Genomic DNA, 144,179 nt, shown 5'->3' on the forward strand with positions numbered 1-144,179 from the left:
GGGGGCAGGAGGAGAAGGTGACGACAGAGGATGAGATGGCTGGATGGCATTACCGACTCAATGGACATGAGTTTGAGTGAACTCTGGGAGTTGGTGATGGACAGGGAGGCCTGGCATGCTGTGATTTATGGGGTCGCAAAGAGTCGGACACGACTGAGCGACTGAACTGAACTGAACTGAACTGATGTCTCAGTGTGTGTCTTTGTTTTTTTGAATAATATTGCTGAGATTAGTTTGTAAATGAGCTCTAATTGAACTGACCTTAAAAAAAAAGTAAGCACTTACAAATCAAATAATTCTAAATATAAGAGAAATTAACCTAAATGAATTTCAGGTTCATGTGAACTGGGAAATATGCAGTATTAAATACCTGATATTAATGTTTGTTGATCTAACTAATGTGGACATGTCTAAGAGTAATTAATATTAAGCAGAATATTTTCATTGTACCTAGGCTTAATATAAGTTAAATATTATATCTGTTACAAGCTTGTCAGCAAGGAAATTACCTTAAGTGAAGAAACTTCTAAAAAATGTAAATGAGATTATGAGCCTTTAGATAAACTCTATTAAGAATAATTATGCTTTAGGAATATCTGTCTAAAATAGTCTCTCCAGATTGGGGTAACTTGAACTTCTAAGGGTTGTGCTGAACTAAGTGTTGGAAGTATATTGAATAGCTATTTCCAAATAAAATAAGATTTTGAAACATTTACTGTCCTAATTTCCTCTTACAGAGAAACTAAAGAGGTTTGGGATTTAAAAAAATGAATGATGTTTGGTGCCATCCTAAAATGTTCTAAGAAAGCAAAGGTTTTAGAAATTATCACTGATGTTTATGCTCACCAATCTAATAAAATGCTAATATATAAGTCAGTTCTTGGTTGCTTAAGGGTAGTAGGAAGTGTGTTTTCAGGAAAGAAGGTATGAGGAATGGAATTGCATTTTGAGAAGGGAAAAGGAAGTAAGCCTGACTTACAGGCGGGTTTTTAGGATGGAAGAACACAGCCATGGGTGCAGAAAGTGATAAGGTTGTGAAAAGTGAACCATGAGGAAAGAGTTTGTACATGGTTAGGACCAAGTTTAAAATAAAGTTAAATTTACCTTTTAAATAAAGTAAGCTGGTGCAAGACCTTGAATTTAGCTTTTCTCTCTGTTAAGAGGACATCTTTTCTTCAGATATTGAACAGTCTTTGATAATAGATTTAAGTTTCTTTATCTCTTAAACGACCTGTTCTGAAATCCTTTATTGTTACTTTGGCTAAGTGAATAGCTACTGGTTCACAATGACCTATAGTCCTATCTGACTGAGTGTTCTAAACCTTTTTGATATTTGTTGACAAAACTTCTTAAATCACTCTAATGAAGATTTTAGCTAACTTTGGGATGCTTTAGAGGGCCCCTGAAACATCCAAGAGATTTAATACACGAATTAGGTTCACTTTGCATACAGAATTACACGGGGAGTATTGTCAAGTGAGTAATAAGTCTCAGGTTATAGTGTATGGTAAATGTTACTAATATAGATATCCTAGAAACTGTATGGAGTTCCTAAAATTCTGATGCGTTTGGGTAAAATGTTATCAGGCATAATTCTAGTTGCTATCTCAAAATATTGTCATAGCACTAACCAAGTTTCGCAAAAATACTTCCTCTTCAAGATTTATAGACAGGAGTTTTGGATAAATACGTTTCTGAATTGGGTAAGGATTCTAATGGAAAACCTGATGACTTCACAAAGGTTAACAAAAGGCTGAATGAACTGGTGAATATGCTTATAACCTTTAAGGTTTCTATGTGAAAGATTACTGATTTGAATCTGTGTTTTCCAGGTGTGAAGACACACCTTCCCCTCAAGCTAATTATGACAGTAATTTGGTAAAATTGTATTTTATAAACAAATTGAAACATTTATCTTTTCTATCTGAACTCTCCAGAGATTGGAAGCTCTTACGTTTCCAGTAACTTTATCAGATAAGTTAGGAAGATTATCTCACTAACAGGTACAGAAATCTCAAGGAATTTTGGAGACCTTGAGAAGGGAGGAATTTACTTTAGATCTGTTAGGCAAAATCTGTGATAAGCCTTTGGCATGACTTTCCTAGCCCTGAAAGAAAGAAAGAAAGAGAGAAAGAAAGAAAAGAAAGTGAAGTCGCTCAGTCGTGTCTGACTCTTTGCGACCCCATGGACTGTAGCCTACCAGGTTCCTCTGTCCATGGGATTTTCCAGGCAAGAATACTGGAGTGGGTTGCCACTTCCTTCTCTAGGAGATCTTCCTGACCCAGGGATTGAACCCCGGTCTCCTGCATTGTAGGCAGATGCTTTACCATCTGGGCCTTCAGGGAAGCCTATACCTGTGGTGGATTCATTTTGATATTTGGCAAAACTAATACAATATTGTAAAGTTTAAAAAAAAAAATTTAAATAAAAAAAAAAAAGAAAAAAAAAAGTTCAGTCTGAGACTCTATAAAGTCTCAGCAAAGCAAAAAAGTCTATGATCATTTATGGTTATATAAATCACCAGGCCAAGTTTATTGGGACCAGATCTATATTACAAACAAGTCTTAATTTGGTTATATTTGGTAAAAATGATGGTGATTTTAGGGAGAAAAAGATGTTTCAATGAATGTTAAATCGTAGTTTGTTAATGGAGGTCTGTATCCACTAAGAATCATTTCCTGGATAGTTCTTTGCTGTTGGGGTATATTAATATAAAATTTAACTGAATTATTAAAGGACACTCTAGGGTTGTTTCTGAAGCTTATCTCAGTAATCTGTCTTTGGATGAAGATCAGATGCTTCATTCATGACCTGCAACCAAGACTGGAAAAGACAAATTAAAGAACTGTCTCCAACCTGGATGGAAGGACCTTTCTATCAGGTACTCAAAACTAGCTCATGCCCAGTGAAATTGATGAGAAATTGACTCTTGAATTCACTCCCATTCCCAAAGGCCCCTAAACTGGACTGGTCTATGGAGAGGTCTGTTGACCTCAAACTCACCTTCCTCAAACAGAGGAAACTACACCACACTAGGAGAAGAAGACAACATCAGAAGTAGATAGCTTGCCTAAGATGCTGATCTGACTTGTGTGATCATTTATAATGTTTTCTTGATTACTTGGACCAATGCCTATCAATCAAATGTTTTTTATCATGGACATGCTTCTATGCTAGTTTAAAACTCAATCCAATTGTTGGGTTGTGGCCAATTACCTGTGTCTAGAACATCTGGGTTACCTTGGTGGATTTCTGTTCTCTAGGGCTCTGATTGGATACCCCCTAGAAAATTTATTTTAGATGAGGGATCAGTCCTGTTCTATCTATTCATGATATTACTAGATGAGATCCTCTCACCTGGCCAATTAATAATACGTGCTCTCATGCTGGCCATAGATTTAAGTTTTTGCTTATGGTCATTCAAACTCAATCGGAGTGATGAGCTAAGTCTCAATAAAAAAAATTAACTTCTCATCTATTGAAAGGAAAATGCCCACAACTGTGGAGTGGATCTACATGGTTAACACCAGGCTATGGTCATTTAAGTTTAAAATCTCCTCTATGTTGGGAAGGGTTAAATCATACTAAAAATGATCGACCTGGTAATTATGAGACAAGGCTGGGTGCTTTATGAACTATGTCTATTATTACCCTTAGAGAGAGTGATTATTATGGAACTCAATGGATTTGTGGTACTAATTTATGGCCTTCACCTCTACATGGATGGATATGAAGGTGTAGCCTGGGATTCTCATGGATTTAAGGCCATACGTTTTAACAAATTAGAGGTAACCTCAACCAATCTACCACTGGTATGATCCCAGTGGGTCAAGGATCTGTATTCTACTGGTATGACCATTTAGCAGCTTTTGTGTGTGTGTGCCTTCAATGGGGTTAGAGGATGTAATCGGCCATATTGAAGCCTTAACAACTTTCATCAGGTTTAAATGATAGTAACTGGGCTATCAGTTTACTGAATTCTGAGATCTCTAAGATGAGAAAGGCAGTGCTACACAACTATAAGGCCCTTAACACCTTACAGCATCTCAGGGATATATCTGTGCTACAATTCAAAGTTAATGCTATATTTTCATTCCTGGTAAATCTTTTCATGTAACACATTTGATGAACCATATGAAAAATCAGATTTCTGCTTTAAATGACCCATTCCCTAGTCTTGACAACCTTTTAGGAAACTGGTTTGGTGTGGGAGGCTCATGGCTTAAATATTTACTTTTAATTACACTAATGTTATTAACTATATTATTTGTATTTTGCCTCTTTCACAAGATTATTGTTTCTTGTATTACCAAGTGTATGACTGAGCTGCCAACGAAAATAATGATGACTACACTTGAAGCAGTTGATCAAATGTATAGCTCAATATTTGATCAACGATTGTAATAGTATAAGTCTAGATATGGGAAGATGTAACAAAAGGGAATACTTTTCTGGACCATAACTAGAAGACAGGTGTCCAGAGGTTTTTGTCTCTTAAGACCTAGTCCAGTAACAGCACAGTGAGTGGCCTATCAACAAAAACCTTCTTCAGAACTGGGAATGAGCCTTCCCCGCAACACGGGACAAAATGGCCATGAAACGCCCCCCAAAGCATGGTCGGATTTATGACCACAAGGGGGCCATGTCAGCTATAAATTGGCACTTACCAAGAGCACTGCCAACGACTGACAACAAAGGTGTTTGCCATCTGCCTCTACGGAGACTGAGCCCCACGCTGCTATAGCTGTTGACCTTCAGCGACCCTGAGGGAGTGCAGGGTGGAGGGAGGCACTCTGTGCTCCAGGGAGTCTGGTGGGACAGCTCTTTAGATAGTTGGATGTTTTTAGGGACAGATTTTATGATCTCAATCCTGGCATCTCCTCGCATCTAGAGAAGCACTAAATCCCTTCATGGTGACATCAGACCCTCATGACTAACAAAAAACCTTTTGTAAAATGAGTGCTTCATGGTATTGAACTCCCCCTTCACCAAAACCTTATATATTGACTCTACCCCACTGCCGCTTTGGAGCAGTCTCTCAGAGCTATCCGAGAGGCCGCCTCCCAGGCTGCAGTCCTCATTTTGTCCCAAATAAAACTTAACTCACAACTCTCAAGTTGTACATCTTTTTTTAGTTGACACTGCCAATACTTGATGTTTGCAAAAACTTATGGGCCACATTGTGCAGAAAGTTTTTTCCTCCTTTCTAACGCTGGCTTCAGGGACAAAGTCCCCATTCCAGTTATCTGTATGTGTATAACAAATCACTCCCAAATCTAATGACTTAAAAACATCTTTATCTTGTTCATAAATCTTACATTTGGGCAGAGCTCAGCCTGATGACTGCCGCTCTGTGATGTCTGGGTTGTTTGCTGCTGCAGTAATGTGTGGCCTCACACTGGGTTTCTTCGGGATCATGGCCTCAGAGTAGATCAACACACAGTGGCTCAGGGTTCCCAGGGGTAGAGATCCAAGAGATCAAGGCAGAAGCTTCAGAGACTTTTCTGACCTAGCCATGGTTGTCATGCAGGATCACTTCTGCTGCATTCTGTTGGTCACAGAAGACCAGCCCTGATTCAGTGTGGGAGGGGAACTACACAAAGGCAAGACTATCAGGAAGCAGACATCAACCATGAATATTTATTGGAAGAATAGATGCTGAAGCTGATGCTGTAATACTTTGGCCACCTGATACGAAGAACTGACTCATGAGAAAAGACCCTGGTGCTCCTTGGAAGAAAAGCTATGACCAGACAGAATGTTAAAAAGCAGAGACATTACTTTGCCAACAAAGGTCCATCTAGTCAAAGCTATGGTTTTTCCAGGAGTCATGTATGGATGTGAGAATTGGACTATAAAGAAAGCTGAGCACCAAAGAATTGATGTTTTTGAACTGTGGTGTTGGAGACTGAACACCACAGAGAGTGGTGAGTCCCTTGGACTGCAAGGAGATCCAACCAGTCCATCCTAAAGGAAATCAGTCCTGAATATTCATTGGAAGGACTGATGCTGAAGCTAAAAACCCCAATACTTTGGCCACCTGATAACGAAGAACTCACTCATTGGAAAAGACCCTGATGCTGGGAAAGATTGAAGGTGAGAGGAGAAGGGGATGATAGAGGATGAGATGGTTGGCTGGTACCACCAATTTGATGGACATGAGTTTGAGTAAGCCCCGGGAGTTGGTGATGGACAGGGAAGCCTGGCGTGCTGCAGTCCACGGGGTCACAGAGAGTCGGACACGACTGAGTGACTGAACTGAACTGAGGATGTGACAAAACTGTACCCCAAAGCTTCAGCGGATGTTCCACTAGAAAGAAGAGATCAGGACACATGTTTTCTGTGCTCCTTCCAGCCACTGTGTTGTCTTTATTAGATGGGATTAAGAGGCAGAGAGCATTTGTATTTATTCCCTTCAATGGACTGGCAGTCACGTTATCCGCCCTGGCTCTTGAAGAATCCGTCTTGACTCTGCACACTCAGTTTTCACATTGTATCAGAGACGGAGGACACTCTGGATGCTGGCTTTGAAATGAGAGTAAGGCATCCAAACTACTGCGGAAGCAGCAGCCATCCTGTCTCAGCTCCTAACTTCACACTGAGCGGTGAAAAAAGAAATGAATGGAGACAGACGGTGCTTTGGTTTGGGAAATAACGTTTACATGCACAGGATGCATCCACTTAAGTCTTTTAAAAACCAATTGTTCTAATGACTTTATTGCTCTGTAACAAAATAAACCAAACTGACATTGATTCCAAGGTTGCTGAACCGAAGTTTAACTGTATTAATAAGATGCGAGTCTGAATGCTAGGAGGAGGCTGGAGGAGGAAGGCATCACAGTATATTGTGTTCTTGTAAACAGTAGTACATACAGAGTAAGAGGGACTCCTCTAGTTGATGCTATAGGACCAAGGGCCTCTGCTTGCAGAGGGATGAAGCATTACGGATTACATTCCATTTTACATCTGCTGGGGCAAAATATCCTGCCCTAAAGAAGAATGGATTCCAATCTGGCTACTTTTCTCCTAAGATGCTGTTTCTGTTTCTTCTCCATGATTCCGGTTCCCTGGAAGGTGGGCTCAGCCTCCAAAAGGGAGTCCTACGGGATGGCAGGAGGGGGAACTTGCCCCAATACAGAAGATGTCAAATGAAGATGAAGCTCTCACAGACTTTCTGCACATTCACGTCCCCAGCTCCATCTCCTCGGGGAAAGGATTTCATCATCGAAAGGAAGGGGCTGCATAGCATCAATAAATAAGAGCTCTCTGCCCTACCTTCCCCTACTTGACCCAGCATCTCCATGCTTCATAGCCTGCATCTGGTAATGAGTGGCAGGAGGGACCGCCTGACGGCAGTTCCGGGGCAGATCCGGTCTTCAAGTTGCTGCCACATCAGCTTAGCCTGCATACCTTAACACACACCACCAGGATGTATGCTGAGGACAGAAATTTGGCTGGATTGTAAAGTGGTAGTGGGGGTCTGTGGGGAGCACTGGCATGTTAGGGGTTAGGGAGTAGGGCTTCCTGCTGCTCTGCAGAAAGACTGCAGGGCTCTCACATGTGACGATGCTGACTGGTGGGAACTGGGGACAAAGGTCTGGAACCAGAATCACACTTGGCTATGTGGATCCGAGCCTCACCCTGAGGCCACCCCACAGACTGGAGCGCCCTCCAGAGGGTTAACTTACACCACATGGACGGGGAGGGAGCCGAGTTCTGGGGACAATGGTTACCACCTGCTGGGTACTGCACTTGGCTCCACAAGCCGAAGCTCTCAGCCTCACCCCCACCTTGGGCAGCCTGGACGTGCTGTGCCATGGGCTCCCTGCCTTGAGGCTGTTCCCCCACAGTCTCAGACCCTTGAGTCTCGTCTCACTGTTTCCTGGGTAGCTGGTCAGCACGGCAGCTCCTCTGGGTTAACACAGTGTGAGATGAGGCATCACCCCAGGGCTTGCCGACTTCAAAAGGAGGGGCCAGCAATCAGATGTTTTCTAGAACATCGAGGGGGACCAGGCCTCTCTTCTTTCCACTGAGCACTCTGATAAAGCCGTCTTGTTCTTCTTCAGAAGCCACACAGATCTGAATAAAAGGAAGGAGAAAAAAAGACACGTGTGAAAAGGAAAGAAGCCAGAACCCGTGGCTTGTATCACTGCTGGCTGAGGTCAGCAGACACCAAATTGGAAAAGAGGGACTGGTTTAGGGAAATTGTGGCTTGGACAGAAAAATATTTGATAAGAAATTAGGTACCACCCTGGGTTTGGAACTAGATCCAGGCATGCAATGTTTTCTGAGATTCAGCTTTATGAGTGAGGATCAGTAAAGCAGGACTGGAGGTGATGATTCTGTGTTCCCTTCTCAAGTGTCCCTGTTGAGAGACCCCAGAAGGACAGAATAACGTTTAGCACAGAGCCTAGCATACGCCACTCAGTGAGTCTTGATGCATTATTTTACAATCCAAAATAACAGCCACCACTTAGAGGGCTCCTGTCATATACCTGGAAGTTTATAAGTAAAATATCAGGAAGTCAAAGGAAGTTATTTCATTCCTGGTCCCAAACAAACAGACGCTAATATCTTGCATACTGTGGGGCTTCCCAGGTGGCACAGTGGCAATGAATCTGCTTGCTAATGCATGAGACACAAGAGACGTGGGTTTCATCCCTGGGATGGGAAGATACCCTGGAGAAGGAAATGGCAACCCACTCCAGTATTCTTGCCTGGAGAATCCCATGGACAGAGGAGCCTGGCAGGCTACACTCCATGGAGTTGCAAAGAGTTGGACGTGACTGAGCACACACACACTCATTTCTTGTATATTTCAGAGCAGGATTGCCTACACTAGACTTTAAAAGGAGGTGGTTAATATCCACTTGGGTACTTTGTCATTCACCCTTTACATGACATTGAAGGGCATGGAAGGGCTTCCCTTGTGGCTCAACTGGTAAAGAGTCTGCCTGCAATGTGGGAGACCTGGGTTCAATTCCTGGGTTGGGAAGATCCCCTGGAGAAGGGGACAGCTACCCACTCTAGTATTCTGGCCTGGAGAATTCCCTGGACTGTATAGTCCATGGGGTCACAGAGTTGGACACAACTGAGCGACTTTCAAATGGAATGGAAGGGTGGGTATGTTCCAGCTGTAAGTGAGAAGTGGTTTCAAAGAGCTGTTACTGTGTTGTGAGTTTCTCCTGTTGAACTTGCTCCCAAGGGTGGTGGGTTGTGTCTTAGGCTGAATTCCCTAGGAACAGAGCTTGAGATAAGAATCCTCGCACAAGTGACCTGCTGTGGGAGTGCTCTGGGGAGGTGGGAAGTGAGGGACACAGGATGGGGCAGGAGAAGGAGCTGGAAAGCTTATGGGCTCAGCTGGACGTGAACCTCAGCCTGATCCCACAGCAACCTCCAGAGTTTTAACTGTGTCATTGACTCCCTTAGAAGCAAGGGGTCTGGCAATTTGGACCACATGTTGATACAGATATCACTGTCGAGTGAGAAGCATAACCTCTCTGGGGGATTCACTGGAGAAAGGGCAGCTATGAGTTGTTAGTCATTGACACGGCAACTAGAAGATGGTGCCCCCATCTAGTGAAGGAGATGCAGACAGGGCTCCAACAGAAACCAACAGAGTGGGCTCTTCTTTGACACAGAATAAAGAGCTTTACAGTTACATATCAGGATACTTCGAGAGCTTGATGTGTGACTCCTGACGCTTGGGGCGCACCATGGACTGGTGCCTGATTCATGTTTCAAAAATCTCCTACCTGTGGGTTAAGTGGCCCCCTTGGCTCCATCCCATGTTGGGCCTATCTGGCTAAAGTCCTACAGTCTAACTCACTTCTGAGAGCACATTTGCTAATAAGGTTTCCCCCTGCATTGTCTTCAAGCTAGTGTGTGCGTACATGCTCAGTCACTTCAGTCCTGTGTTAGACCCTTTGCAACCCTATGGACCGTAGCCTGCCAGGCTCTTCTATGCATGGTATTTTCCTGGCAAGAATACTGGAGTGGGTTGCCATGCCTTCCTCCAGGGGATGTTCCCAACCCAGGGATCGAACCCATGTCTCCCGTGTCTTGGGCACTGCAGGTGGATTCTTTACCTCTGAGCCACTTGGGCAGTCCTGCCTCCACGCTCGTCAACATTTAAATATGCTGCCACTTACAGCAGATGGACAGTCATTTTATTTCAAAACATTTCTTGCCTAGAACTCTTGAATTCAGTCTTCCTCTCAAAATACCTGGGAAAAGATAGGGAATTGGAGTTGGAGAAGAAGTGTCGAAATACTGAACACTCAGACTGACAACCATTCCAGAAGCTGAAATTTCTCTAAGACCTTTGGAGGGGAGCTCAACTGATGACAGGAGCAAGTTGTGCTGCTGGACTACCGATAAATCTACCAGACTAAAAGATGCCACAGACATGCTTGGCTGACATCAACAGTCATCACTGCCCTCTTCCCACGCAGCAGAGTGGGGACTTCTGTTCTGCTGTTCATCTGTAGCCTGCAGGACTCAGATAAATCCTAATTGGTCCAAATGTGTTTCTGTCCTCTGTGCCAGCCATTCTCCTCGTGGTTCCCATGGGACTCGCTCTAGCCAATGAAACAGGAAGGACTATCTGCTTGGAAACTTCTGGGAAGATTTGTTTTCTTCTTGTAAGAAATGCACTGGGAAGAAAAATCTCTTTCTTCAGGCAAGGATTCTTGGAGGGCCTGCAACCCTCTGTGACCACTAGGGGAGGTGGCTAGCATTTCAACATTAGCATAACAGAGGGATGGAGGAATCCAGATTCTTGATTCTGGGATCAAACTGCTGAATTACAAATCCAAGAACTGCCCTGTATCCAGATCTCTCATTTTCTTAGTAAAACATACCTTTGGAAGTAGCCTCAATTGGAGTTTTGCAACTTGAGATATGTATTGGTTTACTACTGCTGTCCTAACAAATGACCATGAACTCAGTGGCTTTCAACAACACAATCTAATATGTAGCTGTAGCTGACTCACTTTGTGGTACATACAGTAGAAATTAAGACAACAATGTAAAGCAACTATACTCCAATAAAAATTAATTTAAAAAATAAAAAATATCAGGGCTACCGAAACAAAACGAACACCCCAACAGTCTGGTGTCACAGCTTTCTAAGTCCTATATCTGGTGGGCTTGGCTAATTTTCTCTGCTCTGGGCTTCACAAGGCCAATGTCAAAGAGTCAGTAGGTCCTATTCCCTCTTCTTCCCTCCTGTTTCTCTACGAGAGAATCCTGTCCCAGGCTCATTTAGGTTGTTGCTGCATTTAGTTACTTGCAGTTGTGGGCCTGAGGTCCCAGTTTCCTTGCTGGCTGCCAGCCCGGGTCACTCTCAGTTTCTAGAGGCCACTTGAACTCCCTGACTTGAGGCCCCTTCCTACATCTTCATCCAGCAAGGGCGGGCTGAGTCTTTCCCACACTTAATCTCTCTCTGACCTACCCTTCTGCCTCATCTCTCTTCTACCCTCTTTTGCTGCATCTCTCTGTCTCCCGGAAGCTACGTTTCACTGCCTTTAAGGGCCCAAGTGATTAGATTTGGCCAATTTAGACAGTCCAGGCTACCCCCTGCCACAGGGTCCATAACCTGCGACATAATCACGTCTGCCAAGTTGCTTTTGCACATGAAACAAATCTAGATTGGTTTCCTGTGGTTGCTGTAACAAATTACAAATTTAAATTATAAATTTGTTGCTGTAACAAATTTAAGTCCCCTAAATGCAAACCAGTTCCATTCCAACATGTCTGTAAGTCCAAGTTGTTCATAAGTCCAACAAAGTTAGCCAAGTTACCCAACTAACACAGTCAGTTATATAGTACTATACTGTAAAAGATTTATAATATTGGGTTAGATAAAATGTACCTTCAGTTTTTAAGTAAAAATAAAAGACAGTTTTCATTTTCACCAAGAACTTTATTGAACAACATATTCACCATTTTGTTCCACTACCGTCTACCTCCATCTTTCCAAAACTTTTTATCTTTTTGAGCAAAGAACTATTCCAGGTGCCTTTTACAGTCTTTCCATGAACTGAACTTTTTATTCATTACGAGAATCTTATAAAGACTGAAATAAATAGACATCTGAAGGTGCGGTGTCTTGTGAACACAGCAGATGAATCATAACTTTCCAGCCAAGCTGCAACAGTTTTTACCTGGTTATCAAAGAAATATGCAGTCTTGCATTATCCTGTTGGGAGACTGAGTTTTCTGTTGACTAATCTCAGATGCTTTTCATCGAGTGCTGCTTTCATTTTGTCTAACTGGGAGCAGTACTTGGACTTAATTGTTTCTTTTTCTTGGAGGAGCTCATAGCCGAGGAGTCTCTTCCAACCCACCATATACAAACCATCACCTTCTTTGAATGAAGAGCAGCCTTAGGTGTGGTTGGTGGTGGTTCACTATCTCTTCCATTCTACATTATTGCACAGTATCCACTTCACTGCCCATCACAATTTGTTAATGGGACGTTTTTGTTACGTTTAAGAAGAGAATTGTATGTGGAAATATGGTCAAGGAGGTTTCTTTCACTTAACTTACGTGGAACCCAAATATCAAAGTGATGAACATCACCAAGCTGGTGCAAATAATTTTCAATGCTTGATTTGGATATTTTGTGTAGGTTGGCTATCTCCCAAGTGGTGTAACATTGACTGTTCTCAATTAATGTCTCGAACTGATCACTATCAACTGCAACTGGTCTACCATCGTCTAGCGAGGTATCTCTGGGACAAAACTTTGCAAAGCACTTTTGGTACTTTTGATCAGTCACAGCATCTTCTCCATACAGTGCACACATCTTTTTTTGCATTTCAGTTGTGTTTTTATCTTCCTTGAAATAATAAAGCATAATATGCTGATAATGTTGCTTTTTACTTCCATCTTCAATATAAAAATGCTACACAAAAATTCACCAATTTTGATTTTTTTTTAAAAATGCATGCTGACATGACAAATGTCACACTATACAATCTAACAAAATTGTTTTGAATGAGGTTAAAGACAACTAAGCACTACTAGAGCCAACTTATGAAAAAAACAAAAGGAACTTTTGGGCCAACCCAATACTTCCCATGCAAATAACACATAAAAAAAGAAACACAAAAAATAAAGAGGACATTTTTACAGGACAGTACCTTGAAAAGTACAGCAGTACAGTACAACAGCTGGCACTGAGTAAACAGGCAAGAGGAGTTATTGACTAGAGGAGGGAGAGAAGGTGGGAGATGGTAGAGCTGCAGGATCCTCAGCAATAGAGAATGGAGGGCAAGCTGTAATTTCACTCACACCTGACCTTGATGGCAAAGATTCTGGTTCCTTGCTGGATTCAATTCTATCTACCCTCTTGAAAAAAATGATCCAGCGATGTCTGGGAAGTAGTTCTTTTTTCCTCATCATAGATGACACAGTAGCACTGGACTGCACTCTGCACAGCTGCTTCACTTCATGGACCATTCTATGTTCGGGTCCTGCATGTCAAAAGCTAACAGTGCCTCCTCAGATAAAGCAAGCCCCCTTGTCACATCCTGTGGCGGGAGTTCCTCTGGGTCCTCAGCAGTGTCAGCTACATCACCACTGCTTTTACACGTGTTTCTGGACATCCTGGGTTTGAAATAAAGATACTGTCTTACTGTACTCTATACAGTACTGCACGTACAGTACACAAATGCACAGCCGCTTGTCGAGGATGCACGCACAGACGATGCACACCAGACACGTGAACTAGTAACTATGTGACTGGACATGTGAACGCACGTTCACATCTTTGAAAGTTTGCAACTTCAAGGTTCCTATGGAGGGGACTTACTGTGCCACGAATTTGGTAAACTAAAACAACACAAATTTATTATCTTGCAGTTCTGGAGAGCACAGTCCCCAGATCAGGGTGCTTGCAGGGCTGTGGTCTCTCCAGAGGCTCTAAGTGAGAATCTATTTCCTTGCCTTCAGCTTCTTGAGACCACCTGCATTCCTTGGCTTATGGTCCCTTCCTTTATCTTTGAGGCCAGCAGCACAGCATCTTCAAATTCCTCTTTCTTCCTCTCTCTCTACTTCCATTGTCATCTCCTCTGACTCTGACCCTCCTGTCTCTTATAAGACCCCCTGTGATTACATTAGGTTTACCTGAATAACCTACACCTCAAGATCCTTAACTTAAAGAAAACCTGCTGCAGAGGAAAGAGGGCTGATTGAGGAGAAAACAGTATGGGGAAAAAAAACACTAAATTAAAATTAATGTCAGGAGTGATCAAAGTCTGAATAAAAACTTCAGAAAACTGAAATGAAGTGGGGGACTATCTTGAAACATTCTCCTAAGAAGAAGTGAAGTGATAAGTGGGAAGCAATAAAGAGATTAAAACCATAAGGACAAAACCGTAAAACAGATGATTCAACTGAAGAGTTATTAAGCTCCTGAAGGAAGAAGCATTACAATTAAAAGGCAAATGACAAATTGAGGGAAATGTGGGCCACGTATGGCAGATCAGGTGTCAATAGTTTTAAGGGAGAAAACTTTTTCAGTAGCATAAGAAAGTACATAAACAGATTATTCATAAAGAAATACAGGGGCTTCTCTGGTGATCCAGTGGTTAGAAATCTGCCTTGCAATGCAGGGGACATTGGTTGAATCTCTAGTCTGAGCTGATTCCACATGCCGCTGGACAACTAAGCCTGTGTACCCCAAGTACTGAACGCATGCTCCAGAGCCTGCAAACCGCAGCTACTGAGTCCATGTGCCACAGCTACTGAAGCCTGAGCGCCCCGGAACCTGTGCTCCGCAACAAGAGAAGCCACTGCAATGAGAAGCCCAACTAGAAGCCTGCAACTAGAGAGCAGCCACCACATAGCAACAAAGACCCATCACAGCCAAAAATAAAAATAAATACATTCTTTTTAAAAAAGAAATACAAATGCCCAATACATACATGATAAAATTTCAACTTCCCTAACCATCCAGGAATTAAGGATTAACATGAACTATTACTCACTTCTAAAAACGACAGATATCGTTTGTATGCTACACAAATATATAATAAACAGTAATACTCAGTTCTGGCAAGGATGTGGTAACCTGAATGTTCTCATAAATAGCTGATGTGGGTGTAAACTGGCATAAACTTTTGGGAGGCAGTATGTATCAAGAACTGGAAAAATGGTTTACTGGTTTTCCTGTAAATTCTAAAGTATTTTCTAAAGAAGGAGTCAGAGTTATGGAAAAAAAAAACTTAGAGGTGTTCATTGCAGTTATCCATAATAGTTTTTTGGGAGAATGGCATTGAAACATGTAAAATATCATGTAGGAAACGAGTTGCCAATCCAGGTTCGATGCACGATGCTGGATGCTTGGGGCTGGTGCACTGGACGGCCCAGAGGGATGGTATGGGGAGGGAGGAGGGAGGAGGGTTCGGGATGGGGAACACATGTATACCTGTGGCGGAGTCATTATGATATTTGACAAAACTAATACAATTATGTAAAGTTTAAAAATAAAATAAAATTAGAAAAAAAAAATAAATAAAATAAAATGACAGTGGTGATAAAAAAAAAAAATAAAATAAAGGAAATTCAAAAAAAAAAAAAAAAAAATTCTGAATATCCAGTCACAGAGGAATACTAAATACTTTATGTACATCTTGTACAGCTGGCAAACTTTTTCTGTAAAGGACTAAATAGTAAATATTTGGAGGCCTTGTGGTCTCCACTGCAATGACTCAACTTAGCCACTGCAGTATGAAAGCAGCCATAAGCAATGTGTAATGAATGAATGCAGCAATGTTCTCATAAACTTGTTTTAAAAACAGGGCCAGTCTGATGCAACCTTTGATCTATATGATGATATGTTATATAATTGCTAAAACCTGTGTTTTGATAAACATTTAATAACTAAGTTAATAAAAGTTAGGAAACTAAATAGAATATGATATCAAAATAAGAAAAGTTTGGTGGGAAATAACACAAAGATATTTATGTTGATCATTGCTTGATGGTTGAACTACCTTGATCTTGGTTTTCTTCTTTATAATTTTGGGGGGTATTTTCCAAATTTTCTCCACAATAAATGCATTTCAGTTTTATAATCTAAAAATGATTTATCCATTAAAATGATTTCATAGAACATAAGAATCAATTAAAATAGTTCTCCAGGGATGATGGAATCATGGATGAATTAAAAAATAGTTTTATGGTATTTAAGTTGATCTCATAAAGATAGTTTTTAAATTTCAAAAATGAGGAAAACATATTTTGTGTCAGTGCAAACTCTAGATATGTTCTCGACAAAAAGATAACTTAATTCTATTTGTAGCAAAAGTTCTGTGGAAACAATAATGTAATAATTGTAAGACAAATGAACCCCAGAGGCAGAAATGTGATTTAATCACAGAGATGTGTTACATTTGTTTTCAGAATCAAATTTCTTCTATTTCCCTGCTAATGACCATTTGTCTCTTTATATTTTTAGACTTATAAATAGCATGCTATTTTCTGATGTTTGCTGCTGTTGTTTTAGTTGCTAAAGTTGCATCTGACTCTTTTGGGACGCCATAGCCCGTCAGACTCCTCTGTCCATGAAATTTCCTAGGCAAGAAGAATACTGGAGTGGGTTGCCATTTCCTCTTCCAAGGGATCTTCTTGCTCCAGGGATTGAACCTGCATCTCTTGCACTGCAGGCAGGTTCTTCACCCCTGAGCAACCAGGGAAGCTTTCTGATGTTTATTAGGTGATTTCTCGGGAGGCCTTGGCCGCTGCAGATGGATGTCCCATTTAGGCAGCAAGGGTAATGACTCTGCTCAGCACTGATCCGTGGTGGCCGGGCACTGTGCTGGCACTTCACCCAGGTGATAGACGTGACTCTCATCTCCATGCCAAGAGGCAGACACTGCTGTGCCGATCTTACAGATGAGAACACTGACATTCAGAGGTGATTTTTGCCAAAATCACACAGGGTATAGACCATTTCTGTATGACACTGGAATCTGTGCTTTTGCTACTACAGTGAACTCCCCTCAATCAATAAGCAAGTTTCAAACTTTTACACCTAAAATAGTTTAAGACACTAAAGTGGAGATAAATTTAAATTTTTTCTCAATAATTGATTTTTTTAAAATGTAATTTTCTTTCAGGGGGCTGATATTTCCAAAAATTGCTTGCCACATGGATGACAGAGACTGAAAACAGAGAGTCTGTGTAGAAGCAAAGAGACCTCAGTGCATTTTGCTAATGCAAAATGCTGGAAATAAAAATGCCTTCAGTTGTCACAGAACTACTAGAGGACACGAAAGTGAGAAATGGAAATGAAGGTCATTCTCGAATTTTAGCTTTGATAGAACACTCAGGAAGTCTGTAAAAAGACTAATTCCCTGCCTTTGCCCTGAAGGTTTCTGCTTCGGCAGATCTGGGGTGGAGTCAGAAATCAGCATTTCCAACAAGCTCCCAGGTTATTCTGATTCAGATGGTGCAAAGGCCACCCCTTAGAAATATCAGGCTAGACAACTATCAGAGGTTATAGAACTTTCCTACAATTATGGGCAGATCCATGTGGTTTCAGATTCAAGCTGAAATGCTGTGCTGGGTCTTGAAGATGTCTCATTAAAGATGCTAGGTGGTTTGTCTCTCCCCTGCCCCAGCAGGTTGTCAGCTCAACCATGAGAGTGGAAGACACATATATGAGCTCATCTCCGGAAAAAAATTGGGGGTTGGGGGGATATGGTCCAGAGATTGGCGGAAGTCATTGACTGAGCAGCTGTTCCACTTCTGGAAATTGATCAACTTAAGCACATTGTAGCACATTGTAACTTGCCTTCTGGTTGTTTTCTTGCCATTCCCTTCTCCAGGGGATTTTCCCAACCCGGGTCTCCTGCATTTCAGGCAGATTCTTTACTCTCTGAGCTACCAGGGAAGCTCTATTTATATTTTAGTAACATAAAATAATGTTTAATGTCAAATGGGGAAGCACAAGATTATTCTGAGAAGAAAAATCAAACAAGCTAGCAAAATTACATAATAATGCTTTGCCAATAAAGACGAACATCCTTCCTGGATGTATTTCATTCAGAAGACTTTCCAGATTTTGTAACAGGAAGGATACAGTTGAGTAATCTTGGAGAAGTTTGAGACATTGACATGGAATCCAGACAGGAAATGTGACCATTTGCTTTATGGGGTGTGTATGGCGTTAGAGATGGGGTCTCAGTCTGATGTGGGTGATTCCATTGTCTGGAATCAAGAATGACTCACTAAGGCTTCTGTGGCTTCTGTATGAGCAAGAATTTGTTCTCAAGGGTCCTTCTGGTCCTAGGATGCTTGTCTTCCCTGGGAATTGACTATGCAAAAGGCACTTTGCATTCTGAGTTTGTTCATCATCCAGGGCACATGGCTCAGTGGAAGGCATTGACTTGAAGCTTGCAGGTCTATCTTTAAGTTCCAGCCTGGCCACATGCCAGGTTTTTGCCCCTGAGCAAGGCACATCACCTCTATGAGCCATTGTTTCCTCATTTATAGGGCATGTGTAAAACTTCAACAAATAAAATATATTGGGTTGGCCAAAAGGTTTGTTGGATTTTTTTCTATATGATGGCTCTAGTAGCATTTAGTTGTCTTTAACTTCATTTGAAACAATTTTTTTAGATTGTATTGTGACATCTATCATATCAGCATGCATTTAAAAAAACTTATCAAAATTAGTGAGTTTTTGTGTAGTTATTTTAATATTGAAGACAGAAGGAAGAAGCGACATTTTTATTATGCTTTATTATTTCAAGAAAGGTAAAAATGCAACTGAAGCAAAAAAAGATTTGTGCAGTATATGGAGAAGGTGCTGTGACTGGTCAAATGTGTCAAAAGTGATTTGAGAAGTTTCATGCGAGAGATTTCACGCTGGAGGATGCTCCACAGTTAAGGTAGTGGAACAAAATGGTGAATACATTGTTCAATAAAGTTTTTGGGGAAAATGAAAAATATGTCTTTTATTTTTACTTAAAAACCAAAGGAAATCTGTAGCCAACCCAACAGGTATATAAGCTTTGTAAGTATTATATAAGCTATATGTTTGGTTCGGAGAAGGCAATGGCACCCCACTCCAGTACTCTTGCCTGGAAAATCCCATGGATGGAGGAGCCTGGTAGGCTGCAGTCCATGGGGTCGCTAGGAGTCGGACACGACTGAGCAACTTCACTTTCACTTTTCACTTTCATGCATTGGAGAAGGAAATGGCAACCCACTCGTGTTCTTGCCTGGAGAATCCCAGGGACGGGGGAGCCTGGTGGGCTGCTGTCTCTAGGGTTGCACCGAGTCGGACACGACTGAAGTGATTTAGCATAGCATAGCATATGTTTGGTTCCCAGGGAAGGCAACTGAGCTTCCTAACATTTTGGTTTTGCGTGTTTAGATCCTGCTACACTAATATCAGGCTTCCCTGGTGGCTCAGATGGTAAAGAATCCGCCTACAATGTGGGAGACCTGGGTTCTATCCCTGGGTTGGGACGATCCCCTGGAGAAGGGAAAGGCAACCCACTCCAGTATTCTTGCCTGCAGAAGTCCATGAGGTCGCAAAGAGTCAGGCATGATTGAGCGATTAAAACACACACACACACACACACACACACAATATCACTGGACTAAGAATATGTTTTCTCAAAGTGAATACACTCACGTGACTCTACTCATTCAGATTTATTGCTATTTGTCAAATGACTATTACTCTATTTTGGTCACACTTGGTGTGCGCTGGTGGGCTTTACTCACCTGATTCTCTTTCAGTGTTATCTGCCCCTGTTCCTTACACCCACTGAAGGTTCTAACACATCTAAAAATCTTCTCATTTTGGTGTACTCTCTGCACAAAGTTGGCTGGGAAGAAGCCAATTCTGTCTTGAATTTTCCCCTGAAAGGAAAAAAGAGGCATGCAGCCATAATTGTAGCATTCATGGTAATTATAGTTAGCAAGTGATTTTTCTTAAAGAAAAAGAAATACTTACTTTCCACCAGTCTTCATTAGAGTCCTCTAGAAGAGTAATCATGTCTCCTGGCCTAAAATGAAGAATGAATGAGTTGGGTGGGGGGTAGAGGGGGTGAAAAAGAAAAAGATGGTATTTTAAAGTCAGAAGTGGTAGCTTTTCACTCGCCCAAATAATACTATAATAAAAATGATTTTTATCTGCTCTTCCCACCCATGAAAATAGCTTTGTTAGAGGCTGAATGCAAGTCCAATTTCTGTGCTGTATTAAAAAAAAATCTTTAACTTTATTTTTATACACAGATGATCATCTCTGCATTGTAAAAAAAACTCTAAAATGTGGAAGTCTAAAATATGAAAACTGGAGTTTTTTCATATTCTGCCCCGCAATCCTCCTCCCACTGTCCAGAGCTGACCACTGTTCGTACTTCCCTGTGTCTCCTTCTGGACTCTTTTCCATGCACTGACATTTATGCAGAGGCGTGTAGGTGTATTTGCTCTTTCTTTTGTCTCCTATCGACATCTAGCATGAGGCATTGTCTTTATTATTAGCTGCATCTTCTCAGTACCTTCTTGAAACCACTTTTACTTAATTTCCATTGCCCTTGTCTGCCACTTTTTATGTTGGTATAATCAGGAAGTTTGTTTCAGACTTGTGTGTGTGTGCATGTTATATCCTTCATTAGGAATTACTTGGGTTTAACTGAAGACTTATACGATGTTTTTGCTATGGGTATTGTGGATATGGTGATTATTTGCCATCTCTAATTTGATTTTCACATCAACCTCTGCGTGTGTGTGTGTGTGTCTTTTATTCCTTCTACTCAACACCTAATGGCACTTTTACTATCTGAAGACTCATGTTATTTTTCAACTTGGGAAAATCTTGTCCACTATTTTTTCACTGTTTTCTCCCAGTCATTTTCTCTCTTCCTTTTTCCTGGAATTTCTAGTCAATATGTATTGGGCTTTCTAGATCAATCATCTATATCTTTTGTCTTTCTTACACATTTTCTGTCTTTAACAAGGAATCTAGACTAAAATTTTTCTCAATTTAATCTTCCTAATTGCTTAGTTTGTATATGGGCTTATCTCTTGTAATATTTATTACAGTACTGAGGGTTTTAGGGAAAATTTAATTTCCAAGAGTTCTTTATCATTTTCTGAATGTCTCCTTTTCACATTTGTCAACTTTATCTTATGGACAGAAAAGCATGATGGATGTTGCTGAGGATATTATTAGATATTAAAAACAATATTTCTTCCCTTTATTAAATTTGTTTCCATTAGGATTAGTTATATTGTTCTTTGTCTTATTGCTTCTTTTTTTGGTTATGCTGAGCAGCACTTGGGATCTTAGTTCCCCGAGCAGGGATTGAACCCATGACCCCTGCAACGGAAGCACAGTTTATCTTCTTACTTTACTTTTCCTTCATGTCAAGGGATTTTGTCTTGCACCTGTGTTTTTATTTCTTTATATTCATAACTGAAAACACAGGGTATGAATCTCTGGGTGATTCTCCACTATCAAATACATCTGCGTCTGCAACGGGTGAGGACTAATTTCAAGCTCTGCTTAAGACAGCAGGGTGTGTCAGCTGATGCATCTCATCTTTGGATGCTTGAGAGTATAGCAGACAAGCAGTCTGGGGACTCCCACCACCACCCCAATGGCAAAAACAAGGGTGGCTTTCTTAACCCTGGGAAGGAGAAGGTTCATTTATTTCCCTCCAAGTAAAGCTGCCTTTTCCTTCCCTACCACTCTCTACAAGCTCTGGAGGTCCAGAACTCCCTCCAGTTGTTTTTCTTTCTCAGTCTTTTGGGCCACACAGGGGCACACTTGCCTGGGCATGGGTTCCCTTTCTTAGAGCACAGGTGACGGTTTAATTCTAGAGTCAAACACCACTGCTGCCTATTGTTCATTCTACGTAGTAATAATGGGTTATGAATGAACACTGCTGGGACTCTGTATCAGTCATATATTGCTGTGATAATGCTGTGTAACAAACAATCCCCAAATCTCAAAGGTTCACTGACATTCTTGGGTGCTGGCTGGGATGACTGGGGTGATTTTGCCTTATTCTATGTTTCTCATACCCAAGAAGGCCAGTTTGGACATTCATGGCATTGCCAGGGCAGCAAATGGAGATGTGAAAAACACATAAGGCTTCTAATGTGTAGGCTCAGAACTGACACATTGTCATTCTGCCTTAAAGCAACTCCGGTGAAAGGAACTGTAAAGTCTCATGGCAAAGACCATGGATACAGGAACAGTGAAGAATTGGGGCCATTAATGCAATTCAGCCACTGGGACACCGCATACTCTTTTGTGAGATCAGTGTCTGTTTGAATATGCTTTTACATAGATGTTTCTCTCTGAGCATTCTTTGGACTCTGGTCATCTTCCTTGTTCTCTATTTGCTGTAGTCTCCCATGAAATTCCCAATATTTGGGGGTTTCTGATAGTGTTTTTCTTATTTTCTAGTACTATTACGGAGATAATCTTAGAAAAATATATTTCTCGCACTTTAAGGGATTGGTGCAAGAAGGGAAGCAGACTTGTGTGCTCCCTTTGCTATTCTGGTTCAATCTCCTCTGCTGTCATTTTCAATTCTCAGTTAATATCTATCTTCGTAGGGGATTCCAAATATAACAGGCTTGTTACACCTGAAGCATTAAACACAACTGGCATTTTGGTATTTCAACAGTCACAGTTTCATGCTGATGCCACAGAAAGCGAGGAGGATGAAAATCACTCTTTTCCCAGGTGAGGGATTTAATTAAGCAGCAAGGATGAAAGTCAATGTAGAAAAATCCTTCTAGCTCCAGCAGATTTTATTTAACCTAGTAACCTAAGAAACTGTGTGTTAGCATCAACCAGAGTGACTTTGCTGATGGTTTGGCAGAAATTATAAGTAGGGAATCAAGACTGGAAGAGGCATCTTTCCCTGGGTGTAAAACAGTGCTGCCTGAATCCAACCTCTATTTTTAAAAAAATATGTACTTATTTACTTGACTGCATCAGGTCTTAGTTGCAGCATGCAAACTCTTAGCTGAAGCACACGGGGTCTAGTTCTCTGACAGGGATTGAACTTGGGTCCTCCTGCATTGCAGAACGTGGAGTCAGCCACTGCACCACCAGGGAAGTCCCTCCAACATCTATTTTTATGGTCTGGATGGTCAATCTTGACCATGCCCAGAGGTGGACAGTCCCTGAGCCCATGACCCATGTGAAATAAACCACACATTGGAATAAAGCACTCACTGGAATACAAGCTATAATTTTATGAGAAAGATCAGATATCCCGACAGCGTGATGGGGATTCTGTCTTAGGAAAAGGCGCTGCCAGCATCTGAAAATTGCTTGGTGAGTGAGGAGAATTACATTCATCCCTTTATCCTTTGCTGTTCTGTTTACCTGCTCGTTCCACAAATATTCTAGACCACTGACTCTGAAAGGATGATTTTACTAGGCACTGGGTATACTTTGGTGAGTAAAGGCCTCATGGGAGCTAATATTCTAGTGAGAAAGATGGATAATAAATAAGCAAATGCATAATTAAACATTTCATAAATAATAAATATAGAATGTGTATGCATAACTAATAAATATATAATTGCAAATTGTCTTCAGGGCTATCAGGGAAATAAACAGGATGCATAAAGAATGAGTGATTCCTACTGATACGACTTAAATACTCTAATCATGAGGCAGAGACAGCTAATGTGTTTTTCATTTTGGGAAAGATCTTGCTTTAGGGCGGGACTTGAACCCAAAACAACAACTCTCTAATATCTGGGTCAGTACATGTGTGGCTTATGGGGCTTCTGCTGCCCTCTTGACTCTGCCTGGCACCCCCCAGCAATCTCAGCATTCTTTCCCACTGAGCCCTGCTTAGATCCTTTCCCACTCTGGGCTCTGGGAAGTTGATCTGAGCAGGCACGTGAGGTAAAATCATTCAGTGTAATGTAATATTTTTAATTAAAAAAAAAAATGCCTGACCCACTTTGAAACTCTGTCTAGGGACTGATCAGTTCCTCTTAGACAACCGATTAAATTAACAACCCACACCATCTCCCTTTTGGGGCTTGAATGCTCTGGGGCACTGTGTACCAGCCTCATCCTTAACTGCCCTGGCGTGGATTCTGGACAGCTCAGGACAGCCTCTGTGACTGGAGCCTGGGACATTATTCAAATTAGCTAATCCGTGGGGAGCCTGGGAAACCTCACTAACCCAGCTGCTGACCACATGTAAGCTGCCCCCACAGCTCCAGCTGCTGTTACCCCGACTCCCCAGTCACTGGTGTGGTCCTGTGTGGCCACGTCGAACACTTCACTCTCAACTGTGGGTTCTCTTCTAACCTGTTCTCAACTTAGTCCTCTTCCCCTTCCTGTGGTGTCAGAGTGCTAGGTGCTACCATCAAAGAGCTAGGTCAACATTCTGCCCACCTGTTCTCCTGAGGCAGAGCCTTGCCATGGGTCTTGGCAGAATGGAGGCCTAAGGCTTAAAATTCTCCCTCCTTGGGTTGTTCCTAGGACGGACACTGCCAGGGTGTGACTCTCTGCCTCCAGCTGTGTTATGTCTCTGTGTTGACTGGAGCCCTTTTTATGAAATATTTCTTTCTTATTTTGTGTTATCATACTGTTAGTAGAAAGTCCTGCTGTGGTCTATCAGTTATTTTCTTTCTTTTAGGTGACTTTATATTCTGATCCATTATATATAGATTTTATAATTTAACTCTTTATTTCCAAATCTTGGAGATGAACTCAAAAGAAAGTGAAAGTAAGAAAGTGAAAGTTGCTTAGTTGTGTCGGACTCTTTGTGACCCCATGGACTATACAGTCCATGGAAGATGAACTCGTCTGGCTCCCAAATACTTAAAAAAGTTTGTGCACGCTAAGTCACTCAGTCGTGTCCGACTCTTTGTGACCCTATGGACCAGGGATCAAACCCACGTCTCCTGCGCTGCAGGTGATTTCACCAACATCTGAGCCCCCAGAGAAGCCTCAAGGGGAACAGAAAAGGAAGCCAGCCAAACTGCTCCATTAGCTTCAGATCTATTGCTGAATTTTCCCTTAGACCTTTTCCTTGATTTCCATTATCCTGGTCCGGAGCCTTTAAAATCTTAGTATATGGTTAGGGAACAAGGAACTCCTGAACTCTGCAGTGTGATTTTGTCTTAAGCTTGGTGTCCAGAAGACTTGCCTGTGCCTTCTCAAGTCCAGAGACCAGCTCAGAGAGAAAACATTCAGCTAAAGGGCCATTTGGATGAGATTTGGTAAATGTTCCTGAACTGTCACAGATCATGCTCTCCAGAACCTAATTGAAAAAGGCATTTGAGTGAGAGAGAGGCTGCTAAACACATTAGTGATATTCAGGAAGATCTGGGTTTCTTGACATAGCACAGTGTCAGAGCATAATATGCATCAGAGACTTTCCTCAAATAGCCCTTAATTGCATTTGGATGTCCTGGTGACTGTGAAGATTATTTTTAAATCAAATTGGTACATTAGAATTACATTTAGTTTTAATTAAGTTGATGCATTTGCCAAGCAGTAATGTACTTAAGAGAATGGAAACGAGACACCAAGTCTTATTTTGTCTAACACTGTCTCGAGGGCTCTCCTTTTCTTATTTTATGGAGGATTTATAAAACCTTACAGAGTGAAGGACGTTACCAAATAAACCACAGGCCAAAGCCCCAGTGCTGACCAGTGTATTGAGCACAGGCTGAGGATCAGAAACCTGCATCCCATTTGGGTCGGCCGCTGGCCCACTGTTCATCTCAGGAGAAATCAGTTAAGTCACAGTTGTTCTCAAACCTGGCAGATTACCAGAGTCTAAAGGAATATTTAACCATACAGATTTCCAAGTGGGAATTGAGTCTCCAGTGTGGGTGTAACCCAGGAGTCTCTATTTTAATAACGTTCTCCTGGAGATTTATACGGATTGTAACATGTGGTTTAACCATCCTAACCATTGTTATCTCCTTTGCAAAATACTGCTCGCTTGACTGACCTCATAGATCAGTTGAAAGAATGCAAGGGGCTACCAGGGACAATTTGGAAGACTTTGAAATGGGCAAAACTGATGATTGATCTGGGTGCTGTCTGGTGCCCCCTTCTGGGTCACCTCCCCCTTTCAGTGTCTTTGAGCCACTGCACATCTCTGCAATAATGCAAATGAGCCTTACCCCGAGAAACGTTAGTGAACTGTGTCTGGCAGAAAGTAGTCAATTACTGCTGCTGCTGCTACTAAGTCGCTTCAGTCGTGTCCGACTCTGTGTGACCCCATAGACGCCAGCCTACCAGGCACCCCCGTCCCTGGGATTCTCCAGGCAAGAACACTGGAGTGGTTTGCCATTTCCTTCTCCAATGCGTGAAAGTGAAAAGTGAAAGTGAAGTCACTCAGTCGTGTCCGACTCTTAGCGACCCGATGGACTGCAGCCTACCAGGCTCCTCCGTCCATGGGATTTTCCAGGCAAGAGTACTGGAGTGGGGTGCCGTCGCCTTCTCCAAGTCAATGACTACCCTGTGAATATTATCTACTTTTGCACCTATTTGTAAGTTCACATCAGCGCTCTTAATTGCCTACCTATGGGTGCTGCGTGAATTTTCCTTTAGTCAGATGTGAAAGTGTACTGGGTCTCTAATTCATTATTGATTCAAATTAAAATTCTGACATGTACTCATTTTAAATTTGTGTAACAGTAATCATTTTAATTTTAAAAAATTATCCTTGACCAGGAGTGACTTTTCATGAATGTCACTCTATAATCACACACTTCCTGTTCTTTTGAACCAATTGAACAATCTAAATAGGTTTATAAGGAGTAATGTGAGTGGCCAAAAAGGGCAAAATTAATGCATTATCTGAATCTGCTAATATAAATTGTCTTCCTCATCAGAGAGGAAACCTACCACGTCAGTGCAGGATGGAAAGCCTGGGGTAGAAGAAAGATGAGTGGATGAAGAGTCTGCCTCCCCAGGTAACAGCTCCAAGCCTCCACTTCCACCTGTGGGCTCCTGGACTTGCTTCTCTCTCCCTCTCCTCAAAAGGGTAAAAGACCATAAATTGTCTCTTTGGACTATGAACCAAACAGCCAAGTGTCCATTTGCTAAGCTTTACTGAATTTTAAGACAGTCTTTCCAGAATGAAGACTGGGATGAATGTAAGAATTTAAATATGCTCCTGCAGTGAATTTCCACAACTTCTTTTGTAATGGGATTTGCAATTGGCTTGCATCTGGCACCGCTTGTTCTCATAGTTGAACTATTCTTCTGTTACCCTTTCCTCAGTGGAAGAGAGGATGACTGCTCACTATTCAAGCTGTACATGTACTCATGTCCACTCTTTCTGGAAGTCTTGGCTGGGCTGCGATGCCATCTCCTTGCAAAATCTTCCCTGGCTTCCAAAGGCTGCTTCAATGGTTCTTTTTTTTTTTTTTTTTTAAAGATTAAATGAAATGATGTAGTGTAAATAACTTGATACACAGTGCAAGTGTTAGGCGCTCAGTTGTGTCTGACTCTTTGCACCCCATGGACTGTAGCCCACCAGGCTCCTCTGTCCATGGAATTCTCCAGGCAAGAATACTGGAGTGAGTTGCCATTCCCTTCTCCAGGAGATCTTCCCCACCCAGGGATTGAACCCAGGTCTCCTGCATTGCAGGCGGATTCTTTACCGTCTGAGCCACCAGAAAAGCCCTTGATACACAGTATATGCTCCCTAAACATTAGCTTCCTTCCTCTCCTCCTTCTAAGTTTTAGATCACGGTTCTATTCTGCAGTGGGATGATGTGGTTGGAAGACCTGATTCGTCCCAGCTGATGTTTCAGCATCTCCCTGAGGTGCAGCAGCAGCATCCAGAACTACCTCCCCACCCACAAGACGTCGTATTGAACGGACTTTCTTGTCGAGGGCCTGCAGCCTTATGGCCATGGGAGCTCTTTGATAACGGGGCCTGTGAACTGTGCACACTGCAGACAGCACATACTCATTCACCACGAGATGAGCGGTGGTAGATGAAACAAATCCTGGAGATAGCCGCACAAGGGTTAAGTCCCCTTTTGACCTTATTTCAAGTGGTGCTTTCAATAAATCAGGAAGAGGTGAACTCAGGCCATCCCATCTCCAGAGGTTTTTGTGAATATTAGCTAACGGGACAACTGGTTGTCTGGTTTTGTTCAGACTCACACACAGAAAAATCTGGGACTCATGGCTTCCAAGAAAGAGTCTGGCAATTCAAGACTTTAAATTAGGAATCTAATTTGGAGTTACAAAAGAAGATATGTTTTTCTTTTATGGCCTCCAAATTTCGGTATTCTGACACAAACAGATTGAGTGGCAATTAATTTACATCTCTCTTAAAATTTAATAATATTCAAACAGCAGTTTCCTCATTCCCTCTTTTGGCTCATAGGAATTTTTCCTCTCCTCTTCACCCCTTATGAAACATGGCCATTATCATATAAATCTGTTAGGGGAGAACTAATAAAAATGAAAATGATTTAGATGTGGAAAACCAAAATGGATTCTTGGGAATAGACGTACATGGTCAGTTAAATATGTATTTGAACACTTGAGTTTCTTGTTTATGCTTGATCTTTTATTTCAGAGTCCCTACCAATGTTTTAGGGGTTCATGCTTACTCAGAGTTATTTATGTATGCCGACTATTTAAATAATATGTCAACTTGGCCAAGCCACTGAAGTTATTCTTACAGATTTTAAAAATATGCATCAATGTGAATTAATAAGTGATATCTCCAAGAATATTTTGCAGACTTTCAATGAGACAGGTTACATTGTAAATATGGGTGGCAGGATTTACTTTCATCAAAAGGCTAAGCACGGGTTATCAAGCTTTTGCTAATATGTGTGTGTATAAATGCACGTGTATCTGAGTGTGCATGTCTGAATGTGTGTGTGTCTGTGTGTGAGTTTGTGTGTATCTGACTATAGTGTGTAGGGATGTATGTGCGTATGTGAGTGTGTCACACACAGTCATGTACATGGCCAGGAGAATGACAGACACACGGCTTTTGTGAATTTATAAGACAGTCTCTGATCATGATGCCAGTCCTGATTATAATGGGGTTATCCAGTTTGTATTTCAAGTAGCATTTTAAAAAGCTTTGCTCGTTAATTAAGCTGGCATTCCATAAAGTGTAATTTTCAGGACTTTTAAAAAACTAGACAGTAAAGGTGTTTGGTGGAGACTGTCTAAGACCTTTAATGACAGAGGTTATCTACTACGCAAGCTCATTACACTCAGACAGAGGAACCCGGGTGGCTCTTTGATGTTATCAGACCTCAAATTATCCGCAAGGCAGCTTGGAGAGCCCTCACATGATGGCATCACATCTCGTGTATCAGTGGTGAGATTCCATACTTGGCATGTCATGTCAGCAACCACAAAACCTACTCAGAAGGTAAGAGACAGGGTGTCACAGCCTCCTTATAGCCAGACTAATTAGATAAAGTCTCCTTGGATGTGTTCAAAGATTAGACAGAGTGTTGAACTATATATCTATAAAGATATATATATATATATATATATATATATCTTTAGAGTAATCGATCAGAAGACCAGGAAAATAAAATGTATTACGAAATGATATAAATGATGACGAGATGGTATCTAAATATACTGTACACCTCACTTTGTACTGGGCACGAAATCTCATCTCATTTTTTTTAACATTATCTCATTGCTCAGTCTCCCTAGGAAGGAGAAAATGGAGGCTGCAAAAGATTAAACAGTTTGCTCAAATTGATGCAGCTAGGATGTGTCAGAGCTGGACGGGGGACCCAGGTCTGTGTGACCCCCAGACACTGCTCCTTTCTGCCCTGGACCCTTGCTCTCCCCTACTCTTGCCCATGATGGGTGGGAAGATTACCATGGCTTCCACGAGCGCCAGAGTTTTGGGGAGGTGACAGCAGATGAATTTATGAAGGAAGTTTGCGCTGAAAGTGTAGCAAAGCTGACTGTGCAAAGCCTCTGCCTTCAGGCAGCGTGTGGAGACCAATGATTGGGACCACAGCAATTCTGAGAAGGGCAGGCACTGCTCTGGGAATAAGGAGGCAGAGCCCTATACTCCTTCTCCCTGAGGCTCACCCTACCATGCCCAAACTGTGTTTGGCTTAGCAGGGCTTCTTCCACATTGTCTTAAGCTCTTCATTGTCTGTGAATATGACTATGGGCTACTGTTGGTCTCTTTTTCTACAATTTCTTCTCAACAAATCATATTCATCCTGAGTTCAAGGCTCATCTCCTTCAGGAAACAGGTCCTGGTAAACCACTCTCAGCTGGGTTAACTTCCTCCTTTATAGTTTCCATTCTATTATCATGGCCTCTATTTGCCCACTAACTGTATATGCCAGAGACAACACTAGTTCATTCATTTAATCTCCACAATACTCATTCATTCATTCATGAAATATGTATTAAGCATCTACTAAGTCTCAAGAGGAGAAGGCAATGGCACCCCACTCCAGTACTCTTGACTGGAAAATCCCATGGATGGAGGAACCTGGTAGGCTGCAGTCCATGGGATCATGAAGATTCGGACATGACTGAGTGACCTCACTTTCCCTTTTCACTTTCATGCACTGGTGAAGGAAATGGCAACCCACTCCAGTGTTCTTGCCTGGAGAATCCCAGGGACAGAGGAGCCTAGTGGGCTGCCGTCTATGGGGTTGCACAGAGTCGGACATGACTGAAGTGACTTAGCAGCAGCAGCAGCAAGTCTCAAGAACTGGTCTATACTCCAGGGACACAGGGTTATTTAACAAATACAGATTTGTTCTCATGGGCTTTACAAGGGAGAGATAAGTTAACCAAACAATCCCAGAAATATATAAAATACAAAATGAGATAAGTGCTTTGAAGAAAAGAAATATGGTGTCATGAAAGTATATCATAGAGGATCTCACCCAGGTTGCACCAAGGAAGAGCTGAGATCTAGTGGGTGCATAACAGTCAATGGAAGAGGGTGTGTGTGTGATGGTGGTGGTGGTGTTTGTGGTGGCGGGTAAGTAGAAGGGTGGGAGGAACAGAGGGCAGGAAGAAAATTTCTTTGGCAAGAGTTGAAAGTGAAAGTAAAAGTTGCTCAGTTGTGTCCGACTCTTTGAGACGCCATGGACTATATACAGTCCATGGAATTCTCCAGGCCAGAATACTGGAGTGGGTAGCCTTTCCATTCTCCAGGGGATCTTCCCAACCCAGGGATTGAACCCAGGTCTCCCGCATTGCAGGCAGATTCTTTACCAGCTGAGCCACAAGGGAAGCATGGTCCTTTTGAGGAACAGATGATGGAGCAGAGAGGTAAGGGGAACAGTGGTGCCAGAAAAGCAAAGAAGTCACCAGGGTGAAAGAAGCCACCAGGTGTCTGTAAATATTCTGGTCTAGACCCAAGGGGAGTGGGAGGCCATTAGGGAGTTTTAAACACACTTGTGTGTCATGAGCAGACCTGAGGCAGGCACAGTGATTCTCTTCTTCATGAGTGTATTATAAGAGCAAAAGCTTGATGCCTTGTGGAACCGTCTCAGGCTTCATGGGGGTCACACAGCTAGTGAACAGCTTGGCTAGAGCTTAAATCTAGGTCAAGTGATGCCCACACTTTTCATTGTTAAATAGTCAGTGAATCCATGTTGTATGTCATTCTCTTTCTCCCTCATTTTTTATGTCTGCAAAGGAAGCATCTACCTCTGGAGTATGAACAGAACTGACTGGAATTAACTCTGTTAAACTCTTACTATGTTATTTTATTTAATGACAACCATCCTACAAGGGCTTCCTTCATAGCTCAGTCAGTAAAGAATCTGTCTGCAATGCAGGAGACCTGGGTTCGATTCCTGGGTCAGGAAGATCCCTTGGAGAAGAAAATGGCAACCCACTCCAGTATTCTTGCCTGGAGAATCCCATGGACAGAGGAGCTCGGTGGGCTACAGTCCATGGGGTCGTAAAGAGTTGGACATGATTTAGCAACTCAACCACCACCATCCTACAAGGGCAGGCCTTATTATCTCTACTTTCAAGATGAGAAGACAGAGGTTCAGAAAGTTAGGTAAGATGCCCTGTTGTCAGAGAATAGAGGAGCAGGGACATGAATCCATTCTGTTTGACTCCAAAGTTTAGACGATCCCAGGACACTGGGCTGTCTTTGCAGCATCCTTTCCACCCAAAGTAAATGGGAAGGGAGGAATGGGGTGAGGGGGTGTAAGACTAGACACAGAGACCAGGTGGATCCCACAGCAATCCGGGGAGAGGTGAAGGTGGGGCTGGATAAAGCAGATCTGAGGCAAAGAGAACCAGTAGGAATTGAACACTGAATGCATTTTGGGTATGGGGTAAAAGAAAACCTCAGGTGGCCGGCTTGAGGCCTGGGCAGATGGTGACATCATTCCCCCTGGGGACAGGTTTGTGCAGGGGAGGGCAGAGGTCCTGGGTGCCAGGCACTCCTGGGGTAGGCATGGAGGAGAATCTGGAGGTTTGGAGAGAGGTCTAGACTGCTGGCTGTTGGCAGAAAAAGCTTTCTTATTATTAAGCAGATATATAGCAAACTCTGGCTGAAGTGATAGTCCATCTGCTCTGATCGTGACTGTTGGCTTTGCCAGTTGGACCTCCTTTGTCCTCAAGCTCATGCCCTCAACATTCCCTCCACTCTCATATCCTTTGTTTTCTTTCCTGAGGATAATCTCCAGCATGCCCCCTGGGTCAGAAGGAAGGTGGATGAAAATAGAGTTTTGTTAAAAGGATTTTTACTACTTCATGGTTTAAGGAGAGAAAGATAACTCACAAAGCCCTAGTTCATTCAAGGAATGATACTAAATCCCCAAAGCATTGCCTTACACATTCTAAATCAGAGCTTGGCTTCTAAAATGGGAACCTACAATCTCTTTGCAAAGGAAAAAAAAAGTTAAGTATGATTTATCACTTCAATCTTGCAGTCTATGCAATGCAGACATTTCATTCCTGGGAATGAATAGTCCTGTTTGCCTTGGAGCAGAGTGTAAACGTTTGATTCGTGACCAGACAACTTGACTTTTAATGGCCTGCGACCGACTAACATAAGCACAAAACCGTACGACCACCACCAGACAGTTAAGACTTCACCCTTGAGTCATATTTCTCTGGAGCTATTATTTCCATCTAATAAGTTCAGAACAATTTTCTAAGATAAAGCTGTGGGACCTGCACAATGGGGTGTTGTTAAATTTTAAATTCTAGACACTCAAATGATAATCTCAAGAAGAACCCAATATACTGTTCTTTGCAAAGTAAATATAGGTCCTCCTTGTCTTCATCAGCAGAAAGTTAATGTGGACTGTCAGTTGAGGGCAAGGAACCACACCAGTAACGAATCCTAGGTAGGTTCTGACTGGCAGGGTTTGTTTGCTCTATCTGGATAGAATGGGGCTTCACCCGACAAACACCGTCTCATTCTGCTGTACCTAACCAGGCTGTTTAGATAACATTTACAACTCCAGCCAGTGAGTTCAGCATGGTGAGTCTTCCTCAAGGATGGAGAAAGTTCAGATTTATAAGAACCTAATTGTCTGAACGAATCTAAGGAGCCAGGAACCAAGCCTCAACTCTGCCTGGGAAAAGCCCGAGAATCAGCTGGAAGCAGCCCACAGATGAACAATGAAAGCTGACCTTGGGTGTGAGCTGGGGGAGCTGCCAGACTTTGGCCGGACACTCACATCTGCTACGGGGCCCACTGGGCATTGTACCAGGAAGTGCAGCTGAGCGATCCAGGTCGACCCCAGTGGCAAATGGGACCAGGAAACAGGGTCTCCATGGAGGCTTTTGATAGCTGTTTTCTCTTCAGGGACTTTGGGGAAAGTGGAAGAGGAGAAGGCTGATTTTACTGAGGAGGAACCATTTTTCAGGCAAAAGCCAGAGGGGTCACACCAGGGAAATGGACAGACCTGAGATGCGAAAAGGACTTCCCAGGTGGCGCTAGTGATAAAGAACCCGCCTGCCAATGCAGGAGATGTCAGAGATGAGTTCTATGCCTGGGTTGGGGAAGATTCCCTGGAGAAGAGAATGGCAACTCACTCAAGCATTCTTGCCTGGAGAATCCCATGGACAGAGGAGCCTGGTGGGCTACAGTCCCTAGGGTTTCAAAGAGTCAGACACAACTGAAGCGACTTAGCACATATGAGATGTGGGAAAGCTCAGAGAGCTCCAGGGTGGAGACAAAGGGTTCCAGAGCCTTCTGCAGGGAGGACCAGTGAGGCTATTTCCCTAATGCTCTAACATATAAATGGTTTTCTGTGCTAGTTTTTCTCTCCATGCTCTTCAGAAGAGGAAAGAACCCATCTCTAACGGCCCATGTGGCTGCAAAAGTAGCCCCTCGTATCCTGCTCCAGGGCTGGAAAACACCAAGTCCTTGTCCTGAGAGTGCTTGTGGCTTGGGTCACGAATAGAGGGAAGGAGTGAAGTCTTTTCTTTGAGACAACCTGGGGAACACGACATTACAAAGACTGCACTGACGGCCAGTTCCTGAGTGTCTACTGTTCCTGTGCTATATGCTTTACGAACCTTATTCACTTCATCCTCACAAATGCCTTAAGAGGAAAAGGTCATTATTATCCTTTTATCAGTAAGGAAACCTGGGAAACACGATGTTTGTACATTGCTTAAAATTACACAGCAAGGAGGATGTGGACACAGTACGGACTCCAGCCACACCACCCCTGAAACATGAGACTGTGGTCCAGAGAAAGGTTTAGATCTCATGAGCGCCCTGAGGCTCACCTGTCTCTCTGTTTCAGTGACCATGAGGTGGGATGGGTCCTGAAACAGAAGAACCTTTAGGTGCGAGCCAGGGGGAGCTGCCAGTCTCCGGCAGGGATAAATAGAGTTTTAGACTGATTTGTCAGTCAACGTTAATTTGGGCAGCAAGTACACTTTTGGTTCCCTATTAGACCCCGCAGGATGCCAAGTGCATCTGATGCTCAGCCTTCATGAAAACTCCCGGTAGCAGCGCTACTGACGATGTACTGACCACGCTTCTCAAAGTGTGGTCCCTGGGCCAGCAGCGTCTGCACCACCTGCAGACCAGTTAGAAACTCGGATTTTCAAGCCCTACCCAAGACGCGCTGAATCATGCTGAGTCAGAAACTTCCAGAATAAGGCCCAGCAATCCGCATCAACCAGCCCCGCACACTAACATTTGAGAATCACTGCTCTAAGGCGCTTGGAGGCAGCGCGAATTGAATTATTTTCTTTCACATACATCACCACTGACTTTAAATCTTTCGTTCTTCTTCTTCCTTTAAAAATGTTTTTACCTCATTTCCAAATCTTCATTCTCTTGTGGTACAAATTTGTACAAGGCAACATAGGTGTTCATCTGTAATGGGTCTTTGGAAAGAGGTCCCTGAAAGAGAAACATAAAAGGGAAATGAGAGGAGGAAGGAGGAAGAAATGGAGCAAAGGAAGAAGACAGGAAATGGGGAAGTTAAATGTAATTCCAGTGTAATCTTTTGTGTTAAAATATCTAACCATTATTATTTTGTTCCAAACAGGTTTATTTTTAATTTCCTATCTGAGTTCGATTTCATTACAAACTATTTGAAAACATTTATGTGGAACTTTTTGTCAGAAATACTACAGTTTTGTTCAAGTCACTTTTTTCCTTTGATCTAGTCGTTCATGAAAGGGGATACAGACTTGAGCCCAAGCAAGAGAATATTCTGTCTATAGACAGCAGACAGGTGGAGAGTAGTAAACAACTTCTATTCCCTACAATGGACAATTTTGTATCTAGTGTATCAAAGAAATAAGTTCATTCATGCTGTGGAAAAATGAAAGATGTTGGCCTGAGACTGATTTGATTTGTTATGGTATCACCATCCACTGACTATGAAACTGCAATAATGATAATAAAAGCTACCATTTTTTGATAGCTTGCTGTGTGAGAGGCATGAGGGTACATGGATTAGCATATGCAAAGCTAACAACAGCCCATGAGGTCGATTTTATTGTGTCCCTAATTTGTGAACTATATGAGTTTTACAGGTATTATATAAACATAAGCTGTTATTAACTACACAAATATTGTAGCTATATAAATGTTTCTGCTTTATAATATACATGATAAAGTAAAATTATACAACATGTAATATTATCTTGTATCATTTTATATGCATGCAAATATATAATGTATTACTATACATTTAAAGACATAATAATAGAATGAATAGGTGCCATATCTAGAAAACCTAAACAAAAGCTGCACTTAACTATATTCTTTTGATCTGTGATTCTGTTTGCTGCCCAAAGCTCAAGTACTTTATGCAGTATTATTCCATCCTAATTATATATCTAAATTAACATAAAATATAAAACTTGAAAGTTGAAAGTGAAGTCGCTTAGTCATGTCTGACTCTTTGCGACCCCATGGACTGTAGCCCACCAGGCTCCTCTGTCCATGGGATTTTCCAGGCAGGAATACTGGAGTGGGTTGCCATTTCCTTCTCCAGGGAATCTTCCCGACCCAGGGATTGAACCCAGGTCTCCCGCATTGCAGGCAGACGCTGTGACCTCTGAGCCATCAGGGAAGCCCACTATGAAATACAGTCATAATATATAATTTACATACTGTAGAGCACATGCCAACTTGTAGGTAGCATACATAACAGAAGCAAAAGCACACAGTACAGTCTTTATCCTCTCTACCCTGGATGCCTTGGAATTTGTTTTGCTCAGTGCTGCCTATGCTATGTACTCTACGGTACATTATTCTCTAAAAATGCTAGTCTGGGCCCCACTAAGTTGATTTCATGACCCACTTGGGGGGTGACCTACAGAATAATCTAAGGACCCTGTCTGGCCAGTCTTCTGAGATGTCCATGAATACCTGGTGGTTTATGTTCTTTGCTTGGTCTCTGAAATCGTCAGTGCCATTTTCTGGATATGTGAACACTGAAAGAGACCACAAAAAGGAGGAGATTTATGAGTCCAGTCACCACATTTGGGAAACACGCTTGAAAGACGTAGCTTTATTTACTCCCTGCACCACAGTTTCAATTCAGTTTCTCCCCGCCTTTCCTCATCCTCAGCGACCCAGCTCGCGTGTCACGCTCCATCTGTTGCCCTCTGCGCCCCTGGCAGGGTCCACACCACACTCTCTGCACAGCCACACCCTCGTCCACACCTCCGGGCCAGCACACATCCTCCTGCATTGCTTGGTCTCATTTGGCAGAGCCCTTCTCAGGAGCAGAAACCATGTCATTCATCTTTGTTAAATGTATCCAATCGTTTGTTAAGGGGATGGTAGCGTAGGTGAAGTATGGTGCAATTTAACTGTATTTCAATACACTTTTCTAAATACCAGACTCTTTGATCTCTATTCAATATCTTCATGCTAGTTTCCTGATGATCTCTGTATTCTACTTGCAGATTAAGGTTTTAAACTTAAAAATACTTCCTCGATCTCTTATTTGGCAGTGCATTGGGGGGTATTATTGGGAAAAAAATTAAACAGTGGTTTCTCATCTAGTGTGTTCTTAAAATACATAATTCTCTACCTTTTGCATTTTAGCAGCCACTCTGTGACCTTTGATGAGGAAAAAGGCTTTTTAAGATGGGTAGGAGTTGTCACTGTCCACACACACAGCTGTGGAAGGTCCCTGATGGGTTGATGGGTATGGCGGGGCTCTGCTTAGTGAGTTCAACCATCTAACCCTGGAGACCAACATCATGTATCTTTCTTAAATAAAAATAAAAGGTGGCACATGTTTCCAAGTCTATACAATAGGGCCCATAGTGTTGAAATTAATCTACTTTGTAGAAGCTTTGATAATCAAAAATACATTGCTGTTTTAGTCTTCCCTTTGGGTCTCCTTCAGAGGGTCAAGGAAACCAGCAGAGGAAGAGAAACACATCACAGAAAGCTCTGTACCCTCTTTCAGTCAGCCCTGACAATCTCCACTGTCCTGCAAATGGATTCAGTAGCCGTGATGAAGGGAACACACTTCTGAACAAGAGCCCCTGTAAATGAACCAATGCTCAGTAAACATCTATTGTCCATGGTTTATGGTTCCAGGGATCTTCCGTGGTGGCTCAGACGGTAAAGCTTCTGCCTACAATGACCTGGGTTCAATCCCTGGGTCAGCAAGATCTCCTGGAGAAGGAAATGGCAACCCACTCCAGTATTCTTGCCTTGAAAATCCCTTGGACGGAGGAACCTGGTTAGGCTACAGTCCACGGGGTTGCAGAGAGTCGGACATGACTGAGAGACTTCACCCACTCACTATGGTTCCAGAGCCTGTGGATGCAGTTCCATTATCCCTAGAAAGTCAATATGCAGTCATGGAAGGAGCTCCGCTTTGTAGGAAAATGGAAAATGAAGGGCCGATGCTTACAGACCTTGTCTGCCTGAATATTTGGCTATGCAACTTCCTGGTTCAAAAAGAGTAGAGACCAGCAATACTTTTCTCTGTTTTAAGTGATTACTTGAAATCTTGGCATAATACTTGATTGCATAAATATAAAACTGGACACATTTAAAGAATGTTGAGTAGTTGAATGGAAACATAACAAGACCATCTTCTTAGAAAATTATTGATTGAAACTAAAATTGAGACTACATAAGATGCATGTGCAATATTCAGTTTGATTTTACAGTTTTGTAATTTCAAATTATTTGAGCTTTTCATTGACTATCCATTAGCCGTCACAACAATGTGTATCATTTTTTGAACTATGCTGAACATTATTTGAAGTGACTCCAAATGTGTTTTCAGTCAAATGGTTACAGGCAGAACTGGAACACTGCAAAAATGATTTTTTAAAAAACCCATTCCTTCTGGCTATTTCTAAGACGTTGATTTGAGAGGAAAGGTATAAAGAATATTTTTTTTGGTACTATTTTACCAAAAAAATATATCAGACACTTTTTAATGTTTGGTACTTTAAGTTCATTTTATGAAAAATAATTTGGCTATTGACTTCATCCATGGATACATACAAAATCTGTGTTAATTCTGCAGTATGTTTTCTAATGTTACAGATGCAAAATCAACCTTCAGTTTTTGCTAGTCCCCCTAAAGCTTTCTTCTTTTCCTTTTCTGTATTCTGTCGTTCTCTCTTACTTCGCAGTCCTGGGAGGCCCATGTCTCCAACAAGCTGATGATGTGGATTTTCAGCTTTAACCTGGTCATGTACAAGTAACATTATCAGCTTATTGATACTGACTCAACTTGCATCCCTGGAATAAATTCAACATGGTAATTATGCACTGCCTTTCTAAAATACATTACTGGATTCAGTGTACTGAGGTGACTTTGTTTCAGATTTCTGCACCCATATTCAAGAGGGGGATGAGCCAACAATTTTCTTTCTCATGCTGTCTTCCTTTGGTTTTGAGGTCAGTATTATACCAGCCCCATAAACTAAGTTAGAGAATGCTGCTGGCTAGCACGTTCTGTTATCCTGAAAGAGCTTAGCTAATCTGGAAATTTTATCTTCCTTAAATGTTTGGTCACGTTTACTTATAAAGTTGCCTGGGCCTGGCATTTTTGTTGTGAAAAAACTTAAAATACTGATTCTGTTTCTATCATAATTGGAAGCCAAGTCAAGTTCTCTAATTACTAATTCCTCTTGAGTCATACTTTGGTCATTGATAGCTTTCTTGGCAGCTGTCCATTTGAAGTTTTAAATCTACTGGTAAAGTTGGTCATAAAATGCTTTCCTGTCAACCTCTGTTGACATTCCTCCTTTTAAAATTATTCCTTTTGTTTCATCTTTCTCTCTTACTCTTAAAGTTATCAATTGTAAATTCTACTTTTTTAAAGAACTGTTTTTAGAATTTACAGATCTACCTGTGTCACATAATAATTCCTTATCTTTATTACTGCTTCCTTATCTATTCTTTTTTCTTTTACTGACTTCTTTTTTTAAAATTTCTTTTTTTTACTGACTTCTTGAATATGATGCTTAGATTATTACTTTTCAGCTTTTATTTTTTCATGGAATAACTTTAGAGCTAAATACTCTAGGCACAATTTTAGCTGCATCCCACAAGTTGTGATAGGTATGTGTTCTTAAAAATTATTTACTTATGGTTGTGTTGGGTCTTCTTTGCTGCATGAAGGCTTTCTCTAGGTGCAGCAAGTGGGGGCTAATCTCTAGCTGTGGTTCACAGGTTTCTCGTAGCAATGGCTTGTCTTTTTGCGGAGCAATGCCTCTAAGGCACGCAGGCGCCAGTATTTTGCGGTGCGTGGGCTCAGCAGTTGCAGCTCAGGGATCTAGAGCTTGGGCTCAGTAGTTTTGGCTCACGGGCTTAGTTGCTCCGCAGCATACAGACTCTTCCCAGACCAGGGATCAAACCTTTGTCTCCTGCATTGGCAGGCAGATTCTTAACCACTGGGCCACTAGGGAAGTCCGGTAGTGTTTTTGTTATTATTTAGTTTTAAATATATTTCAATTTTCATTATGAATTCTTTGACATATTAGCTTTCAAAAAGTACGTCTTTAATTTCCTAAAGTGTGGGTTTTCCTAGTTATAATTTGGATATTCGTTTCTATCTTGTTTGCATTGTAGTTAGAAAGATGTGCTCTATATCATATTAATTCTGTGAAATTTATGAAGCGTGCATTATAGTCCAATAGGTAAGCAATAGTTCCATGTGTTCGTAAAAAGAATGTGAATTCTTCATTTGTTAGATGAAGCATCCTTTTTAATTTTAATTTTTTATTATTTTCAATTGAAGTACAGTTGGTTTATAATGTTGTGCTAGTCCCAGGTGTACAGCCAAGTGATTTAGGATACATATGTATGTATGTGTGTTGTGCCAATTTGCTTTAGCCATGTCTGACATTTTGCAACCCTATGGACAGTAGCCTGCCAGGCTCCTCTGTCCATGGGATTCTCTAGGCAAGAATATTGGAGTGGGTTGCCATGTCCTCCTCCAGGGGATCTTCCTGACCCAGGGATCAAACCCATGTCTCTTATGTTTTCTACATTGATAGGCAGGTTCTTTACGACTAGCGCCACCTGGGAAGCCAATATATTGTAAATATATTAATATATTCATTCTTCCGGAGTGTCCTTTTAAAGTTAAATACAGAGTGAAGTAAGCCAGAAAGAAAAACACCAATACAATATACTAACGCATACATATGGAATTTAGAAAGATGCTAACGATAACCCTGTATGCGAGACAGCAAAAGAGACAGATGTATAGAACAGTCTTTTGGATTCTGTGGGAGAGGGAGGGGTTGGGATGATTTGGGAGAATGGCATTGAAACATGTAAGTTATCACATGTGAAACGAATCGCCAGTCCAGGATCGATGCATGAGACAGGGTGCTCAGGGCTGGTGCACTGGGATGACCCTGAGGGATGCGATGGGGAGGGAGGTGGGAGGGGGGTTCAGGATGGGGAACACATGTACATCCATGGCGGATTCAAGTCAATGTATGCCAAAACCAATACAGTATTGTAAAGTAATTAGCCTCCAATTAAAATAAATTAATTTATATTAAAAAAATAAATCAAGAGAGAAAAAAAGAGTTAATTAGGTTAGGATTGTCAAGTACGTCCTCAGATCCTCCACGTCTATACTGAATCTCTTTGTCTATCTGATTTTCCAGTGACCAAAAGGTGTGCTAAAATCTCTGATTATGAAGTGCAATGCCAATTTCCTAATAGTTCTGTCAACTTCTCCTTGACTTTTTGTCATCTTGAGGCTATGTATTAGATGCTTCACCCTTTGCTTATGACCTTGCTTCCAGGGGAGATTCGGCAGTTAAGGCAAAAGCGAAGACCAATAATTCTGGCCCCTGTCAATTTCTGAGGCACCAAGGAATTGTTGAAATTGTTGTTGAAAAAAATTGTTGTTGAAAACAACAACCAGAAATCCTCAGGCCTGCCCAAGAGAGATTCATAACATAAGAGAGAAAGCAGAGTCTATATTTTTATCAGTAAAGACATGAATATGAGTTGTACTTCTTCCGAGGTGGCCTCGGAAATATTCCTCAAGAATCTGGACACAACACCTGGGTGGCAGAAATAATACCTGTGTGCTCCGTGTACTTTTTAGAACCCACGTGAAACAAGTAATACAGAACGGGGAGTTCTCCTTGCCAAAACTGTGAGAAGATGAGTGGGAACTTGGACTCTATGTAAGCAAAGTGTTTTCTCTACCTTGTTTCTCAAACTGCACAGACAGAGCATTAAATCCAAATCAAAGGAACTTGTTTTGAAGCAAACTGCTGCATAATTACTCACCCTGGCTTCTAAGAGGGCATGTGAAGAAAGCTGCCGCTGATCAAAGGAATATTTAATAGGTCTCTAAAGCATTTTAGAGATTTACCATTTGCTAAGTTCTTTCAACAGATTTCTTTGAATAAGACTGTGAAAATGCCCCTTAACGTGAAAAAGAGACAGCAGATAATCAACTTGTGCTCTTGAGTATATGACTCAGTGTCTCAATTCCCTTAATCTACTTGGTATTTGTTGTGTGTGTATGTCTATGTATCCTTGTGTGTGTATGTTGGAGGAGAGGGTGTTGGACTAAATGGTCTCTAATCCTGCTTCTCAAATGTTAACAAAAATGTGAACCACAGATTCATCTGCAAATTCTGATTCTGCAGGGCTGGGTCTGCATTTCTCATGGGCTCTCAAGTTCTGCCCAGGTTGCTGGTCCATGGGCCACACGTGAAGTAGTGAGGCTCCAGATCGTACCTTCGACACTCTGTGACCTTATGATGACTTCAATAATAGTAATGGTACTTCAGGGTGATGATCCTTAAATATGGCTGTTCATAATTTAAAACTCTAAGAAGACCCCCTTTAACAAAAAATAATTTATGGTTGTGCTGTCTTTGCTGCTGCATGCAGGCTTTCTCTAATTGTAGCAAGCAGGGGCTACTCTTCATTGCTATGCATGGGCTCCTCATTGCCGTGGCTTCTCTTGTTGCAGCACATGGGCCCTAGAGAGCCCGGGCTACAGTAGCTGCAGCACATTGGCTCTAGAACACAAGCTCAGGGCTGTGGTGTATGGGCTTAGTTGCTCCATGGCATGTGGGATCTTCCTGGACCAGGGATTGAACCCATGTCCCCTGCCTTGACTGGACTACCAGGGAAGTCCCTAAAAGACCACTTTTTGAGTAAAGAAATCCCCAGGGCAAATAGAGACCTCATCTACTGAGGAATGGCTGACAGCATCCATCAAGCTGGATCAAGCTGGTGGAGGCAGAGAGGGAAGCTGTGGGCACACGCTGGGTGTGATTCCGAAGACCAGCAGATAAAATCTGCCAACAGACTGGACAGGAGGTGCGAGAAGAAGGGTGTCAAGGATGATGCCAAAAGCCTTGGCCTGATAATCTAGCAGAATGACATTCCTACAAGTGAGTAGGAACAACGAAGAAGAGCCATTTCAGTGGGTGGGTGGGAGGGGAGGCAAGTGGGGGACTCAAGAGTCCACTCGGGTGCGTTAGCTTGAAGATGCTTGTCTTCCATTCACATGGCCATGTCCAGTAGGCTACAGGCATCAGAGGCAGCCAAGAGGCCTAATGCTAGGAATGAAGCTTCAGAGTCTTCAGCGAATGGGTAGTATTTACATTCATTATCTCATTTAAAGATCACGAGGCTCTATGGATTTGGTGTTATTAGCATTGTCATTTTAGAGGTGAAGCGACTAAAGCAGAGTGAAGTGAGGTCTCTTGAAGGCCATATGATCACTAGTGAAGCCCAGCCTTCACTTTCAGAGCAGGCAGGGGCCCAGGACCAAACACATCCAGTGAAGTTAGTGATGAGAGGCCGCCTGTGGTTTGGCGAAAAGCGTCTGGGGCAGGTGTCAGTTGCTTAGTCCTGTCCAACTCTTTGCGACCTGTCAGGCTCCTCTATCCATGGGATTCTCCAGGCAAGAATACCGGAGTGGGTTCCTTCTCCAGAGGATCGTCCCAACCCAGGGATTGAACCCGGGTCTCTTGCATTATAGGCAGATTCTTCACCGTTTGAGCCACCAGGGGAGTCCACTCTCAGGGGCGGGAGATGGGCAGAATCAGACTCAGGGGAAGAACGGCTGACCAGACCTGAAGCACTGAGACACAGCTTTGGCTTATACTCCAGCCTCTGGTGAGTTTGGTCCTAAGATACGGATGAACCCCAGGGCTGCTGGCCCAAATTCAGTTGCTGGATCTGCAGTGCTGGACAAACCTAGGCTGGGTGCATGCAGGGTTATGGCTCTGCCTCGAGGGCCCCGGCAGCTGGCGCTCTCTGATCTGTCTCTCTCATGGCACTGCTAAGTGCTCCCTGGGTATCTGCATGGATCCCAAAGTACAGTTTTCCCCATGTGATGCCAAAGGCTTCTTATTCTAGTGGTGTGCTTTAGCAGCCTATGTACAGGCTTGGCAAAAGGGGGACCCTGTGGATGCTGACAGTTATTTAGGAAGGAGGGTCATCACAGAGGCACAATCCTAACTGGAGAAGAGACATGAGTGAGTTCCTAGAGCTAAAGAAGTGGAAATGGTACCTCATTGTATGACAGCTGCTGACAACGCAGCTACAGGGTATTTGATGTAGAAGTTCTGTTTCCAGTCTGGAAAAGGCAGGGACAACCAGGCAAGTGGAAAATCTGTCCAAGGCAGCATTCTCCAGTGCTTCCCACATGGGGATTAAGTGTGAGGGGTAACTTCTGCCAGGAGAAGGCATTCAGCCCAAAGGAACAACACAGGTCAGGGCCTGCAACATTGCTGGGTTATGAGTGACCTGAGCACAGCTCTGTGACATATGTAATTTTGCTGGTGGTAGAAAACACTTCATAATTTTTTTTTTTTTTTTGATAAATGAGAGGAAGTAGTTGTTGACATCAAAGAGGCTCATCAAGATTCAAGTATTAGGTGCTGGTTATGTTTCTTTAAGCTAAGAGGAGATTCTTTCTCAATGTTAGCAAGCAGTAGCATGTAGTTAGTATTTAACAAGTATTCTAGGAATTATTTTAAAAAGGGCTTATGCTATTAGAAAACTAAATGGTATTAATATGGAATATCTGTCTGGATTGTGCAGATCCATTTTTGAATCTTAGTCATCTCTGCTGGGGAGGAGCCCAGGGAGGCCCACACTCCTCAGCACCACTCCTCACTTGAGCAGGCACATCACTGTGAGTACTTCCGATGTTTTCTCTCTGGGATGTCCTGTTCATCCAGTGTAGGTCAGTGGGGGAAGTGACATGTTAACAAAAAGCTCTGGAAGGACCTCCATGTCCTTATAGCATGAGAACTCAGGAGCCAGAGCTCAGGGAATGTTATAACTGAATTCCTGAAATCCACCAAAATTTATCTGTTCCCCTCCATATTATCAAACACTGTCCAGTCTGAATTCCAGAGGTGGCCGAGAAAGAGAGGGGCCTGGAGGTCATGTGAGCCTGCCTGCTGACCTGGATGATGGATGAGATTCCCGTTTGCGCTGGGCGGTGGTGCCTGATCCCCACGCCCCGACTTACCACTGTTGCTCCGCTTCCGCAGGTCATACCCGTCTCCTGGCCCGTCAGCCTCTTCGGGAACCTCCACGAGATCTGAAGTCTTGAAAAGAGAGTATAGTAGCGAATGAGCAATGTCATTTCAGTGACTCAGTGAGTAGAGACTGTGATACCAGTAGAAGAACTAAGGTGGAATTTGCAAGATACTGTCTTAAGCATCTCATCATTGCTCTCTTGTCTGTGTGGCTAACTTCAGAGAGGCTGTGTACTCCCTCTCGGGCACTGTCCCTCCCTCCTGGTGTCCGGGGCAGGCTCAGGGGCTGGCACAAGAAAGGTGCTCAGTGAGAGGTGAATGAGTGCCTACATGCACTGGCCACAGTTAGGCTGCTTCCCAGGAAGAGACGACAGAGAGAAATCAGAATTCCTGCCCACATCCTGTTACTTAAAATGTTCAGTAGAACTATATAGCTCTTTCTAGGTGAGTGCTGAACATTAATTCTGGAGAACAAGATGTACTTTTGAGGGTTGCATTACTTAGGTACGAGTTAAAGCCTATTTCCATTGCTGCAAAAAGTAATTGTTTCACTAACATCAATACTTTTTCTGCCCTTTCTTATGTATAGGAAGAGTTATAGTCATTATGGGGCTTCCTTGGTGGCTCAGACGGTAAAGAATCTGCCTGCTTTGTGGGAGGCCTGGGTTTGATCCCTGGGTCAGGAAGATCTCCTGCAGGAGGAAATGGTTACTCACTCCAGTATTCTCACGTGGAGAATCCCTTGGACAGAGAAGCCTGGCAGGCTAGAGTCCATGGGGTCACAAAGAGTTGGACATGACTGGGCGACTAACACTTTAACTTTTTTTTTCATAGTCATTATTTAGGTTACAGAAATAACAACAACAATAATAAAGCAGCACTCTAAATAGCTAATTATAACCAATCATCTATTGCATGCTGTTTTTAAGTACTTTATATGAATCGTCTCATTTATGCTTCACAATAATTCTATGATAGACCTATTTTTCAGGTAGGGACCTGAAGCCCAGAGAGAACTCAACTTGAGGGCTCAGAGTACCTAAGTGGTAGAGCAGGGCTTAGGCCTCTGGCATCGTCTCCAGAGTCCATGCTCTTTTTTTAAAATAGAGTTGATCTACAGTATTATGTTAGTTTCAGGTGTATAACATAAAACTTCAGCATTTTTTGCAGATTATACTCCATTAAAGGTTATTTCAAGACAATGGTTATAATTCCCTGTGCTATACAGTATATCCTAACTGCTTATCTACTTTATAATTGCTTGTATCTGGCGACCCCATTGGCCTAATTTGTCCCTCTCCCCTTTGGGAACTATAAATTTGCTTTTACATCTGTGAGTCTGATTCTGTTTTGCGTGTACATTCACTTGTATTATTTTTTAGATTGCACATCTAAGTGATATCATACAGTACTGGTCACTCTCTGACTTATTTCACTAAGCATACCATCCTCTAGATTCATCTAAGCACTGGGAGATGCTTATTTTTGCTTATTTTCTTATTATTTTTTGGCCATAATACACGGCATGTGTGATCTTAGTTCCCCAACCAAGGATCAAACCTGCGCCCTCTGCAGTAGAAGCACAGAGTCCTAACCACCAAAAAAGCCCCTCACCTCTCTAAAAGAGGAATTCAGGGGGCCTTAGAGGAGAGTCACATACTTTTAAAACCATTTACATCTTATTAGAGAGGAACGAGTGGGCCATCCTAGCTCTTCTCCTCAGCTCTAAAGTCCTATAATACTGTCTTTCTGAGACCGATTTCTTGTTACAGTTTAGCTTTAAGATTTGTTTCAGCCATTCTTCCTTTCATGACACATCAGAAAAAAGAAAAAAAAAAATGTCACAGGGTCTCTAAGTCACTTGGACCCTTTTCCTCTGAAGCTCACTGTTTCTGAACAAAAGTTGCTATTATGATGTTAATTTAATCTCACAAAACTGAAGGTCATTCCTAAATGAGCTAACCAACTCCTAGAAAGTTTTTGAATTTGGTTTCTGCTGGCTTTCCCAAAGCCATCAAGCTTTTTATATTCTACAGCGTTTGAAAGCACAAGAGAGGAAACCTAATAATTTAGAAACAGCCAGGCAGCCACTTCCCAACAATGTAAAGCAAATGCCTCTATAGCCCTGGAAGAAAAGAAACCTTTGCTACGTGAGAATATGTTCGCTTCAGGACACTGCCAGAATGGCAAGAGGCTGAAGTTCATTACTACTGACCCTGCAGGAAGGAAGCAAAGTCATTTTAAAGTAGTGATCAATTGTTTCTGTTTGCTTCCACCAAGGCAAGTTGGGCTCCAGGGAAAGAGTGAAGTGACAGATATTTAAGCACAATTTGATTTGTCTTTGTCTCCCTGCAGCTCTCAGAACGATGCCTTCACAGAACAAAATTCCAGGAAATACTTACTGGTGAAACCAGTGCCAGGAAATATAAGTGGACTATGATGAACCAACAAGTTATTGACATACAGCAAACTATGCTTTTTTGCCCCTAAAACCAGTCTGTAGGGTCGAGACACAGACACGAAAGCAGACTGGACATTCCTCAAGTGTGCCTGTGATGTTCCTTCTGCTCCAAACCAGTCACAAATGCAGAGATGATGTTCACTGCCTCCTGCCGAGTGTTCCCTGCCATGTCTCTGTGCTAAAACTAGCTAACCAACTAGTCAGTGGAGCCAGTTCTAGCAGAGCTCAGAACTGCAGGAGTGGACATTGCTGCTGATGTGGGCAGGTCAGACCGATCTCTGAGGCGCCTCCTCTCTGCTACGGAGCTGGGTGGCATCTTGGGGGATTCACAGAAATTCTGGTTAGGACAGCCAGAGAGGATGATGATACTAGGTCACAGAGATGCACAGAACATTCATTTTTAGGTCAGCTCAAACGAAGGAGCTTCCCTGGTGGCTCAGATGGTAGTAAAGAATCTGCCTGCAATTCAGTCCCTGGGTGGGGAAGATCCCCTGGAGAAGGGCATGGCAACTCACTCCAGTATTCTTGCCTGGAGAATTCCATGGACAGAGCAGACTGGCAGACTACAGTCTATGGGATCACAAAGAGTTGGACGCGACAGAGTGACTTCACTACTATACTACTCAGCGTGGGAGAGGTGCTGGGGGAATGCTGATGTGTCCCGTGGAGGGAAACACCTCATGCCTCTGGGGAGGGCAGTGTTTGTGCGAAAGAAATCAAAGGGTGGATCTTGCCTTAAAGAGAAAGGACAGAACATGTGAGAAAGGGCTTATTCTTGAACTGGGATGTCACTGGAAGGAGAACTGGACACAGCTGGGACATTCCAGCTTCTGCCCCTTGTGTGGGTTGAACCTTTCTACGTGTTGGCAGATATGCTGTCTAATGGAGGGAGAGGTACACGGGGGAGAGTCAGGATTGTGAGGCCAAGAGTGTGGTCTCCGAGGATCTCTGGGGACCTGCCACAGAAGTTACCCTTCAGTGCCCCAAGGCACTTGGAGCCCCCTTCGGAGGCTGCGTGACTCCTGCGGACTCCCCTCCTGATGCGCCCTGAGGTGCTCCAGGTCTGCCCTGCCTGGGACCACGGCGGGTTCCCTCAGTGGGGAGGAGGCAATCACCGAGGTTCTGTGAGGCGAGTCGGAGCCGCTGCCCGAGCTGCTCTTCTTTGTCCTCTGGGCCAGCGAGGTGCCGAAGCGGAGGGTCTCATACACAGGGTCCACCTTATTGCCGCAGGCTGCGACAGAAGAGAGAGCTCATCTGAGACAGGGTCTCCTTAAGTCACAGTTGGGGACACAGCCAACCACCGACCACACCTCCTGGGTTAACGACGCCAGAAATAGGTAGGTTCTGCACAACGGACCCGCTCACCCCTGGGAGACCCCTGGGGAAGTGAGGCTTCCGTGGTCAAGTATCCTTGGGGGTGTGCACCTCCCTCCCATGACATGATGTGCTCCACCGCACTCAGCTGTCTCTGCTCCCAAACGTTCCCTGACTAGCTGGCTCTCCTCTTTGTTGTCCATCCCCAGGGCTCCAATGCCAAGGTTCTTCCCAGAGACCGGCTTTATTTCCTCTAGTGAAAGGCTCTGCTTGCCAAGGTACAAAATCTCGTGACACAAAGCCGGCAGGAGGAGGCAAGCGTTTGGAAAGAATGTCACATTACTAGGCTTCCTGAATGTCTAATTAAAAGCTTTCTAGTTTGTAAATTTTTAGGTTAAAACTTGTTCCCCTTGCCTCTACCAAAAGGCAAACATAAATGTAGAGGTTTTCAGAAAGAAAGAAAACATAGAAGTAAACTGAAAGATACTGCTGAAGAATACATTCAAGCTAGAAATATCCATAAGACATTATTTGTCCTCATTAAAGAATAACCATTATTCACTGAGTTCCTTCCATGCATTGGTCTTATAGTGTGTCTCTGTTTATTTTCGTATACAAAGAGCTATGAAAAGCAGCCACGGCTGTTCTCAGTGTGTAGGGTCCAGCAGGTTGAGTTACTTGCTCAGATACACAGCTGGCCAGTGTGGGAGCTGGGCTCTGACCCAGGTCTAGGGGAAGCCATGCTTCACACTGCTTCTACTCTGCCATGGTGCTGAGAGCTGGCACAGCAAGTTAGCAGCCTTTGGGACCTGGGTGTCTCTCAAGTTTCATCATGGGAAGGAAAAAAACTTCAGGGGAATTTGGTCCACCTTCAGCTTCCCCTCCAGCAAAACAAACGACCATAACCCAGTTAGCCACCAAATAAATGCACTCCGCCCTGCCCCTGCCACCCCTAAACTGCTGCTGTGGCCCTGGGACCCGGGAGGAGAGCAGCCGCCAGCTTGGATGTTGCTGCTCACCCCCACTCAACCCAACCAGGTCTCAACTCACCAATCGGCATAACTTCTTTAATGCATCCAAACTGTTCATGAATGAGCAAGGGGGAGCTGTAGTAACGCCGAAACCCCTTTGGCTGGAGAGAGAGAATGGGCAAGAAAAGGGTTCAGTGACACTGCTGAGATGGAGACAACCACTCGAGAACTCTAAAAATGAAACCAGTTGGTTTCTCTAGGGACACCTCCCTGTCGCCCTTTAAGATGCTGACATGGCCTGTAATTTCTCCTTGGTGGGGGCAGGGAGGTACAGTTGTCAATAAGCAAGCTCCACTCCCTCCAGAAAGCAGGCCCCCAGCCCCGCCCTCCTGTCCTGCCTCTCCTCTGCCCCCTGCCTGCTGCCGCCTCCTTTCCACTGGGCTCATTAGCCCCTAGGATACAAATGGACCCTCATGCATTATCTCACCACATGGTTTATTACACTCATTCAAAGGCCTGGACGTGGGCAAGTGGACCTCACAGGGAGACCTCAAGTCCCTTGTATGTCTGATGAGCTCTGTGTTCCAGATCCCGTTCTGTTTTCCTGAGACCATGGTCTCTGCCCTGGCTTGCGGGAATCACCGTGGGAGGAGGAGGAGGAGGTTGGGGGAGCAAGTGAGGCAGGGGTTTTGGAGAAGAGGATACTGCCAGTCAAGAGTACAGAGAGGAACTCTAAAAATCCTGCCTTTCTGTACCCCAGGGTCAAAAGGGAACTTCAGGGCCCTGCCCCTACAAGAATCCCAGAATCCTCTCCAACATTCCTGGCAAGCGTTCCTCCGGTGAACACTGCTGGGGACGTGGGTGGCAGGAACTCTCACTACTCCGGGACGGACGACCTTAGTGACATTATCTCTGATTGTTAAGATGTGGAAGCTACTGATCCGAGGTGCTTTCCCTGGAGCCATAGAGGACAAAAAATTCTTCCGTGTGACAGATCTTAAGTTTTTCTGAATCAGCTATCATGACCTAAGTATCTCTAGGGCAGACATTCTTGGTCCCTTCTAGTAACAGAGTTCTTTGGCCATCCTAGTTTCAAATATTTTCAAAAGTGTTCCGGGTGGCTGTCTATCATTGTAGCACCAGTACGGAAGCCCACTCCTGAGATGGGACATGCAGCCAGCATGGGCCAGGCCGAGGCTCCCTCTCTGGGTTTGGCCGTCACGATCCACGATAGTGGTGTAGATTTTTACCACTCCACTTCTGTGGGGTGGTTAATCTCCATCTCGTTCTTGATATCCTCTGAGCTGTCAGCCCATTAAACTGGGACTGAGGAGGTTCCTGGGATGCCTGACTTTTACTTTCAAAACCTGGACAGTCTCGGGATATGGGACTTGAGTGCTAACACTGACAAAGTCCTGACCCAAGACAAGTTGTCCACTTTACTAAAGACCCTGAGTTTTTTTCTACACACAGAACTTGCACCTCTTCAGTTGATAAAGCTCCTCCTTACTCAATCCTACTAGGAAGCCAGGCTGACCAGCCAGAGATCTGGGGTGGGGTTGAGGGGTGCTTTCTGGGGTCCAGTTCCCAGGGTGCTGCCAGGAAGAAGTTTGAATGGAGTGATTCTGTGATTTCATCAGGCAGGCAAGTGCCCTGAGCAGGGGTTCCAGGGTACACTCTGGGCACGAGCCCTTACCAGCTTGCCCATGCACCGCTGGGGGGCCAGGCCATCCATGCACTTGTGGTGGATGCTCATCTTACAGGCCTTGCAGCGCAGTCCGTGCTTAGCATTTGTTCCTGTTGGATATATGGCGAGCTTTGGTTAGGACACAGTGTACTTTCCCAGCTACTTGTATGAATTCTTTCCTGTGACTTGTGCAAAGCTTTCAAAATGGACAAAATATTATGGTAAATTCTTTTACCTTCTTCCCTATTTTCTATGCAAAGTATCAGCTCTGGTTTCCCTCCACTCCTTTCCTGTTCATTTCTCCAGGAAACCTCAATCTTCTCTGCTTTCATCACTCATTCAATTCAAACTCGCAAATCCCACTTTCTCGGCTCTTCCTATGGGTCACATTTCTGCTCTTTTACGTACCTCACTAAGTAGCCCAAGTCCAGACATTCTGTCCATTTACCTGAATTCCTATCACAGAGTCTGAACTCTTGGCCAAACTCTCTGGAAAATGCCCAATGCAGGGGGAACAGTGTGGTCTGTGTGAAATCAGGGCTGATGAGGCTCTGAGGTGGGGGAGAGAGGGCTCGATCACACACCAGCCTTGGCCTGGGGGAGGAGGAAGGGCGGTGGGTGGCAATTAAACCACCTCTGCAGCGAGTCACTTAGTGTCCTGGGACAGGGTGCCATAGCACGCTGAGAAGAAGGCAGAGGAGGGGACGACAGGAGAGAGGCACCCAGGGGACGGTGTCGCTGTACCCACGTACCATGTACCCATGGCAGCAGTGCTGGAACGGCACGGGGAGGACAGACCAGGGCGCTGGATGTGGCAGCTTCAGGAAGAGGGGGGTGGAGCTTTATTGTTTTAGAAAGTGGCTAGAAGGAGACAAGGAGAGGATGTTAAAATGGGCTGTGTTGTGTCTTCACTGAGTCCAGGAGAAAGGGTACAGATGGCACAACAGGTGCTATTGGCTCTGATTTATTAAAGGGAAATAGGTGCTTGGCTTCCAGGTGGGCCTTAAAACTGGTGCCGAAATGCATTTCACAGTTAGATGACCGAGCAATTCAATCCTATTAGGAAAGAGGAAGGGAGGTGGGAGACTGGAGGGAACACTCCTTTGCAGAGCTGTTTGGGCATTAAGAGTTTCATCCCTAAAACGATCCTTCTCTACATAATGAGAAGAATGTGGTGTTTTCTTCTCAGTCTCCTCCTACTGAGAGGGGTTTGGAGGAGATTTGGATGTAGGGCTGTGGCCACACCCTTGGGAGAGTGTAAAGGTGAGAGAGATGGGTGACCAGTGGTCCTGGCAGCCTGTCTGGGAGACACAGGCATAGAGGCGAGACCTGCATCCTAAAAACTCGTCAGCAAAGGGTGTGTGAATACCTGCTGTGGGTCACACTGAATGCTGCCTGAGAAGACCAGCTAGAAAGGCAAAGGGCCTCCCTCAACAGGAATTAGTATGTCCATATACCCTGACACCTGAGGCCATAGGTCTCCCTCTGCATATCGTAGTTGGCAGGCAGGTCTGGTGGCTCAGATGGTGAAGAATCTGCCTGCAATCAGGAGACCTGGGTTTGATCTCTGAGTCAGGAAGATCCCCTGGAGGAGGGCATGGCAACCCATTCCAGTATTCTTGCCTGGAGAATCCCATGGACAGAGAAGCCTGGCAGGCTACAGTCCAAAGTGAGGAGAGCTCGAGATACGTAAGACCCACCTCCATCTCCTTCTCCTCATCCAAACCACCACCATTCCTTGTCTGGACTAATTCCTGACCGAATTGTATTTACCTGTATTTATGTTCCTCCCTGGTGTGTAGAAAGGCCAGACAAACGTACTCAAATCCGCTCCTCCTGCTTAACTGTCTCTCAGGAGGTTGTCCCTGCCTTTCTGATGTTATACAAAATGCTGACCGTGGTGGCAAGACTTTGTATGATTTGGTGGGAACCTTCACCAGCGTGCAGCTACACGGCCTTTTTCAGGTTCCTTAAATGCACAAGCTCTTGATTCTCCAGGAGTCTTTACACATGCTGCCCTGTGTGTGTGGAATGCTGTGCCTGTCCCTCCTCATTCGTGTTACTGCTCCTCATTCTTAGGGTGGCTTGTCATTTCTTCAATGAAGGCCTTAGCACACTCCCCTTTCCCTGTCTAAATTATATTTTTTCCTATTAGTCTTTTCATGGCACTCTGTTGTTATCTTTCACAGTATTTATCACAATTATTACTTATTTGAGATTTTTTTTTTCCCATCTGAACTACGAACTCAGTGAGGCTAAGGACCGAGTCTGTCCATTTGCCTCTGTATACCAACTGTGGGTGTGGTGCCCCATAAACATACATTAAAGAAATTAACGAACAAACTATTTTATCGTCAGTCACACACGTGCTGAAATCAGTAGTGACTGATTCACATAATTAATTGAAGTGGTTTCACTGATGGTGTAGAAAAGCATTTAAGAGCTGAAAGAGGATTTGGAGAGCATCTGTTTCACAGGTGAGGAGCCTGAGGGTCCAAGGGGTAGACTGACTTGCGTTAGGTCCGAGGAAGTCCTGCCTAGTTTCACTCTTTCTGGACTGGATCCAAACATTTCCTCCTTTTATTTGATTGTTTCACTGACAAGAGGTTGCACTTGGGGATGTGGTAAGTCGCTTCAGTCGTGTCTGACTCTCTGTAACCCCACGGACTATAACCCACCAGGCTGCTCTGTCCATGGATTTCCCAGGCAAGAATACTGGCATGGATTGCCATGCTCTTCTCCAAGGGATCTTCCTGACCCAGGGACGGAACCCACATCTCTTATGTCTCCTGCATTGGCAGGCAGGCTCTTCACCACTAGTGCACTTGGGGATAATGAAATGACAAAATAAGGAAATATGAGAACCTGACATTCAGCTAAGAAAAGCAACAAGAAAACCCTTGACAGGACAAAGTCCTAGAAACTCTTCAGGAGGTATTACCTGAAAATCCCATCCTGAAGGCACATTGAACAAAAGAGCGTCTGCTATTACAAACACAGAAAGTTGAAGTGACATATAAACACACCACAAATTGCTGGATATGTGTGTTTGTTCATAAATACTAGTTGGACAGTCTCTTTTTCACTTTGACAATAAGCACTTAGTTGAAAGACTGCAATGCCTTCAAAAGACTGGACTTTGAAAGCAGTAACTTAATTTTTGTTTTCAAATTGAAGAATGCTATTTGTGCCTTATCTGAGAATGTAACTAAGAGCTTCAAAGAGGAAAGTTATTTCATTGTGTGCTGGACTCTGAAATAGAGCCATTATATATTAAGGTATATTTTCCTTCAGACTGGAACACTGTAATTTCAGTTTTCCTTGTTTTTTCTGACACACTCCACTGTATTGAGTCAAACCACTAGCAATTATTCGGTTTTAGGTGTTCCAATTTCTACCGTGTAATAACAAGAGTAATTGAGGAGGGAAGCTTGTATTCTGTGACTTAGAGAATAGTTCAAAGGAATAATTTACCTCTCAGCAGTGGCTTTAGTTTACTGTAGCAAGATATGGAGAAGCTATGATCTAACTTGTTTTATTACCACCAACCTCCATCACAAAGGCATCACTGAACATGACCCTTATGCCTCAGTAGGGTGGGAAAAGTATGGTTTTAAATTTTAATCTCTCACGCAGGCTCTTTAAACTAACATTCTTGGAGCCCCAGCTGTCTTATCCTCAAATGGAAACAGTACTAGCTACTATCAGGGTTGCTAATAGTAACAGCATCATAACATATGCAAAGGAGATAACATGGGTTTACATACTTGAAAACATAAAAGTATAAGTGGATTTTGAGTAAGCATGGTGGAAAAGTCACAGGAGTTTTCTACTTACTCATACCAAAACTCCATTAAAATTAGCAAGGAAAAAAAGATGGTATAGACCCCAAATAATAGGATTATCAGAACGAGTTGCAAGGGTATAAGAAAGTTCAACATACATTTGGAAGACAGCAACTAGAGGTATTGTAAGAAGTTTAGCAGAAGAGATGAAGATTGGATTTCTCAACAGCAACTTGGAAACTAGAAGATCGTGGAGCTTTAAATACTGTGGAATTTCAAATATCTGAGAGAAAATAATTTCCAACCTAGAATTTTATACCCAGTCAAATTACCAACAAGTATGAAGGTAGCATAAACACATATTCAGATTTTCAAGGAATTAAAACTGTTTACCTTTCACACACTCTTTCTTAGAATACTAGTGAAGAATATGCCTTAAAAAGATGAAGAAATAAATCAAGGAAGAGGAAAATATCAGATTCAGTGTGCAACACAAGAACCACATAGAGGAGAGATAAATGATGTGCACACAGGCCCACACTTTAATAGCCCTAAACAGGGGCCACAGATGAAATGAGGCTAGGGGGAAAATGAAACTTCAATGTTTATGGAGCTTTTAAAGATTTGGGTATCTTAATAGATATGGCATTTGATAGGTATATGGGGGCATATAAAAAAACAATTACAGGTGTATGAAAAGTCAAGGAAATGATAAAGGCAATTTTTAATTTGGGGCAACATAAAACCTGTGCAAGGAAAGAAATGTAATAGTACAATACTTGAATCAGATGTCAGCAACAGGGACTTCCCTGTGGTTAAGAATCCTCCTGCCAATGCAGGAACATGGGTTCGATCCCCAGTCCGGGAAGATCCCACGTTCCCTGGGCAACTAAATCCATGAGCCACAACTACTGAGCCTGTGCACTCTGAAGCCTGTACTCCACAACCAGACAAGTCACCACAGTGAGAAGCCTGAGCACTGAAACTAGAGAGTAGCCTCTGCTCACCCCAAATAGAGAAAAGCCCTTGCAGCAATGAAGACAGTACAGCCAAAATAAATAAATAGTTTTTAAAAAACTTAAAAAAAGAAGTTAGTAGCCGTCATAAAAATGCATAAAATGACCAGTTAACACCAAATTGTGATATAACTACTTGGAAAGGTGAGAGAACAAGGGAGCAGCAAAGATTGTGATATTACCCTTATGAGGAGGAGAGAGCGAGAAAGACAGGAATAGGCAAGGATGTTGGAGGGTGAGAGCTGCATCCTCTGTACAGCAGGAAGCCAAGACACATTTGATTTGTCAATAAGTATCAATAGTACTGGAAGCACAGGATTTAGAGATATTGACATAAAGGCCAGAAGCAACTATTAAAGAAGATGAAAGTGGTTGCCTTTCAGAAGCAAGATGATACAGTCTCCACTGTAGTATTTTCAGTACTATCTTTAAACTAGTCTCCTACACTACTGTAACAAAAAACAAAAGTTGAAGATGCTGGAAACTGGGTCAGGTCAGCCCCTTGGAATGAAGTGGTCCTTGGAACATGGAGACATAGGGAGGATATGGGGCCAGCACATCAGTTCTTTCCTGGGATATGAACTTCTAGGATAAATCTAAGATAGCTCTATGAGTTACAGTTGAAAATTGTTAAGAATGTGAGCTATGATATTTAGATGGATTTTGGAATGGATCGATGCAAACAAGTACAACACTGATTAATTGTTGGGCACCGAGCTATTTTATGAGCCTAGTATCATTTGCCATTATGGATAAGTGAGCTGTCCATAGAAAACCAAGTGCTGAAGCTCCAGTGAATGAAGATGTTTATACAGAGATGTTGGGAGAAAATACTGAAGGGGTTTTCTGAATGCAAATGACTGAAATAACTACAGTGGATGACAGGCTTTTTAAAAGAAATATCGATTACAGATATCTAAGAAACAATTGGCCAGGCTCATTTTGATAAGATTTTGCCACTGAGGTACTGCTTAACCCTTGGTTGAATTTCATATATTAATAGTATCAGAGTTAAAGATAAAACTGTGGTTGCACTTGAGGTCATTTACCTAGAGAAATAATATGGAGAATGAGTAAGAAAAGAAAGGTATAAGAAAATAAATGTAATCATAATCAGTACTTAATTTAGCAGTGAACAATAGTTATAATTGTTACTGATAGTTTGCTTCCAGACTGTAGAACCATAGAATCACTCCTACAATTTATTTGAAAAAATTAATAAATTAGACATTAGGAAAGATACTTTATGGGACTTCCCTAGTGGTCCAGTGGTTAAGACTTTATCTTGCAATGCAGGGGATGTGGGTCTGATCCCTGGTCAGGAAACTAAGATTGCTGCAGAGCAACTCAGCCTGTTTGCTGCAGCTACTGAGCCCGAGTGCCATAATTAGAGAGTGTGCACTGTAACAAAAGACCTGATGCAGCCAAAATAAATAAAAATAAATAAATATTAAAAACAGAAAGATACTGTGATTTGCGGGAAAAGAAACCTTAGAATTATATATCTAAAAGTATCTATAAATACATAAATATTTCTTGGATTACATACAATATATATAAAAGATTCAAAGGTAAATATAGATGAGATAGTTCAGAGATGTTCCAGGTCCCTGTTCATATTGGTTTAGCTGCTGGACTCCCCTCAGCCTCGGGCAGGACAGGCCAGGCATAGGAGAGGAGAACGCAAGCAAGCAGGAGACTGCCGGCATCAAATCTGCAGTCTCTGAGGACCAGAAGCCTGGATCACAGAATGGCCTCTGAGCCAGAGACGTGAGAGCAAGAGATGTGAGAGCAAAATCCATGGGCGAGTTTTCAGTGCCTGGGCAGACCAGAGGCATTTAAGGGCTAGGGACTACGCAAACAGTAGTAAAGATGACAGTATTTTTAAAGTAAAGGTGGTAACCAAACCTCTGCTGGGTAATAAAAGCCGGTAATATAATGCAGCTAGCATTATTCACGGGCCATTTGCCTTTGAATAAACACTAACACAAGAAATGAAACAGAATTCCTTAGGATCCCCTCCGTGACGGGACCCCTGCCGACTCTCTTTGCTTCATTTTCAACAGGCCCCACCTTGATCTCCTCCTCAGTTTTACCAAATCATTTGTGGCTCCTGGCAAATGTGGCCGGATCACGGCACTCGAGGGTTGCTCACATGCCTTCTCTGCCTTTCTTGTTCAGTTGCTAAACAGCGTCTCATTTTCTTGAAGCCCTTCTAAGGATTTTTCAAAGCCTCCTGCACACACATCCTCCCTGCTTCCGCTGTCTCAGGACCCACACTGTCTTCTGTGCTCTCATCGCTGCCAGGTACCTTTCACAAGGGGCCCTTGATAAGGAGTATCTGCCTCTAGAACCCTTGTGGCCAGGAGAAGGCTTGGCACAAAGAAGATTACTGCCCATGAGGAATGATCAGCCTTCTCAGACTGGGGCCAGAGAAGCACCCAGGCTGAGAAAATGCTGAGGCTCCACCGACCATGTTATGGAAGGAGTGAGGCTCCTTCTGTGGCTCCTGGCCCCTGGGGGTTTGTGTAACTGTCTGCTTCTAGTTGCCTGCAGATCTTTACTGCTTGGGCTTCACCTGGCTGGCTTGCTTTTCATGCCAATATTCCAGTGTGACTGCATCCTGGTTTGCTGGGACCTAGAACTCTCCAAGCTTCTGGACCCTACAATCCAGGCCAGATACTGTTTTACCTGATGCTTGCCTGACCTAGGAAGAGGGCTGAAAGTCAATCCTGGGAAATCACCCCTTCCATCTCTACCCCTGGCTCTTCAAGCCCTCCTCAAAGCAGCTGCTGACAACTACTTGGACCTGTCCTCCTAGAGTGGTGTACTTGAAAGAGCTGGAGCTTTGGCAGTAGGGCAATATAGCTTACACTGCCCCCAAACTTTGGGTATCACTCAATAGTTAGAAAGTTTTCTGATAAGGGGGGAAAAGCAGGAAATTTTTCCCATCACAGTTGAACTCTAGTCATGAGACCTTGATTAAAAATAACCCATGCTCTCTCTCCCCTACCATGAGTTCAACTGAACAAGATGGTTTCCAAGTTTTCCAGGAAATTCACTAATATAGTCATTCACCAGTGACTTGAAATACCGTTAAGCAAGCAGGAAGGATCATTAAAAATATGAAGACCCCTGGGCCACCTTTCCCTGAAGACTATATTCCCCACTCCCTGACACATTACATCTTTTCCAACTCCTTCCTAGCTTAAAAAAATTAATGGCATTCATTGTTTATAAATGCCTCTGTTGATCTTTCCTATTTCGGTTCCTGACTGCTAGTGGAAAAACTCTCCCCACTTCTCCCGGCCCTCACCCGCACTGAGCTTCAAAAATAGCAACAGGAGTTGGGTTGGTTCAGGGCTTTTTGTTTCGAGTCCGTAGCCTTTGCCCTCCGGGTCATCAGTTCATGGCCTAACACCATGGCCAGCAAACTTTCCTTCTGTTACATGTGTGTGGCTTGAAGTTTTGAGGCCCGTCTTCCTGAATGATCACTTTCTCATGACCGTCTGGAACACCCCTGAGCTCGATATAAATGATCTCTGCTGCTGTCTTCTCCTTCTTCTCTTCTCTGAGGTCTGCAATTTTCACAGTCTCGTTGGCTTTCTTCAGAATTGTTCTTTTAGCTTAGGGCTCAAGAATTTGTATTTATCCTCAGTTTTCCCAAGAATGGATTGGCTAATCTCTGCTATACCCCTTCTCTCCATCCCCAAGGTGCCTTCTATTAAGCTCAACTGTTCATACAAACAGATATATTTAACCATAGTGAATAATTTTTGAGTTTTATACTCCACAAAGAACATTCACTTGTATCAATTTATTTATCAGTAAATTCCATGAAGTAGGTATTGTTATTTTTAATTTCATTTGTAAGACGCTGGGATTAAAAGATCCTCAACACTGCTGAGAAATGCAAATCAAAACTACAATGAGTGGACTTCCTTCACGGTCCAATGGTTAAGACTCGGCACTCTCAATGCAGCAGGCCCAGGTTCGATCCTTCATCAGGGAACTGGATTCCCAGTGCTACATTAAGAGTTCTCATGCTGTAACTAAAAGATCCCAGTATGCCACAACTAAGACTAAATAAATAAATAAATATTAAAGAAACCACAATGAGGCATCATCTCATACTGGCCAGAGTGGCTATCATAAAAAAGTCTACAAATAATAAATGCTGGAGATGACATGCAGAAAAAGGAACCCTCCTACACTGGTGATGGAAATGTAAATTGGTACAGTCACTGTGGAGAACAGAATGGAGGTTCCTTTGAAAACTAAAAATAGAGCTACCATATGATTGAGTGATCCTACTCCTGGCCATATGTCCAGAGAAAAACAATTCAAAAAGACACACACACTCCAGTATTCACTGCAGCACTATTTACAACAGCCAGGACATGAAAGCAACCTAAGTGTCCATCAGCAGATAAATGGATAAAGAAGATGCGGTACATACAGACAACGGACTATTACTCAGCCATAATAAAGAATGAAATAGTGCCATTTGCAGCAACAGGGATAGACCTAGAGATGGTCATACTAAGTGAAGAAAGCTAGATGGAGAAAGACAAACACCACACTATATGGGTTATACGTGAAATCCCAAAACCGATACAAATGAACTTATTTACAAAACAGAAATAGACTCAAAAACATAGAAAACAAATTTATAGTTACCAAAGAGGAGCCACAGCAGGGATAAACTAGGAGTTTGGGATTAAAATATACACCCACCACTATATATAAAATAGATAAGCAACAAGGATCTACTGTATAACACAAGGAACTATACTCAATATAATAATCTATAATAGAATAGAATGTAAAAAGAGAATATATACTTATGTACATGACTAAATCACTTTGCTGTATACCTGAAATTAACATAAGACTGTAAATCAACTGCATTTCAATAAAGATTTTTAAAAAGACATTGGGATTGAGGGAAGGTAAATTAATTGTCCAAGGTCACTTGATGTACCAAATGCAGAGCAGAATGCAAATACCCATCCTGACCTCTCTGCACCATTGTGCCTCTCTGCTGGATCTGTCTTGAAGCTCTGTGTTTTGAATCTGCTTGCAATGATCCTCTTGCAGGTGTTCACCAGTGCCAATGATGATGACCGTCAGGGCAGTGGACAAAGTTCCACTTCTACAAATCTGATGGTACAGAGCCCTTTGCCTTGTCAGCTGCTGGAGATTTTAGCTTCAAGCTAAGGAGTGTGAGTACAATTCTTTGGGTAGGGCAAGCGTTTCTAAGAAAAGCAGGAATTCGAAGGCAGTTTGCTTTCAGAAGAGGGTTGCTGCTAAGTCGCTTCAGTCGTGTCCGACTCTGTGCGACCCCATAGATGGCAGCCCACCAGGCTCCCCGTCCCTGGGATTCTCCAGGCAAGAACACTGGAGTGGGTTGCCATTTCCTTCTCCAATGCATGAAAGTGAAAAGTGAAAGTGAAGTCTCTCAGTCGTGTCCGAGTCTTAGCAACCCCATGGACTGCAGCCTACCAGGCTCCTCCGTCCATGGGATTTTCCAGGCAAGAGAACTGGAGTGGGGTGCCATTGCCTTCTCCATCAGAAGAGGGTTGGCAGCAGTGTAAAGGGGATGAAGTGGTAGAAATGGATAAGAGAACATAGTTTAGGAAGTTCTTGAGACAGTTCAGGTGAGGTGTGCTGAAGCCTGGACTGGGGCAGGAGCAGCGGGAACAGAGGAAGGACCTGGCTGTGGAAAAGTCACAGAAGGAGAACTGACAGAGCGTTCTGCTCATGGGTAGGGTTTTTAGAGAGAGGGGTTGGGAGGAATAAAAGATGGCCTTGAGGTCCTGGGTGCTATGAGCCCCAGCAGAAGAGGCCAGCAATAAAGCAGCAGGTTTTATGGGGGCAGGCGATGCTGTGGGAAGATGTAGGTGTTTCCGCATCCACATGGCATCTGGGCACCAGAGTTCTGGTAGCTGACGTGAGAGACCAGAGTCTTGGAGAGAGGCTGGCCAGCAGCAACACATACCTCCAGGATGGCAGGACAGGACAGCAGGGATCCCCGGATCTCACTGTTAACTGGGCATCACTGTTTTGGGCACTGTCTCATTGAATCTCTATGCCACATCTGTCAGAGAGGTATTTCTATTTTTAAAATGAGAAAATGGATGCTCAGAAAACATTCCGTGAAATCTCCTTCCCAAAGAGGGCTGTCAGGGTGATCTCACCCAAAGGGATAGAGTCCTTCTGGGTCAAAGTCCGGCTGATTTACTGTCTCTGGTTACAGCCAGTCATTCTTGTCACTTATCTTTATGGCCTTTTGGTGCTTGGATATTAGATTGTAAGGGATCAGAATGAAGCAGATGTCAACTCTTGAAACCATGTTCTTGCCATGTTAATGGAAATGCGCATTTCCCTGACTGGAGGTGAAGTGTGTGTGTGGTGTGCACACAAGCACACAGGTATATACATGCACACTCCTGTGCTTGCCTGTTGTCACACTGTTGGGGCAAGGAGTACAGGGCAGCTATAAGCGTCTGGGTTTTCTTTCCAGGTAAGCTTAGCACATGATAGAATAATCTATGCTTTGTTTTTTCCGGTTCAGCAACCAGTGTCTGCATCACAGTGCATAAGAAAAGTGTAAGAAAGTGTTAGTCATTCAGTTGTGTCTGACTCTTTTTGACCCATGGACTGTAGCCCGCCAGGCTCCTCTGTCCATGGAATTCTCCAGGTAAGATTGCTGGAGTGGGTTGCCATTCCCTTCTCTAGAGAATCTTTCCACCCAGGGATCGAACCTGGGTCTCCAGCATGGCAGGCAGATTCTTTACCTCCTGAACCACCAGGGAAGCTAGTGTATAGGTGTCTCCCACAGACACAGACACACACACACACATACACACCTGCCGGATGCTTTGAGCCCCAGACACACACAAAGGGCTGTCCTATTTTCTTTCATTGCTGGCCCAGTTCTGTCATTTATGTGATATCCCTGTAGCTTTGCAAGCAAAGGGACCTTTCTAAAGTAGGTCAGTGGAGCATTCCCTGCCCTACACACATCTTCCAACAGGTCTCTGCCCCACGTCTGTAACAGGAGATGGCCTGTCCCCGGAGATCCCTAGCTTCCAAACACAGAATTAATCATGGGTCCTTTCTACATTTGTCTGTCATAGCTTGGTCTTAACTTCAAGCAGGAAAGCATAAATCAGCAACATCACAGTCAGGAAAACGTTTTGTAGCTGCAAGTTTAGAAAATGCTTAAAGTGTATCCAGAATGCACTGTCTACTTTCTGTCTCAACTCCACCTTGACTAATTTCTCTCCTCTCCTTCTGCCCTAGGCAGCTTTTTAATTTCTTGGCAGGTGGGACAAGGAGAAAATAAATGAAGCCCAGAAGGTCTCAGGAGAACATGGAAGTATATATATTCAGAATCTCTAGCTGGCGACCTGGACCCGAAGGGCATAACTAAAAACATAACAAAATACCACCTTGAATTAGCATCCTCCCCCATCAGGCCAGGTATTTATGTACTGAAAACACTCTCCTGTATTGTCATTTCTCTCCACTAAGGTATGATCTTGAAGGGCTCCTGAAGTGCGGATCTCTTCTTTGGGGCACAACAAAATTATCATTTCTCTGAAAATCACCTCAATGTCGTGATTCTAGAAATCACCAAAACACTTGCAAACATCATGATGGATGACTTAGGAGGAGCAGTCTCTTTTCTCTGGCTACCTTTCCTTTTTTCACATTTTCCTCCCAAATGTGATCATTTAAGACTTTGGTCAATTACTAGTAAAATGAACAGTTCACAGGAATGAAGTCCTGCATTTTCTTTCTTACACTGAGTGGATAGCAGCAGTGTCTGGCAACTTGGGGAATTTTTATGCATATAAAGATTCATCACCACATGGTCCCTTTTTTAACAGTCATGAGATGTTTGAGGACAGCATGGGAGGCAGTGTCCATGTCATTCTAATGTCACAGCACGTGTACCTTTAGAAAAACAATTTTGGACACAGATGTGGAAGTATGGCCAACAGCACTGAGATGAACCAAACTCTAACAGCTTCTTTAGGTCCTGACTTCCCCAAACTAGTCCCCCCAGCAGGATTCAGATGTTCTCCCATCAGTGATGTGGCTTTAGGACATCCCAGTCTGATGCCCTTGGATGGGAGTGAGAGGGTGGGATGGCCCTGGAAGGCAGGCATCATGGGGCCTATTAAACCCACCCTGCCCAGTGGACACTGCAGGATCTGCATGGAAAGAGACCAGTAGGTCTTCAGCTGGAAGAGTCAAGGGCGCCTCCTCACTTCTTCCAGTTTCTACGTAATTCCAGTCCCTTCTCCTTTGGTACCTCCCGGTCTCCTCACTTGAACTTATGAAGGTGTCAGACATCAGCACTGGGCTGGTACACAGTCGGTGCTCAATGTTTGATGGATCTATAGCTATTGAGATTACCCATAGTTCTATCTTTATAATGGTGAACATTTTTGTGTGCAATAAAAATAATCATAATTCTGATGATAATAGTTATTAATGGCTAATCATCCATTTATCTATTCATTCATTCAACAAATTCACATTGAACACCTGTTGCAGGCTGGGTGCCAGGCTTAGCGCCAAGGCTGCCACAGCAAACATGGCACATCACAGAGAAGCGCCCTGCCCTCAGGAGTAAGTGCAGTGACATCTGCCATTCACCTTGTCTATGTGACAGCATTCATTAAGGATTATATTATACTAAACAGAAGACAATTGTAGACAGCTTCAACTTTTAGCTGACAGTAAAATACAAGAGATACTATGATAAAGGAGTCAAAATAAGGAATTAAAAACCCTGAAAGAATGCATAGGAAATATAGGAGAGCAAACAATTTTCATAATCAAAATCCTTATTAGAAGTGAAGGTCAAAGCTGATGGTACAGATGGTTTAGTTACCATCACAAAGCAGCAGTTCTAAGATCTTTGGGTTTCATGCACTAAAGTAAAAGAGGAGACTGTGCAGATAGCATCAGCGAGAGCAGAGTGGACAGCGGACAGAGCTGCAGAACAGCCTGAGGGACAGTAAGTGGAGACCATGAGAATTCCTGGGTTGGACTCTGCTCACCATTCTGCCCCAACCTGCGAGAGGTTCATCAGCTAAGCAAGGGGGCCCATGGCAATGACCTCCCTTATGCCTTTGGTATTCACAGCCTCTGGGAAAATATTACTGAACAACTGAGAAACAAAAATAAGAGCTGAAGAATGGAGACATTATGTAAGAATAGAGCTGGTGGTAAATACTAGAATCAGTTAAACATGGAAATGTCTAAATTGACGTACAAATCTTCTTACAAAAAGGTATATGTATCTTAAGGTTTATTCTCAATCAAATGTCTGAATTGCAAAATATTGGAATAACAATAAAACTTTGGATTGGTAAGAGTGTTGTACCTATTTACAAAAACAAGAAGTTGAAACACTATTGCTGGAGGATGGGAGTTGTGATTAAAACCTCAGTAGGCTTATTTGGAACAATAGAGCAATAAAAATACCATATTCTCACTTTTTAATAAATCTAAAATCCAATTATGTTTATTTTCAAAAGAAGCACACAGAACGCATGACAAAAAAGATTTGAAATTAGAGGTTGATAAAGGTGTATCAGGCAAATACAAAAAACTTAGGTGGAGGCATTAATAGTGGAATTCATGACAAAAGTATTCAGAACACTTGCTGACATAAATCACAACAAGATTTTTTTTTTTACCCACCTTCTAGAGCAATGAGAATAAAAACAAAAATAAATAAATGGGATCTAATTAAACTTGAAAGCTTTTGCACAGCAAAGGAAACCATAAACAAGATGAAAAGACAACCCTTGGAATGGGAGAAAATATTTGCAAATGAAGCAACTGACAAGGGATTAATCTCCAAAATATAGAAACAACTCATGCAGCTCAGTATAAAAAAACAAACAACCCCATCAAAAACTGGGTGGGAGATCTAAACAGACATTGCTACAAAGAAGACAAGCAGATGTCAAGAGGCACATGAAAAGACGCTCAAGACCACTAATTATTAGAGAATGCAAGACAAAACTGCAGTGAGGCACCACCTTACACTGGTCAGAATGGCCATCAACAAAGAACCTACAAACGATAAATGCTGGAGAGGGTGTGGAGAAAAGGGAGCCCTCCCACACTGTCGGTGGGACTGTACATTGATACAGTCACCATAGAGAACAATATGGAGGTTCCTTAAAAAACTAAAAATAGAACCCCACATGACCCAGCAATTCCACTCCTGGGCACACCTGGAGAAAACCATAATTCCAAGACACATGCAGCCTAATGTTCACTGCATCACTACTTACAATAGCCAGGACATGGAAGCAACCTAAATGTCCATCAGCAGAGGAATGCATAAAGAAGATGTAGTATAGGTACACAATGGACTATTATTCAGCCATGAAAAGGAACAAAACTGTGCCATTTGCAGAGATATGGATGGACCTAGAGACTGTCATACAGTGACGTCAGAAAGAGAAAAACAAGTATCATGTATTAAGGCATATATGTGGAATCTAGAAAAGTGGTACAGACAAACCTATCTGCAGAGCAGAAACAGAGACAGAGACATAGAGAATAAACGTATGGACACCAAGGGGGAGAGGTGGGATGAACTGGGAGATTGGGGTTGACATATATACCCTACTATGTATAACATAGAAAACTAACGGGAACCTACTGTATAGCATAGGGAACTCTACTGAGTGCTCTGTGGTGACTTAAATGGGAAGAAAATCCAAAAAAGAGGATATATATACACATATCACTGATTCACTTGGCTGTACAGCAGAAACTAACACAGCATTGGAAAGCAACTAAACATCAATAAATTTTTTTAAGTGTTCAATGAAATTGGATATCATTTTATTTGGCTATGGATATAATTCACAAGGAAGGAGTCCCTGCTATGACCCTTTGTGCACAGGGTAACTTCACATTAAAATACACAACACAAAGGAGAAATGAAGAGAAAATTGTCAGATGAGAAAATAGGGCTTCTGGGCCCAGCTTCCTTTTGGGCAGAGTGGAGACCTGACATACCAGGGGAGCAGCTTTCAAACGATTAGGGAGTCTTCCATGTTCTTCTGTTTCTGTTGCTGGGTCTTTAAGGCTGATGACTTTTCTTCCCACTCATTCACTAGTCTTTTTAAACTACTCACCATGAGCCAGGTGTGTGCTGTGCTGACTGCTGTGGGAATAGGCACCTACATTAGACCAGATCATGCCTTAAAAAGAAATAAAAAATAGTTCTGGAAAGAAGGTATCTGGCAGTAAATAGAATGAACTCTCTTGGAAAAACCTCCTTAATTGATGGAATGGACTTATGCAATGAGTTAGTTATTCTCATAGTACATATTGACTTGCTCAAGTCTTTAATTCCAATGAGATGCAGAGTACCACAAGGAAATTCAGTGCTCTCCTGAAATGAGTTATTACAGACAGTTCAGTGTAAAGACAGATGGAATATATGTAGTGGGTGTCCAGTGAAGATGAGTCCCCGACACTAACTCCTACTGCTAAGATCTAAGGATGGCAAGAGTGGATCGTTTTCACAGAGAAAGCATTTTCCTTCTAACCAAGTATGAGAGGATTCTCCTAGTCTAAGACTGGGTCCTGAGTCCCGTTGACTCAAAGGATGTGGCGTTCAGCCTTGGGGCTGGTAAACACACCCGACTGCCTACTTCTCTCATGTCTCCATGAAAAGTTGGCTTGATCATCTTTGGTTTGCATAGGTAACACCATTTCTGGGACGGAGGTGATCAAAAAGGCTAGTCATGTCCTGGAGGCAAGATTAGATTAGTAGGGGACAGGTCAGCAGGGGAGGAGCAGTCTCAGGTGTCAAGTCCAAGGTCAAGGGCAACACTGGCACCAGGATGGAGTAACTGCATCAAGGCCACAGGCAGAGAGAGGTGGGCAGGGAATGAGACTGCGGTACCCATCTATTTGTATTGCTGCCTTCCTGTGGCAAATGTTTAGCCTCTCCAGCTCTCAGGCCAGGCAGTCAGGGGAGGCACACATGTGAAGCCTTGTAAACCCAGCTCTGCATGTCTGCTCCAAGTTAGAAATTCTCGACAGTGAGGATGCTGGATCCTGTTAAATAAATGTCCATCAGCTAGAAACTACACAAGTGAGATTTGATTTTTCTTGGTTATCATTAATGTCATCCTTGGTTCTCAGTTGAAAGGAAAAAAAAAAACAACTTGCTTTAATATATTCTCTGGAATGCCATTCTAGGGGGTTAACAGCAGGTGGTTTTTCCTTAGAATTTAGAATCTGAAGATGACCTGTGGCTTGAAGAAAACAAAGCTTCAGTTGAGTATGTAGAGACAAGACATTAGGTTTGCAGAGTAAAGAAACAGGCGGGACTTCCCTGGTGGTCCTTTGGGTAAGAATCCACCTGCCATTGCAGGGGACAGCGGTTCAACCCCTGGACTGGGAGAATTCCACATGCTGTGGAGCAATTAAGCCCGAGGGCTGCAACTACTGAGCCCATGCTCCAGAGCTCATGAGCCACGACTACTGAGCCCACGAGCCCCAGAGATCATGCTCTGCAACAAGAGAAGCCACTGCAGTGAGAAACCCATGTACTGCAACGAAGATCCAGTGCAGCCAAAAATAAAAATAAATAAACGGATAAAAACTAAAAGAAATGAAAAGGGGAAGATCAGTCAGCTGTGCTCTCTCACAGATCACAAGTCCTGTGCAGTGTTTCGGGAAGGATGACGCCCATCAGCCTCTGCTTCACCTAACTCCTCACCTCTCCTTGCCTCCTTCCCGTGCTGTCTCTCCTTACCTGTCTCCTTTGGCCTCACATCACCTCTCTAATCCCTTTTCTCCATTCATAGAAGGAGTCTCTATTTGCTTTACTTGGTTTTCATCTTTGAAAAGAGCAGTGTGCCTTGTTGATTGTTTTTATCTCTTTCTTAAGATAAAAAGGCAGTTACACTATACATTTAATTCCAGAAGAGAAAAGTAGAGATTCTCTTTAACACAGAGCATTTTGGGGGGTGTGATTTTCAAAACAGAACCTTTCCAAACTGTCGCTGTACTTGAGGTGTACCTGGAATCCTCCTTAGGGTTAAGGAATGTTACATTCCTCAGAGATGAATTCATTTCCGTTACTTGTTTTAAGAACACACGGGCTGTTTGTCTTTTCACACTCGTCACAACGAAATGGAAAATAGAGACTCATGATCACCTATTTAAAGGTTATGAATAGCAGTGCCTTGAAAAGGCCTGGTGGAAATCTGTGTGGAAACTGAAAGTGAAGCATCAGATTCCAAAGCAAGGAAGGCAGACACGAAAACCAAGTTGGAGACCAAACTGCCTCAGAGTTCTGAGCATGAGATGATGAACAACCTGCCCCACCTCCCCCGCCCTCCATCCAAACCCCTGCCACGGGAACAGTCAGGAACCAGGCATCACTTCCAGATGCAGAAGGGACATGGAAGGTGGTTCAGCTCCAAGAGTCAGCAGTGTCTCCCAGACAAACAAGGCTCCATGAGGCAGAGCCATCCTAAGCCTGGTGACGGGCTGCATTATTAACATTTTTCACCCTGTCCTCTGCCAGTTGTCTCTGCTGTTCCTGCTGCTAAGGGCAGAGTGTATTCTCCATTTGTAGACAAGGGTTTGACCCACATCCTTGGTGGAGTGCCCGAGGAAGTGATAGGGCACCATCTCCAACCCAAGGTCCTGGGGAGCTTTGTACAGTTCCACTTGTCCTTGCCATTAGAAGGACGTGGCTTGACAGACCATGCATCCAAGGAAAAGGTGAGAGATAAGGAAGAGACAGAAGACGCACTAATTGAGCTGAGTCTGTATCAGCCGAACCCCAGCAGATCTGAAGATGCTAAGTAATAGTATAAGGAAGCTGGAATCTTAAAGTGGTTGTGACAGTTTTTCCGGAAACCCTTGACTGAGGCAAAGCACTGTTGTTAAGTGTGGCTTGTTGGAAGGAAGAACGTGAATAATAAAAGTGACTCGAAAATGAGAGTGTGGTTATGTAAGGGTTTTCTGAGGATGAGGACAGGCCTGTGTGCATGGTTGCAAGAGGGGCTGACGTTGCTCCCCATTTTGAATCACCCCTCCCCCTTAACTAGGTCTTGGAGAAGGGCACCACTCAACCCTGGTCCCGGCCATATGGGAAACCACTGATATGTCCATGGCCAGTGATGACACACTGAACTCTCTGGGAAGCAGCACACGTTCCAAATCTCATTTCAAAGACTATCAGACAGTTAAGTCGGGGGCCTACTTCCAGATGACCTACACCCGGGAGAAGTTAAAACCACTGGCTACTCAGAAGGTAGACCAGTTACCAGTTACATCAGTTACATGGCTATCTTCTCCCGGAAATTTACTTGCCTTTTACCTTTACCCCTTGTCCCCAACTCTTCCCTCTAAAGCCATAGAGAGTGAATCTCTTGACTTTTCCAATACAGGATTTTAAAACACCGTTGCACACGCAAAGTCTTTTCCACATCAAACTCCCAGAGTTTCCTCACAATCTTATCCTGGCATGCACTCAACATTCTGATCCCTCTCTTCTAGATGCCTGCTCACTTGTTCACACCCCTCACAAAATAGGAAATGCAGAACCATAGACAATCCTTAGGGTGCACAAAAAACATGGCTGTGCTAAATTGCTTCAGTGGTGACCGACTCTTTGTAACCCCATGGACTATAGCCCGCCAGGCTCCTCTGTCCATGGGATTCTCCAGACAGGAATACTGGAGTGTGTTGCCATGCCCTTCTCCAGGGGATATTCCTGACTGAGGGATTGAAACAGTGTCTCCTGGGGCTCCGGCATTGCAGGCAGATTCTTTACCACTGAGCCACCAGGGAATCTATGGTTGTGTAGATGAGGGACTAATTATTTTGTGTTACCTAGACATTATTTTAAAAATTTTTATGCCTATAAAGTGTAAAAAGTTTTTCTGATACACTAATTTGGTTTACCCTCCAAATAGCTTTCTCTTCCTTAGAAAAATGACTATTTTCTTGTTCCATAATAATGATAATGATATTAACTCCTATGGCCCTCCTTTACCGAGTGAGGTGTATTAGATGCCTGATACCTTCCTTCTGCCAGTTCATTAATCCACACAAAGTCCTGAGGGTTGTCTTATCATCTCCACATAAAATGAGGACACAGGTTCAGAGAAGGTGCATCACTGGCACCAGGTTGCACAGCTACATGGGACTTAAATCCAAGCTCCTGGTCGTTCTGCCATCCTCGCACCCTCATCTCATTTTATCTAGGAAGTGTGTTTAGTCATTCAGTCGTGTCCAACTCTTTGGGACCCCATGGATCGTAGCCCGCCAGGCTCCTCTGTCCATGGGATTCTCCAGGTAAGAATATTGTCATGGGTTGCTATTCCCTTCTCCAGGGGATCTTCCTGACCCAGGGATTGAACTCGGATCTCCTGCACTGTAGGCGGATTCTTTATCATCTGAGGCACCAGGGTAGCCCTTTACCTGGGAAAGGAAAGGGCTAACTGTGTCATAAGAATGCTGCTGCTACTGCTGCTAAGTCGCTTCAGTCGTGTTCGACTCTGTGCGACCCCATAGATGGCAGCCCACCAGGCTCCCCCGTCCCTGGGATTCTCCAGGCAAGAACACTGGGGTGGGTTGCCATTTTCTTCTCCAGTGCGTGAAAGTGAAAAGTGAAAGTGAAGTTGCTTCAGTCGTGTCCATGACCCCATAGACGGCAGCCCACCAGGCTCCTCCATCCATGGGATTTTCCAGGCAAGAGTACTGGAGTGGGGTGCCATCACCTTCTCCGTGTCATAGGAATAGTCAGGAGCAAAACAGGGGTCAGGGCTCTCTCCATTCTGTGTACCACATGGAAAGGTACCTCTCTGCCCACTTCAAACAAAGATGGTCTCTCATCCTGTGACATGACAAAGCCTTCAGTGGGAATATAACACTCACATGATTGGCATCAGGGCCAGGATGGAAAGGAATCAACAGAGGCCAGTCCTGCGATCTTCAACTCAGGTTTCCTTCCATTGCTGTGGTTGGCACTGCTGATGCCCTGCCCAGATACCCTTTACTGGGCATGAATAGGCAGAACAGTGGCCTCCCAAAGATGTCCATGTCCTAGTCCCCGGAGCTTGAATGGTTATGTTGTGTGGCAAGGGGAACTCAAGGGTAGAAGTGGAAGTAAGGCTGCTAATCAGGTGACTCTGAGATGGGAAGGTCATACTGGCTTATTCAGGTAGGTCCAGTGTAATCGAAAGGGTCCTCTGGAAAAGGGGGAGAGTCAGGGCCAAAGAGATGGTGGTGAGACCTGCCACGGCCTTGCTTCACTGCACTGAAGATGAAAAGGGGCCACAAGCCAAGGTGCATGTAGCCGCGAGAAGCTGGAAAAGGCAAGAACATGGATTCTTCCCTCCAGCCTCCAGAAAGGACCGCAGCTCTGTGCACACCTCGATTTCAGCCCCATGAGACTCACTGTGGACTTCTGACCTCCAGAACTAGAAGATGATAAAATTATTGTTTTCAATTACCAAGTTTGTAGTAACTTGTTTTAGTAGCAAAAGCCCACGAATACACCAGTGGTATCCCTGCTGGCTGGTCAGAGCTCACGGCTGCCCCTTTTCTCGAGAGAACTGCCTTCAGCAGAGCATGAACCACTTTGCTCAGGGGTTTGAAATGACCTCCGTTGTGGAGGAGAGGGGAAGCCCACTGATGCCACAGGCTGGCCTCGAGGAAGGACCAGCTGTTCAAACCCATGCTCCGGAGCTCCCGCAAGATCCACCTAAGAGCACGTCCTTGCACAGTCCCTCCCTTGCCCACTGGTTTCCATTTCCCCTTCTCGTCCTCCCAATAGATTACGGGCATGTGAGTCCCTGTCTCTGCTCTGCTTCTGGGGAATCCGGCCTATGACAACTGTCATGCTCAGAAGAGACTCTGGGCCATGGGAAGTGGGCACTTAAGGGGAAACTGGGGGCTGGGAGAGGTGGGTGTTGGCGCTGAGGAGCTGGAAGGCGAGAGGAACAACATGTCAGGGTCACTGGGGCCCTGGCTCCCAGCTTGGGAATCAGGCTCTTGATCTTAAAGTGTTCTTGTCTCAAGCCTTGGAGGCCCAGCCCAGGGCCACAGCATCCAGGCCATAAGTGAGCAGAAGGCATGGTGTGGGCCCAGCCCTGGGACCCCAGCTGGGGAAGGGCTGTCTCCCACACCTGCATCCCTCTCAGCCATGGTCCAGGCGCTCCGGGTTTTGCTTGGCTCCGTCTCTGCAGGACAAGTTCCCGACTCGGTCAGCTTTGCATCTTTTTGATTTTCAGCCTCATTTCCTCTCTTAATTCCAGGCTTCTGCCCTTTAACTTCTCCTAGGGTGGGTGCATCCTAACGGCCCCCCTGAGAGAAATGTGGGCATCTCCTTCCCCCTCCTCCCTTGTTGTGTAGTGGACCAGTCGATCACTTAGGACATGCGGCTGTCTTGATACAACTGGTTTCAATTCACTCTGGTTCCCACCCTAAGTCCCCTTCCTTTTATGGTTTCCTCTATCTGTTTGGTCATTGGGTTTCTGCCGAGAGGCAGGGGGTGTCAAGTGTGGAGCCTCTGTGCGTGCAATTCTGAATGGCTGCATTTTCCTTCTGGTTGGGACATTTTATAGCTCACTCCCTTCTGGGCACAAGCCCTAAGACACTCAGGCCACCACCATTTCTTTGTGGTACCAGGAGTGAGTCCTTCCCGAGGTCCAGAGTTGGTAATCACCATTACCACTCAATCCTCTGTTTTGGGTCAGTGCCTCCCTGAGGTCTCCTCCCTTCCACACCTGCCTGCCCTGCTCATTCGCCTGTAACTCACCACGCCACAGACCCCCTGCCCAGGTGACCTCAGGCAGACACGGCCACGCAAGCACGAATGGACCCTGCAATGCAGCGCTCAGATCCCCTTACAGAATGGAGGCATTCGAACTCCAACTGCCCAGTATCTTGGTTGCCTCCCACAGAATCCCTCTCGGCTAACTGCCCTTGGCAGTTTTTAAGAGCGGCTTTGTCCAAGATGTGGCCCTCTACCTGGGGGCTGCCGATATCCAGTGAGAGGTGATGCAGGGTACAAAGTCCCGGACTTCTGGCCTCAAAGCGAGATGACTGAACGGGGCTGGAGAGCACCCCGGGGAGCAGTTGAAGGCTCTGTCATATCCGCACCATTACCCAGCTTCTCCTCTGCCCAGCCCTGCTTCCCTTACCTTTGACACACAGTGTTCTCTCGTGAGTGCGTGCATGCTAAGTCGCTCAGTCGTGTCCGTTTCTTTGTGACTCTATGGACTGTAGCCTGCCAGGCTCCTCTGTCCAGGGGATTCTCTAGGCAAGAATACTGGAGTGGGTTGCCATTTCCTTCTCCAGGGGAGCTTCCCAATCCAGGGAGTGAACCTGCATCTCTTATGTCTCCTGCATTGGCATGTGGGTTCTCTACCACTAATGCTGTCTGGGAAGCCCGGTGTTCCTCCAGGGGATCACAAACAATCCTCCCCACTGCCAGACGGTCTAAGAGTCTGTCCACAGGGGCCTGGACTCAGGTGCACCCCTCTCACCTGGCTTTCCAGAGATGTGGGGACCTGCAGGAGGGGGCAGGGGCAGGGCTTACCCACGATCATGTGGTTGCAGACGTCACAGAAAGTGGGCTTCTTGAAGATGTGCTCCTGAAAGGCGTGGGCCTTGCCTCCGCCGCCGGGGTACAGGCCGGCCCTGGTGGGTGTGGAGGTCAGGCTTCCGGGGGCGGGGAGCGGGCTGGAGCCGGGGCTGACCCCCGCCAGCACGTCCGCCTGCAGCTTCACGTCGCTGTTGGTTCGCTGGAAGAAGTTGTCAGCGCTTTTGCTCCGTAAACTCTTGGTCTTGAAAGAAAGTGATCGTTTTAGTTTCTGGAGCTGCAATGCAATGACAGAACAGGCTTACGATCAACCATGCAGACTCCTGCTGTGAGTGTTGGGGGGGTGGGGGTGAGGCCTGCTCCATGGGCTGCTCCGTTCCTGACACCCTCAGCCCCTGTGGAGGCGCACAGGGGTGCCTGCAGGGGTGGCTAATGTCAATGGCCCCCACCCCGCCCTCCTCCTCCTCCCTGCCTCCCTGGGCACCCACCAGTATGCTTCAAAATAGCTCATGGTTTTTGACACTGTTTGCCTTTCGAATTGGAATCACTGGAAACATTAAGTGTATGAACTCCTGGGATCACAACTGGGTCCATCATGCTGGGGTCTGTGCTGGCCTTTCTCTGCTGTGGTCCCTTGGCCACCATTTGTCTGTTCACACAGCAAAGAAGAGGAGACCATCGACCGGGAATTAAAGTGGCTAAAGCATCACAGAACGCAAACCAGAGCTTCCCAAGCCTGCTGGGCTCCAAAGCATATGGCTGTGTGTGTGTGTGTGTGTGTGTGTGTGTGTTTGAGGAGAACATCATGTGGAATTATCCACCTGACTTTCTCTGCTCTGCCCCCTGCCCTGCCTCTTGGTTTTGATCCTGGCAAAACTAGGCCATTTCTCCTCTGCCTTTGGGACCTATGAAGAAACACCACACGGGCTGGAGGAATCCTGGGTGGTTTGGTCCAGCCCGCTTCTCCAATCTAGTCTTCCCATGGGAGCTGAGAGGATATATGGGGAACACAGATGTGACCACGTGAGCTTGTTGTTCAAAATCCTTCACAAAGTTCCTTTTGTCCTTTATAAATTAAATTTATTTTATTCTTTTGGCCATGAGGCATGTGGGATCTTAGCTTCCTGACCAGGGATGGAACTCATGTCCCCTGCATTGAAAGTGCAGTCTTAACCACTGCACTGCCAGGGAAGCCCCTGTTCTCTATAAATTTAAAGAAAAGCTTGCCACGGGCTCCAAGGACTGGTAGATTCTGGGTCCCAGTGACAGCTTAGACTGCCATCCACCTTGCTCTTGCCATCCCAGCCACAGTGACCTTTTAAAAGTCTAGGTTACTTTTTATGCTTTTTTTTTTTTAACCCTTCTACCTCATTTTATTTTGATTGCTTAGTTTTCTAAAATTAATTTATTTTTTAATTGAAGGATAATCGCTTTACAGAATTTTGTTGTTTTCTGTCAAACCTCAACATGAATCAGCCATAGGTATACATATATCCCCTCCCTCTTGAACCTCCCTCCCACCTCCCTCCCCATCCCACCCCTCTACGTTGATACAGAGCCCCTGTTTGAGTTTCCTGAGACATACAGCAAATTCCCGTTGGTTATCTATTTTACATATGGTAATGCAAGCTTTCATGTTACTCTCTCCATACATCTCACCCTCTCCTCCCTTCTAATTATGCTTTTAAATCATCAGCTCTTAGTGCAGAGTGTCCCCTCTGCCCAGACAAAAGAAATGAACCACTTGGCAGGCAGCTGCATGACCTGTCATAGGTCACTTCACCTGAAAAGGAGCATTTCCCTTGTAGTTGAATATCCATTCCTGTTGCCTGGAATTAATGTCTAAGCCCCAAAGCTGTAGACAGAAAGTTCTGATCACACTGTTCTAATAAAGGCCTCCATTTATTAGACAGCCCTACTGGACATACAGATGACTTCACCCGGACTTGCCGAGTCTAGCCACCTCTGCATCAAGCCCCCAGCCTTCCCTGCAGGAGATCAGGAAGATGTGGTGGGTTTAGTGCTCGGGGTGGATGCCACAATTCTCTACTTTACCCTTCCCATGCTCCTTGGCAAGGTGACTTCAAGATCCTCCCATCCAAGCTGGAGCTCCTTGAATCCTGTTGGTTTGCAGGTATTTGACCAACAGCAGGTAGCAGAAGCAACTTCAAAGCCATTTCCAAGCCCAGACTTCAAGATGTCTCGCACACCTGTCTTCTCCCTCAGAAACCTGCCCAGCTGCCATATGTACTGAAGGACGATAGGAGACATACGGTCCAGAAACCACCCCCATCACTCGAGTGACATCCCAGAAGCAGAGCCACCCTGCTCCCTGCAGGGAATCAAGGATCCAGATGCGAAAAGAGGAACTGCGCAGCTCAATCCTGATCAAACTGTCGACCCACAGAGTCATCCACTGAAGAGATGGCTGGTGTTCTGAACCATAAAGTTGGGTATCTTCTGTGTGTAAACAGCAATACAGTGCTGTTCTCCCCACCTTTTAGATACGTGCTAGGAATGTGCTTTGCTGTCCATCTGAAGTTGCAGTGGCTATGTGAAGCCAGTGTTCCACTTCAGTGAGCTGTCTGGGGAGGGTGGTCTCGGGGGACACCCTGCAGGGCCCTCAAGCTCCACTGAGACCAGGAATGGAGCGTCATCAGTCAGAAAGGGTTAGCCAGAGAAGCAGCAACAACCTACAGAAACTGTGGGCCGTCAAGACTCTTGTCCCTTTCTCTCCGTCCTACAGCCCAGATGCAGCAGAGGGGCTAGACCTGACAGAGAAGAAGGTGCTCCTGGGTTATCCTGGGGTGTTTGTTACTGACCCATAATCTAGTGCATCCTCACTGATACAGAAGAAGGAAGTCACGAGCCCTTGGGAGCACTGCACTTATTTTGAAGAGAAACTTCCATCTCCATCTAAGCTAACTGCAAGCGGGCTATGAACCACTCACTCTGTGAGCCTGAGCCACACAGAGGTGAGACCCTGGAACTAGTAAAGAAGCAGAACACGCGCTCTTCATGTCAAGTCCTTCTGGCTATAAACTGGACTGGTGCTGAAGGAAGGCAGACTGGAGGCAAGTGATTGAAATATATATATTACACACACACATATATTGTATATTGATATAATATAGTATGCAATTATACATATACAATATATCATATTAAATACTATATATATGGCTAATAAGAGGTTCAAACTACTACTACTTATTTGTAAAATAAGTTGCATGGTGGACCTCCAGATTGTCATACTGAATGAAGTCAGTCAGACAGAAGGGGCAATATCGTATGACATCTATTATATGTGGACTCTAAAAACAAATGATACAAATGAACTTACTTACAGAACATAAACAGGTTCAGAGACATAGAGAATGAACTTACATTGCCGGGGGTAAGAATGGGGGAAAAGGACAGTTAGGGAGTTTGGGACAGTCATGTACACACTGCTATATTTAAAATGGACAATCAGTAAGGACCTACTCTATAGCACATGAAACTCTGCTCAATGTTATGTGGCAGCCGGGATGGGAGAGGAGTTTGGGGGACAATGAACACATGTATATGTATGGCTGAATTCCTTTGCTGTTTACCTGAAACTATCACAATTTTGTTAATTGACTATATTCCAATAGAAAATAAAGTTTTTAAAAAATAGGTTGCAAAGATGGACAGCACAGGGAATATAGCCAGTATTTTATAATAACTTTATATGGGTATAATGTATAAAAATATAAATCAGTATGTTATACACTGAAAACTAATACAATATTGAAAATCAAAAGTTAAGTTACTCGGTCGTGTCTGACTCTTCGCGACCCCATGGACTGTAGACCACCAAGCTCCTCTGTCCATGGGATTCTTCAAGCAAGAATACTGGAGTGGGTTGCCATTTCCTTCTCCAGGGGATTGTCCCGACCCAGGGATCAAACGCAGGTCTCCTGCATTGCAGGTGGATTCTTTACCGTCTGAGCCAGCAGGGAAGTCTACTGTAAGTTAAATATACTTCAATTAAAAATAAAAACTTGACCCCAAGTATCTAGGTCCATGTCTGGAGACCTTTTTCATACCCTCATTCTGTTATTTTGTATTGTGTTAACTCAAGAAAAACTTGCTTGGGTCTTGAAAAAAGTGGTTAATGGATTAAGTCAATTTATAAGCCGAATCCTTTGTGTATTTTATATGCTATGTCTGATCCTTGACTTTTCATTTTCAAAGCACTGCAGAACCCCTCTAAAGCTGCACATTAGATTTATAGGAACCCAGTAAACAATTTTGGTTTAACAGCTTGCACTTTGTAAAGGCAGGCTGGAGAATCAGAAGAGCATGTAGACTCCCAACTCTGTTTAAAGCCTCACTGATGCATTCTTTGGTTTTAACAACTACTTAGCTAAAGATAAGATACGGGTTAGGGGCAGTTTCCTTAGTCAAATGAACAGAATTGCTACTTTCAGATAATTAAGAAAGAAACCCAGAGTTAGGTTAAACCAAATGAGGGGAAAAAAATTACTGATTTTAAACATTAGCTATTAGATGGTTAGAAAATTATTCGGAATTCTTCACTTCAGCAGGGCTCTGGAGTGTTTCTCTATGAAAGACCAATCCAAGGAAAACTGCATGACCTATTCTTTTTTAAAAAACTTTTATTTAAAGTAACTTCAGTAATACAAAAGTTGCAAAATGGTAGAATCCCTATATAAGTTTCACTCACTTTTCCCTAATGTTAACATCTTATATAAATATAGTAAATTAATTGTAACCAAGAAACTAACACTGGTATAACTATTATCTATAGATCCTATTTGATTTTTTCCAGTTGCCCATAATGTCTTTTTCCTGGTTCAGGATCCGATTCAGATTACATATTGCATTTAGTTACATCCCCATAGTCTCTTTTTAAAATTGAAGTATAAGTTATTTATAATGTTGTGTTTGTTTACTTATTTACTTTTAATTTTTGACTGCAGCCTGCTACGTGTGGGATCCTATTTCTCCACCAGGGATTGAACACGCACCCCCTGCATTTGAAGGTGGAGTCGTAACCACCGAGCCACCAGGAAGTCCCTCCACAGTCAGTGTCTTCAATCTATATCAGGTCCTCACTGTCCTTGTCTTTCTTACTTTGATTTTTTGAAGACTGCTAAGCAGATGGTGATTGCAGCCATGAAATTAAAAGACGCTCACTGCTTGGAAGGAAAGTTATGAACAACCTAGACAGCATATTCAAAAGCAGAGACGTTACTTTGCCAACAAAGGTCCGTCTAGTCAAGGCTATGGTTTTTCCTGTGGTCATGTATGGATGTGAGAGTTGGACTGTGAAGAAAGCTGAGCGCCGAAGAACTGATGCTTTTGAACTGTGGTGTTGGAGAAGACTCTTGAGAGTCCCATGGACTGCAAGGAGATCCAACCAATCCACTCTAGGGGAGATCAGTCCTGGGTGTTCTTTGGAAGGACTGATGCTAAAGCTGAAACTCCAGTACTTTGGCCACTTCATGCGAAGAGTTGACTCATTGGAAAAGACTCTGATGCTGGGAGGGATTGGGGGCAGGAGGAAAAGGGGACGACAGAGGATGAGATGGCTGGATGGCATCACCGACTCGATGGACATGAGTCTGAGTGAACTCCGGGAGTTGGTGATGGACAGGGAGGCCTGGCGTGCTGTGATTCATGGGGTCACAAAGAGTCAGACATGACTGAGCGACTGAACTAAACTGAAGCAGTATTTTGTAGAATGTTTTTCAATTTCAGTTTGTCTGATGCCCTCTCATTATTAGATTGAGGTTTATATATATATATATATATATATATGTATATGTGCGTGTGGTGGTGTGTGTATGTATGTGTGTGTGTGTGTATGTATGTATGTATGTATATATGTGTGTGTGTGTGTGTGTGTGTATGTATGTATGTATGTATATATATATATATATATATATGGTAAGATTAGGGAAAAAGTGATGTGTTCTTCTCAGGGCAGCATATCAGGAGGTATCTGATGTCAGTTTGTCCCGTTACTGGTGATACTAACTTTGGTCACTTGGTTGAAGTGATATTTGCCAGGCTGTTCTACTCTAAATTATTTTTTCTTTGTAGTGAATGAGTTTCACACAGGAGGACTACTTTGAGACAATGTAAACATCCTGTTTCTCATCACACATTTGTTTTCTAATCTCAGCATCCATCAATGACCTCCGCCTGTAAAACTTCGCTACTCGGTGCTTGCCTAATGGTGGTATTCTACTTCCATTATCCTTCTGTGTTAATCAGTATTCTATTGTAGAATTCTCCTTTTCATCTATTTATTCAATTGGCTATTTCCGTTAGTATGGACTCATGGATCTTTTCTTTATTCTACGAGTTACAGTTTACTACTACTGCTATTTATTTTGTTGCTCAATTTGTCCCAGGTTTGGCCACTGGAAGCTCCTTTAGGCTTGAATCTGTGTCCTTTTCCATGTGTCCTGATTATCTCTGAAGACTTCCTTACTTTCTGACACTACAGGTTCTCCAGGCTTATCTCATATTCTCCTCATTCCAGTCTTGCAGCCAGCATTTCTCCAAGGAGCCCTGGTCAGTTTTACTGGGGAGTGGTACTTTAAACTGCTATCTGGGTACCAGGTGTGCTTCTTACTATTGGGGTGTCAGTGGCTTTAGCTGTCTCAGTGGACAGAACTAGGAAAAACATTAATGACTACTCATAAACCCATATCCACATATCTATATTTATTTTTATATGAATCTATACAACTATTAAAAAACCATGAGTTCATACTGAAGCACTCCTTTATTTATTAAAACATGTTTGATTGTTCCCTGGTTGATATATGCATGGTTGGACTTTAAGATAGTGTTCTTGGGACTTTGCTGGTGATTCAGTGATCAAGACTCTTCCAAATGTAGGGGGCTCAGGTTCCATCTCTGGTCAGGGAACAAGGATCCCACATGCTGTGGGGCACAGTCAAAAACTTTAAAAAATAAATAAAAAATGAAGTTAGTGCTCTTAAAGTACAGCCAGAGGAGATGGGGACGGAAATTAGTCGGGAGGAAATAAACACAGAACAAAGTAGAGAAACTGGAAAAAATTTGCGGAGTGGATAAGATGCCTGAGAAGACTCACACAGCCACTTAATAAATGCTTTTTAAACTAAGTGGGTAAAAGGATCTTTTCACTTCAGTAAATACTTATTGATTATCTGCTTTGTCACATAGTCCACTAGGGACAAGGAGAGGCAATGGCATGCCCCTGGTTCTCAAGTTTTCATCTCACTCAGAGAGATACATGGAAAGATCCGTGATACTCATATAATAGCACTAAACTCAGTCTTGCGAGTGGAAAAAAAGCACGGGGGATGTAACTCGCTCTTTTATTGTGGTCTAATATTCCATAAAATGGAGGTATTGGATTAACTGTTTCTCTATTGATGGATATTTGATGGCTTCTAGTACTTTTGAGGCTGCAGTCCATGGGGTCGCTAAGAGTCGGACAAGACTGAGCAACTTCACTTTCACTTTTCACTTTCATGCATTGGAGAAGGAAATGGCAGCCCACTCCAGTGTTCTTGCCTGGAGAATCCCAGGGATGGAGAAGCCTGGTGGGCTGCCGTCTCAGGGGTCACACAGAGTCGGACACGACTGAAGTGACTTAGCATAGCATAGCATAGCATAGTACTTTTGAGGCAGAGACCTGCTTTTGTTTACCAAATTCACTTTCATTTCCTCCTGGCTATACAGTTACATTACACAGCCCAAAGCTTTTGGCAGATAAATGAAGAAATGAGACGGTGTTCTTGCTCATGGAATATACTGAAATGATACGTGTCACTTCTGAAGCTAGACCTTTAGGCTGGGTGCGTACCTGCACATGCTCTCTTCCTGCTTCAGTCCAGCTGCAACATGGGCGTGATGCTGATCCTGCTTCAACTGTGGAGCTTACAACGTTGCCCTAGAGGATGGTGGAGCACGTGTTGGAAGGGAATGGGTGCTTGGGTGGCTCCATGGAGCAGAGCTGCCCTGCTAACCTAAACAGTTGCCCCTGAAGTCTATGTGAGGGAAAAATAAATGTCTGCCTTTTTTGAGGCACTGACTACTGACTGGTGTGCTTGTTACAAGAGTCCATCCTTACTCTCACTAGCATATTTTCTATTATAAAGAACACAGGGATGAATATTTTGTACATACATCTTTGCACACATGTGCAAAGATAAAGAGCTTTAGTGCTGGAAGAACACTTGCTTGTCTATATTTTACAGCCACAGTCCACTGGCTGGTATAGGAGAATGTCTTTTTCTCCATACCTTGGTCAGTACTTCTTATAGTCAACTTTCAAAACATATGCCAATTTCATAGGCAAAAAATGGTTATAAACTTCCAACTTCCTAATTGTCAGCAGGGATAAATTTCCTTTTTATATGTTTATGAGCTAAACTATGTGGCTTGTATGGGCGGAAACTAACTGCTCAAAATTTGATGAATTTCTAGGAGGTGAGTAGATCTTTTTATTGTTATGTACATACTGTAGAGATTTATAGAAACTTTGGCATTTGTGTGGCAAACATTTATCTCAGTTTGTCATTCATCTTTAACTTGATTCATTCAACACGCGTATGGAGGATGAATCTAAAATTTTACAAGTCAGACTGATCAACACTGCTGCTGCTATGAGCTCCCCAGGCGCCGCGGTGGTAAAGAATCTGCCTGCCAACGCAGGACACATGAGAGAGACAGGTTCCGTCCCTGGGTCAGAAAGATCTCCTGGGGAAGGAAACAGCAATGCACTCCAGTATTCTTGCCTGGAAAGTCGCATGGACAGAGGAGCCTGGCGGGCTACAGTCCATGGGGTCGCAAAGAGTAGGAACAACTGAGCAACGAAGCGCACACACAGCTGCTGCTGCAACGGCCAGCAGGTACTGAAGATGCACCGTCTGCTCCTCCATGTGATTCCTGAGGCTGCTGTGTCAGTCAGCTAAGGATATGTGCTTACACTGACCCCTCTTCTGGCTCAAGACATAACACAAGGACTCGAACAACATCTACGTGGATATTCAAGTGATCCCAGGTGACTTTTCTCGCTACATTTAGGCAGAAATTCTGGATCTTGAAAAGCTCATTTCATTTAGAAATTTAAGAACATAAAACGTAATATGGTGCCTATAAAACCTCTAAAACATAAAATAAGTAAATACTATAACACTCGGGTGGTAAAGGGAGAACATAGTCATGAAAATGCTTATGCTATGCTATGCTATGCTAAGTCACTTCAGTCGTGTCCGACTCTGTGCGACCCCATAGACGGCAGCCCACCAGGCTCCCCTGTCCCTGGGATTTTCCAGGCAAGAACACTGGAGTGGGTTGCCATTTCCTTCTCCAATGCAGGAAAGTGAAAAGTGAAAGTGAAGTTGCTCAGTCGTGTCCGACTCTTAGCGACCCCATGGACTGCAGCCCACCATGCTCCTCCGTCCATGGGATTTTCCAGGCTATTGGAATAAAAAGTAAATTTTATTTACACTCTGTTTTGTGCTTTCAATACATTTGGAAAGGTATAATCTCTAAAAAAAAGATATGAAAGCTGAGATGATCAAACTCAATTAGAAAGGAAGAAGAGATCTGCTAAAGTTAAGAAAAGAATTTATAGCAACCAGTAATACCAGAATAAAATTTAAAACAAGAAAGGTAAAAGCAAAAAGGACTTGTTCTGCAGAAGGGTGATCTTGCGAGGTGTGGGCATGTTTGAGAAGCTCTCACAAAACACCGGACTTACTGTAACGATACAAGAAGATGAAAATCATCAGAGAAGATAATATGAGAGAGGATATGAAGAAACAGCTGGGTCCTGAAGAAGACTTCAGAATGACTAGCAGAAGCATTATTCAAAGATAAGAGAGAATTCCTGGGCTAAATGAGGGAAGGAGACTTAACCCCATCAGTGAGGGAACCACCAAGTGTCGGGTCATCCGGCTAAAAAGACACAATCTCTTTTCCTGCCAGCAGGTTCAAGTGTCCTGTCAGAACATCCAGGTGTCAGAAGAAAAGGAGGACATCCAAACACATAGGAAGGGAAGTGGGTCATCCATGAAGAAAGAAACCTAAGACTCACTTCAAATTTCTCTTCTCCAACATGAAACAACGTAAGGCAAACTTATGACCCAAGCCTTCTTAGCCCAGAAAAATGACTGTTCAGGAGCAGAGAAAACAAAAGCAGTGGAAAATATGGAAAACACGAGGCATCAGAGAACTTGTGCTTGAAATAATTCAAACGTGGTTAAGTTAAAATGGTATAAACAGTTCACAAAGACAGTTCACCTGGTATAAATACTTAATGAAACAGATGACATATAATTTAGAACAGATGACACATAATTTCGTTTTCACAGTAATAAAAATACCACAAGTTGTAGTAACAAAACGCAAGTAGTGAGGGGTGGAGGATGGCGGAGGAAGCCAGCTTGTGTTAACTTCCTCATTTTATGTGGAGGAGAAAACCAGGGTATTAGTTACAGCTGACATTTGAGTCTTTAGGATGTGTCATGCACTATTCCTAAAACTTCACATATATCATCTCCTTTAATCCTCCAATCCACCCTATGAGGCAGTTACTGTATGGCAGACACTCTGCATGCACTCTCCTATTAAACCCACTCTATGGCTCTTGGAGGGACTATTATTCCAATTTGTAGATGATGATTCTGGAAGGTCATAATGTAAGCGGTAAAGCCAAGTGGTAAACCGCAGTCCTGCTTATTGTGACCAAGCCAGCATTTGCAACAAGCCCAATCTGACCATATTCCTCACTCGGAGTTTCAGCCATAAGTGACCAAAGAGGATGATATATTCCTTCCTCTGAGCCTGGGTTCGTGCTGTTCCTCTGCCAAGGTACCTTGGGAATACCCTCTCCCCCTCAGGGAAAGCCACCTGCTGTATCGGACTGTCACAACTGGAGTTCATTTTCTTTATTTGTTCATTTATTTCTTGTCTCTGTCCTTTTTAAAGAGCTCCATGTGAGGGCAGGCAGGTTTTCCGTCTTGTTCACTGGGGAGACTTTAGCAATTAGTGTTGAAATGCCTGGTACAAAGGAAGTGCTCAAAGAGATAAATGAAGCTGCCTGCGTCATTCCAATCAGAACTAATTGCTCCTTGGGTCTACAATAACAATGTTTGCATCACAATACAGTTCTTCAGTTTGTAACACTTTACTATCTTTTTGTGTGTCCTGCATGTGTGTGCACGCGTGCTTAGTCACTCAGTCGTGTCTGACTCTTTGCAACCCCATGGACTGTAGCCCACCAGGCTTCTCTGTCCATGGGATTTTGCAGGCAAGAACACCAGAGTGGGCTGCCATTTTCTTCTCCAGGGGATCTTCCCAGGGATGGAACTCATGTCTCCTGAGTTTCCTGCACTGGCAGGTGGATTCTTTACCCCTAGCACCACCTTTTGTGTGTCTCCCCACCCTAAATTTGTAAATTCCTTATAGACTGGATTACGTCTCAATCAACTTTAGATCTCTCCCAAAGCAGTTCTCAACCTTTTGTTTCCCTGCAGGACTCTGCCTCCCCACTCCCCGACCCCCCACCCACGGCAGACTCTGTTGGCTGTGTTTCCAATTTCCAGTCTCTACTTCTCTTTCTCTTACAAAACCTTCATTTTTCTTGAAACACCAGTACATCCAGCTTTCCTTACAGCTGGAAATAGCTTATGACACAGTCCTGACCAGGGCAATGTACATCCAGTGCAGATTTCTCCAGAGTTTTGCTTTCCTGATATAAGAGGAAGGACTGGGTTTGTCTGATCTTTCTCTCTTCCTGCCTGTCCTGACAATATGTCTAGAGCTACAGCAGCCCTCTTGCTACCCCATGACAATGAACAAGAGGCCAAAGTGACAGAGCAGAGACGAGGAAGATGGTGATGGCTTTGCTGAATGACTAAGCCAAGGCCAGCAACTTATCTCCAGGCTTCTTACTATGTGAGAAAAACCAACCCACACTTGTTTAAATTACTGTAAGTTGGATTTTTTTGGGTCACTTTAACCAAAATTATCTTTAACTTGATCCTGCTGATATTTTGAGTTGGTATAGTGCTTACATGCTACACTCCCATGGGTATATGCAGATTTTTGACAAACCCACACTATTACTGCAGGAGTGTAAATCACTGCAAAAATGTGAACTATGAGGAGAATGAGACTCCAAGAGGTTAAGTGTCTGCCCCCTGTTACTCTGACAGGAAGCAGCGGAGTCAGGAATCAAGTCCAGGTCTCTCAAGACGGCCAAATCCAAGCTTGTGCCCTCGTCACCTCTTCACAGAGTGCATATGTGCCGCCTGCAAAGCCGTGTCCCCTGGCCTAATGGAGACACGGGGCCTCTGACCACCGCTCTTCAAAGACCTCACCCTGGAGGAATGCTTTCTCTGGGGGTTAGCTGCCACGACCTCACTTCCAATGATGGGGGTGCGACTTTGTAGGCCAAATACTGTCTCTGCGTTCTGGACACAATTTTAAGGGCCACTTAAGGACACCACCCCTCCAGCACCCTGTGATCCTGGTCATCCTCCCAGCCCGAGCTGGGAATATGTTCTGTGTGTGTGAGGAACACAAGGAGCTTAAACACCAGTGAGTGGGACAGACTGAGAAGGAGAGGAGGAGGCAGAGGATAAAGGTAAGGTTATACAGGCAGAGGCTGATGCTACAGGACCTCAGAGGCCTCGGGGAGGACGTTGGATTCATGCCCAGTGTGATGGAAAGTCACTGCCCAACTCTGAGTGACCTGTGTCTGTAAAGGGTCGCACTGGTTTATACGTGGAGAAGGGCTTCCCAAGTGGCACTAGCGGTAAAGAACCCATTTGCCAAAGCAGGAGACACGAGATGCGAGTTTGATTCCTGGGTAGAGAAGATCCCCTGGAGGAGCCTGTGGCAACCCACTCCAGTATTCTTACCTGGAGAACCCCCATGGACAGAGGAGCCTGGTGGGCTATAGTCTATAGGGTTGCAAAGAGTTGGACATGACTGAGTGACTTACCACGCACATGCATGGAGAAAGGACTAGCATTTTCATAGACAGACAACAGCTTAAGTGAGGGCCACTGCAGTGGAAATGGTAAGAAGTGGTGTGTTCTTGGCATGTTCTGAAATAGAGTCCACAGAGTTTCTTAGTGAGTTGGAGGTGCAGTGTGAGAAAAAGAGAGAAGCCAAAATGAGTTGAAGGCTTTTTTTCCTGAGCAGTTGCCACTGGAGAAATGGCCACTTACTGAGAATGATGGACAGTGGGAAGAAGCCAGTCTGATGAGGAGAGGGGATGACTGTTGGGCAATTGTTTTTGATGGGCTAATTTTGAGATGACTACTAGAAATCCATGTAAAGATGTGGTTAAAAAGAGTTCAAATCCCTGAAATTTCCAGTCTCAAACACCACAAGTTTTACCAGCTAGAGAGGCCAGATGCAAGGCACCAAAATGAAAACTGTATGGGCTACATCTGAAGATGAAGTCAAAGAACAAACAGGAATTACATGCAAACACACTGAGAGTTTAGCTTTTTCAGTCTCATTTTGCTGCTGAACTCAGTATGTTACCAAGAAGATGGGTGTGTTTGTGAGAAACATAATTACTGATTCTATGGTAATGCAGATAACAGAACTGCCTCCCTTTAAGACAGGGCTTCCCAGGTGGCGCATTTGGTAAGGAATCCGCTATCAATGCAGAGACACAAGAGACATGGGTTCCATTCCTGGGTAGGGAAGATCCCCTGGAGCAGGAAACGGCAACCCACTCCAGTATTCTTGCCTGGAGAATTTCATGGACAGAGGAGCCCGGTGGGCTTCAGTCCAAGGGGTTGCAAAGAGTCGGATACGACTGAGCATGCACGCACCCCTTTAAGACTGTCTCCAAAACAAACACAAGATACACGAAGACACACACAAACATGGTTCTGCAGCATGGTAATGTAATCAGTGGTCGAGGGCTCTGGGGAGCTGACTGCCTGAAATGGTCAAGCTGCCTGGCTCCAAATCCTGGTTTTGATTCCTAATAGCTCTGTTAACCTCTTCATGAGTGGAAAACATAGGCTGCAGAGATAATTTAAGGAGATAATCCCCATAAGACTCTTCGCAGAGTCTGGGACACAGAATCAACCTGATAAATGTTAGCTATTATTACTTACATTCATGGAAACATGTAATGCAGACACATACAACCCACTGAACACACACCTTCATGCATGTGCACTAGATAAACACGCTAGTACATCGACATCTGCAGTACATGTATACCTGCATACAAAAAAACCTTAAATTTTCTCATTCTCTCGCTGATATCTTGCTTGCCTTTGACTTAAAAACATTCCTTTTTAATGATTTTCAAGAATGGAAGGATTATTTTCTTTTCCTCGCAAGAGCTAGCTCTTACTACTGATGCCTGCCAGGGCTCAGGGCTGGCTGTCCTCCTGAATGAATGACAAATACCCTCAGCAAATCACTTTCTCTAAAAATAGACTGCCCCAAATGATGTTTGGCTTCAATTCTCATTTCCATGCACCCTGAAAAGAAAAGAAAAATTCCATTCTTTTTAGAGACTTAGCACTAATCTATCTCAAGTAATATGATTTGATAAAAATGAAAAAAAAACCAAAACTCTCAAGTTCTGCAAAAGCCCTAGTTTTGCCTCATTTAGTTATCAGATTTATATAAAATATAAATGGAAGGTTGACCAATTTCTCCATATTCTGCCCATTGAATGTGCATTCTGTTTAGCTTTATGGAGCCACTTACTTAGAGTATGATACCTTGATAACTTAATGTGTGACTTGCCTTCTCTATTTCTTCCTCCAGATGCATGTGAATGGGTTGAGTGGCTACAAGATACCTTTCAAGTTATAGTCACTAGAAACAGATGAATTGCTCTCAGGATTACTAGCCAACTAAACTTCTGATGGACTCAAATCCCCAAGAGTTCATTTGACTTTTCTGGGTCAAGGACTATGCAGTTTATTATCATCTATACCACTGAGATGCATGTTTGTGGCAAAAAAAAAAAGCAAACAAAAAACAAATTTAAAAAGAACATTTAGAGTGCATTTTATATTGGGAAATCAATGCTGGTGGCCCAATGCTAATACAGTATGAGCATGAATTCTATTAATCTACTTACAACCTTAATATGCATAAACCAACTGAATTCCGACTTGGACCACCCTGCTGCCTTGATGTGGATCAGATAGAGGCAAATAATCAAGATCTTAACACCAGATCATTAGCATCTCTACTACAGTCTGTCTTGGCACACTTACTCTGGATGTTCAAACCGGGGAGCACGGAATCTGGAAGACTACAGGAAACATGTCAAATCTATATTTATATCCTTCTAGATGCCATTCAGTAAAATCAGAGGCAATGGATTTGCATATATTGCATGCTGGTAACTTTGACATCATTTCCGGGACACAGGAAGCTCCTCTCCATATTACTGCTGTTATTATCATTGTCTTCATCATCATCATCATACTTCCAACTGCAATATGTAAAGTAAGGGAACCACAATATTTCACACTGATTCACTCTGCTCTGGGGTGGGTGCCACAATTTAAGATTGATACCCGTGCACCCACTCACATACAATCATTCAGGTACCTACAGCTGCAAGTGTTAGGAAACCCAGATTCAACCTGGCTTAAGCATAATGAGACTGCTTCACATTAAGAGAGTGTCATAATGTGGGAGACAATACTAGAGATAGCTAATTCAGTGACAGAGAACTCAGGTTCTCTCTATCAGATTACGCTGCCTTCTTCATCACAGACTTAAAGCTGGGATGGTCAAAAAACGGCTGCCTGTTTGCAAATATTCAGCAGCAGAAGAGTGACAGCCTCTCCCCTTACATCTGTTATTATTGGCCTGCCTGGAAAACCTTTCCTTCAAGCTCATCATCAGATTTCCCTTCTCTTATTGGCCAGAACTGTAACCACATGTCCTTCCTAAACTTTTCTCTAACAAGGAGAGTGACTGGCTTAGACCAATCCGGATTCACTTCCTTGGTGCATGGGCTGAGAACAGTGTTTACTGAAAAACACAGTGACAGAGAGAAGGGTGGGCACCAGAGCAATACGAGCATTTTATCAGGAAGGAGAAAGGAGTAAATGGCCCTGGGGTAGGCAACCAACAGGGGTCCTAAACATATGGAGCCATGGGTGGAGAGCAACTGGGTTAGTGAAGGAGGAAGAGGGGAGGGGGATTTTAGGAGAAGATAACAAGGACTTAGGGGAGCAAAAACACATTATTCCCTCCCCTAGAATATGGGAGTTCTTTCTCATATTCTGGGCTTCCCAGGTGGCACTTGGTGCTAAACAATTTGTGTGCCAACGCAGGAGGCGCCAAGAGACAAGGAAGATCTCTAGCAGGAGGAAATGGCAACCTACTCCAGTATTCTTGCTGGGAAATCCCATGCACAGAGGAGCCTGGCGGGCTACAGTCCATGGGGCCACAAAGAGTCAGACACAACTCCCTTGTTACATTACTTTGTATGAGAAAAATGGGGGGATAATTACTCCAGGGTTACTGTGCTGGGTCGTATAAGACTATCCTAGCAGGCTGGAATGAGATCGCCCTGCTGAAGTAAGCTTGAAGAAGCTCCCATGTTGTGGGTGATGGGGTGGTGGCCTGTGGCAAGGACCAAAGTGACTTCCAGTTACTGAGACCGTTCCTGGCCTGCAGTTAGGAAGAAAACGAGAACCTCAGTCATCCAGCTGCAAGGAGTTGAATTTTTCCCATAATAAGTGAGCCTGGAAGAAGACCCAGGCCTCAGACAAGACTGCAGCTTTGGCCGACACCTTAATTTCATCCCAGTAAGATGCTAAGCAAAGGAGCCCACTAACCTCTACCTAGATTCCTGACCCACAGAAACTATGAGATTAAATGAATATGTGTTAAGGTACTAAATTTGTAGTATTTTGTTAGGCAGCAACAGAAACTCATACACCCACTTTAGTCCATCAGGTGAGTGAGAAATAAACATGCTCTTCATGTTAACATTGAACTTCAGCAGTTCATAGCAGCATGTTACCTTAACTAAATAAATACAACAGCATTAACAAGGTTGCTCATATAAAGGCAGTCAAAGCCCCATGAAATGCGCTGTGACCATCTCCTCTGGCAATCTTGTCACAGAGGCAGTCCCCTGGGGCTCACCCACTCTTGAAATGGAATCCCGAACAGCTATGACCTATTCGCTGTCACTCCCAAATTACAGCACTTTTCACTTATGGGATCTGGCCTGCTTCAATTAATTAGAATCTGTGCCAGAAATTATGGTACCTCTGAAAACCATCAGGAGGACTGCCTGTCATATTTATGCAGCAGGAAAGGCCTTGCCTTTCTGGCAGGTACTGAGGTCGTGCTTGTTTTTGAATAAAACAAGCAATAGTCTACCCAAATAGGGACAAAGGATTCCAGCCTTTTTCAGCCCTAAAATGTCATATAACTTTTTGAATAGACCTAATGGTTCCCATTTTAGCGTTTACGAAGTACTGTGACAGAAACCTGTATGTGCTTCCTCCTTTAATGTTTACCTCAACCCTGAAAGAGAAAATATAAATCCCATCGTGTTGATGAGGAATGTGAGGCTTAGAGAGGTTGAACAATGTACCCAAGACCATAGTATCTGAATGGCAGAGCCAAGCATCAAACACAAGTTCATGTGATTCATTCATCTATACATGAATTCATTTGCCATTCATCCAAGATTCCATTTCAGGCACCAGTGAAATTCCACGGGTTTACTCACATATACTTTTACTTGAAAATCTTCATCATCAAATGAGTACAAGGAGCACTGGGTAAATCTGAATACAGGAGGTGGATTGTATGAATGTCAATATCTTGGTTATGATACTATAACTTAGCAAATGTTATTACTGGAGTAAATGAGGTATAAAGTACAAGGGATCTCTCTGTATTATTTCTTATAATTACATATGAATCTGTAATCATTTTAATAAACACTTCAATTAAAAGAAATAGAAAAACTTCCATCATCTGTCTTTTGATCTATTTAGCTACCATTTCAATACTCCTTACATACATGAATTATCCTACACATTTTGTCCTGTGTTTTGCTTTTTCCACATCAGATTATAGACAGACTAATTTTATGAATATATTTTTCCATGCTATAGTGTATCGCGCTTAATCATACTATTGATGGAGACTTGAGGCTGCCCTAAATTTTGCTATTGCAAGCACTGTTCCAATGAACATCATTATCTGTATATCCCCAAGCAAAAGTACATTTGGTAAGAGTAATAAAATAAAAACTAATATTGGTGGGTGCTACTTACAGATTGGTGTTTTGGTAAGTGCTCTGCATGTGTTACTCATTTAACTGTCACAATTACCCTTTGAAGTAAGTTTCATTAGGATCCCAGTGCTACAAATGAAGAGACTGTGGCTTGGATAGCTGACACTAATTCCTCAAGAAGGATGGTAGAATGGACTTACTGGTTTTCATTTTGAAAAAGCATGTTGTGGTTTTGTGATTGGAAGTCACTTGAGTTTATGTGATTGACACCCTGACAGTACTGAGTCTTCTCATCTAAAAATGTCATGCCTTTCCACTAATTTAGATCTCCTCATTTGCTTTCCATAATGTTGGCATGTTTCTTCACATTGCACATACATATTTCTTGCTAAAGATACTCTTCCGTATGTCACAGTTTTTGCTGGTGTAAAGAAAATTAATGGGTTTCACATTTTTTTATTTTGAACTTGTCACATACAGAATTGTCTTATGAGTCATAGAGTTTCAACTGATTAAATAGACTTTTATATAAACTGCTCATCATGGCAATTCTGCTCTTCATTTTACTATTTATTCTTATTTATTTTTCCATCCTGGGACTTCTAGAGCAATATTGGGTAACACAGACAAGAGTGAGCTTGTCTTGTTCCTCACTCTAAGGGGATACATGATTCGCTGCTACATGGAGTGTTTGTTACAGGTTTATGGTGAATAGCCCAGCAAGTAAATACAGCCTAACTTACTAAGAATCTTTTTGATAATCAGGAAGTCTAATTGATTCTGCACTGGTGGCGTCAAAGCAATTTTCTCCCCCCTTCACTTAATCAAAATAGGGAATTACATATTTTTTAAAAAGTTTTGTTGCCCTTCCTTTTTGTGGGTCCATTCTCCTTGGTTATGAGAAATTCATTTTTAAATACACAGATGGCTTTGTGAATGCTTTATGCAGAATTTGATTTGTATCTATGCTCTTTTGGAAGACATGATGACTTTTTTTTTTTATGGAGTCTTCCCAATGACTTGCTATTGAATTCCAAGTTGAATGTACCTTTCTGTCACAGTCTGAAAACCCTGGATTTTTACTCTCAGTCTGCTGTGACTCTAGATTCTCATTATGAGAAGGTCACCTGTTTTTTAGTTTCTGGAGACATTTAGAGGTTTTTCTCTATTTTTGAAGTTTAGAAAGGTCATCATGACTCTTCTAATTGTGTATATATAGTTCTTTCAATTTTATTTTTCATATAATTTTTATATTTTTGCTTTTACTGCCTAACACAACTTACATTTGACTTTTATTGCTCAGCACTTACTGAAACCTTTCAATTTTAACACATAAATCCAATTTCTTTCTATTCAACTTTTTATTACTTTTCTTTATTTTTTATATTTAAAAAATCCTTAAAGTTTTTTAAAAATTATCTTGTCATCTCCATTTCAGCTGTTCTAGTGGAGGTGACCTGCTGGTCTCCTGTTTCTACTTTCAGGATCTCCAGACCTTTCCTTTTCTATCTCCGTTGGGAGATTCCCTACTTTACCTTCCATTTTACTGATGCAGTCTTCAGATCTGTTCATCCTATTTTTCAGACTTTGCATTTTTTTTAAATTTCAGAAATCTTACTTTTTGCCCCAAATTCATTCATGGCCTTTGTTGTCCCCTCTGCCTTTTTAAATATAGAAACCCGTTTTTTTGATATGGTCACAATTCTTTCTGAATCTCTCTGAAGATACCAATTATAAAGTAATTTTATAGAGTTGCCATATGATCCAGAAATCCCACTCCTTGGCATATATCCAGAGAAAACTCTAATTTGAAAAGACACATGCATCTCTATGTTCACAGCAGCTCTATTCACAATAGCCAAGACATGGAAACAAATTAATAGTTTCAGCCATGAGAGAAGATGTTCCCAGCATAGCTGAGAGTTAGCTGATGCAAAGAGTAAGGGTGGATATTTAAGTTATCCAATGACAGATAAAAAAGATAAAGAAGATGTGGTATGTATATACAATGGAATACTACTCAGCCACAAAAAGAAAGAAACCATGCCATTTGCAGCAACATGGACCTAGAGATGATCATATGATCATACTAAGTGAAGTAAATCAGAAAGGGAAAGACAAATACTATATAATATCACTTACATGTAGAATCTAAAATACAACACAAATAAACTTATCTATGAAACAGTAACAGACTCATAGACAGAAAGAACAGACTTGTGGTTGCCAAGTGGGGGATGTGGGGAAGGGATGATGCAAGCTATTATAGAAAATGGATAAAAGACAAGGTCCCACTGTATAGTACTGGGAACCGTATTCAATATTTTGTGATAAACCACAAAGGAAAAGAATTTTAAAAAGAATATATGTATAACTAAATCACTTTGCTGTGCAGCAGAAATTAGTACAACATTGTAAACCAACTACACTTCAACACAAACGAAACTTATTGTAAGTCATAATCCTTGTGTCATCTCCCATCTCTGGGTTATTTAGTTGTGCACACATCCTTCTCCCCTATGCTTTTGTTGTCTGTTTGTATTTATGGGTGAAGAACTAGCCTGAGCACAGAGGTGGTTGGGATGAGCTTCCTCTGCAGATAAGGCTCTGAGCAGACCACACCATGGATCCATGTGACCTGGGAACAGGCAGCCTCTCCTTTAGGGTATCTGGGTGGGGATGACAAAGGCAGGATGGAGGGCCCCACAAACACCAACATATAGGGGGACTTTACTTTGAGATGTGAATGCTTTCCTGTATTTCACTCCTGGGTAGAGCTGTCTTCTATTAACTCTTTTCTTGCAGTTAAGGGTTTTTGAAGTCAGGAATTATCTTGGGCTCTGCTTCTCTGGCCTACTCTGAGTGACTTCCTACGCTATGCATTAGGTTATTTAGACAGTAGTCTGGAGGTGTTTGCCTCCAGCAGAAGCCTACACTGCTAGCTCTTTGCGTCCCTGGGGGAAAGGGGCAGAATGGCAGGACCTCTGTTCTGCAGTTTGCTGCTGATGCCACCCTGCTCTTTGCATCGGCTAACTCTCAGCTTGTGCTGGGTGGATCTCCTGAGCTCCGCTGGGAATGTCTGCTCTCACGGCTATTAACTATTAACTCCAGAACCTCTTTTGAGCAAGTTTTCTATGAATTTGCTTTTCCTCTGCTTCAAAATTTCCACAATTTCCTCACAAATTCTGGACTGCGGGTAGTATCATTTCTCATTTTACCACCGTTATGATATCATTGTTTAAGGTACATTATCTGTTATATCAAGGGATTTTTGTGAGGAAAGGCAATTAGATGTCTATCCCAATCTAGATTCTGAATGATGAGTTCTTGATCTTTAAAGCGGGGCTGACCAATCGCCTGGACAAGTTACCTCCTCAGCCTCAGTTTGCTCACCTGTGGTTTGGATTGAATATTAACCTGTCACAAAGGGACTGTTGTAAGGATTAGAAACTAGATTCAACATACCTGGGTGATGAGACTCGGTACACGGCACCTACTTTTACTATCTGCACTACAGTGACGTCATTGTGCCTCGCTGGATGGACGGCAAGACTTAGCCTAACACAGGACACAGCCTGCAGCACTTTCCTTACAGAAGAGGAAGAGCGAGCACCCTTTAGTACCCAGCCTCAGCCACACACAGGGTGGGGAGGCTGGGTAGAGGTAACTAACGGCTGTAAGCTTCTGGCTCCTCATCTGTAAAGCAGGCATAACAACAAGGCTGTTTAGGAAGGCTATTGTGCGGACGAAATGAAATAAGGTCCAGAAGGTGGGATGCAGTGACCAGTCCGTCCTTCACCCTCTTTTTCTCCTTTTCATGCTCATCCCCTCCATCCATCCACCTCCTTTCCTTCCTCCTCTCTTCCTGGGTTTCCACTCTTCTTGTTGTGCACACATCCTTCTCCCCTCTGCTTTTGTTGTCTGTATGTATTTATGAGCACACAGGCGGTTGGGATGAGCTTCCTCTGCAGATAAGGCTCTGAGGTGTTGTTGTTGTTACTGAACCAGGATCCAGAGAATTAATTAATCCTTTATCTCATTAAAAATCATTATTGAGTATTGGCGTTCTTTAGCCTCGTAGGGGAAAAAAATCTGGAAACAGATGTAAGTGCTTTTTCCCTACAAGCTGTTAGCGCTTTCAGAACATGGCTGTGGAAAAGGCAAACAAAAGAAGCAACAAACCAACCAGCAACAGGGACTCAAAGCCAGAACTGGGTACAAATTTCAGCTCACACACACATCAGTCATCTGCCCCCAGGGAAGTCACCTTGCTCTCCTGAGCCTTGACCTTTGTGTCTTCCTCATCTGTCAAATGAGGATGAATTGGAACCATGTACACAGATCACCCTGCACAGCAAGGCCCAGGGAAGTGTCCATCCCCTCTTCCTTCCCACGTCCCTCACTCTGCCAAACCCAAGTCACCGTGGTGATTACCGGGTGAGGCTGGCTTTATGGGGTCAGCCGCTGTGTGCTGCTGTGCTGTACTGTTGTGTCCGACTCTTTGCGACCCCGTGGACTGTAGCCTGCTAGGCTCCTCTGTCCGTGGATTTTCCAGGCAAGAACACTGGGGTGGGTTGCCATTTCCTCCTCCCAGAGATCTTCCCAACCCAGGGACTGAACCTGCGTCTCCTGCATTGCAGGGAGATTCCTTACCGCTGAGCCACTGGGGAAGCCCCCTACTTCCTGTGTATGGTCACCAAAAACCCTGCACCAAGAAGAGCCCTGGATTTGGTTTAATTCTCTGCTGCTGCTGTTGAAATTCTTATTAATGTTTGAACAAGGAGCTCTTACTGTCATTTTGCACTAGATCCCTAAACTACGCAGCTGGTTTTGCAGGCTGTGGCATAATGCATGGGAGAATCTGTATTTCTGTCTTCTCCGTAGATACGGAAGAAGCAGGTTCCCAGGTGCCTGAAGGCAGCAGCTACGGAACCCTACTGCTGGCTGTCTGTGGCTTCCCCTCTCCCAGCATCATTTCTTGGCTTCCTTGGGTTTCCTGCAGCCCTTCTAACTATAGCTCCGATCTGACACACTTGCTATTTTCTCTCCAGGTCCTCAAGGTAGTTCTCTGCAAGGTTTTGGAAGTGATGCAGCTTCCTTTTTGTTAATGACTTTAAAGGAATGAGCATGTTTGTGGGACAAGAAAACTTCTAGGAACAGGCTGGAAAAGGCAGGCTCACGCTGTGCATGGACTAGAGTACATCTTCGAGTGCGAAAGCCCAGCCAAGGAGACGCGCGGCTGGGAAATGCCCCTGCTTCCTTCCTGAACCTTCAGTTGGCTACCAGCTCCTTTATTTCCAGAGGGGACATAGACTGCTTTTCACAAGCCAGTATGACTTCACAAGGGAGGGACAGCAACTTCTTTGGAGGTTTGATTTCCTGCTTGTTTCAAAATGAACCCTGGAAAGTTTGCTTGTAGGTTTGAGCAAGTTAGTCTCAAACATATGAAACTGATGTCCATTGCCTTTATCCAAGTCCAGCCCCACAGGGATGTTCCAGCCTTAAGGCAATACTGTAAGGTGCTCCACCCAGGTCCTCTCTACTGGGGCCCTTGCACTCACCTCCCAGTGCCCTGGGTTAGCAGATCACTCTTCCCAGAACTGCCCTTAGCTAATGGAAACAGATGAGGAAACAGTGGAAACAGTGTCAGACTTTATTTTTTGGGGCTCCAAAATCACTGCAGATGGTGATTGCAGCCATGAAATTAAAAGATGCTTACTCATTGGAAGGAAAGTTATGACCAACCTAGATAGTATATTGAAAAGCAGAGACATTACTTTGCCAACAAAGGTCCGTCTAGTCAAGGCTATGGTTTTTCTAGTGGTCATGTATGGATGTGAGAGTTGGACTGTGAAGAAAGCTGAGTGCAGAAGAATTGATGCTTTTGAACTGTGGTGTTGGAGAAGACTCTTGAGAGTCCCTTGGACTGCAAGGAGATCCAACCAGTCCATCCTAAAGGAGATCAGTCCTGGGTGTTCTTTGGAAGGACTGATGCTGAAGCTGAAACTCCAATACTTTGGCCACCTCACTCAAAGAGTTGACTCATTTGAAAAGATCCTGATGCTGGGAGGGATTGGGGGCAGGAGGAGAAGGGGACGACAGAGGATGAGATGGCTGGGTGGCGTCACCGACTCGATGGACGTGAGTCTGAGTGAACTCCGGGAGTTGGTGATGGACAGGGAGGCCTGGCGTGCTGCAATTCATGGGGTCACAAAGAGTTGGATGCAACTGAGCGACTGAACTGACCTGAACTGAACTGATGCAAAGAGCCAACTCATTAGAAAAGACCCTAATGCTGGGAGAGATAGAAGGCAGGAGGAGAAGGGGACGACAGAGAACAAGATGGTTGGATGGAATCACTGACTCGATGGACATGAGTTTGAGCAACTCAGGGAGATGGTGAAGGGAAGCCTGGTATGCTGCAGTTCATGGGGTCACAAAGAGTCAGACATGATTGAGCGACTGAACAGCAACAAAAGCCGCACTGACCTATTGCTTTAAAGCCAGGATACCCCAGTGTGGGCATCCCAGGTGGCTCAGCAGTAAAGAGTTTGCCTGCCAATGCAGGAGACACAAGTTCAGTCCCTGGGTTGGGAAGATCCCCTGGAGAAGGAAATGGCAACTTGCTCCAGTATCCTTGCCTGGAAAATCCCATGGACAGAGGAGCTTGGTGGCCTACAGTCCATGGGGTTGCAGAACAATCAGACACATCTTGGTGAGTAAATAGCAACAACAAAACCCCACGGTGCTGTGTGTACCCCAGAGCCCCTCTGTGGATCAGGCCAAAACCACCGGAGATTACATTCCTGATCAGCCTCATCCTGTCCTATGCTGCGTTCCTTGCACTTTCTATGGAGTGCATGCCCTCCATAAATTACATGCTTCTGAGCCTCATGCTTTCTTTTAGAAGCCTCAATTTAAGGTAAAGGAGAAAAGGAAAAAAATAAACTCAATACCTTCTGAAGTTACAGCCACTTTATATGTTGGAAGTCAGCTGCTTCAAAGTTGAACTTATATGATGTGATGATTCTGACCACTGGGAATGAGGTCAAAGGTCCTCTCCCCATTGGCCTCTGTCCGCTCCACAGCTGCTGTCAGAGCCTGGGAAACCAAGGGCATGGGCTCCAGAAACGAGACTCAGGCTCTCACTGCAGCTGTCCAACTAGGTTGTGGACAAACTTACAAGACAAGGTCCAATTAAGAACCAGAAAGTGTCCAGCCATGGAGACAGATGGCTTGGCATATTGCTCGTGGCTCCTGACAGACAAGTTTAAAATATCTCCCGTCTTCAACCCCATGATTTACTATAAATTAGAGTATCAGGTTTTCAACTTCCTGTTGTCTCCGCAAGTCACCCTGTAGGCAGTCTATAAGTGGAATTTTGCCAAAATAATTCTAACCACAAGAACAAACAAACAAATCACATGTAAAACTATGTACACTGCTTTCTCAGACAAGTTCATAAAATTCATGAAATTCTAGAACACTTGGGTTATCAGAACCAGGTTGAAGTTATTCCTTCTGGAAAAGAGACCATTCAGTGGTTGAGAATTTGCCTATTTGAGAGGCCTTCAGTGGGTTGAGCTGTGGTCTGACATGAAGCCTCCTAATTGTACACCATGTTCTTGCTTGTGTTCACTGGAAGAACCATAAACTGCAAGCCTTCATTTTGCAAGTTGCATTTTTTTTTCTTTTGCTCTTTTTTTTTTTCTCATACAACATATTCATGGAACACTCATTTTGATCAGTTTACTTCCAAGCTATATACTTGGGGAGAAGAGATAGAGCTCAGTATAGCAACTAGAAAAACATCACTCCATAGAAACAGATAGTAATGAGACCTTCTATTTTGGAATTAATCTTTTCAAATGTTACTGGAAGGTCAGATCCACTGGGGATGATCAGCAGCAAATTAATGAATACATGAAAGATTCAGTACCAATGGATTAGTGAAAAAAATGGATACCAGCAACTTGAGCTTAATCAAGTTTTCTTTTTAACAAGAATTAAGAAATAGTAAACTTATTGGGAATTCAGCAAGTGACTTATAGAAAATGCAGGTAAGAACCAGAAGATGTATGCAAAAAGTCTGATGAACCAATCACTAGGTAAAGTCACTAGTAAAATAAAAAACAAAATACTGAAACCCCCAAGTCCTCTATTTACTTCCCTGATAGTCCACTGAGTGCAGTTTCTATTTTCTTTTAAGGAACGTGAAATTCCCAACCAGTTTGATGATTTATTTTCCAGTATAAAAGCAAACGAGAAGAAGTATATTAGAAGATTCAAGTAGTCTGCACAGAGAAGGTGGTCTTTGTGTAGAAAGAGTTAGAAAGTTGTTAGATACAAAACTAGGAGAGCACAGCAAAATGGGAGTCATTAGTACAAGAAAAAGTAAAAAAACCTCTCCTGTATGCAAAAAGTACCATAACTAGTATTTAAAATGGTGAACCTGAATAATTAGGAAAAGGATATTACAAAAGTAATATAACTGCTTTGAAATTTACAAAGCATTTGCAACTCTGTTAGACTGAATGAAAATCCATGTGGCATATTCTGCTTTTGAATGCACAGAGATGTGAGCCAGATAATAGAAAGAGTTGCAAGCAAAATTCTCAACAGGGAAATGCCTGGAACATGAAGGACATGTTCTCTGTTATTAGGAAGGGTTGACTCCCCCAGAATGACTCCTTTTCTGAGCATCTTTGCCTGAAAAGTTTTGTCCATACATTTTTACAACTGGAAAGATAGTGCAATCATTGTGCAAAGTCTTGGGAATGGCCACAGAAGTGGGTGGCAATGTGGGAGAGACTGGAAGATGAGATCTTAGGAGGAGAAAAGTTTAAGGACTTAAGAAGTCAGGATATTTGGAAGAGTCATCTGCAGTGTATGGAAACCATACAAGTGTATGACAGAGGTAGGGTTGGAATGAGGGAGAGTAAGCCTGGAGCACGGAGAGATCTTCTCAGGTTGGTAGTGACTGCTGATGTTAGCAGTGGGTAGAAGAGCCTAAGGGTGTGGATTTTAAAGCTATACATTTTAGAGGAGGAGAGACAAGATTCTGGAAGCAGTAGGGAGGTTGCCTCCCCAACTACCAAGCCTGATTGATGAAGGAGAAAAGAGCCACAGTTTGAGAGGCTGCAGGGGGAAGGACTGGGCATCAGAGGCAGAAGTGAAGGATACTTCAGAGAAGTGGAGGAGAGGGGATTTGCTGAAGAGTTGATTCCAGAGGGTAGAGTGGAGGTACTGCCCACTGAGGAGGGTGGCAGGCAGAGCTGATGATGTGCAGATCTGCATGGAGATTGAACTGTGAGAAAGGAAGGGGGCCCTGCTGCCCTGTGCTCTTCTGGTGATTGATGTCCCAGGGGAATGGGTATTATGGGAATCTTTTTTCCAAGGTCTCCAAGTGACCTGGTTCTGATAAAACTGAGAGTGTTGGAGATGAAGGGAGGGAATGTGAGGATCTTGCCAGGGCACAGGGAACTCTGGGACCTCTTTTCACTGCTCTCTGTCATGTCAGTTCGGAGGGCAAGGGAATAGGAGCATTCTTGGGAGCCCGGCGTGTTCTGGATCCCTCCTCTTTATTCCTGCTCTTGTGCCTGACCTCAGTCCTTCATGCTCTGGTCACAACTGCTCCCAGATCTGAGGAACAAACTGATTCACACTTTGGCTATGGGGGCCCTTAGGAACAGACATCAGGTCCAAGTTTCATTTTCGGATAAATGAAGCACCCTCTAGGGGCTGACAGACATTTTGTCTCCTGTCCACTTGCTTTCAAAAACCTCTTTACTTAGGTCCCCTGGGGGTTATCAAGGATGAATTTTGGTTTCAACCTGGCTGACTCACTCCATGGATGATGCTCGTCTCTGGATGAGAACACAGGAAGAGCACACAAGAACTGAGCTGGCATCTGAGCTGAGAAGGATGAGTTTAGTTGAGAGTATGCTGAATTTAAAATATATGGAGGAGATGAAGACAGGTTGTTGAAAAGGCAGTTGAATATGTTGGTCTGAAGCTCACAAGAATGACTTCTGAATTGTGGTGGGCTTCAGATTTGGGAGTTATTAGCTGGGAGATGAAATAGAAAGAATAGGTAAGATGTTCCAGAAAGACCCAGAGAGATTGTCAAGAGTGAGAAGGGCTGAGGGCAGAGAATAGAATGCTGGGGAGGACCAACCCTTGAATGATGGGTGGAGGAAGATGTGAGGACCAATAGGAACAGAGAGGAACTGTTACAGCAGTTGGAAGGGAATCAAAGGAGAAAGGGATACTTAGTGAAAAGTGAAGTTGCTCAGTCGTGTCCGACTCTTTGGGACCCCATGGGCTGTAGCCTACCAGGCTCCTCGTCCATGGGATTTTCCAGGCAAGAGTACTGGAGTGGGTTGCCATTTCCTTCTCCAGGAAGGAGCAAAGATGAAACACCTTTTATCTAGATAAGGAGGAAATGTGAGTACTGGTATTTAACTTCCTGATTCCAGATCCAGATCTAAGGGACCACTGTTATACAAACACAGAACCACCATCACAGGGTTTTCAGGAGATAGGAACACAGAGGAAGCCTGCTAGAAACCAAGTGAGAATGAGGGGGAATTGAAGGAAGGTGCCAGGGTGGTCCTATAATAATTAATCCAGACACATTCTGACGATTTAAATGAAATAATTTTCTGGCAAAATATAAATCAACACCATCAATTCATGTCAATTTAGAAAAAAAGACAACAGAATAAAAAATACAAAAATGTCTTCAAATTTTATTTTAAAATAGGTCCTAGGTTTAGACACGGCTTCCCCATGTAGCTCAGTCAGTAAAGCATCTGCCTGCGATGCAGGAGGCCTGGGTTCAATTCCTAGGTTGGAAATTTCCCTGGAGAAGGAAATGGCAACCCACTCCAGTATTCTTGACTGGAGAATCTCATGGACAAAGGAGCCTGGCAGGCTACAGTTCATGGGATCACAAGAGTTGGACATGACTTAGTGCTATCTTTCTTTCTTTCTTAGGTTTAGATATGTCTCATTTTTTCTTTATTCAAACATTCAAAGCGGAGATCTAGGCTGTACAAACTTATCACAGGGGAAAAAGACAAAGAGAACGAAACATGTATATCTTCCCGATGAAATTTTAAAACTTGGCGTATCCTTAAACATAAAATCTGACCAGAGGACACAAAATGACAGTTAAAGAACAATCTTTCTTATGTATATACATATAAAAATAATAAAGTATTGGCAATCAAAACTTAGCAGTTTATTAAAAGAAAATCCCCATGGTCAAGTGGGACTGTTTCCAGGAATGTAAGAAGAGTTTAATTTAGGCTATCTATTAATATAATCCATCACATAAAGAGGCCAAAGGACAAAAAAAAAAAAAAAAATCACATGATTACCTTGATTCTTGCCAAAAAGTCATTTGAAACAATTCCACATCCATTCCTAGTGGAAATTCTTAGTAAGCTAAGAAGATTACCCAAATTTAACATAAGAAACACTGACTCAGTTTAATCACAAATAGAGTGGGAAGTCTGGAATTCATGTAGAAGAAAGACTTAAAGAATGATTTAGTTGGAAATGGATTTGTCTTTAAAGTTGCAAATTACCACCTAATGTTTCTCAGGCTGAATGTGTAAATTTGCAGTGGCTTGCAGAGTAACTTGAGATCCAACTGATCTAAGAGCACCCCTTAGCACCAACACTGGATAATATACACCTGTACACAATGGACACTCACAGCAAAACTTTGGCAGCACAACCAGTCCATCCTAAGGAGATCTGTCCTGGGTGTTCATTGGAAGGACTGATGCTGGAGCTGAAACTCCAGTACTTTGGCCACCTCATGCGAAGAGTTGACTCATTGGAAAAGACCCTGATGCTGGGAGGGATTGGGGGCAGGAGGAGAAGGGGACGACAGAGGATGAGATGGCTGGATGGCATCACTGACTTGATGGACATGAGTTTGGGTAGACTCTGGGAATTGGTGATGGACAGGGAGGCCTGGCGTGCTGCAATTCATGGGGTCGCAAAGAGTTGGACACGACTGAGCGACTAAACTGAACTGAAAGTTAGGTACTCGCTCAATACCTCCACTAATATTTACCATATTTTGGGATATCTAATGAAATAATATCGTGTCCCTATCTAGCCTACTCCCCCACCTCCCAAAAGAGAGAATTACAGTTAGAGAGCCAAAATTATTATAGATTTTATGATAATCTAATAATAACAGCTAACATTGCCTTACTATGTGCCACACACTGTGTTAGGCACTTAGGATACACCATTCAGTTCAGTTCAGTTCAGTTCAGTCGCTCAGTTGTGTCCGACTCTTTGGGACTCCATGAATCGCAGCACACCAGACCTCCCTGTCCATCACCAATTCCATTAACCTAACCCTAATGACAGTGCTCTGCATAGAAGTTAAATAAGCAGGGTGACAATATACAGCCTTGACGTACTCCTTTTCCTATTTGGAACCAGTCTGTTGTTCCGTGTCCAGTTCTAACTTTTGCTTCCTGACCTGCATACAAATTTCTCAAGAGGCAGATCAGGTGGTCTGGTATTCCCATCTCTTTCAGATTTTTCCAGTTTCTTGTGATCCACACACTCAAAGGCTTTGGCATAGTCAATAGAGCAGAAATAGATGTTTTTCTGGAACTCTCTTGCTTTTTCCATGATCCAGCGGATGTTGGCAATTTGATCTCTGGTTCCTCTGCCTTTTCTAAAACCAGCTTGAACATCAGGAAGTTCACGGTTCACATATTGCTGAAGCCTGGCTTGGAGGATTTTGAGCATTACTTTACTAACATGTGAGATGAGTGCAATTGTGCGGTAGTTTGAGCATTCTTTGGCATTGCCTTTCTTTGGGTTTGGAATGAAAACTGACCTTTTCCAGTCCTGTGGCCACTGCTGAGTTTTCCAAATTTGCTGGCATATTGAGTGCAGCACTTTCACAACATCATCTTTCAGGATTTGGAATAGCTCAACTGTAATTCCATCACCTCCACTAGCTTTGTTCGTAGTGATGCTTTCTAAGGCCCACCTGACTTCACATTCCAGGATGTCTGGCTCTAGGTCAGTGATCACACCATCATGATTATCTGGGTCGTGAAGATCTTTTTTGTACAGTTCTGTGTATTCTTGCCATCTCTTCTTAATGTCTTCTGCTTCTGTTAGGTCCATACCATTTCTGTCCTTTATTGTGCCCATCTTTGCATGAAATGTTCCCTTGGTATCTCTAATTTTCTTGAAGAGATCTCTAGTCTTTCCCATTCTGTTGTTTTCCTCTATTTCTTTGCATTGATCACTGAAGAAGGCTTTCTTCTCTCTTCTGGCTATTCTTTGGAACTCTGCATTCAGATGCTTATATCTTTCCTTTGCTCCTTTGCTTTTCACTTCTCTTCTTTTCACAGCTATTTGTAAGGCCTCCCCAGACAGCCATTTTGCTTTTTTGCATTTCTTTTCCATGGGGATGGTCTTGATCCCTGTCTCCTGTACAATGTCACGAACCTCATTCCATAGTTCATCAGGCACTCTATCTGTCAGATCTAGGCCCTTAAATCTATTTCTCACTTCCACTGTATAATCATAAGGGATTTGATTTAGGTCATACCTGAATGGTCTAGTGGCAATTTGGCAATAAGGAGTTCATGATCTGAGCCACAGTCAGCTCCTGGTCTTGTTTTTGCTGACTGGACTGGAAGAAACACAAGCTGGAATCAAGATTGCTGGGAGAAATACCAATAACCTCAGATATGCAGATGACACCACCCTTATGGCAGAAAATGAAGAGGAACTAAAAAACCTCTTGATGAAAGTGAAAGTGGAGAGTGAAAAAGTTGGCTTAAAGCTCAACATTCAGAAAACGGAGATCATGGCATCCGGTCCCATCACTTCATGGGAAATAGATGGGGAAACACTGGAAACAGTGTCAGACTTTATTTTGGGGGGCTCCAAAATCACTGCAGATGGTGATTGCAGCCATGAAACTAAAAGATGCTTACTCCTTGGAAGGAAAGTTATGACCAACCTAGATAGCATATTGAAAAGCAGAGATATTACTTTGCCAACAAAGGTCCGTCTAGTCAAGGCTATGGTTTTTCCTGTGGTCGTGTATGGATGTGAGAGTTGGACTGTGAAGAAGGCTGAGTGCTGAAGAATTGATGCCTTTGAACTGTGGTGTTGGAGAAGACTCTTGAGAGTCCCTTGGACTGCAAGGAGATCCAACCAGTCCATTCTGAAGGAGGTCAGCCCTGGGATTTCTTTGGAAGGAATGATGCTAAAGCTGAAACTCCAGTACTTTGGCCACCTCATGCGAAGAGTTGACTCATTGGAAAAGACTCTGATGCTGGGAGGGATTGGGGGCAGGAGGAGAAGGGGATGACAGAGGATAAGATGGCTGGATGGCATCATTGACTCGATGGACGTGAGTCTCAGTGAACTCCGGAGTTGATGATGGACAGGGAGGCCTGGTGTGCTGTGATTCATAGGGTCGCAAAGAGTCGGACATGACTGAGCGACTGATCTGAACTGAATGACAGTGCTACAGAAGGACATTATTATGCTCATCATACAGAAAGAACAGAGAGGCTCAGGGAAGTGAAGGTCAGGGAAGCTTGTGAGGCCTCACAGTGAGAGCTGAACACAGCTGCTTCTGACTCCAGAGAACACACTCTGAATCAGTAAGCTACACTCTACCTCCTTGTTAATGAATAAGAAATGGAATCTAAAAGATATTAGATGACAAAATTGATATAAAACTAGTATAAAATACCTAGGAAATAGCTACCAGAGGATTGGGCAAAAAGTACTTGAAGAAAATTCCTAAGTATTTGTGAGTGACATAAAAGACATTTCAATAACTATATATATTATGTTCCTGGGTGATAAATCTTCATCATATGTAAAGATTTCACTGAAATGATCTTAAAAGTTTCATGCAATTACTCTTAAAATATTATATAACTGCATGGAAAATCAAAAAGGTGAGTAGAGCTAAAGAAATAAATAAAATTGGTAAAATTGTATTATCAATTATCAGTATTATATAAAACTACAATAATTAAAACATTATAATTGTAATGTCAAAGTACTGCATAGTAATAAATGCACAATCATTAGAATTTAACAGATGATTATAAAAGAGAATCTAGTACATACTACCATTTACTACATAATAGATGTAACACTTCAAATCAGCGAAAAAATGAATTGTTCAACAAATAGTTTTAGAAATAATCATTCAGGAAAAAATTAAAAGTTCTTCCTTACCACACAGTAACAAATTCCAGATGGATTAAGGTGATGAAAGTAAAAAGTATGTAATAAGGAGCTAGAGAAACATATAGCTTGATATTTATTTGTTGCCAGGTGCAGAAGACCTTTCTAAATATAGATGGAGGAAAGAAGCCATAGATAAATAAATTTGAGACATTTAACAACATAAAAAAAAAATCTGCTATGTTGAAAATGTAATAAAATTGAAAACCAAATTTCAATCTGGGAAAATGTTAACATATATGAAAGATCATGATTCCAGTATTTATAAAATTTTTTTGAAAATTAATAGGAAATAAGTGCGCTATTAAAACAGACAGGGACATGAATATATAATTTGTAACAGGAAAATATAAACAGAAATATTCTAGTGAATAACTTTAATAAAATAATAAAAAATTCCAATATATCAATGCCCTTCAAATTTACTCATAAAAGGCTAAGAATAACAAAAATTACTAACAAAAAAGAAATCAACTCAATTAAAAATGGGCAAAGGCCTTGAATGGATGTTTCTCCAAAGAATTTACACAGATGACCAATAGTACACAGATCACCAACATGAAATGAAGTTGAACAACCCTAATCATTAGGGAAATGCAAATGAAAACCACAATGAGATAGCATCTCATACCTATTTAGGGTAAAAAAAACAAACCAGAAAATAACTAGTGTTGGTGAGATGTAGAGAAACTGGAATCCTGTTTATTCCAGGTGGAAATCTAAAATGATACAGCCATTTTTGAAAACAGAATAGTGATTCCTCAAAAAATTAAAGGTAGAAGTACCACATAATCCAGCAGTCTCACTTCTGGCTATACACCTAAAAGAAATGAAAGCAGGGACTTGAACAGATAATTGTAGACCCAAGTGGACAGCAGCATTATTCACAGTAGTTCACTGATGGATAAGTAGATAAAATGTGGTATATATACACAACAGAACATTACTCAGTCTTAAAAATGAAGGACGTTCTGACTTATACCGCAATACAGATGGACCTAGAAGATTTATGTTAAGTGAGATGAGCCAGTTACAAAGGGACAAATATTATGTGACTCATCATAGATGAGGTACCTAGAATAGTCACATTCATAGAATATCAGAAAGCAGAACAGTGGTTGCCAGGAGATAAAGGAAGGAGAAGATAGGGAATAACTGCTTAATGGGTACAGGGCTTCAGTTTGGAAAGGTAAAAAGTTCTAAAGATGGTGATGGTTACACAACATATGAATGTATTTAATGCCACATGAAATTACATTTCAAATTGGTAAGAAGGCAAATTTTATGTTATGCATATTTTAACTCAAATAAAAAATATATTTGGAAGATTGAATTTTACTGCCTACATAGAGAGGAGATTTGAAAAGAAAGAATGAAAAAGAAACAAATCTCTCACCAGATCAGGTCAGGTCAGTGAGAAAGAAATCTTAGTAAAGACATACGGCGGACAACAAACAAACAGTTATTCCCTGGGAGTCATGGATCTGCCTTCACATAGGTTTGAAGTTTAAACTTATACGACACAACTTGGTTTGAGAATCCCTCAAATGAAAAAAAGTAGCACAGAATTAGGTTCTCAGGGAATGATGCCCTGGGGCACTTGATGGCGCTATTATTGGGAGAACTAATAGGAGGAGGATGTCCATTCTCTCCAAATGGATGTGTAGATTTAATGCAACCCCAACCAATATCCTGGCAGGTGCTTTGGTGGAAACTGGTTAGCTGAATCTAACCAGTATTAATGTATTAATATATGGAAATGTCAGGGGCCCCAAATAACCAAAACCATTTTGAAAAAGCAGAGCAAAGCCAGAAGGCTTATTCTGCTTGATACCAAGACTTTTTAATAAGGTCATTATATTTAAGTCAGTGCAGTACTTGTACAAGGACAGACAAATAGACCAATGAGGCAGAACAGCCATCTCTACATAAATCAAACATACAGCCATCTGATTTACGGCAAAGGTGGCAGTGCAGTGCCATAAAGTATCTTGACCCCTACCTCACACCTTGGCAACTGCAAAAGGATTATAGACTTACGTGTGAAAGGCTAAGCAATAGCATTCCTAAGAAATAATATAAGAGAATAAGGCCTACCTTCATGCCTTCAAGGTAGGCCAAGGCTCCAAAGTGAAAGTGAAGTAGCTCAGTCGTGTCCGACTCTTTGCGACCCTGTGGACTGTAGCCTACCAGGCTCCTCCCTCCAAAGGGGAACACAAAAAGCACGCAAGCAAGAAAATGAACGAACTGACCTCACTGAAGACGAATTCTGGGGACTTTCCTGGTGGTCCAGTGGTTAAGAATCTGCCTCACAATGCAGGGGATGCGAATTCAATCCCTGGTTAAGGAACTACAGTCCCACGTGCTGTGGAGCAACTAAGCCCGAGCACCATAAGTAGAGAGTCAGTGCGCTGCAACGATCCTGCATGGTGCAGTGAGCATCCCGAGTGTTGCAACTCAACCGAGACCCGACACAGCCAAATAAATAAACAAATAAATAAGATTAAAAAAGAAAAAGAATTTCTGTTAAGAAAAGAAGAGATAAGCCACAGGATGGGAAAAGATACCTACAACGTATTTATCTCTAAAAGTACTTGGATCTAGAATATGTAAAGAATTCCTACCAATTAAAAAATGACATATAGCCTAATAGGAAAATAGACAAAAGATTTGAATAAAAGGACATTCATAAGAGGACATTCAAGTGCCCCAATGTATTAAAAATGCTTAATTGGAGACATACAAGTTAAAACCACGGCACAATACCACTAATCACCTATGAGAATGGCTGAACTGAGAAATACAGACAATAGCAAATGTTGGTGGGATAAGGACCAGATGGAACTCCTCTTCACTGTTGCTGGGATTATGAACTGGCACAGATACTCTGGAAAGTTGATAGTACCTACTATCAACTTAGGCATACCCCACAGCCCAAGCAACGTTCCCCCAGGTATACACTTAAAAGTGCCACAAGGAATATGTATAAGAATGGGCAAAGCAGTACACCTGCTAGCAGGCAAAGCCAAGCAGCGATCCAAATTCCACCATCAACAGAACAGTTAAACAGTGGTCTATTTATATAGCAGAATGCTATATAGCAATGAAAATGGAAAACTATGCTACATGTGATAGCATGGATGAATCTCACAACATAATGCTAAGTGAAAGAAACCAGACATAAAAGAGTATACTTTGTATGATTCCACTCATAAAGTTCAAAAATAAGGAAGATTAATTCACATTGTGAGAAGTCAAAAATTTATTTACTTTTGGGGAGCTAGCGACAGAAAAGGGTATTTTTTGGGGGAGCTAGTGACAGAAAAGAGAGAGATTCTTGGGTACTGATAACATTCTATTTCTTGATTTTTGTGTTGGTTACATACAAATCAGCAATTCACTTTCTGAAAATTCATTAATCTGTAATCTTATCATGTGTACACCTTTTGGTATGATGTCATACTTCACTAAAAAGTTTACAAGAAAAAAAGGTATGCTATATCTTTCTAGAGAGCACTGTGTTAGTGAGAATAAAAGATCTTTGAAGTGTTTATAACCAGACTTAGTAAATCTACTTCCCATGACACTAATCAGAAATGTATTAAAATGCTGAGGTATCAGGATGCCCATTTCAATATTTTTTAAAGCATGAAAGCTAAGAATCTAAACTATAAGTAGAAGAGACTGATGAAATAGATATGGTACAGCAATGAAATATATCATCTTCAATACTTAAACAGAGAGTACAAGAAAACCATGTACAACATTATGTAGAAGAAAAAATATGACATGCATTTATGTATGTGTGCATGCATGCTAAGTCGCTTCAGTCATGTCAGACTCTGCGACCCCGTGGACTGTAGTTCACCAGGCTCCTCTGTCCATGGGATTCTCCAGGCAACAGTACTGAGGTGGTTTGCCATGACCTCCTCCAGGAGATCTTCCTGACCCAGGAATCAAACCTGCATCTCCTGCAACCCCTGCATTGCAGGTGGATTATCTACTGCTGAGCCACCAGGGAAGCCATCATTTCAATTTTGTTTCAAAAATGTGTGTGGGTGTGTAAAGAAATACAGCAAAAACGTAACAGTTCTTATGTCTAGGTCTGTGCTTAGTTGCTCAGTTACGTCAGACTCTTTGTGACCCCATGGCCTGTACCCTGCCAGGCTCCCATGTCCATGGGGATTCTCTAGGCAAGAATACTGGAGTGGGTTGCCATGCCCTCCTCCAGGCAATCTTCCCAACCCAGGTCTCCTGCATTGCAGGCAGATTCTTTACCATCTGAGCCACCAGAGAAGCCCAAGAATACTGGAGTGGGTAGCCTATCCCTTCTCCAGGGGATCTTTTCAGGAATTGAATCAAGTCTTGTGCACTGAAGGTGGATTCTTTACCAGGTGAGCTACCAGGGAAGTCCATGTCTAGGTCATTATGTGATAAATGCATTTTTATACTTTCTCTGCTTTTCAGTTTTCTACATTTAGTACTTATTACTTTTAGAATCATGAAAATAATACGGACATAGTCAATCCCATAAATCTAGCTACATCTGAGCAACACGTGGATTCTTTGACAGAAGGGAGGAAACAGTAGATTGCCTTTGCTAGAGCCATCATTTGGATTAAAGTATAAATGGGAAGTGAAGAAAAAGAGATAGAAAATACAAATGGTTCCTTCAAGTATCTTGGTTGGAAGGGAAAAAATCCTGCTTTCTTTGACACTTTATAGTTTTTTTAGTCTAGACAAGTGTTTCTTAAATTCAGCTGTACAAGGAAGCTTTACAAAAATACTGATTCCTGGGACCTTCACTCACAGATTTCCATTTAGCAGGTCTAGCCTATGTTCTGGACTCGCCAGGGGATTTGAATGCAAGGCCAGGGTTCCATTTTCTTTCATCTTCCCCCTGAGTAGAAGTTAGAAGTTAAATTCCTATCAATAATAGCTTCATATGTATGTAATGGGCTAGCTGGCCACAAAGTAGGCAATCCATAAATAGTTTCTGATTTCTGGGAGATGCAGGGCACATCTTCATTGTTAGGGATTTCTTCTTGCTAGCTTAGAGGGTCATCCAGGTTCAGAGAGAACCATTCTGGAACGAGCGGACACTTTGGTCCATGGCTCCAGTGGGGCCCTAGGTGGCTTATATCAACCTTTCAAAATCAAAGTCACTTGCCAGGGAGTCTATGGCTTAGCTTCTTGGGGATGCAACACAGCTAAGATGAAATCTCACTGGAGTCAGCAGTATAACTGAAGTGCAAAGGGAGGAAAACTCAGTTATACTATTAGAATGTCAGTTTTGATTACTGAAATTTTTCCAATGATGAAATTTGCTGTTGGCCAGTGACAGAGTCATCTAATTTGAAGCGGGAAGAGAAAGTAAACAATGCTTTATGCTTACAAAGGGTTTCAACATATTGGGTGTTTTACATATTCTCAGACCTTACCAAAAAACCCATGCCAATAGGGAATTAGCATCCTTATTCTAGATTTTAGGAAGCTGAGACTCAGAGAGGTTAGGCAGCTTCCCAGTGGACACAAAGATGGCATATGGATAAGAACAGATCTGAAAGCTTGTTTATTTGTCCTCAAAACCTATAATCCCTTCACATCATCAAAACGTGAGTTTGCGTCATATAAGTGATGACAAAGGGAATCCATACCAAACTCCATGTGACACTCTAGTAAGATTTCTACATTGTCAATGCTGCTGCTGCTGCTAAGTCTCTTCAGTCGTGTCTGATTCTGTGTGACCTCATAGACGGCAGCCCACCAGGCTCCCCCGTCCCTGGGATTCTCCAGGCAAGAACACTGGAGTGGGTTGCCATTTCCTTCTCCAATGCATGAAAGTGAAAAGTGAAAGTGAAGTCGCTCAGTCGTGTCCGACTCTTCGCAACCCCATGGACTGCAGCCTACCAGGCTCCTCCGCCCATGGGATTTTCCAGGCAAGAGTACTGGAGTGGGGTGCCATTGCCATTGTCAATAAGTCAGTATAAAAAGAGACATTCATTGCAATAAAGGATGCTGAAACATGAAATTTTTCTTAATATTCGATGATCTCTGTCAAACATTTAGACAATGAATTAGATTGTGGTCTTTCTGAGATAGTGGAAAGATAGAGGGGTGAGGTTCATTAGTGGCTTTGAAACTCTTTCAACTCAACTAATTTTATGAAAAAACAAAACCTCATAAACTATACTGTAACTTGTGCTTACTGGAATTTACTCCAAGGAAACTGTGCTGGGGTATCTAAGGTCCTGGGCTTCCCTGGCTTCTTCCTCTTTACTCTTAAGATGGTAAAGAGTCTGCCTGCAATGCAGGAGACCCCAGTCCTATTCCTGGGTCAGGAAGATCCCCTTGAGAAAGGATAGGATACCACTCCACTATTCCTGGGCTTTCCTGGTGGCTCAGATGTAAAGAATCCGCCTGCAATGCAGGAGACCTGGGCTGGATCCCTGGGTTAGGAAGATTCCCTGGAGGAGGGCATGGCAGCTCACTCCAGTATTCTTGCCTAGAGAATCCCCATGGACAGAGGAGCCCGGTGGGCTATAGTCCATGGGATCACAAAGAGTCTGACATGACTGAGCGACTAAGCACAGCACAATATCCACGGTCCTAGCCGGGGTTCTTGGGTGCGGGTATTGGCAGTAACTACCTTTGTGATCTTAGGTAAGTCACTGCCTCTCTCTGGGCCTTTATTTACTCAACAGAGGGAAAAAAGAGAGAAGATTTAAATAAACTGGAAAGCTATGAGCACTTTATTGATTTGGTATAAGCTATGGATCTCTTCCCTAGATGATGCACATATACACGTACATGAGCAATTTTGAAAGTTCTGGCTGTCCACAGGTATTCCAAAGACAATATGTAGACCTCCAAAGACTATACTGACCTGTGATTTAAAACACCTCCAGTATGTGATAATGGGATTGTAGTCATGTTTACAAAAAGAGCCCTTATTCTTTAGAGATACAACCGTAAATACGTAGGAATGAAATGCTTTCATGTCTGGTGTGTGCACATATGCTCAGTCACGTCCGACTCTTTGTGACCCCATGGACTGTAGCCCGCCAGGTTCCTCTGTCCATGGGATTTTTCAGGTAAGAATACTAGATGGGTTGCCATGCCCCCCTCCAGGGGATCTTCTGAACCCAGGGATCGAACCCATGTCTCTTGCATCTCCTGCACTGGCAGGCAGATTCTTTTCTCACCTGGAAAGACCCTTGATGTCTGGAATTTGTTTTAAATGAACCAGTGTGTGAAAGGAAGGGTGGAGGTACTGGTGGGGGTTACAGATGAAACAAGATTGTCCACGAATTGATAACTGGTAGATCCAAATGATTAGGTACATGATGGTTCTTCATAGTGTTTTCTCTGCTTTTGTGTGTGTTGAAGTTTTCCATAGTAAAATAAGTTTACATGATAAAATTATCCATTATTTAAAAAATACCCAGAGTAGATTATCTCCAGTGTTTTCAATTCTTATATTTGATTTAGCATTCCGAGGAATCTGCAGGGAAAACGGCATTCCAGAAACATTTTATGTGCTCAAGGCACTGAATCATTATCATTCGTCTCTAATGGCCCCTCTAGACTAAAGGGTTTGTCGTGGTCAAGTTTTCCAGATGGTTCTGTGAAGTTCCATTTAATCACTTCCGTAAATATACTTTCGGGGAAAGAGTAGCAAAATCAAAGAAGCCACATAAGAGTTGGTCTTTAATCATTTCATGTGATAATGTGGCTCAATTTATTTTCAAGGATTTCTTGAGAAGAACAAAACACAGTTGAAAATGGCTTTTAGTGGCATATGAAATACTTGGTTAGGATGTTAGGTGAAACAGTATAGAATGGAACATGGACACGGGCATAAAAGACAGGCGGCAGCCCGGTGCTCAAAAACCTGTTCTCCAGAGTCAGGAGGCCTGGGTTCCTGTCATTGCTGTGTCAGTCACTATACACTCATGGGGAAGTCACCTACCCTTTCTGAGCTTTCACTTTCCTATCGATGAAACAGAAATAACAGCACAATGTCCCTCACAGGGCTATTATGAAGGGTCAAGTTGTGTCTGACACCCACCAAGCACTCAGTAGATGCTTACGCTGTTCTCTCAATTGGGTAAATATAAAAAAAACAATGAAAAAAGGCAAATATACAACCAAGACATTATGAGTAATTGCCTCTGGATTGTGACTAATGGGTGATTTTTTTCCTTCTCTTTATTTTTTTTTTCAGGACTTTTCAAATTTCCACAAAGTAGTTGTTACTTTTATCAGGAGAGAAAAGAAGTTATTTTAAAAATGTATAGTGAAATCTAATAATCAAAACAAATGAGCAAATATAACCAAACAGAAACAGACTCATAGATACAGAGAACAAACCAGTAGTTGCCAGAGGGGAGGGAGGTGGGGTGAATGAGTGAGCAAGGTGAAGAGGATTAAGAGGTATAAACTATTAGTTATGAGATAAGTAAGTCACAGGGTGCAGTTTATATCACAGGGAATACAGTCAATAACACTGAGTTAACTTTGTATGCCGATTAATCTAGAAAAACACTGAATCGCTATGTTGTATACTTAAAACTAATGCAATACTGTAAGTCAATCAGACTTTAATAAAATAAAAGAAAAAATGAATTTCAAAAGTCCTTCTTGAGAAAGGTTACTGTCCAGGGGGGCTGAACCATGCCTGTCCCACACGGTATTTTGACAAACAGATTACTTCAGAGGGGAGTAATACAGGATGACTAGCTGTCCACGTTCTCCTACCAGACACTCGTCTTCAGATGGAAGATCCTTGTAAACGCCAATAAACCTTCAAATGTGGTGCTCCTGGTGCAGAATGAATAGAGCCTGCCTCTGTTCCTGTTTCTTGTCATCCTGCTGATCCCCACTGCACACAGCCTCCACATCAAACAGTTTAGCCCTTTTGAGAAGCATGGGCCCCTTGGAGAGTATCAAAAACACTATGCCAAAAAAAATACCACATTCAGTCACACTTCCTTGCATTCAGTTTCTTGGGGTTCGTGGACAACCCCCCACAGCCTGTCTCTACTGATCAAGAACATCTAAGCTATGACAGCAAATTTAGGAATATATAAATACACATAGAGAAAAACTGACGTGTACAAGTCTGAAACCATAAGCCAGATAAATTGGTGGATAATGATGGGTATTACATATGTAGTCTTTGCTTTGCCAAAGAATTTACATTAGGGTATCTATAAATAGCAAGCCCATACAGTGTGTTTGAACCACGCTGCTGTAAAATCAAATGCTAAGCCCCTTCCAGAACATACCTACTGCAGAGCAACAGGCCCAATTAAAAAAGCTGATTATTAGTTTCAGTCTTGAGTTTAGTTACATTCATTTCCAGGATTCTAGATTACCTGTGAAGTGCCCACTACCCCGTATCACTTAGGTGAAGGACCGTCAATGACGCACAATGCTAGAGAGCCAGTAACTTCTGATTGGAGGGGCAGTGGTCCGTGTGTGTGGGTTGTGAGACCCATTTGTAGTGAATTGTCTGTGGTGAGATGGATCCCATCTCCTTATCTCAGGAAGGAAAACAGTGAACAGGATTGAGTCCTTACTCTGTACTGGGTGGGTGTTAGGTCATCTCTCTCTGCCTCTCGATTCTGGAAGGTGGGGTTTTTGCTCCTGTTTACAGTTAAGTTTTAGAAAAGTTGACACACATGTTCCAGGTCAGACATTTGCCCCCCAAAATAAAGATAATGCCAAGCTCTCTGTCTTGTATTAGCATCTTTGATAGTTAACTTTCAGAGGCTGGGATACTGTCCAGCGGGCAGGATCACTTAGGATGGGAGTCACTTAGCTATGCTTGTGATCCTGCTGATTTGTCAGTGGCTTCCAGGGATGGGTGTGAAGGCAGAAAAGGACGAGACTCTTCTTGGCCCCATCTGACCTGCTCTCCACACTGGCATCCTCCTCTCCTTCATTCCTCCACAAGAACTGTCCCACATTCCAAAGACACCCAGGGAACCCACAAGGAGATCTGGAAAAAGAGCCAGGAGCCCTGCGCTTAAGGAATCCATATAACTACAAACTCCATCTTATGGTTTTTACTCCCGACTGAGATGCCATTTGGCATCGCACAGCTAGCAGCCGCATTTTACTTGATCCTCTTCCAAGATTTCCAAACATGCGCCTGGCACCCGTGAACGTTTCAGAGTAAGTGTAACAGTGACAGAAGTGCCGCGGGGTTGGTTTTGTGTATATCAGTGTAACTCTCACAAAAGCAAGTTTAAGTTCGAGGATTAACTTCCATGAGAGGAACATCAACTTTCCCGAGAAGGTAGCGTTTTCCTAATTTTCCTGAAATCAGCAGTATCCGTGGTTAGGGATGAGTCCGGTTAGCCTAAGGGTCTCAGGCCCTTGGGATACAGGCGACCCTTTGCTGGTTCGCAAATACCCCGGCTTTTCTGGAGGAGTGTCCTGGGCTGTCTATCCCTCAGCCTTCAGAAGCCGCCTAATACCCACACGCGCTTTAGGCACATGCAGGTTCAAAGCACAGAACAAGCACGCCACCACCACCCAGGAAAGCGATCCGAACCCGGAGCCACTGTGAACTGCGGGTGCTCGCAGGGCAGAAGCCCAGCGCAAAGCCCCCGGGCCGTGCGGACAAGAAGACTGGGTCCCCAGCGACGTGGTCCAGCATCGCTAGCAGCGAGTCCTGCCGGACATGCGAGTCTCAAGAGAGTACAGTCCTTGAGAAGAACTAGGGACGCGTCTTAGCCTCCGGCGCCAGCGCCAGCAGGGAGGAAACAAAGGTGGACAGAGAGGAAGAGGAGTGAGTTTGTGTCCTCTCGGGGCAAGCGCGCGCAGTACCTTGGATTCCTGACTGCCGGTGGATGCAGGAGAGGGCGGCTGCTCGGCGCTCGCCGTCTCCTTGGGCAGCCCGTCCACGCCGTCCTCGCGGGCGCCGCTCGGGGGGATCATCGTGGCGGCGCGGGAACGGTGTTGGGCTCCCGGAGGAACAGCGAGGCTCGCCTCCCTCCGGAGTGCCCTCCCCGCCGCGCGCAGGCCCGCTCAGCTCCTGAGGCCGGGGACTCCCATCCTCGCCGAGGCGCCGCCGCGCCCTCCTCCGGCCTCGCCCCCGCCCCGGCCCTGCCCACCTCCCCGGCACCCGCCCGGGCTGGGGGAGAGAGCGCCCGCCCCGCCGCGCCCGCGGCCACCTCGGCGACGACCGCACAGTCGTGACTGCCGCTCGGCCGCGGGCGAGTGGGCTCCGGCTGACCCGCTCGCCGGAGAAGGGTGGGTGGGGGCGGGTGGCTCCGGGGCGGGGCTGCGCGGGCCCCCGCGGGGAACAGGAGGGGGCCGCGCCCTAGGGAGGCCCTGCGACCAGGCTGGGCGAGCTCGGGTGCTCTGCACGGTCCCGGGATGCTTTAGGAGGTAGAAGGAAAATTCAGACCAAAGCCCGAATGATTCAGCGGGAGGGACCACCTGCAGCAACTCCCTCCTCCTGCACGCGGTGAAACTGCGACTCTCAGGGAGCCGGGAGCCGGTGACTTAGCCAAGTTATTTATAGGGTTCAGTGACGGAGGACGCAGAGCTGGGGTTTCCTGGCCTGAGGGCGCTCCTCTTTCCTCGCTTCAGCTTTGGACTGAAGCAGAGAGATACTGCAAAACGTGCATGTGCCCTAGTTTGGTTGTGCGATGTGTTAAGCCGGTCACACTTTTTACGTGTTTAATCCTCAGGCTAGGTGTTATTAATATCATTCTCATTCATAGATGAGAAAACTAGGAGACTAACTAATTTGCTCTAAGTGGCTGAACTGTAAGTGGTGGAGCTGAGATTTGAACCCATTTTGGCTTCAAAATCCATGCTTTTTGGGTTGTGGAGCCTCAAATCCAGGCCAAATCTTCTCAGTTGTGGAGTAAGTGGGTATTGCAAGATAGCCAGAATGTCAGGGCTGTTTGCAGACGGGCAAACCAGTATGTCTCAGTAGATCTTTTGGAAACAGAGAGATGGCCCCATGGAATAAAGGGGCAGAAGGACCGGGTACCCTTTGAAGAAAAAAACCTCAATGTGCAGGGGAGGAAATACATATGGATATTTAAACCACTCCCTGCCCCCACACAAAACTGCTTAATTTTCTAACAGGAAACTATAAACTCATGTTCATATTTTATTTATTAACAAAAAGTAAGGCCAGCTTCATGGTGTTACTGAATGCAAGCTCGTGTACCCAATGCACAGTGAAGCCTAACAAACTGAAAAGTCGGAGTTTGGGGCAGAGAAAGATTTACTCTAGGGCTCTGCAAGGAGACAGGTGGCTCATGTCTCAAAACCCCCAAACTCCTTGCAGGGTTTCAGCAAAGCACTTTAAAAAATCATTTGATTTATTTATTTACGGCTGTGCATTGCTGTGAGGGCTTTTCTCTAGTTGTGAGTAGGGGCTACTCTAGTTGCAGTGCATGGAACACAGGCTCTCGGGCACGCAGGCTTCAATAGTTGCTGCATGAGGGCTCAACAGTTTTGCTTCCCGGGCTCTAGAGCACAGGCTCAGTAGTTGTGGCACATGGGTTTAGCTGTTCCATGGCATGTGGGATCCTCCCGGATCGGGGATCAAACCTGTGTCTCCTGCAGTGGCAGGCAGATTCTTTACCACTGAGCCACCAGGGAGGCCCTCAGCAAAGCACTTTTACTGGCAGCCTGAGGGAGGGGCATGGTTAGTTGTAAAATTTTTGTTGTAAGAATTCTCTATTCTTGTAGCAGTCCACATGTTCACAATGTTCACGTAAACCTTCAACAAGGCAAATGTTATTCTCTATTCTGCAACTTCTTATCGCTATATGGATGGACTCTTAGAGGTCAGAGCCTCGAGAATAGTCTCTCCTGTATATTTCAGCCTATAGGCAACATTCTTTTACAAAAGGCGCAGGGCCACCAGGACTAAGCTCCTGGGCAACAGAACACAAAGATTAGAGTGAAAAGGAACAGATCTAATATGGAGTCAGATGTTTTCTTCCCTATTACAGTGGGTATACGGTCTGTGCAGTCACACAAGGGCCCTGCACTTGCGTTAATGCTCTTCTGTCACTATCTTGAAATTCTTGATACTTTTTGAGCAAGAGGACTTGTATTTGCATTTTGCACTGGATCCTGTGAATAATGTATTTGGTCCTGTGTGTCTGCCATAGCTTATGTCCCTTGGAAAAAACAAACTTATTATTCTTTTCATCCTGGACATCACTTGAAAGCTTCTGTTCTAAGTGACAGCCTCTTACCTGGCACTTGGCTCTGAGAGCTCTAAATACCCCAGTGACCCTTAACCTTTTATATGACCAGGTCATATCAGCTGACCTGAATGACTTTAGTTTTCTCCTCCTCATAACACAACTCTTGTTTGCTCAATAGAGACAAAATTCTAATAGTGAAAATCACAACAGAACAGTACACAATGGCAGGAGCTGCAGAATCAACACATCTTTATCTAGCATCTATTTTGTGCCAGACCTTGTGCTAGAAACTGATGATAAAGCAGAGAGAAAACAGATGAAGGTTGTACTCCTAGAATGTAGAACAATTGAATCTCACACACATGCACACACCCACACAGACACATTTTTCATGAACAGTGATAAAGAACAGGACAGGACTCTAGTGTGTACAAGTGCAAGGTCTGACCTAGTGTGGGACCAGAGAGGGCTTTCCTGAGAACGTAAAGCCGTCAGGTTCAAGGAAAATTCCAATCTTGTTGGGCAAGCACACTGTGGCTTACAACAAGGCATTTTTCATCTTTAGATTTTTTTTTTTTAAAGAATTGAAGAGCAGCTATAAAATGTCATCCTTCATTTTATAAATGCTTACCTTTGATTAACACTAGTAATTCTCCAATAGCTTAAGTTTAAATGTGGTCCCCTTGAGGGAAATGTTAAAGGAGCTAGTACATCCTTCCTCCTCACTGTACCCCCATCCTGGTAACAGAAATCTTTGGTCTGATAAATAATAGCTGTCTTTCCTAGAAGACTGTGGAATTACCCATAGCTGCTAAAACTAATCAAGCCTTTCCTCATGTATCGCTTTCACACAAATCCTTTTCCATCTCACGTTTTGTTATTTAGCTAACTCCTTTTGTTCTTCAAAACACATCCCCAAACCTTTATTCTTCTAAGTCTCCTTCCTTGACTCTTTTTTTCTGATTTAGGTTTCCAAACCAATGCCATCTTCTCACGGCATCCTTCCCTGAATAATCAATGGCAAAGTTGCCTGTCCTCCTACTGGGCTCTGAGCTCCACTGGGGCAGGACCACGCTGTGCTCATCTTGTTTCCTCAGCCCTTGGCTGATGGGAAAAGGAGACTGCTCTTGTAGCCCTGGATCTTTAAGATGGCCTAGGCATTTGTTACTCTAAGTGTCCTACACAATCTGAATGGAGAAAGACTGGGATGCTTCTAGAAAACAGTAGGATTTAAGATCAAACAAGCTGCTAGATAGCAAGGATTTTGTCTTCAATGGCTTAAGAGAGGATCTTACACTGAGAGTCACGCTATCAATGAACATGGTGTTCACTGGTTTGGGGAGGTAGGGGGTCTGCACAAAGGCTGTTAGGTCCACAGCTTGTCTCTGGGATCAGGAGTGCAGGTGGCCAGAACACCGCTTTGTCTGAGTCCGTGGGGAGAGGGCTGCTGGCAGAAATAGGATGCCCTGAGGCCTGGGTCATAGGCCACTTCCACTTTGGGACCTAGGCTACTGGGCCTGATTTCAAGTCCTGGAATGATGAGAGGCCTCCTATGTTGTCATGAAAGCCTGCTCTGACCTGGTACTAAGGGGACATTGGTATATTTAGTAGTTATGCCCTAACAGTGGAGAGGACTGATGGTCTTCATGTACTGGAGTCAGTGGGTGGTGATTCCAGAGGATACCTCATGAAGCTGACATCCCCGAGAAGTGGACTTTTTCACGTCTCCATGTGAGTTATCCTTTCAGGACTCCTAGGTATCCTGTGGTGAGACCTCAAAGAAAACTGGATGGAGGTCCTGCATTAGAAACTGGGGTGACATTTCAGCCATGGCTATCAAGATGACCTCATTTCTACCAGAGGTTGGGAAATTCAAGTTGCAGATAATTATCATAAGTCTCGAGCCTGGAGCAGGACCCTGTGATTTTCGTAGCTTCCCTTCATGGTCCATTTCACTCTGGTTACTGGTTGAATATCAAGGGAGTAGAAGTGTGAGGTGTGCAGAAATGCATCTTCACAAACTTGATGCTCCCTCTCCTGGTTCATTTATTAATTCATTAATTTGTAAAGAGAGCAAAGTCCTCCTCATTATTGCATGCAACTGTTTTTTGCAATAACACTGATAAGGAGAAGAGTGTATAATATTATCAACCTTCTCCCATTGCTGTGCTCCAAGTGTGGATAAAGAGACTGGACTTTCATTATATGGACTTTGGCTTCTTCTAGAGCCAGTAAGTAAAAAGATACCATCAAGACTACTTAACTAAAACAGCCAACTTATGAAGGGTACAAAAAAGTACAACAAGGAGGGAATCCCCTGGAGGTCCAGTGGTTAGGATTCTGTGCTTTCACTGCCGAGGGCATGGGTTCAATCCCTGGTTGAGGAACTAAGATCCCACAAGCTGTGCGGTGCAGCCAAAGGAAGGAGAATAAGGACAACAAGGTAAAGGGGAAAGGGAAGATCATCAGAATGTCCTGGGAGTGGAGAATGACAGGAGAGCGGGTCTCAACAAAGGAGTGTTTCTCAATGTCTGATATATCTGAGTCATCATGGGTAATGACATATATGACTAGGGCACCGGGTTAGACGATTAGGTTGTTGATAATAACAATGGCTAATGCATATTGGGCTCCTACTATGTTATAGACATTTTCTATATTAGTTCACTTAATCTCTACAAAACCATAGCAAGACAAAGAGAATTAACTTAGATTCCACAGTGAGCTTGGGAACAGGATTTGAACTCAAGATTTGAACTCCTGCTTCTGGGCCAAGTTTGGGCTTTGCTCTGCTGATATCCAAACAACAGTAAACCCAGATCTGGCGGAGAGGCAGCAGGACTGAAAGGGAAGGACCGACACAATTGAAGAGCCGGAGGCCTATTAGAGGACACAGGGAGAGTCCTCAAAAGAATGAAGGATTGCTTACTCCATTCGTTTGTCTTAAGAGTAAATAATAACCACATCTACACTTTGAAAGTGATAGCCAAGAAGTCAAGACAGACTAGGCATTCAGCTTGTGAAGGAGACACTGGGAATCCTAGCACTAAGCCTTATGCTCTGGCTACTTTGTCTGAAAATGTTTGTCTTAAGAGTAAATAATAACCACATCTACACTTTGAAAGTGATAGTCAAGAAGTCAAGACAGACTAGGCATTCAGCGTGTGAAGGAGATACTGGGAATCCCAGCACTAAGCCTTATGCTCTGGCTACTTTGTCTGAAAACCTGCCTTAAAGCCCAGAGAAATCAAAACTTTAATTTTTTATAGCTAACACGACAACAACAGCAGCTCCTACTGTTAATGATAGTCTGCAGCTCTCACAGCAACTCTGGAATGGCCTCTCCTCAGCACCAAAGTGAGTCATTAAATCTGGGGACTCTGATTGTCGGGTGACTAACATCCAGCTTAAGCATCCTCACCCTGTTTTCTCTAAGTACTGATCAATAAGAATAACGGCAATGTGAAGAGGAGATAGTATTTGTCTAGCGCCGTTTGGCTGCATTGGAATTCATCTTCCACTGGAGATGCTTAGAAAAGGGCACAAGGTCCGCGCCTCATGTAGCTGCTTTCTGGTTAAAATCTGCCTCTTTTCTCTAGAGAGAGCATGTGTGGGCTTCTCCTAGTTGGTTATAATCTGTGAGAAGAGGGTGGCTTGAATCTTTATTCTACATCTACTGGAAAGGCCATGCCCTTGAACTCCAAACATCCAGCTCTTCTGCTCACAAGCAAAGAGATCTTAGACAACTAATTTGCTCTCTTTCAGTCTTGGTTTCCTCAAGACCAAACTGGGATAACAATCCCTATTTCAATGGATTTCTATAAATATTAGAAGATTTATATTTATATTTATAAATGCCTGGTCCTGATATTATTAGTCCTATGATTTTGGTCAAATATATTAGCTTTGAGTTAGGTTTTCTATTTATTACAGCCAAATGCATAGACAATATCAAAAGTGAACCTTTTCTGCATTTCCAAAATTATTAATATCTCCTTTATGAAGAGTTTGGATTCAGCAGATACCTAAAGTTTCTTATAGATTTTGCCCCTTTGGTTAGTCATTAGCATTGAGCTCTGGGTATCTATTCTGAGTTCAGGGTCACAGTTTAAAAGTCCTAGAGTCAAGCTCCCTCTGGCCACTTTGCTCCTCAAACATGCCGTCTGTTCCCTTCCCCAGCTTCCCTGCAGCTGAGGAGCCCTCACCATTCCCGGTCACCACTGGGCCTCAGCACCTGCCAGGTGAACACATCCCGTGCCTTTCTCTGACTTGGTGTCCTTTACAATGTATGTTCCATGGGGTCACAGGCTTCACCTCAACTCTTCATCACATGTCTCTGATGCTAAGTGTTCATGTGATAGGTGCTCAGTAAATATTTGTTAAATGAATGAAAGAGAAAATGTCAGTCCTGGAGAGGAACTTGTAGGTCTAACGAAAAGCTATTTTTTAGCAAGAAAAATGGAAGCTCATATAGGTTACATACTTACATAGAGTCACCTAATATGTGGCACAGTGAACCACATATTTTTATTGCTCACCAATCCCAATGGTTGTTGCATATTCAGCTTTGGAATATACAACCAAATTACCAGCTACATATGTTTTTTCCTCCAAGTCTTCAAATTTATCATGATATTATGCATGGAATTCCTGAAGATTCATTTCCAAAACAATAGCTTTATCATTAATCAGGCAGTATTCAAAAAGAATAGTGAAGAAAGTAAGAACTTTCCAGAAATCCACAACCTACTGGTAATAATTATTAGCATTTTGGTAAGCCTCCTTTCACGTATTGCTGAAGCCTGGCTTGGAGAATTTTGAGCATTACTTTACTAACATGTGAGATGAGTGCAATTGTGCGGTAGTTTGAGCATTCTTTGGCATTGCCTTTCTTTGGGATTGGAATGAAAACTGACCTTTTCCAGTCCCTGTGGCCACTGCTGAGTTTTCCAAATTTGCTGGCATATTGAGTGCAGCACTTTCACAGCATCATCTTTCAGGATTTGAAAGAGCTCGACTGGAATTCCATCACCTCCACTAGCTTTGTTCATAGTGATGCTTCCTAAGGCCCACTTGACTTCACATTCCAGGATGTCTGGCTCTAGATGAGTGATCATATCATCGTGATTATCTGGGTCATGAAGATCTTTTTTGTACAGTTCTTCTGTGTAGTCTTGCCATCTCTTCTTAATGTCTTCTGCTTCTGTTAGGTCCATACCATTTCTGTCCTTTATTGTGCCCACCTTTGCAAGAAATGTTCCCTTGGTATCTCTAATTTTCTTGAAGAGATCTCTAGTCTTTCCCATTCTGTTGTTTTCCTCTATTTCTTTGCATTGATCACTGAGGAAGGCTTTCTTCTCTCTTCTGGCTATTCTTTGGAACTCTGCATTCAGATGTTTATATCTTTCCTTTGCTCCTTTTGCTTTTTGCTTCTCTTCTTTTCACAGCTATTTGTAAGACCTCCCCAGACAGCCATTTTGCTTTTTTGCATTTCTTTTCCATGGGGACGGGCTTGATCCCTGTCTCCTGTACAATGTCATGAACCTCATTCCATAGTTCATCAGGCACTCTATCTATCAGATCTAGGCCCTTAAATCTATTTCTCACTTCCACTGTATAATCATAAGGGATTTGATTTAGGTCATACCTGAATGGTCTAGTGGTTTTCCCTAATTTCTTCAATTTAAGTCTGAATTTGGTAATAAGGAGTTCATGGTCTGAGCCACAGTCAGCTCCTGGTCTTGTTTTTGTTGACTGTATAGAGCTTCTCCATCTTTGGCTGCAAAGAATATTATCAATCTGATTTCGGTGTTGACCATCTGGTGATGTCCATGTGTAGAGTCTTCTCTTGTGTTGTTAGAAGAGGGTGTTTGCTATGACCAGTGCATTTTCTTGGCAAAACTCTATTAGTCTTTGCCCTGCTTCATTCCGTATTCTAAGGCCAAATTTGCCTGTTACTCCAGGTGTTTCTTGACTTCCTACTTTTGCATGCCAGTCCCCTATAATGAAAAGGACATCTTTTTTGGGTGTTAGTTCTAAAAGGTCTTGTAGGTCTTCATAGAACCGTTCAACTTCAGCTTCTTCAGCATTACTGGTTGGGGCATAGACTTGGATTACTGTGATATTGAATGGTTTGCCTTGGAAATGAACAGAGATCATTCTGTCGTTTTTGAGATTGCATCCAAGTACTGCATTTTGGACTCTTTTGTTGACCATGATGGCCACTCCATTTCTTCTCAGGGATTCCTGCCCGCAGTAGTAGATATAATGGTCATCTGAGTTAAATTCACCAATTCCAGTCCATTTCAGTTCGCTGATTCCTAGAATGTCAACATTCACTCTTGCCATCTCTTGTTTGACCACTTCCAATTTGCTTTGATTCATGGACCTGACATTCCAGGTTCCTATGCAGTATTGCTCTTTACAGCATCGGACCTTGCTTCTATCACTGGTCACATCCACAGCTGGGTATTGTTTTTGCTTTGGCTCCATGAACTAAAAAGCCTCTTGATGAAAGTGAAAGTGGAGAGTGAAAAAGTTGGCTTAAAGCTCAACATCCAGAAAACAAAGATCATGGTATCTGGTCCCATGTATTCATGGCTTAAAGCTTAAAGCTCAACATCCAGAAAACAAAGATCATGGTATCCAGTCCCATGCATTCATGGGAAATAGATGGGGAAACAGTGGAAACAGTGTCAGACTTTACTTTTTTGGGCTCCAAAATCACTGCAGATGGTGACTGCAGCCATGAAATTAAAAGACGCTTACTCCTTGGAAGGAAAGTTATGTCCAACCTAGATAGCATATTCAAAAGCAGAGACATTACTTTGCCAACAAAGGTCCGTCTAGTCAAGGCTATAGTTTTTCCTGTGGTCATGTATGAATGTGAGAGTTGGACTGTGAAGAAGGCTGAGCGCAGAAGAATTGATGCTTTTGAACTGTGGTGTTGGAGAAGACTCTTGAGAGTCCCTTGGACTGCAAGGAGATCCAACCAGTCCATTCTGAAGAAGATCAGCCCTGGGATTTCTTTGGAGGGAATGATGCTAAAGCTGAAACTCCAGTACTTTGGCCACCTCATGCGAAGAGTTGACTCATTGGAAAAGATTCTGATGTTGGGAGGGATTGGGGGCAGGAGGAGAAGGGGACGACAGAGGATGAGATGGCTGGATGGCATCACTGACTCGATGGACGTGAGTCTGAGTGAACTCCGGGAGTTGGTGATGGACAGGGAGGCCTGGCGTGCTGCGATTCATGGGGTCGCAAAGAGTCGGACACAACTGAGCGACTCAACTGAACTGAACTGAAGCCTCCTTTCTAGAAGCACAGTCATATACATTTTAAATTTATATATAGTTACATAAAAATGATCTTGGGACACTAAGTGTTTTTGTAACTTCCTTTCCTTAACATGTCATAGATAGTTCTGTGTCAATAAATATATGTACATATTACCATTTTTTAATGGATGTGTATTCCACTGTATAGATGCATCATGATTTATTTATGAAGGCTCATTTATGCTTTTTGCTAGGAACTGTTAGAGGGCAATTAAAAACTCATTCTCGGGACTTCCTTGGTGGTTCAGTGGTTAAGAATCTGCCTGCCAATGCAGGGGACACAGGTTCAATCTCTGGTCTAGGAACTAAGATCCACATGCCGGGGGGCAGCTAAGCCCCTGTGCCACAACTACTGGCCCACTTGCTGCACCTCGTGAAGCTCGCACCCTAGACCCATGCTCCACAACAAGAGAAGCCTCCTCAATGAGAAGCACCTGCACCACAGCTAGAGCGTAGCTCATGCAGCAATGAAGACCCAGTGCAGTCAAAGGTAAATAAATAAAAATACAAAACAAAACAAAACTCATTCTCTCTTTTATTGCCAAATGTCAACCTGGTGAGGCAAGTACTATTAGACCTATTTTGCAGATGAGGTCATTGGAAGTCTGAGCAGCTTTATGACTCCCCCAGTGGGATACGGTAAGTGGAGAGTAGAGATTTGGGCCACATCTTCAGATTCTAAAGCTCAGGCTCTGGACAACATGTAGGCAAACCATAAAACTTAGTGAGACTGCTGCTGTTTAAGAAGCCTGAACAACACATTCGGGAGCATAGACGGGAAGAACGGTGCCCACCAAGGAGGGAGGGTGTTTGGGAAGCTTCCAGTGGAACCTGAAAAGTGACTACAATTTTTCTGGAAGGAATCTGTGGCAGAATGTCTAGTATCAATACAGACACGAAAGGGTACTTCTGTAGGATCAGTTCCAGCTTGTTACAAAACAGTTGCTTTTCTTCATGAGTAACATTTACCAATCACATAGACAATGCTTAACAAAGGGAAAGGCTAGAGAAATTCTCTGCCTAATAGTTTCAAGTACTTTTATAAATTGCCCTGGGGGGAGTTAGAGCTCAGTCAGTCTGGGAGGAACAGTATTGGTCAGTATTGCAGAGAAGAAAAAAAGCTACCAAAAAGGTTTCTGGAAGGTTAAATGGGTCACAGAGTAAGAAAGGCCAGCATTCAGAGTTCTGAGACACACAGAGAATCATCACACCAGGAAACCAGGCACAGGGAGCCCTAATTCCCTCTGAAGCAGGAACCCATTCGATAGATTCAAAACATATGTGTAACTTGCACATTGTAACCTCTAAAGGATTATGAATATTCAATTTGTGCTCTGTTGATCATGATGTATCTTGGGTTTTTATATGTGTGTGTGTTTTTAGATTTATTTTTAATTGGAGTAATATAATGTGCTTCCTGGGGCTTCCCAGGTGGCACAGCAGTAAAGAATCCACCTGCCAATGTAAGAGACACGGGTTTGATCCCTGGGTTGGGAAGGTCCCCTGGAGTAGGAAATGGTAACCCACTGCAGTATTCTTGCCTGGGAAATTGCATGGACAGAGGAGCCTGGCAGACTACAGTCCATGGGGTCACAGAGTCAGACACGACTGAGCGACTGAGCATACATGCATAATTGCTTTACAATATTGTGTTATGTAAGTTTCTGCTTTGACATCCCTAGAAGTGAGCAGTAAGACTGATGTTCTAAAACACAGACTGGGAACTCCAGCAAAAATACCCAATAGTTCCTGTTCTTTATCCATAAAGCTTTGCACTTATTTTGAAATATGTTCTCAAAGCTTGTAGAGTCATGCTGTGGGCAAATGAATCTCAAATAATTCTCTTTACAGTGTTTTCCAGGCAGGGTTTATATTACTGCTTTGTCCTTCTGCCTTTTGTAACCCTCTGTGTTCCTCTAATAACTCACTTGGCAGCCCTAAGCCATCCATCAGGCACTTGACAATTGGCCTGGAAAAGATGACTCAGGCCTTAGCTTTAAATGCCACTTTCTTCCTCCATAGCCAAGGCAGACTTAACCATAGAGCCTGGACTTAGCAAACATACCTATGTTTCATCTGTCTTTATTCTTGCAGAGATGGCCAGGAAAATGGGGATTCTGTCTCCTCAGTTAATAATGATAACTTATCTGATGCAGGGTATAGTGAGATGGTATCGATGGAGTTGTTATTCAATAGACCTTTGGAGGTGGTTGTTGTTTACAGCAAGCTAAAATGTCCCGTGTCTACCAAGCAATGGCCGAGAACATTGAGGAAGCCCAGGCCGGCTAGTAACTCTACTGTGCGGGCTCACTGAGTTCCTTAGAATGCAGTTAGAGTTGCTAATGTATACAATGAGATGAATACCCAGATTTTAAATAAGATTGCCCCTAGTTTACCATTTGCTTATCCTCAAAGCTCCCTCCCCGCTCCCCTGATTTGTGAGTGACTGTGTCTTGTTGCCGCTACCTCTTACATGGTCTTGGAGTAGGGAGTTATTATTCAACTTTAGATATTTGAGATCATTATAAACTAAGGTAGAGATGTCTACATAAATGAAGTCCTTATTTTATTCACTGACTTACTTATCAACAGTTGCGGAGAACTGCTATGTAGCAAGCACTTTATTGTTCCAGCATATTTCCTGACCCAAAGGAAAAATCCAGCTTTGTGAGGATGGCAGAACTGGGGCAAAGAGTAACCCCTGTGTATGACCAGCAGGCTGTAGGAACCAGAGGAAGAACGAGCTAATTCGGCTGAGAATCAAAGGGGAAGATTCCCCAAAGGAAAGCAAAATTATCAATAATGCTGTAAGGTAACAGTAGTTTTCCAAAAGGAGCAGAAGAAGGTCATTCTTGGTATCTTAAGATAAGTGTACTTTTCTGCTTATATTTTCTGTGACTATTTTATTATTATTACTTTGAGGCTTTGAGGGGGTAGTGAAGGGATCTGGAATTGTCACCATCAATTCTTGCAATTCTCCTTTCTCATTGAGTTTGTTTTAGTTATTGTCCTGATATAACCCAATTCTCACTCAAAATTCCCTTCCTTCCATGACACCCACTACGATGTTTTTAAAGCATATATCTTAGATCTGTATGCATATTGGAAAAGTATGGGCAGTTAATTCGTGTGTATGAGCATTTTAAATTGCATAAAACATATTGCACTGCAGCAGATTTCCTCTAACTTATCTTAGGAAACACAGTTTGATTTTTAAAACCAGATTAAAAGTAAAATATGTAAAAATCATTTAAAATGGATGAAGACCCATTCTATCGTAAGACTGCCATGACTGACTTAATCCATCCTCTGTGGATGGTTAGGTTGTTTGCACTTTGCTTATCATGAAGAGTGCTGCTTTGAATATTCTTGTTTATGACTTTGGGTGCAAATGCATAAGCATGAATTATGGGTTCCAGTTGTTTTCCCCAATGCGGACACTGCACTATTTTTAAATTTTATCATTGTGGCTGTATTTGCATTTCACCATCACACTCTAATTTTCACACTGTCAGTATTCCTTCCGTTGTCAGTCATTATCACTTTCTGGTAACCAGATGTGGGACTGACCCCCTGCAAAGGAAGCTGTTCTCCACACTGACAGAGACAGCAGACACTTGCCATATTGTATTTTGCAGATGTGTTCAGACACCTGAGTTAACACGCATCTCTGGCCATTGTACTCAAATCCATGCTGCATCTCACCTCAGCTCCTCCTTTCTTTCTTGGACCTTACATCCCCATGATTTCATATCATAACAGTCCCAGACTATATAAAGCATCATATAATAGTCTTTGGTCCCAGACAGCCTGACATGAGATCACTGAGTTTAGTCAGCCTCTGTCTTAGATGAGGGTTCGACTACACTGACTCTCGTGACTCATCCTTAAACAGTGATCTAAGCCATGGCATTTAAAACACAGGAAACATTCAGCAAGGGTCAAACGCACCACTCAAGAGCCACAAGCATGTACTGAGTGCTTTTATGACCCAGTCACTGTTCTAACTGCTTTAACATGCATTATCTCACCTAAGTCAGGAAGGTAATAATATTATTTACACTTTGCAGATGAGGGCCCTGTGACTCAGAAAGGTGACATATCTTGCCCAAAGAGCACAAAACTAGTAAGTGAAGGCACTCTGATTAGAGTCTTGCTTTTGTATGCTATACTCCCTCCAAATTGAGCACTCTGTTAGTATTCAAAATACAAGGGGGAAATTCAAATACATTCTTGGGACTTATCTTTCATTTACAGGCACATACAATTAGGGCCTATGGTATGAATTAGTTCAAACAAATTGGAAGAACTGAGGCTATGAACAAGGCTCTTATTGAAAAACTCCCTCAATTTCAGTTTTGTAGCCCTTATGCATGTTCTTAGAAACATTCATCTTCTAGGTTAAGATGGAACTCAGACTGAAGATTCTATAATCTTCAGTTGTCTACCATTGTTTAACAATCTGCTGTTGTCTAGCAGGAAACAGCCATCTGTAAATGTATTATTGAAGATTTTTTTGATTTTAAGGAGGGATCTGTTACCTTGAACAAACTTTTACATTTCAGAATTACTGCAATTCAGGGGAGTACTGAGGGTCAGGTGGAGCTTGGTTCAAAGGTGTGAATTGTTAGCTTACAACTAATTCAAAAAAAGGAAAAATATAAAAATATAAGTATTGTACAGTATAATTACAGCTAGTTTAAATTTATGTCAATTTCTGACTTCCATTGGAATATGAATGCTCATGGCTGTCAGATATTACTTGAAGTTACTTAAAGGGGTAAGTAAATTAAACCTACATAATTGAAAAGGGAATGTTCACATATTTTCCTAATTGTGTTCCATTAGGACAGAATTTTCATTTTTAGGAAATTAATTCCATTGAACTTGATGTTTAAGACAGAGAAGTGGAAAGAATCAAACCACTTAGCACTTAATTTTTTCAGGCCATTAGCAAACCCACATATCCTTCCTGTGATGTACTTGTATATTATATTCCCCATGCTTCCCCCATGGGAGATGAATCAGAAGATATTATGTGCCACTGAAGTCACAGAAAACAGAAACTCCAGCTGCTCAGACTTTGTTGTGCAGAGTTGTTGTTCAGTCACCAAGTCATGTCTGACTCTTTGCAGCCTCATGGGCTGCAGCACACCAGGCCTCCCTGTCCCTCACCATCTCCTGGAGTTTGCCCAAGTTCACGTCCTTTGAGTTGGTGATGCCATCCAACCATCTCATCCTCTGTGGCCCCCTTCTCCTCCTGCCCCTCAATCTTTCCCAGTGTCAGAGTCTTTTCCAATGAGTCGCTCTTCACATCAGGTGGCCAAAGTATTGGAGCTTCAGCTTCAGCATTAGTCCTTCCAGTGAGTATTCAGGGTTGATTTCCTTTAAGATTGACTGGTTTGAGCTCCTTGCAGTCCAGGGGACTCTCAAGAGTCTACTCCAGCACCACATTTCGATGGCATCACTTCTTCGGTGCTCAGTCTTCTTTATGGTCCAACTCTCATATCTGTACGTGACTACTGGAAAGACCATGCTGCTGCTGCTGCTAAGTCGCTTCAGTCGTGTCTGACTCTGTGCAACCCCGTAGATGGCAATAGACCTTTGTTACACTGTCTAGGTTTGTCATAGCATTCTTTCCAAGAAACAGTCATCTTCTAATTTCATGACTGTAGTCACCATCCACAGTGATTTTAAAGCCCCAAAAGAAGAAATCTGTCACAGCTTCCACCTTTTCTTCTATTTGCCATGAAGTGATGGGAGCTGATGCCATGATCTTGAGGTTTTTTTTAAATATTCAGTTTTCAGCCAGCTTTTTCACTTTCCTCTTTTGCCCTCATCAAGAGGCTCTTTAGTTCCTCTTCACTTTCTGCCCTTAAAGTGGTATCATCTGCATATCTGAGATTGTTGATATTTCTCCCGGCAATCTTGATCCCAGCTTGTAACTCATCCAGCCCTGCATCTCGCCTGATGTGCTCTGCATATACGTTAAATAAGCAGGGTGACAGTGTACAGCCTTGTGTACTCCTTTCTCAATTTTGAACCAGTCAGTTGTTCCATATAAGGTTCTAACTGTTGCTTCTTGACCTGCACACAGGTTTCTCAGGAGACGGGTAAGATGGTCTGGTATTCCCATCTCTTGAAGAGTTTTGTGATCCACACAGTCAAAGGCTTTAGCGTAGTCAATGAAACAGAAGTAGATGTTTTTCTGGAATTCCCTTGCTTTCTCTATGATCCAGCAAATGTTGGCAATTTGACCTCTGGTTCCTCTGCCTTTTCTAAATCCAGCTTGTACATCTGGAAGTTCTTGATTCAAGTACTTCTGAAGCCTAGCTTGAAGGATTTTGAGCATAACCTTGGGAAGTGGGTGCAATTGTCTGATAGTTTGAGCATTCTTTAGTACTGCCCTTCTGGGGAATTGGGATGAAGAATAACCTTTTGCAGTCCTGTGGCCAGCGCTGGGTTTTCCAAATTCACTGACATATTGAGCGCAGCACTTTCATAGCATCATCTTTTAGGATTTTAAGTATTTCCACTGGAATTCCATCACCTCCTCTAGCTATCGTGGCAGCAGTGCTTCCTAAGGCCCACTGGACTTCACGCTTCAGGATACATGGCTCTAGGTGAGTGACCACCCTATTGTGGTTGTTCCAGTCATGAAGATCTTTTCTTATACAGTTCTTCTGTGTATTCTTGCCATCTCTTCTTGATCTTTTCTACTTCTATTAGTTCTTTACCATTCTGTCCTTTATTGTGCCTATCTTTGCATGAAATGTTCCTTTGCTATCTCCAGTTTTCCTGAAGAGATCTCTAGTCTTTCCCCTTCTGTTCTTTTCCTCTGTTTCTTTGCATTGTTCATTGAAGGAGGCCTTCTTTTCTCTCCTTGCTCTTCTCTGGAACTCTGTGTTCAGTTGGGTATAACTTTCCCTGTCTCCCTTGCTTTTTGCTTCTCTTCTTTCCTCTGTTATTTGTAAAGCCTCCTCAGACAATCACTTTGCTTTCTTGTATTTCTTTTTCTTTGGGATGATTTTGGTCTGTGCCTTCTGTACAATATTACATATTTCTGTCCATAATTCTTCAGGCAAATCTGTTTACCAGATCTAATTGCTTGAATCTGTTCATCACCTCCACTATATAATCATCTGGGATTTGATTTAGGTCATACCTGAATGGCCTAGTGGTTTTCTCTGCTTTCTTTAGTTTAAGCCTGCTGTGCAGAGACAATGGTTAAAAATAAGAAAAAGTTGTATTTAGGGGGGAAAACCCCACAGAACCATAGTACTTCACCAAATAGCATTTAAAAGCTTATTAACTGATGTAAGAAACGCCCAAAATAAGCTGAAAAATCAATCAAACAAAAAAATCACCACTGTTTATTTTAAAAACATGTCCCAGGAAATTTTATGACTTTAGTAATTACAGAGCATGAAGCACCCAAAGACCCACTCTTGACCTCAGGAAAAATTAAATACTAAATATAAGCATGTAATTATACTATTAGTCACTATCTGGTCACTATTTTATAAGTACTTTCTATGCATTATTTTATTTAATACTCTCAGCAACCTAGGAGATAATTACTATTATGATCTCCATATTATAGAAGAGGAGACCCAAGTTTCAAGAGGTGAAATAAATTATCCAGAGCCACTGAATATACCAATTAGTTTCTATTCTACAGCATACTTATTCTATAATAAACAGCTTCATTTATTCAGCTCAGAAGTTTGTGGGCAAGTAATTGGGGTGGGCTTAGTGGGCAGTTCTACCACTAACCTTGCTGGGCTCACACACACCCCATCTCATAGTCTCTGATCAAACGATAGGCTATTGGGCCATGCACATGGCAGTCCCAGGAAGCCAAAGAGAGGACAGTCCCAGTGCTCAAGCTTCTGCTTGTGTCACAAAGCAAATGACATGCCAAAGCCAGATGCAAGGAGTAAAGAAACAGACCCTTATCTTTGACTGAAGAAGCTGCATAGTTACAGTGTGAAGAGGAATAGAAGGATTTTTGGCTGCTTTGAAATCCCTCAGTCAGAGCCAGCCTTTGTCCAGATTTTGACAAGTAATAGAGCCAGCCTTTGTCCAGATTTCAAAATCCAAGTCCCTAATACTGATCCTACAGTGTCTCTCAAAAGTGGATTCCTTCAAAGTTTTCAAGATGACTGTCCCACTTTTTGAAGGGTACTTGACTTCTCTTCTTTTCTAAGTCCCTGCTAGCATTGCTGAGTCAATGGACATGAATTTGAGCAAACTCTGGGAGATAGTAGAGGACGGAGGAGCCTGGTAGGCTATGGTTTTGTAGAGTCGGACATGACTGAATAATTGAACTACAACAATAACAACAATCTTCCAACCCCTGACAAACATTAGTTCTGTGCATCCATTCACTAGAGCACTTATCACATTATAACAAAGCATTTATCATAATACAGTGTTTACTCTCTAGACTAGGCAGGGATTATGTCTAATTATTTTCTATAGGTATGATCCTTGACCCAGTCTTTAGTACAGAGTTTGTGCTCAAAAACAACTTGCTGAAGAAAGTCATGATGATTTACATGTTTATAATCATTCACGTCCATTGTAATTGACAATGGCATCGAATAGCTGGCAGTGTTTATTGCTATTGTCTTCAGTTAAACATTTTCAAATCCTTTGAAAAACAGCAATGATAAACATTTTACTTTTGGAAAAGTTTTCAGTTTCTTTGTTATTTTAGGTGTCCCTGATAGTATCAGTGGGCTTCCCACATGCCCCTAGTGGTAAAGAATTCTCCTGCTGGTGCAGGAGACATAGAGAGACACAGGTTCGATCCCTGGGTTGGGAAGATCCCCTGGAGGAGCACATGGCAACTCACTCCAGTATTCTTGCCTGGAGAGTCCCATGGACAGAGGAACCTGGCAGGCACAGTTCATAGGGTCGCATAGAGTTGGACAAGACTAAAGCGACTTCCGAAAGCCCCTAAAGGGCTTCCCTGGTGGCTCAGACGGTAAAGCGTCTGTCTGCAATGCAGGAGACCCGGGTTCGATACCTGGTTTGTGAAGATCCCCTGGAGAAAGAAATGGCAGCCCACTCCAGTACTCTTGCCTGGAAAATCCCATGGGTGGAGGAGCCTGGTAGGCTGCAGTCCATGAGGTCCCTGGGAGTCGGACATGACTGAGAGACTTCACTTTCCCTTTTCACTTTCATGCATTGGAGAGGGAAATGGCAACCCACTCCAGTGTTCTTGCCTGGAGAATCCCAGGGACGGCGGAGCCTGGTGGGCTGCTGTCTATGGGGTCGCACAGAGTCGGACACGACTGAAGTGAGTTAGCAGCAGCAGCAGCAGTATCAGTAATATTAATTTTTTTAAAAAAGAAAATTAGATGCACAGAGTAAGAAAGGAATTTGGAACCAATTTCACATCCAGTTTAGTAATGTCGAGGATGGAGTGTACACAAGGTTCCCCACCTTGTCTGAGCTTTTTAAGAAAGCCACCCTCAGCACCCCAAAAGAAACAGGTGGTCAGAAGCCCCCTCCCTTCCTGGAAACTGAGTGGTACCCTTTGAAATACTGCCTGGAAGTCCCCATGGCTTGACTGAAAATCACTGCTTTTCTCATGAATTCCTTCTCTTTAGTAGCCAATGAAACGCTGGGCTGCTTCCATGGACATTTAAGTTCTTTTCTCCCCCACACTCCTCCAACTTCTCCATGCCACCCAGGGCCTCACTCCTCATCTGCACTCTGTTGTTTGAATGTTCTCTGTATACTCTATGTGCACTCAGAGGAATGTTCCCCGCACACTCCATGCACACTCAGAGGCAGGTGTATGGCCAAGTACAAAGGAATAGGAAGTTGGTGCAACTCACACCAGGTGCAGGAGAGAGAGGTGTAAGAGGAAAATACTGAGATCCGAAGCTTAACTTTTCTTTAGTGTTTCTAATACCACCAAAAAGCTGAGAATGCTGATTTATCTATGTTCCCCAGATGATACGAACCAATATTTACTTTGACTGTTATACACATAGCACATCTGTACTCAGCACTTGCCAGCTGGGAGCCCTTGGCAAGCTACTAGTTTGTGAGCTTCAATTTTCTTCTATGTATCTTGTGGAGCACAGTATTGATGGGATGATTAGACAGATTATGCATGTAGAGCAGGCCTAACCCAGGGGAAGTGCTCAGCAAAACGGACTACTGGTTTTTACCATTGTTAGTATTAGTACACCAGTGTTCCCAAGTACATCTCAGTTCTTGGCTTAACTGTCTGTATTTTATTATTTTTGAGTTATAAAGATATTTTAAAGAACAGATTAAAGTGAATTCTTTGGCTGTCCAATGGTTACAACTCCATGCTCTCTCTGGCACGGACATGGGTTTAATAAGGAAAAAAACAGATTAAAGCACATAAAAATAAAAAAAGTAGAACCCAAATTTCCATACCATTAGCAAATCCGATTGTCTTCATTTTCCATGCTGCTGTTCAGTCCTTATCCATACATATATGTAGTTTTTCTCCTAGTCGCAATCATTACGAAGGGAACTACTTGGGTGTATGTAATTTTTTTCACTAGTGTTATACCCTGAAATATATTTCAGTCGCCTGAATTTTAAAGGTGCAAGTACCAATAGCTGGCCTGAATGTTAGTTTTGTCATCTACAGTAAGTGACATAGTTCTTTATGTTTAGATACCGCTTTGCAATTTTTCATATATGCATTTTTATTTAACATGGTAATCTTGGAAGATTATAATAATGGAATATGAATTACTATAAATAACACTCCTAAGTGCTTACTATGTGCCAAGTATTCTCATCATTATTATCCCTGTTTGACTCTCAGGGAAGCCAAGTGTCTCAGTCTCACAAATCCAGTGAAACATTGAAATGAGTCTAAAGATCCAGATCCTCTAGCTACTACTCCAGTCTTCTTTCCAATTTACCAATTTACCCCCTTCCAGGAAATCCTGCTTGTTGGTCATTAAATCTGGAGCGCTCTCAGTGTAAACAACTGTTTTGTTGGTTCCTATAAAACAAAAGTCAAATTAAACCTAGGAACTCTTTTGAACAAGAAAAACGGGTTTAGGAAGCTTCATTGAGGCCTTCTCAATGGGCCTTACAGATGGTAATAAGAACAATTAAGAATATCAACCAAAAACTTGAAAAAAAAACAAACAAAAAAGCTATTATTTCAATGAGGTAAAAAAATTGTTTTTTTCTTTTAAAAAAGGAGTTACCACAAATGAATTAAACAAATTCTTTGGAAGGTTACTTAGAATGAGATAAATAAGATAGACTTTTATGTGATTAAAACAAGATTTGATATTACTATACTATCTAAAGTTGGCTTTCCTGGTAGCTCAGACTGTAAAGAATCTGCTCGCCAATGCCTGAGTTAGTTAGTTCCCTGGGGCCGAAAGATCCGCTGGAGAAGGGAATGGCAGCCCACTCCAGTGTTCTTGCCTGGAGAATCCCACGGTTAGAGGAGCCTGGCGGGTTACAGTCCATGGGGGCACAAAGAGTGAGACACGACTGAGCAACTAACACACTTTCAGATCCTTTATGGCATACAGTCCCTCTGGGCACTTTTAAAGTTTGCCTTGGCCACACATCTTGGGCACTTATGTTGCCAGGATTAGTTGGTCTAACCTGTAGGCACTTATGGTAGCATTTATCGTCCTGAATCTTTTAGACAAGTACAAGCCCAGTGAGTAAACCAAGAGCAGAAAAACCAAGCATGTCAGCAGGAAATCTAAGTGGAATGGTCTACCCTTCATTTTAAATATGAATGCTCTTTCTGTGGGTATCTTTTCTACATTTCTTTATCTAAGGGCACACTAAGTCCAAATATCATCAGGTCAAGAGTTCTTTCTATGTGTAGTCTTTTCTTCTGGCATTATTAAAACCTCACTAACCAGCTGCTGCTGCTACTGCTAAGTTGTGTCAGTCATGTCTGACTCTGTGCGACCCCATAGACGGCAGCCCACCAGGCTCCGCCGTCCCTGGGATTCTCCAGGCAAGAACACTAGAGTGGGTTGCCATTTCCTTCTCCAATGCATGAAAGTGAAAAGGGAAAGTGAAGTCGCTCAGTCGTGTCAGACTCTTTGCGACCCCATGGACTGCAGCCCACCAGGCTCCTCTGCCCATGGGATTTTTCAGGCAAGAGTACTGGAGTGGGCTGCTATTGCCTTCTCCTAACCAGCACTTCAATCCAATTATTCTAGTAGTAGTAGTATTCTAGTATGGATGTGAGAATTGGACCATAAAAAAGCTGAGCACTGAAGAATTGATAACTGTGGTGTTGGAGTAGACTCTTGAGAGTCCTCTGGACTGCAGGGAGATCAAACTAGTCAACCCTAAAGGAAATCAACCCTGAATACTCACTGGAAGGACTGATGCTGAAGATGAAACTCCAATACCTGATGTGAAGAACTGACTCATTGGAAAAGACCCTGATGCTGGGAAAGATTGAAGGCAGGAGAAGGGGACAACAGAGGATGAGATGGTTGGATGGCATCACTGACTCGATGGACATAAGTTTGAGCAAGCTCTGGGAGTTGGTGATGGACAGGGAAGCTTGGTGTGCTGCAGTCCATGGGGTCACAAAGAGTCAGACACAACTGAGTGACTGAACTGAACCAGCATCTGTCAGTCTTGTTTAAAAGGTTCTAGACAGGGACTTAGAGTTGTGATTGCTATTAACATAAAGTCAAAGTTAACTGCTACGGCATGGTGTAAAAACATGACAAATCTGTTCACTGACGTTCATCCCTGTCTCCTTTGGTGAGATGTTCTTTACTTCTTTACTTGCATCCTTCCTGTACTATTCTTGTTTCCTGAGGTATTCAGCTACCCACAACTACCTACTTTATTAACTGTCTAGTTGAAATTTAAAAAAATTCTGTAAGTGCCATCACAAAGACATTCCCATGGGAGCATCACATGTGCCCATTTTCCTATTAATATAACTACATTAAAGTGCCATTCAAGTTCTTTAGACTCTCTCTGTGTGGGTGCCTAAAGTATCTTATTCATTCACTCAACACATGAATTAAGTATTAGCATTGCTAAAATTATAGACACAGTGACTAATGCCCAGAGGAAGATATATAAAATAGCATAAATTCAAAAAGGAGACATAACTTCTAAAACTAAAATGCTTACAAGTATTTGGCCTTGTAATTTCTACTTTAAGATCCTCAGAAACTGGAAATTTTAGATTTTATCTTTTGTTTGTAATTTACCTTTGGTTGATCTCTCTTACGAGATCGAGAGATTGTCCTGTTAAATCCATCAGACTTTTTGAACTTACTAATTTGAAAAAGATAAATGTGGTACTTTTATAGCAATAGAATATATTAAAATGATGCATTAAGTATGAATTCTCTTAATACTGCTATAATTAGGAATTATTTTATGCTTCAAACAAGCGTTAGTTTCTATATATTCTTTGTTTCTAAATTTACCCCAAATTCTGCAATCCAGGTTCTATGAATTCCATTTTAAAATTCAAGAAATTGAGATTTAATGAGTGACTTGAAACACTGATCTCAAAATTGATATCAAAGAGTAATTCAATTTTTCTTTATGAACTGGTATAAAGAAAACCACCACCTGTTTATTAACTGGTTGTATTTTGTTTCCTTGGGTATATTTTTTAGGTCCTTCCCCCCTTTCTTTCCCTTTCCTTTCTTCCCTGTCTCCCTCCCTCCTTCTCTTCCTAAATGCATATAAGATACATGACAAGGATGGCAATTATAAATAAAAATAATAATTACAAACACATGTACAAGTGATTCAGCTTAAAAACAGCTCTATCAACAACTTCACTGACTCTCAACATACTGCTATGGCTTTCTGGGGAGTTTCCGAAGACAAGTTAATAGAGAAGGAAAATGATAGTATCTTAGTCTGTTTGCACTGCTGTAACAAAATAAACACAACAGCTGAATAGCTTTTAAACAATAGACATTTGCTTCTCACAGTTCTGGAGTCTAGTTTCAGAGAGGGCTATGACTGAATTGACATTACCCAATGATGATATGACAGTTTTTGTGATCTCATGAATTCCCTATGTTAGAGTTCCACACTCTTCTACTTGAAAATCTGGGTGGACTTAGGCAAAGGGGGTGAGTTCATGGCTACGTCAGTCTGTTTCACCTTTGCCCCCCTGTCTCTTATACTTTCCATCCTGCTCTCTGCTCAGGGAGGCTGACCTGTATGGAATTTATCAATGATCTATTATCTAAGATTGCACATAAAATACATGACGTAGAGTTAATATTTGAATTTCACGTAAATAACAAAATCTTAGTATGTCCTATACAGTATTTAGGATCTATGAAAAATTCACTTGTTGTTAATCTGAAATTGGAATTTACCTATGTGTCCCGCACTTTTAATTTGCTTAGTTGGGTAACCCTACTTCCATCCTTTTTGGTTTTTGGCTGAGATCCTCCCCTGGGGAACGTCAACAGGAGACCGACCTATGGGAGGTAGGGGAGGGAGTCCAAAACATGTACTTTCCTGCCCCCGTCTGTGTGAGTTCCTTCACTGTAGCCCACTGCTCCTTGTAAAGAGACTTTTTCCATGGGACTCTCCTTCCAGGCTCCAGGGACCAGTTTTTCCCCTTGATCCTGAGAGATGGAGATAGCTCTACTGGTGTTCACGGTTTTGTGTTACTGTACCATCCCTGGGATCACCTCAAATCTCATCATAGCTTTGTAGATAGTCTCTTTGTAAATTAACCCTCCTTAAATTATCTTACCAAAAGAGCACCGACTAGACCGAAGTCAAGGTATTTCCAAAAAATTGATTCTGTTGCA

The 144,179-nt window shown here is 43.0% G+C and overlaps 1 protein-coding gene across 2 annotated transcripts; it reads right to left on the reverse strand.

Annotated features, from left to right (window-relative positions):
- Window positions 1–6,638: 6,638 nt before the first annotated feature.
- STAC (SH3 and cysteine rich domain) lies at window positions 6,639–119,955 on the reverse strand. Of its 2 annotated transcripts, none has more exons than XM_027522966.1 (11): window positions 119,682–119,952; window positions 75,296–75,575; window positions 51,879–51,979; window positions 50,262–50,343; window positions 49,013–49,128; window positions 45,427–45,505; window positions 36,834–36,898; window positions 35,263–35,351; window positions 19,982–20,033; window positions 19,750–19,887; window positions 6,639–8,079 (listed from the first exon to the last, which is right to left on the reverse strand). In XM_027522966.1, the coding sequence occupies exons 1-11, from the start codon at window positions 119,790–119,792 to the stop codon at window positions 7,981–7,983; spliced, it is 1,212 nt and encodes a 403-aa protein (XP_027378767.1). In that variant the 5' UTR covers window positions 119,793–119,952; the 3' UTR covers window positions 6,639–7,980. The 2 variants fall into 2 exon arrangements, with proteins under 2 accessions (XP_027378767.1, XP_027378768.1); XM_027522967.1 differs by lacking the exon at window positions 6,639–8,079 and adding an exon at window positions 13,110–13,614 and having other exon boundaries at window positions 119,682–119,955.
- Between the last annotated feature and the right edge of the window lie 24,224 nt (window positions 119,956–144,179).

This window comes from Bos indicus x Bos taurus, chromosome 22 (genome assembly GCF_003369695.1).
Source record: "Bos indicus x Bos taurus breed Angus x Brahman F1 hybrid chromosome 22, Bos_hybrid_MaternalHap_v2.0, whole genome shotgun sequence".
Classification (NCBI taxonomy): Eukaryota; Metazoa; Chordata; class Mammalia; order Artiodactyla; family Bovidae; genus Bos; species Bos indicus x Bos taurus.

Bases quoted from the DNA above. Each gene is read 5' to 3' on its own strand.
- STAC (XM_027522966.1), bottom strand. From the start codon at position 119,792: ATGATCCCCCCGAGCGGCGCCCGCGAGGACGGCGTGGACGGGCTGCCC. The intron at 75,576-119,681 runs GTACTGCGCGCG...ATTGCATTGCAG, and splicing joins CCGGCAGTCAGGAATCCAAG to CTCCAGAAACTAAAACGATC. The intron at 8,080-19,749 runs GTGAGTAAAGCC...CCTTTTATTCAG, and splicing joins TAACACTGAAAGAGAATCAG to ATCTGTGTGGCTTCTGAAGA.